This window comes from Carcharodon carcharias, chromosome 21 (assembly GCF_017639515.1).
Source record: "Carcharodon carcharias isolate sCarCar2 chromosome 21, sCarCar2.pri, whole genome shotgun sequence".
In the NCBI taxonomy this organism is placed as follows: Eukaryota; Metazoa; Chordata; class Chondrichthyes; order Lamniformes; family Lamnidae; genus Carcharodon; species Carcharodon carcharias.
In genome coordinates, this window is record NC_054487.1 from 73,092,714 (window position 1) to 73,236,892 (window position 144,179).

Here is a 144,179-nt window from a genome sequence, read left to right on the forward strand (position 1 = left end):
GTGAAGAGTTTTGAAGTATTACTGCTCACACAGGCAAGTTTCAGTAACTTTAACAATTAAATGTCTGACAAATAACACTCGCGACCTCACTCACCTCTCTTATTCCGCCCGTGGATGACATTTATAAAAATGTGGCCTACCCACCTGCCTGTTTCGCCTGTGCGCCGACCCAAAGATCGCACGGGCCCCGAAAAATCCACGTCAATTACTGGCTCAAGGGCCTTAAGTGGCCTGATAATTAATGGCGGGTGCGCATTGGAGATCATAGCGTGCCTGCCCACTGAAATATCGCGATGGCGCACGGTGATGTTGGGACACATGCCCGATGTCACCACGCGTCATTTTACGCGTCAGGATGCCGCTCCCGCCCGCTGATGTGAAAATTCAGACCTTGATTTTTTTTCCTATCTGTTTTTTTCAATTGCAAGATGTGGCTATCACAGGCAAGGTGGGCATTTACTGCCCATTCCTAATTGTCCTGCAGGCTGTGGTTGCAGTGATTTGATGCTACGTAGTGGCATCCTAGAGGACATATTAAGAGTCATAAGTCTCACTGGTGCAGGGTTAAAGTCATATCTCAGCAAGGCTATGTAAGGACAGCAAGTTTCCTCCCCTAGAGGATATTAATGAACCAGTTGGGTTTTCATGGCAACAGCTTCTTGGTCACTCTTACCGATATCAGCTTTTCATTTCCGGAGTTTTTTAAACTGAACTCAAATCCTTAAACTACAATGGGGGGGATTGGAACTCGTGTCCTGGATTATTAGCCCAGACCCCTGGATTGCTAGGCCACCTATATAATCAGTATGCTATACATTTGGCATTGTCATTATGGCTGTCAATTAATTCAGTTATATAACACTCACAGGTTTGATATATATGCAAATTAAGGCATAATCATATTTGTGTAATATCTTCATAAATTAAGTTCTATGATTAAGGAGAGATTTTTGCATCCATTTATCACCTTCAACAGTGTTGCTGGGACAGAAAACATTTTACTACCTGCCTCAAGCCAGTAGGAATTCCCTCTTCAATGTCAGAACACAAAAATCAGGAATACAAGTTTCGAATGTACTTTTTAGTAATATCCTTGTGTAATTACTTCCCATCCAACTTGATAAAGAAGCCATAGCGTTGCTTTTTTTCTGCAATTTCCCTCAGTTCAATGTTTAATGATACTCTGCACACAAGCAATAAAATGAAACAATATTTTATTTATTTAGCTTTCACTGCTGTCCGTATCGGAAAACATCACGCTGCCTTTCTCAGTTGGTTTGAAGGGCATGATATTTATTTTTCTTGCTGCACCAAAACATGATGTGTATTTTGCATACTAAAGAAGCAGGTTATCATGGCAAGGACAATTTGTGTTTGAAGCATGATTAGTATTGGGTCCATTAAGCCCATTTCTCTCATGGATTATATGTAAATTTCCCTTTCATGCATTCCATTAGTTAAAAAAAAAACTGCAGATAAAACAGTTAAAATACCAAGGATGCTGGAGATCTAAATAATACCAGAAAATGCTAAAAACTCTCAGCAGGCCAGAGAGAAATAGAGTTAACATCTCAGGTCAATGATATTAGTGATTAGCAATTTACAGGCAAGTACAGAGCCCAAAGGGATGATGAAAGATCAGTCACCTGAAACATTAAATGTTTTTCTCTCTCTGCATAGCTGTCTGACCGATTGAGTGTTTGTGTTACATATAAAACTTTGAAATTTCTTTCAGATTCCTAATGTAATCTGATGGAAGTCCAAGACACCTGTCAAATATTACAACCTGCACTATTCAATCTTTATCAGTTTTCTATCATGATATTTTCTTCATCCAAGACGGAAAGGCACTTTACAGTCCATATAACATCTGGATGCATTGATGAAAATTGGGGTAGATATATGACTGGTCAATGAATCAATACTACACAACTGGAGGATGTATAAATCCGAAGGGTTTTCACTATGCATTGAAAATTTATTTTTGCAACTAAACCTATCATGACAAGACTTCAGGGAAGTGCCAAGTGAGAACCGATCAAAGATTACTGCAAACATCAGCCAGCAAATCCAAACTGACCTCTTGCATGTGGATTGGGTTAAGAGTGGATGAAATGGAGAAGGGATGTTGCCCCTGTTCACCTGCCCCCATTTGTATGTGGTGAGGGAGCCCCAATACCAGCTGCCAATCTCACTGCTGGCCATTTTTTGGAGTGAGATTCTGGTTCTAAGCCACACTGCCCCAATTTAGCCCTCAAACCCAGCATAAAAGCAAACAACTTTTCACAGATAATTCCAGATTCTGACTGTATTATTAGGGTGTTCAGGACTGTAAGGGTTAATTTTGGGACTAGGGAAACAGTACCACCCACATTAAGATGTGGAGGGTCACATTGGAAAAGTAGGGTGTAGTAATGAGTTTGGTAGAAGTCAGCATGAAAATATTACCTAGTCAGGACTGTATCTTGTATATATGTATGTGGTTATGTGTTATTAACAAACAGTAATTGTTCAACCATACAAGCTTTTAGACCTATTCATGAAACAACATACAACCTTATAACAATGACTTCCATGAGCTGATGGGAAAACTCCATGCGGAGCCCTAGCAAAACTGAAGCCAATGGGAATCAGGGGGAAAAATTCTCCTCTGGTTAAGGTCATACATAGCACAAGGGAAGGGATTGTGCTTGTTGGAGGCCAATCATCTGAATCCCAAGACATTGCTGCAGGAGTTCCTCAGGGTAGTGTCCAGACCCAACCATCTTCAGCTGCCCCATCAAAGACCTTTCCTCCATCATAAGGTCAAAAGTGGGGATGTTCACTGGTTTTGTAGTGTTCAGTACCATCTACAACACCTCAGGTGCTGAAACAGGTTGTGCTAGCATATAGCAAGGCCTGGACAACATTCAGGCTTGGGCTGATAAGTGACAAGTAACATTTGTGCCACACAAGTGCCAGGCAGTGAACATCTCCAACAAGAGAGAATCTAACCATCTCCCCCTGATATTCAACAGCATTACCACTACACACCATCCTGACTTGTATCTCTATCATTATTCCTTCATTGCCGCTGTATCAAAATCCTGCAACTCCTTCCCTAGCAGCAATGCAAGTGTACCTGCACCAAATGGACTGCAGCAGCTGAAGAAGGAAGCTCACCTTAACTTCTCAAGGGCAGTTAGGGATGGGCAATAACAAACATAGGAACATAGGAGCAGGAGTAGGCCATTAGGCCCTTCGATCCTGCTCCACCATTCAATAAGGTCATGGCTGACCTGGTTCTGGTCTCAGTTCCACTTTCCTGTCTGCCCCCTATAATCCTTGGTTCCCTTGCCTAACAAAAATCTATCCAACTCAGTTTTGAATAAATTCAAAGATACAGCCTCCACAGCTTTCTGGGGGAGAGGATTCCACACACCAATGACCCTTTGGGAGATAGCTTTTCTCCTCCTTAAAAGGGAGGCCTCTAATTTTTAAACAATCTTCCCTAGTTCTAGTCTTCTCCACAAGAGGAAACATCCTCCCAGTATCTACCCTATCAATTCCACTCAAGATTTTATATGTTTCAATAAGATCACCTCTCATTCTTCTGAACGCCAATGGGTGTAGGCCCAGCCTGTTCAACATTGCTTCATAAGATAAGCTCCTCATCCCAGGGATGAGTCGAGTGAACCTTCTCTGAACTGTTTCACACAATCATATCTATTTTAAATAAGGAGGCCAAACCTGCACACAGTACTCCAAATGTGGCTTCACCAAGGTTCTATATAAGCTGAAACAAAAACAAAAATAGCTGGAAAACCTCATCAGGTCTGACAGCATCTGCGGAGAGGAACATAGTTAACGTTTCGAGTCCATATGACTCTTCATCAGAACTTTTTATTCTATATAAGCTGGCCTTACCAGTGATGCCAAGAACAAATAGAAAAAGACAGACATTGCAGTTCAGGCAAAACCATTAATTAGGTTTATTGAAAGGATTATACAGAAGTAAAAAAAAAATCGACAAATTAAATAACAATACATTACTGAACTTTAACAGGTGCAGCTTCCCGTACCCTGGGTCCAAAATAATAAAATCCATTTTGAAATTCTCAGTTTCCTTTTATCAGAGTTTTTAACTGAAATTGTGAGCCATGCGTGAGATCTAAGCACCGTGGAGTTACTACCCTCCACTGGCATGTGGAGCTAAAAATTAAATCACGTGAATTAAACAATTTCAGTGCTTGTCATATTTATTTGAAACCCAGGAAGCTTCTGGCTGCAGGATATCAATCTAATCCATAATAAAGCCAAGATGGTGGTAAATGATTGTATTTCATATTAAAATGTAGAAACATTCAAGCATGATTTCCAGCATCCGCAGTATTTTGCCTTCACCAAACATGTTGATTATTCATGATCACAAAAGCATGGCATAATGTGTATATGCCCAGTCATACAAACATGGGGCTGGTTGGAGAACCAATGGGAAGCCTGTGTCGCTTCAGTGGGGAGGCCCAATGAAGTAAATATGAACAAATGAATACAGGAATTAGGAGCAGGAGTAGGCCATTTGGCCCCTTGAGTCTGTTCCACCATTCAATAAGACCATGGCTGACCTGGTTGTGGCCTTAATGCCAATTTCCTGCCTACACCCAATATCCTCTAACCCCCTTGTTAGTCAAGAATTTATCTACCTCTGCCTTTAAAATATTCAATGACCCTGCTTCTATCACTCTCTGGGAAAGAGAGCTCCACAGACTCATGAGCCTCTGAGAAGAAAACATTCTTCTCATCTCTGCCTTAAATTAAGTGCCCTAACTGGCAGGCATTGCGCCTTCCCCATGATATGGGACACTTCTGCCCACTGAGTGTTGCTGGCTAATCAGAGGCCAGCTTTACTTGCCCAGCAGCCCAACCAGAAGCATAGGTTGCTGCCAGTAAGACAGTGAGGCCTATGCCAGAGATCATCTTGGGATACCTGGAGAGAGGTGAGTGGGGTGGGTGGGCATTGTGGGGAGGGGGGCCATCAACACGCGGGGAGATGAGTCAGTGCAAGGTCAGGGAGTGGATAGACTGGCACCCCCTTCCCGATGGCAGCCGATTGGGCATTACCAGACAGGGTTTGTTGGGCAGCTGTTAGGAGGCATGGGAGATCCGCATGAGTTTGGGAGAATCCCTGAGCCACCACTAAGTTTGGATGGGTTCAGGGATAATGACCGTCAAATGGCTCAATAATGAGCCTAACTGGTCAGTGGGCAGGTTCCCGACATCAGACCATTCCCCCTGTTGACGTAATGGGGGGGTCAGTTTTTTTTCCCGCTGGCAGGAATGGGATGCGCGGCTTCCCCTGCAACTATACGGATGCGCCTGCCAACTAGCCTGCTCTGGCAGGTTCCATTAAATCATGACCATGATTTCCCTTACATGATCAGCTACCAGATCAAACATCTGGCCTGCTTTCTCATAGATGTCACAGCTCCAACCTCATCTAGTAGTCTAAGGAGAAAACGGAAACCATAGAAGTCAACGTATAAGTCGACCTTTGAAACCTTCCAAAAACAAGGGTCAACTTATACGCCGAGTATAAAATGTGAACCGTGGGTGCAGGTGGTCACTGTTTTGAGATGTGTGGGCGTTTCTCATTCGGAGAACTGGTGCAAACATTTTGGGCCAAATGCTGTGCTTGCTGTGCTGTAACAATTCTGTGGTCTCTGTGGTACTGTGATTCTGTCTTAAACTCCTGCACACCATCTCGGCACTGTGTCCCATATTACTTGCTTGGTCCCAGGTGCCGGCTTATAAAGGTGAGTATAACCCCGCATTTCTGAGCTGAAAAATTGAGTCCAACTCCTCGTGTGAGTATAACCCTAAACATGTGCTTATTAACTGAAAAATCGTGGCTTGATTTCTATGCCGAATATCGGCCTAAACAATGAATTTTGCTGCTGGAAAAATGGGGTTGCCTTATACACTGGCTCAGCTGATATGCCATGAAATACAGTATTTAAAGCAACGAAAGCCATTGTCAATTTCTCTGCAGCTGGTGTTGTTGATCACAGCCACAAGAACCAAGGGCCCCAATATATAGTTACTTGGGGGAGCTCCTGCAAGTGTGTGTGTCCACTTGGACACGCCATTGGTGCACTTGACACATTGTTCCTGATTTGAAATTAAATCGCGTTCCAAGAAACAGGAGATGAGTCAATTCGCTTTTGTAGGAGCTTTGAGATGGCGATCCTGTGCTCGATGTGATTTATCCAAAGATAATAAGAAATAAATAATAGCAGGTGTTCCAAAAATATGGTATTAATATGCTGGATTAGGATGTGTTCATGAATTTGTTTGACAACTGTATTGAATCCATTTTCCACTTCCCAAATTAAAACATATTCCCATGCGAATAATTCTGTGCATGCACATTTAATGTAACTCTTCAAGCTGCATGTGTTTCGAAATGGAATTCATTTATTTTGGGTATATCGGTGCCACTGTGTTTTGCAGGGGTGTCTGCCCTGATTTGAATTACAAGTCTCTAGGGATATCTACATCCTCCTTTTATTCTTCCATTATCTATAGGGGCTAGAGGCTTTTATGAACAGCTAGTGTTGAAATACGATAAATCACAGGATATAAGTTGACCTGGCGTCTAAGGTGGCCCCATTTTTCCAGCCCCCCAAAATTATGTTTTTGCTTTTACTGCAACAAATCCCCCCCACAGACCCCCACCCATCACCCTAGCCATGACTTGCTATATTCACCTTCATAATCAGCCTCAATTTTCTACCCCACAAATGCATGTTTCACTTACTGGTACCTCATAGCTGGGCTTAAGACATCAAGCAGGCAATGTGGGCCATGTTGCGAAGGTGCATGAGAGTTTAAGACACCTCCACTTTTTGCGTCGGGTCTTGATGATATTTCAAAATGGCAACCACCCACACTCATGCCAACAGTTACTTTTATAATGGCACATAAGCCATCGCCTGTTTTTGGAGGGAATTTTCAAGGCTTCTCAGGTCAAGTTATGCTTCAACATCTATGGTGATTCCATTTGATCCATGCTATATCGATGACCTGACAGACATCGAAAAATGTAGCATTCACATGGAATCGCACACGCCAGCTACTCTTTTGCAGCTTCAATGAGTGTGCAACTGTTAACATCTGCTTCGCTTGGGTTCCTCCCAATCTGTCAGTAAATGACATCACAACCCAATATCAGAACACTGTCAAACTGTTGGGTATATTTGTCCAAGCAGATCTAAAATTGTATCCACGCGTCTGTTCGAATACTAAATAAGCTACCAGCCATCTGTACATGCTTCAGAAACTGAAGTACCATTCCCTCTCAAGCAATGATCTCGTAACCGTTTTCACATCTTGTCTTTGCTCTGTATTAGAATATGGGGTGCCTGTGCGTTGAGTGGAATCACAAAGCAGCAATGTAAAGCCATTGAAAGTGTTCAGAAAAAGGCTTGCAAAGTCATTTATGGCCCAAATTACCATAGTTACTCCGATGCCTTGCATGATTGCAGACTGGAGATACTCGAAGACAAACACAATCATCTCTGCCGTTCTCTTGTGAGATTGCTGTCCATCTCCAAACTTCACTCCTTGTTACCTGCATACAGATCTCACTATAACGCTGTGAGACCATGAGACATAGGATCAGAAGTAGGCCATTTGGTCTATCGAGTCTGCTGTGTCATTCAATGAGATCATGGCTGATCTGATAATCCTCAATCTTGCCTTTTCCTCATAACCCTTGATTCCATTTCTGATTAAAAATCTGTCCATCTCAGCCTTGAATATACTTAATGACCCAGCCACTACAGCCCTCTGCAGTAAAGAATTCCACAGATTCACTACCCTCAGAGAGAAGAAATTCCTCCTCATCTCTGTCTTAAATAGGCAACGCCTTACTCTGAGATTATGCCCTCTGATCCTAGACTCTCCCACAAGGGGAAACAACCTCTCAGCATTTGTCTTGTCAAGCCCCCGAAGAACCTTTTATCTTTCAATAAGGTTGCCTCTCATTCTCCTAGACTGCAATGAGTACAGGCCCAACTTACTCAACCGCTCTTCGTAAGAAAAATCCCTCTACATCCAGGATCAACCTAGTGAACCTTTTCTGGACTGCCTCCAATGTCAGTATATCTTTCCTTAGATAAGGGGGCCAAAACTGTTCACAGTATTCTATGTGTGGTCTAATTAATGTCTTGTACAGTTTTAGCAAGACTTCCCTATTTTTATACCCCATTCCCTTTGAAATAAAGGCCAACATACCATTTGCCTTCTCTATTACCTGCTGAACTTGTATGCTAGCTTTTTGTGATTCATGGACAACGACCCCCAAATCCCTCTTTGCTGCAGCTTTCTGCAGTCTTTTGCCATTTAAATAATATTCAGCTCCTCTATTCTTCCTGCCAAAGTGCATAACTTCACATTTTCCCACATTATATTCCATTGGCCAAGTTTTTGCCCACTCACTTAACCTGCCTGTATCCTTCTGTGGACTCTTTGTGTCACCCTCATCATTTGCCTTCCCACCTATTTTTGTGCCATCCACAAACTTGGTGACCATATATTCACTTCCCTCATCCAAGTCATTAATACATATTGTAAATAATTGTAGCCCCTAGCACTGATCCCTGTGGCACCCCACTAGTTACAGGTTGCAATCCTGAAAATGCCTCCCTTATCCCAACTCTCTGACTTCTTTTGGTTAGCCAATTCTCTATCCATGCTAATATACTACCCCTAACACTATGGGCTCTTATTTTATTAAGTAGCCTTAAGTGTGGTACCTTATCAAACGCTTACCAAATATATTACATCTACTGGTTCCTCCTTATCTATTCCGCTTGTTACCTCCTCAAAGAATTCTGATAAATTTGTTAGGCATGATTTCCTCTTCATGAAGCCATGCTGACTCTGCTTGATTAGATTATGTATTTCTAAATGCTCTGCTATTACATGCTATATAAATGTCTCTAACATTTTCCCAATGGCAGGTATTAAACTGACTAGCCTATAGTCACCTGCTTTTTGTCTGCCTCCCTTTTTGAATAAGGGTCTTACATTGGCAGTTTTCCAGTCCCCTGAGAATTTCCAGAATCCAAGGATTCTTGGAAGACTACTCCCAGTGCAACCATTATCTCTGTAGCTACTTCTTTTAATATCCTAGAGTGCAACCCATCAGGTTCAGGAGACTTATCGGCCTTTAGCCCCATTAGTTTCCCTAGTACTTTTCTCTAGTGATAGTTATTGTATTTATTTCCTCCCCTTCGCCTTTGGCCCTTAATTATTTAGTATTTTTGAGATGCTATTAGTGTCGTCTACTGTGAAAAACAGAAGGAGATTGAACAGGGTTTTTAAAAATTCCTGCACGTCCTGGGAAATGGTGGCCCAGACACTGGATTACCCAGCGGCAGTGTTATAATGTGGCAGATGATGTGTACAAGATGGATCAAATCCACGAGGGAAACTCGATCGCGCTATCACAATGGTTTTGCAATTTGTATTTATTTCGAGGCACGTGCCCTGAATTCAGAAGTAATAAGTCCACTGAGGCTTTAGAAATTTTTTAAAAAGTAAAATTAAAATATTTATTAACAAAGGATTTCAAGCACATACAAATTATTACTATAAGAACCCCTAAAATCCCTAATTTACCAGTTATACCCCCTTTAAGGCAATGGTCCAAAAATAGATTTTTAGATTTTAAACAGATCCAGCAAATTAACACAATACCCTGGATAATGGATTTCAAAATGGCTTTCTCCAGCTTCGGTTTCTGTAGACAGCAGGTTTATGCACAAATACTGGAGGCCTCTCACACTTCTGTTAGGTCTTACAATGTCTTTCCCTGACACATAACTTCATTTTCCTTTATACATGTTTCTCCCTTTTTAATATGCTTCCATGTGTCTTTGTAATATTACCCTTCTGGTAATATAAATATTTTCATGTTGCTACTATTCTCATTAACCTCATTGCAATGCAAATCCTCCTTCATCTAATTAAAAATGCAAATTCCCTTTACACCTTACATGATAAGATCCCAGCCATGTTCACTTACCAGCATATTAAAGACACTTGTACACTTAACTTCTTTTGATAACTTCAACTTGCAGTCTGCTTGGCTACAAAATGTAGTTAAATCACACACACAGACAGAAAAAACACAACTCCCATAAACCTACTTTACAATAAGCCAGGAAAATATAAAAATGATGATACTTTCATGACAGGCAGTTGTGCAGGCATAAAACAGCTACCTATGTTCCACTTGATGTGTGGCTGGCATGTGCTCAGTGCATTGCAGAAGTGTGCTGCCCACCATACCGGTAAAAAGCTTCTCTGTTGGTGTTGACGACGCACACACCTAAAGCAGACTCTCGAATCCTTGGATCTGCAAATTGGTGAAGGCGTCCTTTGCAAAATTCAATTTCAACTAACTGAAGCATGTGCCAAGCTAGCCATTCTTAAAATGACCACTGGACATTGCCCCCAACAAGATGATTTTATTCAACTTACTCTGGAGCTGAGAGGAGCAGGAATCATGCAAGCAACCTTATTTGAGCATCTTAGCTTTAGAAATATTAAATGCATGATAAATGCTTTATTAAATGAGATCCAACTTGGAAATAGGTTACTGAAGTGATATTCATGGGAAAAAGTAATTATATTTGTATCTTGAACCTTGGAACAGCTCATTAAATGGTCCAATGGAAATAATACAGTGATAAGCTCCTCTAAAACAAAGGAATTGTTGGTTTTTGTACCTGTTTATGCAGAAAAATGTGGCAGTGCCATTTATTTAATTGTTCAGCCTTTAAGCCTAAGCAGAAGCTAGTGAACTCATCCAATAATCAGTGTGCAATATCTCATGAGAGCGCAAGGATTATGATTTTTACCTCCTATTATACAGCGACAGGAAACAGATGCATGTTCGCAACTGCACTGCTACGGGTTCAAGACGAACATATCAACCAGCATTAGTCAGAGATCTAATTGACAGGCTTCACTTCCATTCAATATAAATTTGAATATTTAGCAATTCAAATTTCTCCCTTTGCAAACAGAACAGGCAGTTCAACATTCCTGTTGGAGGACGAGACTAACATGATTGGAGTTTTGCTCAAGTACCTGAGGATTGGGAAGAAAAGATCCCATGTTGTTGGGAGTTGTTTCTTGGGCCAGAATTTTCCAGCCCCTCATGCCCGTCGATGTGAACGGAGATTTCAATGGCTCACTGGCCCCACCACAGGGGGAACCTGCTGCAAGGGGGCTGGAATATTCCATTATTTCATTGTTGTTTGGGCTTTTAAAACTGTCCTTTTTAGATGATTGCACCAGCCTTGCCATGGGCCAATCCGGCTATGCCTTCCGACACAAAAATGTACGTCTTATAGCGTTTTCCCCAAATGTAAACTTAGCCACGTATTTGGCCGAGTGCTGGGCACTGCAATTTATATATCGCCTTCCTTATTTTTTTTCTTATTCCTGAAAAATGGAAATTATGGCCAACAAGGCCAGCATATCACAATCTAAAATAACGATTGAACTTTATTCATAATTAAGACATTTATGTAAATACAAATATTGGGTGGGGGAAGGTCTGATGTCTGATGCAGCATTGGTGGGACAGGGGTGAGCTGGTCCAACCCAGGACCCCAAGGGAGGGTGGGGGTTGGTGTACAATCCCTGACTCACTTTCCAAGGCTGTGCTTGCCTTGCCCAAGCTGTCAGTTTCCCCGGAAATCCCAATTAGCCACAGTTAAATCAGAAAAGCAAGCTAAAACCATGTTGTTCAGCATGTTTAGCATATTTTACATGTCAACCCACCTCCTGGGAATGGATTTGCTGCCTGACCCCAGTCCTCATTAAAAAGTTGGCAGATTGGAGTTTCCCAACATGCTTCCATATTTTGAGTATTTAAACTCTCCACCGACAACAAATCCCACCCACTTCCCCATTTTAATATTCCCCAATTTCTCTAAAGAGTCAAAACAGGAAGTGAAAGTTGGAATATTTAATTAACTGCCATATCCTGTACAGGAAGTGAGATAAAGAGAGGGAAAGGAAAATGGGAATAAGAGAGAGAGAGATAAAAGACAGAAGAAAACAACTATAAAGAAAATGCAAAAGTAATTAAAATTTGAAGGAATGAGAGTCCAGGCTTATAAATTTAACTTTCAGTGCCAGAGAGGTGGTTGGCAGTAAAAAAGACCCAACTCTGCACTAAAAATCACTTAGACTTAAATGGACAAGCCCTAACTTTTTCTATCTTGTCTATTGGGCATATCCATCATGTACCACAAATTAATGCCCTTTCATGTATTTGAGTTCCAAACCTCAAATCGATATATCCTTAGAACGAAGTTTCTGGAGTCACAACAAAACTCGGTCAGCAAGTTCCTGATTTCTGTGATTAATCATGCATGTGTGGACTCTGGAAGTGACTGCTTTATTCCTTAATAGCAGTGAGCCCTGATAACCTCAGTGCTATTTCTATTGCAAAACCAACACCGAGGTAATATAAACAATATGTCTATATATGCAGTAATATGTCCATCACAAAATAAGTTTGCTATGATCTTTTCCTTCTGGTAAACCGTGGAGTGGATTTCAACTCTATGTACCTAGTAGAAATTGAAGAGGTGGATGGTTTAAGTGCCTTGAGCGAGTTTGTCACGGACTTCCCACCAGCTTCTTGCCAATCCTGGTAGCAAAGGCAAAGCACTGTAGATGCTCCATCGTTGAATATATTCAAAGCTGAAGTAGATAGATTTCTGTTCTCTCTGGGAATCAAGGGATATGGGGAGTGGGCAGGAAAGTGGAATTGAAGCAGAAGATCAGCCACAATCATACTGAATGGCAGAGCAGGCTCCAAGGGCCATATTTTTTATGTTTTGGGCTACCTGCTGTGTCCCATGAATGTGAGCTGTGCCCTTGATATCTACACATTATTCGGTGCTTGAAACAACATATGCAGAGAGAGACTGATTTACTTAACAAACACTGGTGGTTTATTGGAATTACTAACAGAACACTAACACAGTATGTGCTTCTTCAATTACCTCCAGCTCTACACTTACAGTTACCAAAGTAGCCCACACTGTATAGCAATTGGTCGATACAGTCATGTGGTAGATTAACTACATTCTCTTAAAGGTACATAGCACTCCACCTTACCACAATATTCCTGCTCCGATTTCTTATGTTCTTATTTTAGCACTTGCTTGAAGCCAGTGTGGTCCATTTATCAATCTGCAGGTTGGGATCTGATGACATCACTGGCAAATGTCTTCTGTCATCCAACAAGCCAAAGAATTCAAAAAACTGTACAGCGCTTCCTTTGTGTTTTGTTGAGTCTCTCTAAGCCAGATTCGTTTTAATTACATAGCTTTTTATTTCTTAAATGTTCAAAGTGAGAAAGAATTTTTACAGATCTTTTGACATTATTTCAATTGGAAATTAAGGAGAAACGTCTTTACCCAAAGAGTAGCAAGATTATAGATTGCTACTACAAGGAGCAACTGAGGTGAATAGCATAGATTAAGAGCAAGCTACATAAGTATATAAGGAATAAAGGAATAAAAGGAATTCTGATAAGGCTGCAGGAGTGGGAGGAGGCTCGTGTGGAGCATAAATGCTGACAAAGACCAATTAAGCCAAATGGTTCATTTCTGTGTGGAACTTGATGTTACTGGATGTAACGATTTGGTTTTACCTTTCCCTTTAAAGGTAAAATTAAGATTGATCACATCAAACAATGTAACAATGATATTTTCTGTCTTGTTTGAAGGTAAATTCTCATATTCCCTGGCAATTACATGTGATATTGCAACGAATGCTTGCTTTATTATGTAGAAAAGCTGCTTTTAAAAATACGGTTTTCCATCTTATGATATTGCATTTAATGTGTTTTAATGAGATGCTTGAAATGTTTCATTTGCATTTTTAACACACTACCTGATCACCTGGATCAAAATACTTTCACCCTGATTAGTAAGGATTGTGGCTATTCTCACAGCTCAATGATCTCCAATCCTCCATTTTAAACCTAATCCACCTTACATCAGAGTTACTACATTTAAAAGCATGAATCAATGAAGATAAAGTTCTATTTTTGCCATCGTAATTTTTAGGAAATGGAGAGTTAGCCCATGAAAGTAATGGCCTGAACAACCTTAGCTCCCTATTTTATACTCTTAAGCCTTTCCTCACCACACATGAGAACATAAGAAATAGGAACAGGAGTAGACTATTCGGCCCCTCGAGCCTGCTCTGCCATTCAATAAGATTATGGCTGATCTTCCTGTGTTTCGATTTCCACGTTCCCATCTAACCCTAATAACCTTTGATTCCCTTGCCTAACAAGAATCTATCTACCTCTGCCTCAAAAATATTCAATGACCCCCACCTCCACCACCTTCTGAGGCAGACATGATTGATAGTCATTCTGCTCCAAGGCTGCTCAAAAGAGGTCTTCTTCTTGCTGAATACAGCAAGTCCCCACTTTAAGTTGCCATACTTTAAATTGTTTTGTTTTAAAGTTGCGCAGCTTTTAGGGCTGCAGTCCACGATTTATGTCTTCAGTTCCAACATTGTGCCTTTTTGCATCACTGTCGAGCATCATTGCTCTGCGTCGTTTTGCATCGTTTCTTTTTGGCGGAATCGTCAGCTCCTGTTGGCGGTTGGCGTCATGGTGGGAGTGAGCAGACAATATGGTGGGAAGGCCAAAAGTCAGTTTCACGCCGTCATGAAGAGCATGACCGGCTGCATTTCCTGCCGTCGGGAGCTTCATTGGAATACGCCTGCAAATCATTAAAAGCCCAGCTTGCCAGGATCATCCTCCCAAGCTGGATCATCCGAACATATTGACATATAATCATGCCAACATGTTTCACAACAGCGTATATAAGCTGTGCACCCGCCGAGCTGCGCTGAGAGGGAAACTCAGAAACGAGCACGCAATAATGTTGCGCAGCGCACACGAGGGTCGCCTGTTGGACCTCAAGGTTGAGGCGTTGTACATTCAAGCGAGGGCACAGGCAAGTCACTTTTTCCCAGCTGGCTGACAGTGTGGTGCCCAGGCAAGGGCTGCACTCCGATTGAGGTGAGTTTGGAGGGGGTGGGGTGAGCAGCACACAAGGGCTGCACACTGGTTGATGGTAACGCACAAGCACGTGCGGGTGGTGAGGAGGAAGTGGGCATGGATTAGGGAAACCTTGTATGAAGTGACCATTCCTCTGCAGCTGAGACAGTTCAGGCACTGCCACATTGATATGATTGGAGTCGGGCCGCTAGTTTATCTGCCCGCTCAAACAATGCAGAGGCCTGAAAGTGCCACCAAATGCTCCAGAGCTCTTCACCCATCGGGCACAGACTGCAACTAATTAGCATTTTAGTGGACTGCAGAACAATTGGACTCTGGGCAAGTTGTACAATCTCTTTGCTAAAGGTGGCCATGGAGCAGTCACGGCTGGAGACACTCACAGACCCTTGCAATGTCAGCATCCCGGTTTAGACCAGTTTTCCCCATGGTTCAAGCTAACAGTGCAGCCATGCAGCACGGGTTAGGAGAATGCCTGCGCCTGCGCCTGTCCATTATGCAAAGCTGCCGCCAATTGGTCAGGTGGAGTGGGGCAGATGTGGGTGGGGTCTCTGGCAGCAATGCAGCGCACTAAACTCTGGCCATTCAAGTGGTGGCCAGCACTCTCTGGGATGCATTAAGGGGCCTTCAGACTTAACCAAGAGAGGTTCTTAGAATACCCAAGCTAACCCACGCATCTGCCTCCTTCATCCTGCAGGAGGAGTACTCAGGAGCATGGAGCCTGGTGACTTAGCTGTATGCCTCATGACAGACAGAGTGTGGAGACGAAGGTGAAGAGAGCAACGGGGGCACCTGGCTGTGCAAAGGGAGGAGCAGCACCCTAGGAAGAAGAGGCAGCTGGGACTCCTGCATGCACAACTGGAGAGCCACAGCAAGTTGTATCTGGTCAGTGTCTAGCTGGACACAGGGTCTATAGATGCAGCCATTTGTTCTTGCAGATGACCGCGAACCAGTGTTGCCGAATACTGCGCATGTCCAGGGAACTGGTTGGTCACAACTGCCACCTGCTGCAGGATTTGGTTCCACGGGGGCATGGAGGGCATCCACTGCCGGTGGCTGTGAAAGTGACCGCGGTGCTCAATTTTTACACCAGTGGCTCCTTTCAGAGCTCCACAGGTGACCTCTGTGGGATATCGCAAGCCTCCACCTAAAAATACATCCACAAATGCCATCTTCGTGAAGGCACACAACTTTGTACATTTCACCTGGGATCAGGAAAGCCAGGATGCAAGTGACTGGATTTGCCCAGATCTCAGGTTCCCCACAGGTGCAGGGTGCGATCGAATGCACTGACATGGCGTTTAGATCTCCATGGCAACCAGCAGTCAACTATGTCAACCACAAGGGCTTCAGTTCGCTGAATGTTCAGCTACTGTGCGACCACCACAAACGCATCCTGCAGGTCTATGCTAGGTTTCCAGGGAGTGTCTATGACTCTGACATTCTCAGTAGCCCTCAGATCCCTGGCATCTCCCAGGGTCCACAGAAGCTGCAGGGTTGGCTCCTCAGGGACAAGGGTTACCCACAGAGGACGTGGCTGATGACACCTATGTAGCGGTCTCAAACTGCAGTAGAGTGAAGGTATAATGAGGCTCAAGCTGCAACTCTCACCTTGGTGGAGCAAACCATCAGGATGTTGAAAATGAGATCCCGGTGCCTGGACCGGTCTGGTGGAGCCCTGCAATATAGTCCACAGAGGATGTCATGCATCGTCGTCATCTGCTGCACCCTTTACAAACTGGCACTGCAACAGGGAGAGGAGCTGGCTGAGGAGGAGATGGAGGGGCTGCACATCTCCTCCGATGAGGAGGACGTCAATGAGGATGAGGGTGAGGAGGTCCTCGAAAGTGAAGATGATGGCAAAGAGGCCATCACACTGGCCAGACAAGGTAGGCGTGCTTGGGAGGTCCTCATAGCTGCTAGATTCATGGAGGATGATGACAACACAGTGAGGAGACACCATAGACACTCACCTTGCATCTGTGAACATTTGATTCCTGTCTGGCTGATGGCAACATGCATACCCTCTGTGGTAAGGCTCTTGTGATGGAGATGCAGTGGAGGCCCTAATAGTCACTAGGCTCCAGGAGGATGATGGCAACATGCAGTGAGGACACTCCATAGATCTTCAGAGAACTTCTGTGAATGTTTGATCCCTGTCTGGCCAAGGGCAGCTCACTTGCGCTCTGTGATCACAGTCATATCATGGAGACACAGCCATGAAACTTTAAATGCACCTGATCCTTTGTCTACCTTCAGCACCTGACACCTTTAGGAGCACAGCATCACTGGTCATAGATGCTGAAGAGATGGGGGCCAATCCCACCTTAAAGATGCTGAGAGCACACAGAGAGAATGACAGAACTCTGTGGTGACTGCCCACAACATTCTGGCATTAATGACAAGCACTGTCGAGGTGCAGGTATCAGTAATGTGTCCGGTGAATGTTCAACCATACAAACCTCCATGTCTCTCCGTGAGACACCAAACAACCCTTAGAATAGGGGTGCCCTTCAAGCATCACCGAGGAGATCAAATTTCTTCCCCGACTCATGGTGACCAAACAAAATGGAAGAAGGTTCATTCGAGAAGAACACGGAGAGATTTCATTGGGAATGCGGAGAGGTGAAGTAAAGGCGGCAGAAAGAGTGCAAAAATCTCCCAACAACTCATGCACCTGACCCTTCAAATAACACCTGGCCCACATATGGCAGAACCTGCAGATCGCACATTGGACTTCCCTGCTATCTCAGGATCCATCGAATGGGAGTGGAAGCAAGACTGTTGAGTGTTAGCTAATTTGAATTTATACGGTATTATATTTAATGATTTATTTTATTTTGCAAGCAATTTCAGCCAGGAATTCACAGTCGTATACATCCACCGTACTATATTTCAACTTGCGCATTTTTTTTTCCAGGTGAGGAATGTCCAATGGATTCTAACTCCAGTTTTAACATTGGTTCCAAAGGGAGCCTATAATTCACTTAAAGGTTTATGGGTCATCAGGGTGGGCAGGGTGGGCAGGCCCAAGAGGGGCTGGAAAATGGCCTGCTTCCCGCAATTGGTCTCTGGCCATGATTTCACTCTGGCTGGCCGATTAACAGCCGACCGGCATGAATGGCTCAGCGCTGCCCCAGGGAGCTGAAGATTTTAAAATCAAAAATAAGGATGTTGAAATTCTGAAAAAAAAGTCCCCACATTGGACTCGCTCACATGCACAAATTTGAAATAAAATTTCTGTCAAAACATTTTTTTTTAAATGAATGTCCTCAAAAATGCAAAGGCCCACCTGGCCAATTTGCCCACCCGCCAACGTTGGACGGGCAGCACAAAATGGCACTTAATTAATAAATTAATGGTTGTAATAGGCCTCTTAATTGTCGGTGGGCTGCTGACTCTAGCGCGTGCCCATCAACCAAAATATTGCGCGAGTGCGCAATGATGTCAGAACGCTCACCCGACGTCATCACGGACTATTTCACGCTCAACTTTGTCGGGCGTGTGCCTGCATGCCAAGCGGAAAATTCTGCCCAAAGTTATTTCAATAGAACACAGTAGAAACAACTTCTAGTCCTCTTCCTGTGCAACGGGTCAATCCATGCCCTTCAGTGAGTCAACGAAAATCTTCTTTCCAAGACTTAGCTTCTTCACATCTCTTTTAGGCCTAACTGCTATGACATCTTACCTTTAATGGCTAACTCTTCATCATCCTTCTTTTATTAGCATTCTTTCCTACTTTCACCTTTTATCTCTAATTGAATTCTCACATCCTTTCTATCACTAAAAGCCATTTCCAAGAACTTCAAGAACTTCGGTTTTTTCTTTTGTACCAACTATTATTTTTTTAACTCTCAATCACTTTCTATGAATCCAACATGGCTTTTGGATTTTCCATTATAACAGTCCTACCATGACCCTGACCCATTTTCTTGAGGTTATTAGTTAAGCAGGACAGCTCATGCGCACCACATAAAGGGGACCCACTACTGTTGCCCAGGGAGACATACCTGTGCTGTAGCTGGATTCCTTCTGCAACATTAGAAAGAAAGGAGCAAGCTTTAAAGACAGGGCCTAAAATTGGGAACAGAGAAAAAGGAATGGTACAACTGTTTAGTCCGCATCCTATGCAAGGGGCATTCTGTCACTACAGCCGTGCATTTCCTGACAGTCCCTGGGGGTTGGTGAGAATAGAGCCAAGAAACTCCACAGGGTTCCTCGGCACTGCTGTTTCACTGACATTTGACTGAAGCAGGACAGGTTTAACCTGCCTGCTGGGGTAGGAGATGCAAGATTCCTGGTGTGCTGGCAGGCGGGGATGTAGTGTTAGCTCTTCAACTCAGTTCCTTTCTCTTACCTCTGCCATGCTGTCCAGTATCAATATTTGCTTCATATCAGCATTATAGAAGTTAAAGCTCATCAACAGATGTTTAAACACTTTCTCACCTCTAGCCTTATATCTCTCCCACTCTCAAACACACGCACACACACACACACAAATGTATTGCGGTCCTCTCTACCACTGCCCTTGTGGAGGGTGATTCCTATTATAACGCTGCTCGGCCTCTGTTCTTGGGTGGCGGTAAGGCATCATAAGCCATCTTTTCAACGAGTAGCCCTTGTCACCTAGCAGCCATCCACCCATCGGGCTGGGGCACTGAAGAGCCTTGGCACCTGGGAGTGTCTCAGGATATAAGCGTCATGGGAGCTGCCAGGGTAGCATGCACAGAATTGCAGTATCTGCATCCTGTGGTCATACACTAGTTGGAAATTAATAGAATAGACTCCCTTCCTGTTGATGATGCCACCCAGCTGACCTGCTGTTACCTTGATGGCCACATGAGTGCAGTCGATTGCACCCTGGATGTGGGAGAAGCCAGCAATCGCTGCGAACTCTCCGGCTCACTCAGCCTGGCTGGCCTCACTCATGCAGAATTGAATAAATGTCATTACCCGCCTGAACAGGGCTTCCGTTACCAGCTTGACATAACTGTGGACAGCTGATTGGGATACCCCACAAATATCTCCCACTGACCCCTGGAAAGAGTCGGAGGCATAGAAGTTGAGAGCCTCTGTGACCTTCAGAGCCATTGGCAAGGGGTGCCCACCCTCACAGTCGGAGCTGATCTCAAGCCCAATCATCTGGCAAATGGGGGTCACGCTCTCCATTGAGAGGCGAAGCCTCCTTCAGCATTGCACCTCAGACATATTGAGGTAACCGCATTGCCCCCTGTAAACCCTGGCAGCAGGATAGTGACATCTTCTCTGGCCCCTTACACCTTGGACTACCGGCTGGCCCTGTGCCCCTTGTGCCTGCGCCTCTCCCCCCACAGGTCACTCCCCTGGAAGATGCATTGGGACACCTGGCCTCCTCTTCCTTCTGCTCCTCTTTTCTTCCTCAGAGGAGGTGCCTCCAGTGGAGACCACAATCCCCATTACCAGGGCAACGGAAGGCTGTCTGATACCTGGAAGGGTCCACATGGCCTGAATACTCTAGGTGCCCTGGAGACACCAATGAGTCCTGAAATGAAGCCTGGAAATGCTAAGAATGAAGCTCACAATGGAGCTGAAGCTGTCAAGTTCCAATAAGCAACCAACAGCAAACTATCTCCTAAAGTCTTCACTACTCACTCTGACGTGGTTTCTTAATTGTAGCAGCCAACATTGGTTACTTCATATATGTCCAACCATTTTTAACGGGCATTGACAATGAGCAGAAACATTGTTCCCAGGAAAGGTCCAACGTAGTCAATGTGTAATCGCACTCAGGGTCTACCTGGCCACTCCCATGGGTGTAACTGGAAACTTTTGCAGTTGCTGACACTGCACAGAGTGGTTCACTAAACTCTCTATTTTTCCGTTCATCCCAGGCCACCATAGATAGCTGTGTGCTATGGTCTTCATTCAGGAAATTCCTGGATGGCACTGTGTTTTTCAATTAAAAGTGGCTCCCTTCCCTTTGGAGGAACTATCACTCACGGTCCCCACAATAAGATACCATCCTGGCTGGTTATTTCATATCTTCCGTTGAAGTACAGTTTCATTTCATCAGATGCGGGCTCCTGTGACCAACCATGTAACATTTGTTCTCGTACCTGAGATAGGACTGGGTCCCGATTTGTCCAGTCTTGGATCTGTCGAGAACATACCAGCGAGGAATCCAAGAAAGTTAACAGTAAAACAAGTTCCTGTGGAACTGGGATGTGCTCATCATTTTCTTGTAAAGGTAAATAACTAAGGGCATTGACGTTTGCAATTTGATTGCCAGGCCTATGTACAAAAGTGTTTTTGTATGCTGCCAGAATTAAAGCCCATCGTTATATTCTTGCTGGGGCCATGGGTGATATAGCCTTGTCCTCACTAAACAATCCTAGCAATGGTTTGTGGTCTGAAACAATTGTGAAATGGCATCTGTGTATGTACTGGCGAAATTTCCTGACACCAAACACGATGGACAGGCCTTCTTTATCTATCTGCACTTATCCCTTTTCCACTGTGGTGAGCATTCTTGATATGTGCCCTATTGGCCGTTCTGTGCCGTTGTCCATCTGATGAGACAGCGCTGCTCCCACCCCATAAGGAGATGCATCACATGTCAGCACCAACTCTTTCGTCTGGTCATAATGGACTAATAGATTGGACAAGTGCAACAATTGTTTTGCCTTTATGAAAATTTCTTTCTGGGGTGCCACCAAGACCAAGGTTGGTTTTTTTTTGAGTAGAGAATGCAGGGGGACCAGCGCTGTGGACAACTTGGGTAAGAACCACTCATAATAGTTGATCATTCCTAGGAATGATTTGAGCTATGAGGCGTTCTTTGGTGCAGGTGCATCTCTTACAGCTCTCACTTTCTCCTCAACCGGGTGAAGGTCCTGTGAATTTACCTGGTGACCGAAATAGATTGCCTCCTTCACTTGGAATGTGCACTTTTCCTTTTTTTTTATAGCACAGACTTTAATCTTGGCCTTCTTTTTGACTTCACTATTAGCCAGACTTCTCTCAGATGCAAGATCAACATGTCAAAGTTCAGTGGCTGAGTCTCCCAAAATTTCATTATCTGTCTGCTTCTTGCAAAATTTTGCTTCCAAACCCTCTTTGGCTTCATTTAGCTGATTCTTCAGTTCTTCCGTCTCTTTTTTGTATTTGCTTGCTGCCTCCTGGAAAATTGAACATTGTTTTGTCTTCTCTGCCAACTGATTCTTCTGTTCGTTCAGAGAGGTGCTGAATTCTTTCTGTTTCTCTTCACACTTTTCCAGAGGTACAAACTTCGACCTGAGGGAATTCTGCAATGTGTGAAGGTCTTTCAACAGATTTTCTTTCTCCCTTCGAAGGTTGCTCACCTTGTTTTGAAGTCTGTCACCAAGCAGGGTCTCTTCGAGTTCCTTCTGCAGTTCTTCCAAGTTTTGGCTTAAAACAGCCTGCATTTCTTCAGACTGTTGAGTCCTTATGCACTCCTCTTTCAAAAAAGGAATGCTTCCAGCTTCCTTTTGGAATTCCAGTGGCCAATCAATGTTGACTTCCATTAGCCTATTTCACCCTAGAAACCTCACAATACTAAGACTGGTAGCTTTGCTGATTGGCTTCCATAATGGACAGTCACTCTGCTTATGCTTTTTAGTTGAATGTCTTCAACTATATATGTTTTTCGCTTGGCATCTGTTCATTCCAAACTTAATTGATCTTCACCATTATTCAAATATCTGAAGGCATTTTCCCCAATTACTGTAGTGGAAGCTCTCGTGTCCATTTCCATTCTAACAGGTTTGCTATTTACTTTCACTATGACAAATATTGATTCAGTCTTTCCAAATTTCAGATTAAACAAGTAAACGCCTGAATTTGTTGTTTCAGGCTCTTCTACATTATAGATTAATTGAGCTTCTTCTTTTGTTTACAAGCCTGCTTGAATCTTTCCTTGAATTGCCTCGTCATATGTCCATTTCAATGACAATGGTAGCATTCAATTGTTTTAAACTCCCAATCGCTATAAGACTGATTTTTTTCCACCTCCTAAAATTATCCTTTGATTTCACTGCTAAGTTATTTTTCTTCATTTCTCTGTTTCCCGCTTCTTGGCAGTCTCGCTTTTTCATGTCACTTGTGGTTGAGGTTTTCTGCCCAATGTGGGGGACGGCACCATTTTGCGCACCATGTATTGCTTTTGAATCTCTTACTGTGCTTTCCATGGCCAGCGCTATCTCTAGTGCCTTTTTGAAATCCAGATTCACTTCTGACAATAATCTTTTCTGAATAGAGTCCTCTTTCACACCATTCGCTAAATGATCTATGAGCATGTCGTTCAGAATTGTATTGAACTCACAATGTTCTGTTAACAGCTTCAAATTTGTCTCACCCGGGGCTCTATTTCACAAATTAAACCTAAACTCCTATGTCATGACTGAGGGCTTGGGTTGAAAATGACCCTTCGTGATGTCCACCAATTCATTAGAATTCTTCGATCCTGGGGCACTGGGTGCCATCAAACTTTGAATCAGACTATAGGTTTTTCTCCCGCAAGTACTCAAGAGGATCACTCACCTCTTCTCTTCCCTCATAATCTCCTACACTTGAACAAGGAACGTGAGGTGTTCTATGTATTGAGACCAATCACTTGTGGCTGGTTCAAAAGGATCAATTCTCACAAATTGTCGGCATTTTGAGAGTGGATAACTTCTTCAATTCTAACAGAGCTTGCTACTTATAATCACTGGGTGAGGTACAGTGCTGATTTCTTTCTAACTTGATCTCTTCTGTTCGATCCTGTTCTATGCTCATCGCCAGTTTGTTGTAGAGTGGCCAGGTTGCACTATTAATGATAAAGTTGATCTGTAGACACTTCTTGGGTGGAAACTTAAAGTTTATTTACGATATACTCAGCAGTAACTACACATGTGCTTTCAACTCCAACTCTATCTCTATACTGACTGCTGAGTTAGCCTGCACTACTCTCCTATTGGTTACTACAGATCATGTGATCTTGCCTGACAGGTATTATTTTTAAAAGTACATTACACACTAAATAAAACAATAATTACTGCATGTAGTTAAATGTTTTGGATAATATGTCCATTTTCAACATTAGTTACAGAATAAACAAAGTGTTATTTCAGTGCTAAGTATCCACGAGGAGATTATTGCTGATTCTGGGAAAGGAGCTCCAACTTGATCTTGAGACAGAAAAGTTTTTGATGACACAAATGCAAGCCCCCATTAACCATGTTAGTCCTTTAAAAGCTAGACAATCATGATTCCTGAAACTAAGTGGAGAGATGGTGCAGTTCATCAATTACAGTATACTGCTGTGTGTCTATTTATATATCTTAAGTCTTTGAGCATTTTGCACAACATTCATAATAGCTGCAACATTAAAGCAAACCTGCATCTTCACTGAGCACAAGAAATGTACCAAAAATAGCATTAAATGCATGAAGGGTTTTCAACTATGCTCCGGTTTTAAAGCCAGCTGACTCAGTCACAGATCCAGCTCATCAAATAATTTAGTCAGTGTGCACTAAACAGAACTGGATCAAACGGCCTTTTCTTGAAACGAAAAGCGCAGCTCATCGCTAATTAAATACAGACGAAGGCTGCAGATAACAGAAACCTGGAATGACTCCCAGGATAGCTCCAGATCAGATAACTAAATTATGAATCCATACCAAGTCACTGGGTCTTAATGCTAAAAATAGATCCTGTACATATATCACAGAAACGGAGGCTGTTACTGATGATTACTGATCTTCATACTTATGACAAAATATATAATTACATAAAGGGTCATGAAAATGAATACAGATCATGACAGCAGATTCCTTAATTTGCAAGAGGCCAGTTTGTTGTGGTTAATGGTAAATAGATTAATCTTTGGCTTGGAGTAGGTCAAAAAGCTCAAACACATTTGAACAGTTCAGAAAAATTGAAAAGAGCACAGCATGAATTTTAAGCACCGTCTGTAAATTGTATGAGCTCCATTTATTTTGAATGGGATGTAAATCGAGTCAAACAGCCTACAGTTAAAGCAGTGAGTATGTACAGTTCAGAGTTGCAACCCATAAAGTGTTTTCCTATCTGACCTCAAAAAAAGCTCCGTGGGCTGTTAGGTCTGATACAGAAGCTTTTAAACCAGAAGACTCTAGATTCAGTTCCTGGCCTAGGTGCTTTCAGCTTATCTCAGCCAGGGCAAGCAGTTAGGATGTCACTGTCGGCCTCAGCATTACCAAGACCAGAATTCAACCAGAATTTATATTTTGGACTGCTGCGCAATAACTCCAGTTGTAGACATACGTGCATCTCAAGGTTGGCACAGGATGGGGCTTGGTGGTGACCTCATCTGCCAAAATAGTCTGCCAACACCCACAGCCTAGGCTCACACCGGGCGATCAGCAATTCAGGTAAGATACCGGAGGGTTGCCAGCACCTGGGGAAGTGGACCTCAGTAAGGTCCAGAGGGGGAAAGAGAACAGAATTTTTAAAAATACTGTGGGTAATATTGGCCTTTGGTGATAGTCAATCAGCAGCCTGTCTTACATTGCTCTCCATCTTAGTTGCCATTGGCTGCAAGAAAGAGAAAAATAATTTGTCGCAGTTTATTGTGGTGCATCACTATAATTCACCTAGCACCTTCACCAGGGACCAAACCTCTATGCTACTGTGTGAAACTTTATGGCTTTTATCTATTTCTTTTTAATCTGTACAATCTTTCATTTTTGGAAAGCTTCCTTTAGCTAGCAATGTCCCTTTAACGCACAATGCAAATTTTCCTCACAGGTTTGTCCCAAAAAATGCATGTACAGGACTAAAATGTTACAATGTATAGAGCAAAGTACATTTTGAACTCCTATAACAGTGAAGTCAATTGTATTTATTTACTGTATTCAACTTGAATTCATCAATGCAGTAGTTGGCTGTTGATTAAACCCTCATTGAGTCAAGTTCAATAAATTATCCACGCCAACCAGTAAATGCAGACAGATGATAACAATGTCATACTCCCAATTAAGAACTGTCATCAAGATATACAAATAGCCGAGTCCCCTGGTAATTAATTTGCAGCCCTGTTATGAAAACTCAGACCAGAAGAGTACAAGATTGAAAATCTGCTTTGTTTCTCATAATAAACATACATAATAAACTTCTCTCCTCATAGGGCGGAATCATCCCAGATTTGCATGAAGTGTGGTAGTGAGAGGGTAAAACATCGTTTTACCTGTTGGCCGCGATGGTGGGGTTTTCACGCCGTATCGTCCCAATCCCGCCACATTCTTTATGCATTCCCGGGAAACATGCCGCTTCCATGGCGGGAGGACTGTCATTCACTTGCCACGCCATCACCTCGCCGCTTCATCATGCCAGGCACCATATTTAACATCCAGCCGCGCGTACACATCTCAGTGCTTCCAGCCAATGGCCGCTGTAGGGAAGATATCCACGAAAGGCAAAAAGACTGCAGCCCCCAGGTTTAGCAACACGTCACTGGAACGCCCTTTGGATGCCATGGAGAGACGCCGCAATGTCCTCTACCCCAGCTCTGGCCGCAGGATGGGCAGTGGCATTACCAACCAGGCTTGGGAGGCGGGGGCAGCAGTGGTCAGCACCAATGCCCTGCAAAAGAGGACAGCCATCCGATGCCAATACAGGATGAATGGTCTCATCCATTCTGCCAGGATAACTCATTCTTCTCATCACTCTTAACTCACACACTCACAACCGCATCACACATCCACAGGGATCTCACACCTCAAAGGGACAACATCACTAACTCTCACACACACCCTCACATCTCCATCAGGCTCATATCCTCTCAAGCTCACACCATCATTCCTGTCCATGGCTCCGCTCACCACACAAACAGCAGTGTCATGAGTCCTGCTCACACTCTCTCCATCTGTTTTCATACAGGAGCAGTCTGCTCACATCAACAGCCAGGGGTCCCAGACCTTGGGTGGAGTGGCCCACATTAGGCCCTTCACTCACTTTGAGGAGCGTGCCTTCATGCTGACTGGTGAGGATGTGGACCCTGCCTGCAATGACATTGAGGTAGGCAGCGAACACCCATCTGAGGATCCTGCACCACATCATCCCTTCCTCAACGCAACCATGAGTTCTCTCTTTCCTCCTTTTGACTCTGCTGCCCTGTACTACTCGTCTCTACTTTGGTTCACAGCGAGCTCTGCCAAGGACCCAATACTCTCAGCCAGCCAGTCCCTCAGCTCCATTCACATCCTCACCCGTACCCAAGAGGACTCCTCCTCCAGTGAAGAGGTGGAAATAAGCAGCCCGGAGGACCCGTCACCGCAGAGGGAGCAGCCGGCCCACAGGTGATTCTGGAGGGTAAAGTGTGCATGTGGCAGGGCCTTTCGGAGCCTTGTCCAAGCACTCTCGCACACACACGAATCCTTCACATCTCACACTCATCCCAATGTCCTGAGCAGTTTTAATGCTCCTGCTTCAGATTCGCTTTCAGTTGTCCATCTGAGCTGACCGGAATCTCTGCCCACCTACTGATCATACGCCTGTGATCTCGCCCACCACGACTCTTGTTTCACTTTCGATTTAGCAAGCATGGTCTGGTATCACTGCACTGTGCACTCCCCCCCGACTTTTACCCTTCCCCAGTCAACCACTTCCTCTCCCCCATCACAGTTGACCACCCCTGGCATCACCTTCTACCTCCCCTCCATGACCAACCAGCCACAACCTTTCTCCTTCGGGGATGCCCAGGTGAATGTGTGCATTCCCTTCCTTCCCGAAAATCCCACCCCATCCACATTCACCTTCCTGATCTCTTCCTTCCCACCCCCCAGGGTCCATATCTGCCTCCAGGTCCCTACCAACCACCTTCGCCATCCCTTCTACAGCTACCATTGAACCCTCACCCTCCCACCCTACCTCCTCACTCTCACCCTTCCTCCATACCATGCCCATGCTCAATTAGTTCCTCAGGAGGTGAACATGGACCCATCAGACCCCTCCTATGCACGTTCACCTACACAGCCCTCCTCTGCACCCCTTCATCCTGGAACCCAACCCCTCCCCTCCACCGGAACCCTTTCTGCAGCCCCCCAACCCAAGAGCCTTCCCACCCATCCCCCACCCCAGATCCTCCCCTGCTGACTCCCTCCCCCTTCCTGACTCCTTCCTCCACCCTTACTTCTTCCGCCACCCTCAGTCCCTGCCCCCCTCCCGACTCTTCTTCCAGTCTTACTCCGACCCCCTTCCTGACTCCTTCCTCCACTCTTACTTCATCCTCCACTTTTACTCCCTTCCCTTTTCACTCCCCTTTCTCCCCCTGGACACCCTCCCTCTCCAAACCCCTTCCTCCCCACAGACACCGGCCCTTCTCCACACTCCTTCCTTTGCACCTTCCTACCATCCCAGTTGCAGACTTCTCCTCCATTACCCCCTCCTCCCCCATTCTCCCTCCCCGACCTCCCAACCTCCCCGCTGACACCCTCATTTCCCCCTCCTAGCTTCACCCCACCCTAGCACTTTCATAGCACCGCCCCCCCCAACCTCACCCCAACCTGACACCTTCCTTTCCTCATCCCCAACCTTACCCACACCCCAAACCCCCCGGCACCTCTTCCTCTCCCTCTCCCAGCCAATCCTAGCCCATTCTCTCCCACCCTGTCAACCGTCACCCATTGTGAGCATCAATGGTGATTACCCAACTTCCATGAGCTGCTTCGCAGCAGAGCCATGTCCATGAGAATCCACCCAGCCTGCCATGGACGTTCCTCCAGCGTGCCGTTGCTGATGGGTTCCTGCACCTCCTGCTCCTCGGATGTCCGCAATGTGAGCAAAGCCCTGGCGGGTAAGTCCCGACTTCTGCATGTCACAGTTATCAAGACGTGTTCTACATTGCTGTCTTTCCCGCCAATGTGGGCAGACGATCCAGCAGGGGTATAATTCCAGCAGGCAGGCCTAATAACGATACACTGATGCATCACAACGAGTTTCCCAATGTCCGGTGGCAGAGAACGTGGTGGGCTGAGCGGACAATCGCGAACTGTTTGCATGCCATCTTGAAACTGAATGCACCATACTGTCCGCCCATGCCACCGAGCGTGCCTGACGCCAGCGGGCACGGGAAACCCTAGCCATATTCTTAGATCAAGTTGACTTTAAAAAGATTGAAAGAGAAAAGGAAGACTTTACATCGTCCCTTTCCAGACCTCAGGACGTCCCAAAACGCTTTACAGTCAGTGAAGTATTTTCGGAGTGCCGTCACTGTTGTATGTAGGAAACACAGTACAAATTAACGCAAAGTTCCCACATCAGCAATGTGATAATAACCAGATAATTGATTTTTGTGACGTTAATTAAGCGATAAATACTGACCAGGGCCAAGGAAAACTTCCCTGCTCTTCTTCGAGACGGTGCCATGGGATCGTTTAAATCCATCTTAGTGACTTAATGGGCCCTCTGTTTTAAATCTCATCCAAAAAACAGCATCTCTGACAGTGATACCATCTCTCAGTACTAGAGAATCACAGAATCACAGAATCACACAGTGCAGAAGAGGACCTTCGGCACATCGAGTCTGCACCGACACGTGGGAAACACCTAACCTACCTACCTAATCCCATTTACTGGCACTTGGCCCATAGCGCTGAATGTTATAACGTGCCAAGTGCTCATCCAGGTACTTTTTAAAGAATGTCAAGCAACCCGCCTCCAACACCCTCCCAGGCAGCGCATTCTAGACTGTCACCACCCTCTGGGTAAAAAGGTTTTTCCTCACATCCCCCCTAAACCTCCTGCCCCTCACCTTGAACTTATGCCCCCTTGTGATTGACCCTTCAACTAAGGGGAAAAGCTGCTCCCTATCCAACCTGTCCAGGCCTCTCATAATCTTGTACACCTCGATCAGGTCGCCCCTCAGTCTTCTCTGCTCCAACAAAAACAACCCAAGTCTATGCAACCTCTCTTCATAACTTAAATATTTCATCCCAGGCAACACCTTGGTGAATCTCCTCTGCACCCCATCCAGTGCAATCACATTCTTCCTATAATGTGGCGACCAGAACTGCACACAGTACTCCAGCTGTAGCCTCACCAAGGCTCTATACAACTCCAACATGACCTTCCTACTTTTGCAATCTATGCCTGAATTGATAAAGGCAAGTGTCCCATATGCCTTTCTCATCACCCCACTAACATGACCCTCCACCTTCAGAGATCTATGGACACACACGCCAAGATCCCTTTGTTCCTCAGAACTTGCTAGCGTCATGCCGTTCATTGAATACTTCCTTGTCAAATTACTCCTTCCAAAGTGTATCACCTCACACTTTTCAGGGTTAAATTCCATCTGCCACTTATCTGCCCATTTGACCATCCTATCTATATCTTCCTGTAGCCCAAGCCACTCAACCTCACTGTTAACCACCCGGCCAATCTTTGTGTCATCCGTAAACTTAGTAATCCTACACCCCACATAGTCATCTATGTTGTTTATATATATGACGAATAATAGGGGACACAGCACAGATCCCTGTGGTACGCCACTACACACTTGCATCCAGTCACTAAAGCATCCATCTGTCATCATCCTCTGCTCCTACAACTAAGCCAATTTTGAATCCACCTTAGCAATTTCCCCTGTATCCCATGTGCATTTGCCTTCTTTATAAGTCTCCTATGTGGGACCTTGTCAAAGGCTTTGCTGAAATCCATATAAACTACATCAACTACACTACCCTCATCTACACACCTAGTCACCTCCTCAAAAATTCAATCAAATTTGTTAGGCATGACCTCCCTCTGACAAAGCCATGCTGACTATCCCTGATCAAATCTTGCCTCTCCAAGTGGAGATAGATTCTCTCCTTCAGAATTTTGTCTAATACTTTCTCTACCACTGACGTGAGACTCATTGGCTTGTAGTTCCCTGGCTTAACTCTACAACCCTTCCTAAATGGTGGAACCACATTAGTTGTTCTCCAGTCCTCTGGCACCTCTCCTGTGGTCAGAGAGGAATTAAAAATTTGGGTCAGAGCCCCTGCAATCTCCTCCCTTGCCTCCCTCAGCAGCTTGGAACACAAATCATCTGGACCTGGAGATTTGTCCACTTTTAAGCCTGCCAACACTTCCAATACCTTGTCACTCCCTAGATCAATTTGCTCAAGAACCTCACAGTCTCTCTCCCCAAGTTCAATACCTTCATCCTCATTCTCTTGGGTGAAGATGGATGTGAAGTATTCGTTCAACACTCTACCGATGTCCTCTGGCTCCACCCATAGATTGCCCCCTTGGTCCCTACTCTTTCCCTGGTTATCCTCTTCCCATTGATATACTTATAGAATATCTTGGGATTTTCCCTACTTTTACAGCCAGAGCTTTCGCATATCCCCTCTTTGCCCTCCTAATTGCTTTCTTAAGCTCCACCCTGCACTTTCTGTACTCCATTAATGCCTCTGCTGATTTGCTTCCCTTGTACCTGCTAAAAGCCTCTCTTTTCCTTCTCATCGTATTCTGAATATCACTGGTCATCCATGGTTCTCTGGGTTTGTTGATCCTTCCTATCACCCTAGAGGGAACATGTTGAGCCTGTACCCTCCCCATTTCCTTTTTGAATGCCACCCCCCGCCCCCGCCCCCACCACCAACTACCCCCCCACCCACCCCCCCACCCCCACCATTGCTCCCCTGTAGATTTCCCCACAAGTAGCTGTTTCCAGTCTACCTTGGCCAGATCCTGCTTTATTTTACTAAAATCCGCTCTCCCTAGCCCAAAACATTTTTTTGCAACTTGTCTGTTTCTTTGTCCACAACAAATTTAAAACTGTACCATGTTGTGGTCGCTATCACTAAAATGCTCCCCCACCTGTCTGGCTTCATTCCCCAGAATTAGGTACAGCACTGCGCCGTCCTTTGTTGGACCCTCTACATATTGACCTAAAAAGTTCTCTTGTACACATTTCAAGAAATCCACCCCAGCCAAGCCCTTAATACTATGTCTATCCTAATTAATGTTGGGAAAGTTGAAATCACCTAATATAATTGTTTTTACACACCTCCGTAAATTGTGCACATATTTGCTCCTCAATTTCCTGTTGACTATCTGGGGGTCTATAATAAACACCTAACACTGTGGCTGCCCCTTTTTTATTCCTAAGTTCTACCCACAAAGCTTCAATTGATTCCCCCTCCAAGATATCATCTCTCCTTACTGCAGTAACTGACTCCTTAACTAATAATGCAATGCTTCCTCCTCTTTCACCCCCTCTCCTGTCTCGCCTGATGATTCTATATCCCGGAATATTGAGCTGCCAATCCTGCCCCTCCCTCAACCACATCTCAGTGATGGCTACTATATCACAATTCCATGTGTCAATCCTCACCCTTAACTCATCTGTTTTACCTGTTATACTCCTGGCATTAAAGTAGAGGCCATCCAGCCTTGCCTTACTCCCTTGAAACTTAATGCAGCTGTACTCCCTCTGACTTGATTGTTTTACCGTATTATAATGTGTCCCTATTCTGCTAGCATTCTGTGTCCCCTCCCCCTGCCGAATTAGTTTAAACTCCTCCCAACAACACTAGCAAACCCGCCCACAAGGATGTTAGTCTCGCTCTGGTTCAGATGTAGACCATCCCACTTGTACAGGTCCCACCTTCCCCAGAAGCGGTCTCAGTGATCCAGGAATCTAAAACCTTCCCTCCCCACCAACTCTTAAGCCACGTATTCATCTACGCTATTCTCCTATTTCTGAGCTCGCTAGCACACGGCACTGGGAGTAATCCAGAGATTACAACCCGAGAGGTCTTGCTTTTTAGTCTACTGCCTAAGTCCCTGAATTCTTGATGCAAGACCTCATCACTCTTTCTACCTATGTCATTGGTACCAACATGTACCATGACCCCTGCCTTATCACCCTCCCCCTTCAGGATGCCCTGCAGACATTCAGTGACATCCCGGACCCTGGCACCAGGGAGGCAACACACCATCCTGGAGTCACATTGACGGCCACAGTAGTGCCTATCTGTTCCCCTGACTATAGAATCTCCTAATACTATTGCTCTTCCTCTCTTTCTCCCCTCCTGTACAGACAGGCTGCTTGTGGTACCAGAAGCTTGGCTCTGTCTGCACTCCCTGGAGGAACTAGTGCCCTCATCAGCCTCCAAAATGGAATACCAATTTGCGAGCAGGACCCCAGGGGGACTCCTGAACTACCTGCCAGTCTCTCTTGGACTGCCTGGTGTCACCCATTCCCTTCCTTCCTCAAGTCCCTTCAGCTGCGGTGTGACCACCTTTCTAAACGTGCTATCTACGATGCTTTCAGACTCGCAGATGCTCCACAGTGTCCCCAGCCACCATTCCAGCTCTTAAACCCGATCTTCCAGGAGCTGCAGCTGGACGCACTTCCTGAACACATGCTGGTCCTGGGCACTGGAAATGTTCCCAGCTTCCCACATGGAGAACAATGAGTTCACCATGGCTTTGAGCTCTCCTGCCATGACTTATCCCTTTAAATTAAAGCTGTTAAATCAATTACTCTCAGGCCCTTCTTTCCTGATCCTCGTTACTACAGAATATACAAACTATAAACCACAAAAAGACCCTAAACTATAAGCGATAAAAGTAGTAAATACTTCCCTGACCCTACCAGTCATTCCTTTCCCTTGTAGCCTCTACTGCTGCATCAGGGCAAGACCACTCTCTGAAGATTTAAGAAGTTGGATAGCAAAGAGAAAATGCAAAGAGCACCTCTTCCCCTCTGCTCTGAATTCTCACTATGCACCAAATTGCCAATACGCACATTCACTCTGGCTGTGTCTCACTCACGATGAGGTCTCTCCCCAGTTCGTGTGCAAGCACACTGTAGTGTGCTTCTAAATAGTCCCTTTCTTAAATAGAGTTGAGGTGAGCTGAGATGACTCACACTAGTTAAGCTTCAAATAGTAATCAACACCTATTCAAGCCCTTATCAGACTTCAGGTGATTGACAGTTAACTATCACACAGTCAGCTGAGTCAGCTACCTTACCAACCTTTTAACTAGACTACTGAACTTACAAAAACTAAAGAAAAATTAAAGAGAAAGACTTACCAGTTCAATTCCCACTATGCACTAAATTGCCGATACCCACACTTACTGTGGCTGTGTCTCACTCAGGATGAGGTCTCTCCCCTGTTCATGTGCAAGCACACTACACCTGGATTGTCAGCCTAGATTTTTCTCCTCAAATCTCCAGAGTGGCACTTGATCCCCAGCCTCCCAGCTCAGGGACAAGAACGCTTCCAACTGATCCACGGCTGATTCAACAAGATGACCCTCTGTTACCGTCCACATATGTTGCCTTTTAATCATTATGGTCTTAATTGTTTTTTAATAGATCGAATAAATTAAAGCTACAAATTCTGCTTAATATGTTTTTGATGCTTATCTACGTATATGACTAAGTTTGCTTTCAATCAATGTATTAAACTGTATCATTTTGTGTTTGGTTGTTTTTCATTGACAGCCCAAGAGATTGGTAGTACTCTTGGGAGGTAAAGAAATAGGACAGAAACAATAAGCTTGCAATAAATTGTTTTGAGAAGAACCTTGTAGATATCATTCTATTTAGAACTGAATTGATCTCAAAGGACTGAATCAGGATTTATCCAAAAGTACTTAACACTCCTAATAGCTCCTAACATCAACTACCTCCTTCGCCTTAGCTGAATGGAAAAAAGTCACAAAATAGGCCCTCAGGGAGTTTGACTTTACATAGGCAGACACATCTATCCTTTTGAATTTTCATTTTGTTAAAATTACTTCATGTGGTATTTTCTCTTAAGAGATAGGTAGGCTGATTTTCATTAATGATGTAGACCATGCAGGCGATGGCCCCACCTGATTGATGCAGTCAGGGAGAAACCCAATAGGCTGTCAACAGTCAGACTTCACTTTCATGCGTGAAGTGAGTTGTCAGCAACAATCACGCTGCTTGTAGTGAGGTTAATGCTTGGGAGCAGTGGAAACACAATGGGCAGGCAATCATCATGAGCCTGAAGCAACTTAAGAGAACTGTAGGCTTGTGTATAACTTGAATATTGCTGAAAAGAGATTGACATGTTGCTGGAGCTTTTTGTCTTGCATGCCAATCAGCTCCTTTTCTCCTGTAATATAAATTGTTGTGACAGTTTGAAATTTGGCATTCTTGCATTTGTCCTGATGGGCACAAGAGAAAAAGCTTCAGCAACATACCTCGCTTTTCAACCTAACAGAAAGGGGTGGAAGTGCCTGGGGTGAGGTGGAGCAGCCATTTTGGGAGTGGGCAGTAGAGATATTGTTGGTGGGCTTACAGCTGAAAGGATACAGGATTACCTTCCTGACCTGTGCGGTCCAAGTTTTTTGTGGGAAGGTTGAGCTAATAATGCTGATAGAAACCAAAATGGGTTTTAACTGTGTCATTTGACTACTAGGGCTGCATATTACAGGGAAGCAGACAGCTCGCTCCTTCCCTCTGGACGCAAAAGCGGCAGGAAGCCGACACGCTGCACGCCAGCCCACCCCGCAGCCATAACACGCTGCAGATGTTTAAATTGCTTGGCAGTGGGACCTGCGCCCCTCACTGGGAAGGAAGTCCCACCCACAAGACCTGCCAGCCAATCTGATTGGCCTGCAGCACCAGCAGTCCCAGCAGCGCCAAGAGTGCATTGGTGGGCGCTGCCAGGACTGCAACCAGTCTCAAGAAGGCGGCACAATGGATCCTGGAGCCAGATATGTTGGGGCTGTTGGGCGCAGAGGATGTATCCAGTTTAGGGAGGGGTTCGGGGCTGTGGGGATGGTGGGTTTTAGCAGGCAGGTGAGTAAGAAGAAAGGGGGGGTACGGGGTACGATCTTAGGGATGTTTCCCCCTGATGCGCAAAGGGCACCCCCTGAAGATAGTACCCCCCTCCCTTCCCGCCCTTTTAAAAAGCATTTTATAAAAACAGCCTGCCCACTCCCAGCCGGCTGCCCGTGCCAACCATATTAAGGCATGGGCAGTGAATTATTGGGGTAAATTGACTTGTTAAGGAGTTCAATTGACCCTTGATTATTTGTTTAAATATGGCGGGCAGGCTGCCAATTTCAGCGCCCGCCCACCTGTCACGTTATGGGGGTAAGCTTGGGGGTGGGCAAGAAGGTGGCGCCTGCCCTATTTTACATGCTCCCCGGCGGGGGCACATAAAATCCAGGGTCTAGCTGCATAATTAATGACCTCCTTGCCCCATCACTGGAAGAGATGCTGGCTACCAAAACATGAGAAGCCCCAAAATATTTTGTGCCGTCGCTTGGCAAGCTATTCCCTCTGTGAAATCGTTCCAGAAAAATAAAACACAAGTGGAGGTGTTCCAAGCTCAGAGCTAAAAGTTGCAGGACTTCACTTTCTATTAATGAAAGCCACAAGATTCCTAAAAGAAAATGAAAGGAAAGTAAATAGTCTTACAGGCAGGAGGGGAATTAATTTAACCAGCTTATATTTCACTTCTTTTCTATTGTTACTTAGTTCTGTTGAAGAGTCATACGGACTCGAAACGTTAACTGTGTTCCTCTCTGCAGAAGCTGCCAGACCTGCTGAGTTTTTCCGGGTATTTTTATTTTTGTTTTGGATTTCCAGCATCCGCAGTTTTTTTGCTTATAATTTAAACAGGCCTGATTTCTCTACTCACTACCCGTCCGTAAACAGAAAGGTGCTTTTGGTTTCTGATTTCCCCCTTTATAAGGGGTCTTTTCCCCAACCCTTCAGTTTTGAAGTTATCCAATCCTCTATTAATAACCCCGAGGTATGGTAAAACAAGAGGGGAAGTTTATTTCTCACACATGTACAAAACGTGGGAAGGGGTTTCGCAATGCCCATCCCTTTTGCATTCATACAATAAAAGAGGGATAGGAGAAAGAGAGGGGTTAAGGGCAAAGAGTGTGATAAGAATAATAATTATGGATTTTACACCTCACGGATGGGCACATGCCCAGCCTGATCGGGCGGAAAATAGTGCGAGATGGCATCAGTTGAGTGTCCCGACATCATTCCACGCTCGCACAATATTTCAGTCGGCAGGCGCATGCAAAAGTCGGAAGGGTGCACCCGCCGACAATTAGGAGGGCAATTAAGCTCATTAATTAAGCACAATTGGCTCCGATTTTTTGTTGCCTGTCCAACCTTAAGGTTGGCGGAGGGGTGAAACAGCCTGGCGGCCTTTGCATCTTTCATCAAACCCCGTGCATGGGCGGGGTGAGGTTTCCGTGATTAAATAAAATATAAAACAATTTCTGCAGACAGCATTTTCATCAGCTAAATTTTCAGGTGATTGATTATGATGCGTGGACACTTTTTTTTCAGCTTTTGAAATCTGTATTTTGGCTTTTTCGTCATGGAGCTTTCTCTCAGTGCTCGCTCACGCCCACGTTGACAACATCACCCGCCCTCTTCCCATCCCCACCCCGGCAGGGCTGAGTTTCTCAGCACGCGTTTCACGCTGGCTGGCCGTTAACTGGCCAGCTAACGTGACACCGCGGTCAGGGGCCTATCGCGGCTGACGGTCTGCTTCCCAGCTGACCTCAGGGCCATCGATCATACCCGCCTGCTGAGCTGAAGCCATGGTTTCACGTGAGTCCAGAGCCCAGAATCAATGTCTAAGGAAGATGTCTTTTAGGTGTCTTTGTCTGGCAGAATTTCTGGCCTTGGTCTGAGGAACTCGATTGCAGGTTGAGTCCGTTGAAGACGCAGCAAAATATTCTTGTATCCTGGATACCAGTTCGCTCTCTAGGTGAAATACAGGATTCTTTCTGGAGATCAGACTCCGAGAGAGATGGAGGTCAGAGGCAGGCTGCTAGCCTGGAGTACGCTTTTCTCTTCTAAGATTAAACTGCAACTGAAGATAAGAAATCAAAAGCTGTATAATTAAAGGAATTCAAACAGCTCAAGCCTCGGTCATGTGACAGGGTGGTTTTGGGTCGAGCTATCCAGCTAACGAGAACCCTAATACAACCCATTGTGTTTGAGCAGATAACTGTAGGATCATTATCACAATGTGAGAGAAGAGGATCCCAATTACTCTACTTCTGTACAGCACTGGATGGTGCGGTAGCTCTTTGTGTTGGCTTGGCTGGAATATTTTTACAATGCAAGAAGTGTTACATTCCAGGAGTTTGATGAATTAGCCCTTGTCTATGTTTAAACTGCTCAGAAGTTTCCAGAACTACCGTCATGTGGTCAGTAGCAACCATTTTATCAGTCCAGCCATTTGTTCATTTTTAAAAAAGTAATACATTAATAAAAAAAGCCAGGATGATATAGGTACAGATTTTTTTCCTTCCTGCCTTCTGATCATGACAATAGGGTCACACAAGGAGATGTTCTATTTGCTGAAGAGGGGGGTTACACTAAAAAAATTCTTTCTACGGCACTCAATTCACTTTTGAGTTAACATGGTGTATGGTGTATGGTTAAATAAGCTCGTCGTCAGGTATGTTTTCCATATTCTTACTTCAAACATCAAATTAGGTTTCTCGCCTAGTCAAAAAATGTGTTATGTTGAGTGGAATACAGAAGATTTCATGCATTTCTCTTCATTGATAGTATCAAACAACCACAAGAGCAGCTGGCATGCGATAATTACACTTGGCACATTATCACCGGTTCATGAAAACATAACCTGCTGCGTCTCTATTTATCTTTCGCTATTTTGTTGCCATTTCGTCTGTAGCCTTTTGTTTACCTCCCTGGAAATTAGGAAGAGGCTTGTCATATTTATTCTGCAATTAAAAAGAACCTTTGTGAAAATAAATGATTTGTCCAATGCTTCTTGAAAGTTACAATACAACTTTAGTGCTTCATAGAATCAGAGAAATGTACAGCTTAGAAGGTGGCCATTCAGCCCATTATGCTTCTGCTGGCCCTATGAAAGAGAAGCTGTGCTTAGGCATGCATTTTCACTTCTTGTCTACAACCCTGTGTTGTAGGGTGGCCAAGTTGTACCAACACTTCTTGGGCAGAAACATTAAATTTATTTACAATATACTCAGCAGCAACTATACGTGTGCTTTCAACTCCAACTCTAACTCTACACTGACTGCTGAGATAGCCCGCACTACTCTCCTATTGGTTACTACAGATCATGTCATCTCTTCAAAGAAGTATTATTCTTAAAGGTACATTACACAATAAATAAAACCATAATGACTACATCCCTCTCCCTTTAACTCAGCTATACATATTATATTTAAAAGTACATATTTTCCAAGACAACATAATATTTACACTGGGTAAGGGATTTACACAGGGTAAGTTCAATCTCTCAGGTGGTTTCCTGGTACATGTGGAACGTTGCAGCTCCACAACTTCAGATTCTTTGTCAGGAACCTCCTTTTCCAGAGATGCCTGAACATCAGGTATTTCGGTGGGCATTTGCAGTTCTCTACCTTCAACTGTTACAGGAACATCAGACATGTCTGTCCTGGGTTGAGTATCCTCAATAGGAAACGCAGGCCCGGTCATGGTCACTGGTGGAACCAAATCTTGGTGATTTGTCTCTCTCTTCATTAAACGGTCCACATGTTTACAGGTGATCCATCCTTCCACCTCCATGGGATAAGATAGAGGTCCAGTCACCACACTTATTTCACCTGGTAACCACTTTGATCCTTCCCCGAAGCTTTTCATGCATACTGACTCTCCTGCGGTAAATTTACTCTCGTGACTATGCCAGTCGTGTCTAGTTTTATGGCTTCATTGAGTCCTTTCCAACTTCCCCTCTAAATTTAACATTATTAAGCTCAATCTCATCCTGAGACAGCGTTTCAACGATAACTCCACAGATGTGGCACGTGTTTTTGTGTGAGGGATAGTCCTGTAATGAATGATAAAGGAAGTGTGCTATCTTGGTTGTCAAGGAATCACCAGTTAGCTTTATCAAGCCTGCCTTGAACGTTTGAACCGCCCTTTCGGCCAGTCCATTGCAGGAAGGGTGGTACGGTGCAGGTTTCACATGAGTAATACTGTTGGTGCTGATAAACCATTGAAACTCAGCACTCATAAATGCCATGCCGTTATTGGAAATGGCTACTTCTGGTAGTCTGTGAATGGCAAAACTCTGACGTAGTTTCTCAATTGTAGCGCCCGAAGTTGGTGATTTCACCTCATGTACGTCCAACCATTTTGAATGGGCATCGACAACGAGCAGAAACGTTCCCAAGAAAGGTCCAGCACAGTCAGTGCAACCGCACCCAGGGTCTGCCTGGCCACTCCCATGGGTGTAATGGAGCTGTCACTGGCAACTTTTGCAGTTGCTGACATTGCACACAGTGCTTTACTAAACTTTCTATTTCACCATCCATCCTAGGCCACCATAGATGGCTGGTCTGCATTCGGGAAATTCCTGGATGGGCACTGTGTAGTTCAATTAAAAGTGGCTCCCTTCCCTTTGAAGGAGCTATCACTTGTGATCCCCACAATAAGATGCCATCCTGGCTGTTTATTTCATTTCTTTTGTTGAAATATGGTTTCATTTCATCAGATACGGTCTCCTGTGACCAACCATATAGCACTTGTTCTCGTACCTGAGATACCTGGGCCCTGACTTGTCCAGTCTCTGACCTGTTGAGCGCAAACAGATGAGGAATTTTTTTTTAATGCATTCAGGGCATGTGGGCTTCGCTGGCCGGGCCAGCATTTATTGCCCATCCCTAGTTGCCCTTGAGAAGGTGGTGGTGAACTGCCTTCTTGAAACGTTGTAGTCCATATGGTGTAGATACGCCCACAGTGCTGTTAGGAAGGGAGTTCCAGGATTTTGACCCAGTGACAGTGAAGGAATGGTGATTTATTTGCAGGTCAAGATGGTGAGTGATTTGGAGGGGAACATCCAGGTGGTGGTGTTCTCATGTGTCTGTGGCCCTTGTCCTTCTAGATCGTAGTGGTCCTGGATTTGGAAGGTGCTGTCTAAGGAGCCTTGGTGAATTCCTGCAGTAAAACAAGGGTTCCTGTGGAACTGGGATGTACTCATCATTTTCTTGTAAAGGGAAATGACTAAGGGCATTGGCATTTGTGATTTGAATGCCGGGCCTAAATACGAAAGTGTATTTGTATGCTGCCAGAATTAAGGCTCAATCGTTGTATTCTTGCTGAGGCAATGGGTGGTATAGCCTTGTCCTCACTGAATAACCCTAGCAATGGTTTGTGGACTGAAGCGATTGTAAAATGGTGGCTGTGTATGTACTGGTGAAATGTCTTGACACCAAAGGTGAAAGACAGGCCGCCCTTTTTTTATCTGCGAGTATCCATTTTCCGCTGTGGTGAGCAGTCTTGATATGTAATTTGTTGGCCATTCTGTGCCGTCATCCATCCAATGAGAGCGCACTGCTCCCACTCTGTAGGGAGATGCATCACCTGTCAGCACCAATTGTTTTGTCTGGTCATAATGCACCAATAGATTGGACAAGTGCAACAATTGTTTCACCTTTATGAAAGCTTCTTTCTGGGGCACTTCCCAAGACAAACGCTGGTTCTTTTTGAGTCGAGAATGCAGGGGCCAGCACTGTAGACAAATTGGGTACTAGCTGCCCATAATAGCTGATCATTTCTAGGAATGATTTGAGCTCTGAGGTGTTCTTTGGTGCAGGGTCTTCTCTTATGGCTCTTACTTTCTCCTCAGCCGGGTGGAGGTCCTGTGAATCTACCCGGTGGCCCAAATAGATTACCTCCCTCGCTTGGAACATGCACTTTTCTTTTTTTAGACGTACTCCAGCTTGCCAGAAACATCTTAAGACTTCTTCTAAGTTTGCTCTTTTTCAGTGAATCCTGTCACCAATACATTGTCTAAATAGACTACAACCTGGGGCAGTCCCTGCAGTAAGCTTTCCATTGTTCTCTGAAAGATGGCACATGCGGAGGAGACACCAAAAGGCAATCGTGTATATTGGTACAACCCCCTGTGGGTATTAATTGTGACAAGTTCCTGGGAGACATTATCCAATTCTAGTTGTTGATAAACATGACTCATGTGAAGCTTTGTGTACATTGTCTCTCCTGCCAGCTTGGCATTCAGGTCTTCGATATTTGGAATGGGCTGCCTGTCTAGCTTAGCTACTTTATTAACTGTCAGTTTGTAGTCTCCACAAAATAAGATGCTTTGTTTGGGTTTAAGAATAGGGACTATGGGCGCTGCACATTCTGAGAACTGAACAGATTATATAATGCCTATTTCCTCTAGTCTGTTCAGTTCAATGTTGACTGTTTCTCATAGGGCACATGTTACCGGTCTCGCCTTCATGAAGTGAGGGGTTGCTTCCAGATCCACATGACTCTTGGCCTGCAGGCCCTGGATTTTCCCCAATCCATCCTTGAAGATGGTGGTGTTCTTCCTAAGTAGCTCTGGTAACCCACTTGCTCTCAACTGGAAAATTTCAGCCCATTCTAACTTAATCTCCTTTAACCAATTTCACCCCAGGAGTCTTGGCCCTTCACCTGCTATCACCATCAAGGGTAGCTTTGCCGATTGGCCACCATGATGGACAGTTACTCTGTTTATGCCTTTTACTTGAATGTCTCCACCCGTATATGCTTTTAGCTTGGCGATTGTTTCTTCTAAACTTAATTGGTGTTCACCACTATTCAAATATCTGAAGGTATGTTCCCCAGTTACTGTAATGGAAGCTCCCGTGTCCACTTCCATCCTAACAGGTTTGCCATTTACTTTCACTGTGATAAATATTGGTTCTGTCTTTCCAACTTTCAGATTAAACAATGGGTAAAAGTCTGAATTTGTTGTTTCAGGTTCTTCTACATTGTAGATTTCATTAGGCCTCTTCTTTTGTTTACAAGCCTGCTTGAATCTTTCCTTGCACTGCCTCATCATATGTTCATTTCTCTGACAAGAGTGGCATTCGATTTTTTTAAACTGCTAATCGCTAAAAGACGGCTTGGCTCTACCTCTATTAAAATTATTCTTTGATTTTGCTGCTAAGTTATTTTTCTTTATCCTTCGGCTAACGGGGGCTGTTTCTTGCTTCTCGGCAGAGTCTCGCTTTATCATGCCACTTTCTACAGAAGGTTCCCATCTGAAGTGAAGGACGGAGCCATTTTGCGCACCATGTATTGCTTGTGAATCTCCTACTGCACTTTCCATGACCAGTGCTATCTCTAGCACCTTCTTGAAACCCAGATTCACTTCAGACAATAACCTTCACTGAATAGAGTCCTCTTTCACACCACTCGCTAAGCGATCCCTGAGCATGTTGTTCAGAGTCATACCGAACTGTTCCATTAACTGCTTCAAATTTGCCACTTAGCATGCAATTGTCTCACTGAGGCTCTATTTCGCGAATTAAACCTGAGCCTCTGCAGCGTGACTGAGGGCTTGGGTTAAAAGTGACCCACCAATTCATCAAAATTTTTCGAATCTGGGGCACTGGGTGCTGTCAAACTTCAAATCAAGTTTTGTTCCCACAAACTAGTCTCTTCTCTTCCCCTGCAAACTTGTTCGCTTGAAAAAAGAACGTGAGGCATTCTACGTATTGAGACCAATCATCGATGGCTGGTTCAAAAGGATCAATTCTCACAAGTTGTGGCATTTTGCGAGAGGATAACTTCTTCGATTCTAATGGAGCTTGCTACTTACAATCACTGGGCAGGCATGGTACAGTGGGCGTGGTACAGTGCCAATGTCTTTTTAACTTGATTTCTTCTGTTCAATCCTACCCCATCCTCAGTTTTTTTTTATTCATTGGATGTGGGTGTTGCTGGCCAGGCCAACATTTATTACCCATCCCTAGTTGCCCTAGTTCAGAGGGCATTTCAGAGTCAATCATATTATTGTGGGTCTGAAGTCCCATGTAGGCCAGGCCAGGTAAGGGTGGCAGATTTCCTTCTCTAAAGGACATTAGTGAGCCAGGTGGGTTTTTACAACAATCGACCATGGTTTCGTGGTCATTATTCAAACTCCACCATCTGCCATGGCAAGATTCAAACCCGGGTCCCCAGAGCATTACACTGGGTCTCTGGATTACTAATCTACCACAGAGCCACTACGCTATTGCTGGCAGGGTGGCTGAGTTGCACTGTTAATGATAGGGTTGAAATGCAGACACCTTTTGGGTTGAAACGTTGGGCTGACTTTTCCCCCCGTCTGGGGGGATTGTGCTGGCAGGGGCGGGGGCTGGCGTGAACCCAATCAGCGCCACCAATCGGGGAGGCGCTGCCATTTTACGTGGGTGGGCCAATTAAGACCCGTCCAGCGTGGCACTCGCCCGGAAGTGCTGAGCGTTCCCTGTGGAGGAGGGGAGGGATTCCCTGAGCCTTAGAGAGATCGGTTTGACATGTGTAAATTTAAATAAAGGGGAATAAATACTTTTAAAACATGTCCCCTCATGTGTCACTGTCACATGAGCTGGGACATGTGAAAAAATTATTTTTTAAATTTTTATTGACTTTTAAAACACTTCATGAAGCCTCATCCCGCCCATGGATGAGGTTTCTCAAAAAATGCAAAGGCCGCCTGGGTTCTTCGCCTGACCACCAACCTTAAGGTTGGACGGGCATCTCAGACAATTGAATTAATTACTTCTTAAATGGTCTTAATAGGCCTTTGACAGTTCAGCGAATGTGCAGCCGACTCAGCTGCGTACCCGCCGAACTGAAAATCTAAGTGATGCGCGGTGACTTCGGGACACCTGCCCAACATCACCATGCGTCATTTTATGCGTCGGCGAGCAGGCCCCACTCTCGCTCACCGACCAGAGAATTCTGCCCATGAAGTTTATTTACCACATACTCAACAGCAACTACACGTGTGCTTTCAACTCCAACTCTAACTCTACACTGACTGCTGAGGTCCCCGTGCTACTCTCCAATTGGCTACGCCAGATCATGTGATCTTACCTAACAAGTATTATTCTTCAAGATACATTACACACTAAATAAAACCATAATTACTACACCCTGTTACTTCTTTATCTTCAAGTTATCTGCTGAACCTTTTAAAACAGTTCATGGAACTAGATTCCGCTGCTGTTCCAAGTAGAGCATTCCAGAGCCCAAGAACCCTCTCGAGTGATAACATTTCTCCTCATCTCAACCTCAGGGCCTGAATTTCACGTTTGGCATACGCGCCCAGTGGGCAGGCCCGGAAGCAGACATATAATCTGCTCCAGGGAGAGATAACGTTTCCAACGCGATTTCACACTGGGTGTCCAATTAAGGGCTCAATGTTCGGAAGGGCTGGTGGGGGGGGGGTGGGGGGATCCTGTCGGTCACCGGGTCCAATGACAAGCCGGCGGGGGACTTGAAAGCAGCAGAGGCAGCTCCCTGAAGGCTGCCAGGGGACACTTTGTAGTTGTTTGACGAGACATTCTTTTTGAACTGCAAAGGCATTTGCAACTGCCGGCACCCCAGGCTGGAGGGCATTCGGCACCCCCCCCCGCCCCAGTTCTCGGAAGATCCCCTGGAAATCCTCATGGAGGAGGTCAGTGTCAGGCTGGACATCCTCATGCAAGGGATGCCAAGAGGAGGCCACTGTACCTAACCAAGAAAACACTGGGAGAAGTGGCAGTCCAGGTCAGCGGCCATGATGTTGTGCAGCACACATGGGTGCAGTGCTGCAAAAGGTTCAGTGACCTGCTGCACTCGGAAAGGGTGTTTATCGAGTTGGCATGGATCTGTGGTGGGGAAGTGTTAATGGCTGGCTGTCACCACTGTGGTGCTCAGGGGTGTAAGAGTCCGAGTGCCAACTACCACTGACATCGGTGCCAGCCAAGTCGGTGAGCTCTGGTTGCTTGGCCTGATTGCTTTGTGGGTTGAGGCCCACGACTCGGATGTGCGCTGTGAGGTGTTCCTCAGCTGGGGTTGGCCAGGCTGCAATGCAGGTAGAGAGTGGACTAATCAATGCTCCTCTGTCCTTTCAGGAGAAGAGAAGCCACAACAACATCAAGAGGTAAAGGACAGGCAGTGGCTCCCCAAACCTGCTCATAAAGATGAAGTGCGAGATGGAGTGTCAGCGCCCAGCTCGGTCCACCAGACATGGAGAGGCGGGGTCTCTGACGAAGTTAAGAATGCAGTGCACAGACGTGGGATTGTCGGAATGTGTAAACATTGTTGTGTTGTGTCATCTGTAATGGAAACCTCAAACCTGGAGTCCCCATTGTTCATTGAGAAACGATGGCACCATGATGCAGATCTTCATTATCTCAGGAGCCCGCCTGGCAGGTACAGTGACAGTGTGCTGACTAATACTAATGACATCGCTTTTCTCCTCTAGAATCACCATCCAGGCAGTGAGTGCAGGACACCGATGAACTGCCCTGAGAGGACCAGTGGCCACCAGATGCACCTGCATCGCACCCTCATTCTGCACCAGGCACCAGGGCAGATACCAGCACCTCGGTGGGCATTAGATTATTGGCTACAATGTTAGAGCACAGCAGTGGGGGCATGGTGCACTCGCATGAGGAGCAGGCAGAGGCAGAGAGTGCCCCGGTTGCCAGAAGTCAGAGGATTGCTGGAGACCAGGACCATGCTGAGTGCGAGGCAGATGACGAACATCTTGAGTTGTCTACTAGGCAGCAGATGTTGGATGTCCAGTGGGATGCGCGGCAAGATCTGGCAGAGATGCATGAGAGTCTATATCATGGAGGAGTCCATGTGGAGAATGAACACTGTGTTGACCCTCATTGCTGAATGCACATTGCCTTCTCCATTGAGAGGGTTGTGGTTCTCATGGAGGGGCAGCTTCAGGAACAGAATAAGGGGGTCCTGGGGTTATGCTCGAACCTCCAAGCCATCACACAGGCAATGACCTCAGAAGGTCTCTGCCAGTGTGAGAGATGCATGAGGCACCTAGTATCTTTGCTGATGCCCGTCCATCAATAGCAAGCAGGGAGGTCCAGACCAACCTCACATTGGTGCATGAGCTGCTTGTCATCCCTGGGGGCATCTCTAACAATGTGTTGGATGACGGCAGCAGCTCTCCTGCCCCTGCCAGTGACTGTGGCATCTGATGAGGCTGCAATGACTGAGGAGTGCCCAGTTATGGCACTGGACTCTCTCGCCCCCAAGGCGTGGCCAGCACAGACTCCACTGCCCAGAGGACGATCACCAAGGTCATCAAGGCCAACAAGACAGCAAAGTCAGCAGGCTGTCTCTCCAATGCCGCTGCCAGCGAGCCAGGGAATGGGGGGTGGGGGGGGGTGGGGTGATGGTGTGGGGGCAACCAAGATGCAGCACTGGCAAATGTAAGTTTAAGGCACCATGAGCACAAGAAGGACTGGTCACGGGTGATCTTCTGTTCTGCCATGTTTTGTTAATTTGTTTGCTGCTGTGACCATTAACATCTTATATTGTTATGTTCATTTTCTGTGAGTGCCAACATGATATAAATTTTGCTTTTGTGTTAATGGTCTGAGTATGCTTCGCTTGTTTAGTAGGTGCAGGTCATGCGGGTATGTCATGCTGGACCTGACTGGCTCTAAGCTTTATTGCTCAGGCACTAAGTGGATTTTGGGTTCAATGGAAAGGGTCATTTCGAACATACGACAAGGAGGCAGCATCCCTGGCTTGAGGTTAAAGCAATGCCTTGGCAGCCAAGCTGAAGGAGTGTTGAGTTAAGGCCTCCCTGGTGTCCCTGCCTCCCTGAAGGGTCCAGAGGTCTGCCTCCACATCTTCACCATGTTCTTCCCTGGATCCACCACTGGAGTCATCATATTTGGCCTGTGGAGCTGCCTCAAGATACTTTTCCTCCAGTAGGTTTCCACTTGCCAGAGCCAGATAGAGCAGCATGAAACCACAACACACGCTCTGGAGGGTATTGAATTGCTTCCCTGAATGGTCCAGGCACCTGAATCACATCTTCAGCAGATCGATTGTCCTCTCTATCACTGCCCTTGTGGAGGCATCCTTCCTTTTATAACGCTGCTCTGGTTCTGTTCTCAGGTGCCGGAGAGGCTTCATAAGCCATCTTTTAATTGGATAGCCCTTGTCACCCAGCAACCATCCATCCAGTCGAGCTGGAGCCATGACACCTGTGAGTGTCTGAGGATGTAAGCATCATGGGAGCTGCCTGGGTACCTTGTACAGACTTGCAGAATCTGCATCATGTGCTCACAAACTATCTGGGTATTCAAGGAGTGGAAGCCCTTTCTGTTGACGAAGGCACCCGGTTCACCTGCTGGCGCTTTGATGGCCGCATGAACGCAATCGATGGCACCCTGGATGTGAGGGAACCCAGCAATCGCAGTGAAGCCTCTGGCTCACTCAGCCTGGCTGGCCGTATCCATATGGAAATGAATAAATGTCATTACCCACCTGAACAGAGCATCAGCCACCAGCTTGATGCAACTGTGGACAACTGATTGGGACCATCCACACAGATTTCCCACTGACCCCTAGAAAGAGCTGGAGGCATAGAAGTTGATGGCCTCTGTGACCTTCAGAGCCACTGGCATAGGGTGGGCACCCACATAGTTGGATGTGATCTCCAGCCCAATCACCTGACAAATGGAGATCAGTCTCCCCGGAGAGGAGGATCCTCCTTCGGCACTGCACCTCTGACATGTTTAGGTAGCTGTATCACTGCCTGTACAGTCTGAGAGCAGGATAGTGACGTCTTCTGCAGCCCCTTCTGCCTTGGACTCCAAGCTGGCCCTTCGCCCCCTGTGCCTGCAGCTCTCCTCCCTTGGGTGCTCCATTGGGATACCTGGCCTCCTCTCCGTCGTGCCCCTCTCTTCCTCCTCAGAGGAGGGGCCTCCAGTGGAGACCACAATCCCCATTACCAGAGAACCAGAAGGCTGTCTGATCACTGGAAGGGTCCAAGTGGTATAAATCATCCAGGGGCCTTTGAGACACCAACGAGTCTTGAAATGAAGGCTAGCAATGCAAAAACTGAAGCTCAGAACAAACATGAAGCTGTCAACCAGCAGCAAACTATCTCCTAAAAGCTTCATTACTCACACTGGCAATGCTCCAGACCCTTTTTATCCTGCCCTTGGAGGACAAATCATTAAAAAAGGGCTCCCTGCCTGCCCATTTTGCTGTGTGTCGAGTGTGAAATCACACAGGCTACATAAACTCGAGGACAATTTGCTTTTTAATGACCTTAATTGGCCCCTTAACTGTCGCCGGGCGCAGCTCCGACCTCAATGTTGCTCACGTGAACAACGATGTGGGACGCATGGCTGACGTCATCTTGTGTAATTTTATGTGCATTTGGGTTAGACATACACCTAACCTCGGAACTTAAAATTCAGGCCCAGGTCTTTTGCCAATAATCTTCAATCTATTACCTCTGAATGTTGGCCTACATGGCAGCGGTAATAATTTTCCTCCACCTACTCTATCAAAATACCTCAGCATCTTGAAAATCTCTATTCGGTTACCTCTTCACCTTCTCTGTTCCATTGGGAACAGCCTTAACTTTTCCAAACTCTCCTCATAACTGAAGTCCATCAACCCTGGTAAACATCCTCTGTACCCTTTCTAAGGTGTTTTTCTGAAGTGGTAGTGCCCAGAATTGTCCACAATCCTCCAGTTAAAGCCTAATGCATAATTTACAAACTTCTTGCTCTATCTCTTTACCCACAGTGCTGCAATCTCCACCATGGGTAGTGCAAGGAGGCAGGTCCTGAATCCACCCCGCCCAGAAAGGCGAATCATACCCCATGCTGCTGGTACCAATCTGATCCACGCCAGCTGTCCAGCCAACTAAACCAACCAACCCCCCCATGGAGGCTGAGTTCCGATGGCAACATACACTTTTAAATGCATTTTGTATCCTGGAGCTATGGATAGCAATGGTAGAGGTTCTAATTTCTTTCCATCACATGGCTGACCAGGAATCTCTTCCGCTCTTTCCACCTGCCATTGATGTACATTGGAGGGGTTTACAAGTTAATACTCAAACTGTTTGGTCACATTATGAATATACCTTCCTTGGCCATCAAATTCTGAAATGGGATTTTAACCCAGAGCTTCTGACTCAGAAGCAGGGACATTACCCACTGTACCACAAGGCCGCCTACACAGCCATTTATAAGCCAAAGTAATTCATTTGCATTTTTGTTAACCTTAGAGGAACAGATAGACAGTTTGCAGCCACAGATACCAATCCAAAATGGCATGTTGCCCCTCCAGTATTAGGGTCAGGGGTGTGACTGTGGCTGCAGAGCACACTGAGGAGGGGGGTGGGTAAGGTTAAACACCATTTTAACACTCCACCCTGCTGTCTTGCCGACATGTCTGTCCTTGGCTTGCTGCATTGTTCCAGTGAAGCCCAACGCAAACTGGAGGAACAACACCTCATCTTCCGACTAGGCACTTTACAGCCTTCCGGACTGAATATTGAATTCAACAACTTTAGGTCTTGAGCTCTCTCCCCCATCCCCACCACCGTTCTGTTTCCCCCTTCCTTTTTTTTTCCAATAAATTATATAGATTTTTCTTTTCCCACCTATTTCCATTATTTTTAAATATATTAAAATATTTTATGCTCTCCCCACCCCCACTAGAGCTATACCTTGAGTGCCCTACCATCCATTCTTAATTAGCACATTCGTTTAGATAATATCACCAACTTTAACACCTATGTTTTCTTTTGTTCTATTGTTGTTGACATCTTTTGATGATCTGCTTCTATCACTGCTTGTTTGTCCCTACAACCACACCCCCCCCTACTACTCTCTCTCTCTCTCTCCGCCCCCCTCCCCCCCACACACCTTAAACCAGCTTATATTTCAACTCTTTCTTGGACTTGAACTCAAGTTCTGTCGAAGGGTCATGAGGACTCGAAACGTCAACTCTTTTCTTCTACGCCGATGCTGCCAGACCTGCTGAGTTTTTCCAGGTAATTCTGTTTTTGTTTTGGATTTCCAGCATCCGCAATTTTTTTGTTTTTATCTCTGTGTTTAATTGACTGCCACTGCTCTTCAAGAAATGCCTACCTCCTTGAAGAAGTTCTGTTCTTTTCTGCGACAAGATTTCCGTTCCTCTCTTTTGCCTTGCTCACCTTCATTGCTTTCCATTTCCCTCCTGGTTTTTGACAAGGTGTTTACTAAAACCCACTTTCACAGCCATATCTCCTTTCTCAGTGACTGTCTCCGTCTCCGACTTACCCCACGTGGATTTCAACTGAAATTCCACCCCTCATGTTTCAAACCCACCCAGGATTACAGGTATCTCCGGGACATAAAACGTTTCTCGGACTGCTGTTCCCATCACATTCTGAAATCCACACTCAGGGCCATGCCCCGCCATATGAACACACTTGACCTCTCCCTCCAGCAGCACCGCCGTACCCTTTTTCAAAGCTGCGCGTGCCCCCAGTTTCATTTTATTCTTCGGCTCATCCGACGCCTCAACAAGAAACGTTTTCTCTTTCTCTCAAGTGCTAAGGAACGCAAGCTACAACAACTCATTGACACCAACACCCATCTAGGACCCTCCACCCCGGCCTGTCCCTCCGTCCCCACCCCATCTTCCAATCCCAACCCCAGCCGTGTATTCACTATACCCCCTGACCTTCCCCTCTCCGATGCTGAACGTTCAGTGCTCAGCAAAGGACTTAGTTTCATACCCTTACGCCCTCCCCTCAATGAATTTCGGGCTCGGCATGATGCTGAACTCTTCTTCCGCCGTCTTCGTCTCCGGTCTCACTTCTTTGGGCAGCAGTCCTCACCCAGTTCAACGGATCCTTTTACCCATCTCCAATATTCTCCCTCCACCTGGACCCCTCCCTCTGGATTCTTACCTTCTCTTGATCTTTTCATTGATATCTGTCAGCGCGACATTAGTCGTCTCAATTTCTCTGCTCCTCTCACCCATTCTAACCTGTCTCTCTCTGAACTTACTGCACTCCATTCTCTCAGGTCCAACCCTGACATTGTCATCAAACCCGCTGACAAGGGTGGTGCTGTTGTGATCTGGCGCACTGACCTCTACCTCGCGGAGGCTGAGCGTCAACTCGCAGACACTTCCTCCTACCTCTCCCTGGGCCATGACCCCACCACTGAACATCAAGCCATTGTTTCCAGGACTGTCACTGACCTCATCTCCTCTGGGGATCTTCCTCCCACAGCTTCCAACCTGATAGTCGCCCAACCTCGGACGGCCCGCTTCTATCTCCTACCCAAAATTCACAAACAGAACTGCCCCAGTAGACCGATCGTCTCAGCTTGCTCCTGCCCCACAGAACTCATTTCTCGTTATCTTGACTCCCTTCTCTCTCCCCTTGTCCAGTCCCTTCCCACCTACATCCGTGATTCCTCTGACACCTTACGTCACATCAACAATTTCCAGTTCCCTGGCCTCAACCGCTTCCTCTTCACCATGGACGTCCAATCCCTCTACACCTCCATCCCCCACCAGGATGGTCTGAGGGCCCTTAGCTTCTTCCTCGAACAGAGGCCCGAACAATCCCCATCCACCACTACTCTCCTCCGTCTGGCTGAACTTGTTCTCACACTGAACAATTTCTCCTTCAACTCCTCTCACTTCCTCCAAATAAAAGGTGTGGCTATGGGTACCCGCATGGGCCCCAGCTATGCCTGTCTCTTTATGGGGTATGTGGAACATTCCTTGTTGCAGTCCTACTCCGGCCCCCTTCCACAACTCTTTCTCCGGTACATCGATGATTACTTCGGTGCCGCTTCATGCTCTCGTCGGGACTTGGAAAAATTTATTAATTTTGCTTCCAATCTCCACCCCTCCATCATTTTCACGTGGTCCATCTCTGACACTTCCCTTCCCTTCCTTGACCTCTCTGTCTCAATCTCTGGTGATAGACTGTCCACCAATATCCATTACAAACCCACCGACTCCCACAGCTACCTCGACTACAGCTCCTCACACCCCGCTTCCTGTAAGGACTCCATCCCATTCTCTCAGTTCCTTCGCCTCCGTCGCATCTGTTCCAATGATGCTACCTTCAAAAACAGTTCCCCTGACATGTCCTCCTTCTTCCTTAACCGAGGTTTTCCACCCATGGTCGTTGACAGGGCCCTCAACCGTGTCCAGCCCATCTCCCGCGCATCCGCCCTCACGCCTTCTCCTCCCTCCCAGAAACATGATAGGGTCCCCCTTGTCCTCACTTATCACCCCACCAGCCTCCGCATTCAAAGGATCATCCTCCGCCATTTCCGCCAACTCCAGCATGATGCCACCACCAAACACATCTTCCCTTTACCCCCCCCTATTGGCATTCCGTAAGGATCGCTCCCTCCGGGACACCCTGGTCCACTCCTCCATCACCCCCTACTCCTCAACCCCCTCCTATGGCACCACCCCATGCCCACGCAAAAGATGCAACACCTGCCTCTTTACTTCCTCTCTCCTCACCGTCCAAGGACCCAAACACTCCTTTCAAGTGAAGCAGCATTTCACTTGCATTTCCCCCAACTTAGTTTACTGTATTCGTTGCTCCCAATGTGGTCTCTTCTACATTGGAGAGACCAAACGTAAACTGGGCGACCGCTTTGCAGAACATCTGCGATCTGTCCGCAAGAATGACCCAAACCTCCCTGTCGCTTGCCATTTTAACACTCCACCCTGCTCTCTTGCCCACATGTCTGTCCTTGGCTTGCTGCATTGTTCCAGTGAAGCCCAACGCAAACTGGAGGAACAACACCTCATCTTCCGACTAGGCACTTTACAGCCTTCCGGACTGAATATTGAATTCAACAACTTTAGGTCGTGAGCTCCCTCCCCCATCCCCACCCCCTTTCTGTTTCCCCCTTCCTTTTTTTTCCCTATAAATTATATAGATCTTTCTTTTCCCACCTATTTCCATTATTTTTAAATATCTTAAAATCTTTTATGCTCTCCCCACCCCCACTAGAGCTATACCTTGAGTGCCCTACCATCCATTCTTAATTAGCACATTCGTTTAGATAATATCACCAACTTTAACACCTATGTTTTCTTTTGTTCTATTGTTGTTGACATCTTTTGATGATCTGCTTCTATCACTGCTTGTTTGTCCCTACAACCACACCCCCCCTCCACTTCTCTCTCTCTCTCTCCACCCACCCCCCCACACACCTTAAACCAGCTTATATTTCAACTCTTTCTTGGACTCGAACTCAAGTTCTGTCGAAGGGTCATGAGGACTCGAAACGTCAACTCTTTTCTTCTCCGCCAACGCTGCCAGACCTGCTGAGTTTTTCCAGGTAATTCTGTTTTCGTTTTGGATTTCCAGCATCCGCAGTTTTTTTGTTTTTATCTAAGTTTAAACACCCACTGGTCGTGGTCCATATTGATACCAACATTATAGGCAGAAAGAGGGATGAAGTCTTGCCACTAGATTTTAGGGATATAGGAAGAAGTAAGCCGGATATTATGGCAGCAATCTCTGGATTATTCCCGCTGTCTTGTGCAAGTGAGTATAGAAATAGGAGGATTGAACAGACAAATTTATGGCAGAGAGATAGTGCAGGAAGGAGGGCTTTAGGTTTCTGAGACATTGGCATTAGTTCTGGGGAAGATAAGACGTATTCAGGCTGGGCAGGTAGCACCTGAACAGAGACCGGGCCAATGTCCTTGCGGGACGATTTGCTAGTGCATTTGGAAAAGGTTTAAACTAACTTGGAAGAGGGATGGGAACCAGGAGGAAACTTTATAGAGAGGAAAATACAACATACACAAAGAATTGGGAGACACAGAGAGCAGTAGAGTAAGAACTGCTAAGGCATTAAGTGGGGGCAGACTAAGAGGAAATGTAATATAGTCTAACTTAGGTTTACAGCATGAATGTGAATGCCTGTAGTGTGGTACATAAGGTTGGTAAGCTGCAGGTACAGATAGAAAAGTGGGAATATGATGTGGTTACAATAACAGTGACCTGGCAGATAAAAAGCGAGCAGGGCTGAGTTTTAAATATTTCTGGATACGAGATGTTCAGGAAAAATAGGAAAGGAAAGGAAGAGGATGCAATATTGATTTATAAGGATATAATGGTGCTGGAGAGAACGGGTATCCTGGAGGGGTCAAGGGCAGAATCTATTTGGTTAGCACTAAGAAGCAATAGAGGTACCATTGCACTCCTGGGTGTATTTTCAGGACCACTAGCTAGTGGGAAAGATATAGAGGAACAAATTTGCAAGAAAATTACAGAGAGGTGCAAAGACTATGAGTAGTTATGATGGGGGTGTTAGGGGGAATATGGTAAGAATCTATTAAAGGGAATTACTTAGAATCCTCCAGGCAGCCAGTGCCAACAAGTACATTAAAAGTTAAAAGATTACCAGATGAACCTTATACACCCTCAAGGCCTGCAATCGCCAGCAAGGTCCTGGGAGCCAGACTGGACATAAAGGAATGAAAATAAGATAGATTAGGTGTCCTGTGAGTCAGAATGGAGGCTTAGGTTGGAAAACAAATAAGATTGAGCATGCTTTTCAATAGATAAGGAAAGCACAGCTGGTCCCAGATTAGGTGGGAGGGAAGGTGTCTGCCTGGGAGAAAAGAGGTGTGTACGACGTATATACCTGATACCAGGGATATCTGTTTAATGTAAACCTATATGCTGACAGGATTGGAATTTGAACAATGTCCTCGTACATGACCAGTAATGTATAAATATGCTGGACACTTGTAATTTAGCAGAGTTCTGCCTCAGCTGCTTTGAGGTTGCTCTCTCCTTGCACTTACTTGAATAAATGATCATAACCTGTACCTGAGACTCCCGTGGTCTGTTTGTCGAAGTTATCACAACAGTTTGGCATAGTCGGCAGGATACTCGGATCGGATCCTCGAGACGGCTCTGCAAAGTGGGTGAGTATACTTTATTTACCACCCATAGTTAGTGCAGTAAGCCTACCCGAGAACGATCCGGTCGAGAATCAAAAGAATCGGGAGGAGGACTCAGGACAGGAGGCACTGGGGTAGGAGGCGGAGCCGTGCTGGTGGGCTAGCGGTGCCAAAGCCACGAAGGGAGGCCAGACCACTACCGAAACAGGAGGCGGAGACGTGCTGGCGGGCTACGGTTTAAAATAAAACCATAACCGAAGACGCACAGGGAGGCTAGGCCCTTGGGGAAAAAGGTAGACCGCAAGTATCGCAAGTAAGTAAGTTGTCAGAGTCGTGTGAGCTAACTGCGCAGAGATAAGTGGAATAGAAGAATAGAATACCATCAGGAAAATAGGAAAGTGCTATGGAGCTCGACTGGGGAGCAGCAGTCTCCATCACGAGGTTCAAGCAGAACAACAGTCAAAACTAATCATGAAAATGTAGAAGGGTGGGTGGGATCCACAGGGAACCCCCGAGGAGCAAAAGTAATGGTGGGTAGAGCAGAAGAAGGATAAGGAAAAGGAGGCGATGATGGTTATTGTTACCTTGTGTTTACAACTGTGTAGATGGGTTAATACTAAGGTCCAGGAGATTAGAGAAGTAAAGACAGATGTAGGAAAAACCAGATCAGTGGGGGCAGTTTGTACTGACACTGACCAGGAGTGGTGGGAAGCTCAGACAAGTGATAAAATCAGCAAAGCTGCAGTATTTACTTGAATCTGTATCTGCAACAAACTAAACTAATACAGAAATATCTCGGTCGAGCTGCAGCGACAGATCGATTTCTCCCAGGGCAGAATGGGAATATGTGGAAAGGTGACTGGATCCAAAGGATTCCCTACTGAATTTTTGTAACTTAAAAAAATGAATTGATTTACATTACAAGAGCTGATTGTGCTGGAGAGATAGAGAGAGAGAGAGAGGGAGGGGGTACCCCTAGGGGAGTTAATGAGCAGTGACAGGCAGGGGCAGAGGAAATTTGAGCGCCAGTCAGCTTGATTGTCCCTGTAGGTGGAGCCTTCAAAATCCCTTTCTTCCCCCCACTGCTACTTGAAGTTTTGTTTAGAGTAAGAGAGTTTTAAGTCGTTAAGTTATAGGAATATAAATGAATACCTTTATATCTGTGTTAGTTTGTGTGCAAAGAAGCATTTGTATGTGAGCTTTAATGTGTTTTCTTCCCTCAGTTGTCATTTGGGGAGGTCATGCCTGACAAATCTGTTAGAATTCTTTGAGGAGGTAACGAGTAGGTTAGACAAAGGAGAGCCAATGGATGTTATCTACTTGGACTTCCAGAAGGCCTTTGACAAGGTGCCGCACAGGAGGCTGCTCAGTAAGATAAGAGCCCATGGTGTTAGAGGCAAGGTACTAGCATGGATAGAAGATTGGCTGTCTGGCAGGAGGCAGAGAGTGGGGATAAGGGGGTCCTTCTCAGGATGGCGGCTGGTGACTAGTGGAGTTCCGCAGGGGTCAGTGTTGGGACCACAACTTTTCACTTTATACATTAATGATTTAGATGAAGGAACTGAGGGCATCCTGGCTAAGTTTGCAGATGATACAAAGATAGGTGGAGGGACAGCTAGTATTGAGGAGGCAGGGAGGCCGCAGAAGGATTTGGACAGGTTAGGAGAATAGGCAAAGAAGTGGCAGATGGAATACAACGTGGGGAAGTGTGAGGTCATGCACTTTGGTAGGAAGAATAGAGACATAGACTATTTTCTAAATGGGGAGAGAATTCAGAAATCTGGAGTGCAAAGGGATTTGGGAGTCCTAGTCCAGGATTCTCTTAAGGTTAACTTACAGGTTGAGTCGGTAGTTAGGAAGGCAAATGCAATGTTGGCATTTATTTCAGGAGGACTAGAATATAAAAGCAGGGATGTGCTGCTGAGGCTTTATAAGGCTCTGGTCAGACCACATTTAGAATATTGTGAGCAATTTTGGTCCCTGTATCTCAGGAAGGATGTGCTGGCCTGGAGAAGGTCCAGAGGAGGTTCACGAGAATGATCCCAGGAATGAAAGGCTTAACATATGAGGAACGTTTGAGGACTCTGGGTCTATACTCGATGGAGTTTAGAAGGATGAGGGGGTATCTGATTGAAACTTACAGAATACTGAAAGGCCTGGATAGAGTGAACATGGGGAAGATGTTTCCATTAGTAGGAGAGACTAGGACCCAAGGGCACAGCCTCAGAGTAAAGGGAAGACCTTTTATAACAGGGATGAGGGGAAACTTCTTTAGCCAGAGAGTGGTGAATCTATGGAATTCATTGCCACAGAAGGACGTGGAGGCCAGGTCATTGAGTGTATTTAAGACCGAGATAGATAGTTTCTTGATTGGTAAGGGAATCAAAGGTTATGAGGAGGAGGCGGGAGAATGGAGTTGAAAAACTTATCAGCCATGATTGAATGGCGGAGCAGACTCGATGGGCCAATTGGCCTAATTTCTGCTCCTATGTCTTATGGTCTTATGGTCTTGTGTGTGGAGTTCAGTACTTTAGAGTCAAAAGCCCCATAATAGGTTAAAGGAAAAGTATACTCAAACATTCCAAAGTTTTGAGTATAAGATTCAAGTTGAGATTTCTGGCAAAAATTGCAATTTGAAGGTATTGTAAAGCTAAAACAGGGTTTGTCTTTGTCTGAGATGAACCAACCTTTGTACCACCCCCTTGCAGTCTAGTAGGGAATAACCCTTATCACTAGCTTCCAAGCCGATTGGGATTGATACAAGCAAGTTACGTTAGCTCATACGAGTTGGTATTCTAAAATTCTGAGTGAAAAAATTACCTGAAGTTCAAGGGATTCTAGGAAAGCCAAGGGGCATAAGCAAACGGTATCGGTGGTTCCAATGGATAAAATAAGGTTTCTTTTGAATAGATTAATTAAGTAGGAAATGAAATTTGTATCCCAACAGCCCTGTTATTTGAATTTGGGACAATCTTGAGATGCAAAAAGTGCAGTGTAATTTAACAGATTACTTCTGAATAATTAGGATGCTATCTAAGATAAAGGATATGTAGATAAACATATGGGACTTTTAATTTGGATACAAATTAATACACATGAGAAAGAGGTAGTTTTAATTTTGATAGTGTAAATTACAATTCTTGCAAAGTTTTTTTTAAAAAATTGCGGTTTGGTTCCTGATAAATTTCGCAAAAGGGAATTTTATTTTAAAAGGTTTGACAACAATTGGCACTAATTCAAATGCTGCAAGCTTTTGTATTTGTAAATCTGTTCCCAAAATATGAAGCTAAGCTCAAGACCTTGACAAAGTTTGGCAGAAATCCAATTTTTGGCCGAGTTAATGAATCTGGGATAATTCTATAAGAAAAGGGTCAGACACAATTTAGTGGTTTCTTTTTGAGACAATAAAAAGTTGTTTGAGAAGAAGATAAGGAAGCAAGACATGTCAATGCCTGATTTCTGTTTTAAAACTTTTATGAGAATACTTTATTGGACTGTAAAATCTCTCCAGACAAGCTGAACAAGATATGATGGTAGCTATTGCATGTGTAAAATGGTATGGGGAAAGGATTACGGGTAGTAGAAAGAGTTAGGGAAAGAGGACACAATATACAAACTGTTTCAAAAAAAGTGAATTTGATAATCTGGCCATTAACTGAGACATTGGAGCTACACTGGGGGAGATAAGCAAAGATCTAGAGACAGAGATCCTCATTGACGTGGAATAGTTCATTTGGCCTTAAGAGTAAGGAAGCATTTTAAACGATCAAGACAATAGAGAAACTGACCTCAAGAGAATCTTAGGATGATCGTGGACAGGGAAAAAAATCCTTAGACGTAAAACTATGTGGAATTTGTAGTTGAGGCAATTGAAAAGTAAGGAGAAATAATACTGAACAACAATTTACCAAAAGATGGATACAGGTAAGGGAAAGCTGAAAAAAGGCTAATTAGATGTATTACTGACTATATTAATGTGCCTGTGAGCTACAAAAAGTAAGACCACAGGATTAACACCCTGATGATAGACAGAGTTAAGCAGCTCCCAGAGAGAACCTTCACTCTAAGTGAAGATACTGAGCCATTGAAAGATAGGATAAGAAGGTGTATTGTGGAGTTGTGTAGACAGCTTAAGGAATTGAGCTCCAACACAGGACAGCAGCAGGAGATAGCGGACTGGAAGAAGTGGACGGGGTGCCTACCCAGATGGATTCAGATCAGGGAACTCATTTCACAGGACGAGTCATTAAAGAAATGTGTAAACTTATGGGGATTAATAAGGAACTCCACATTCCCTACCACCCACAAAGCTCAGGGATGGTGGAAAGGATGAACCAAACTTTAAAACATCAACAGCAAAAGCAATTCAAGAGACAGGGAACAGCTGCGCAACAGTGTTGCCCAATATCCTGATGCGTCTTAGGACAACCCCAAGCAGGACCACCAGGTTCATCCCATTTGAACTAATGACAAGGAGAGCAATGTAGTTACCCAAGGGAATCATAGCAGGAGGGGGAAACGTAGGACTACTAAAAGGAAAGGTGCGAGACAATGCGATGGAAATGAGTAAGTAATTGCATGAGTTAAGGAAGGAAGTCAGAGGACCAACAGATGATTAAAGATATGGAAACGGGCAAATCCAAAGAGCAACAACGGACACCCCCCCAAGTGGGGAATAAGGTAATGGTCAAGGTGAGCCCTGAGCGAACAGGGTTTGCCCCCAGGTGGCATGGACCATGCGAGGTAATTATAACAGGTGATACGTGCGCACCTTGTAGATACGAAAATGGGAAGTAAATGGAGGCGTTACACACGGTTAAAGATACATGACAAATCACCAAGCAGTAACCCGGACAACAGGAGCCAATGTTAATGTCTCCACAGGTCTACAATCCTGGTTGTGGGCATGGCAGTACTGGCAACAAGGCTGGGGATCATCACTGCTCATCCCGCAACACTGGAGAGACTTTGGTACAGCATGGACAGTGCCAAATGCGATACACCATAGGGAATGATAAATGTAACAGTAGGAGGACAAGTAATTTTGAATTGTAGCAAGGGTTTGCTTCAGATTGGGTGTGGAAGCGTCAGGGATATGACACGCATGAGAGGTTGGTGAGGGCTGTTCGGGAAAACTGGCTCTTATGTTAAGTTTCCAAATCTAACTACTGTGTGTTTTAAACACAAGGAGTGGGCAGGGAAGTTCGATTTTGTTTGTGAAACAGTCACGTTTATATAGCATGCTTGACAATGTATGCATTGATGGTTGTTCATTCCCAGCCTAAGAATTCCAAATGGAACATTTGTGACTCGAATGATAACAATGTACCAACTTGGGAAAATACCAATGATAGATGGACATGAGAGATACACCCTAGAGGGAAGGTTAGTACCACTACCCAGCCACTCCCATGACTGTATCCACAATCCGAGCAAAAGCAATTGAAGCCTCTCAAACCCACACCAACTGACCCACCTTGTCCGGCTATGAATCCAGGGCCGACAAATGGTCTTGTATTGGTTAATCAGGATAAAGTTTTGTACGATAACGTACATCATGAGCTGGTACCCGTAGTCTTGAACATATCCAGGATGGCCTGCCCCAGTGGTGCTCCATCCATAGTCAGGCACTTTATACAGCTCTGATGGGCCAGTTAACGACTGAAGCGGGGCAGTTTAATGACGGGATGCGATCAATAGTTATACTTCCAGGCTTAGGAGGGATCCGAGCAGCTTGATAAATGATGCTGCTACAATATTCAATACCGGGACTCAATGGTTAACTCTATTGAACTGGCAACTGTTGACCAGAAGATCCAGACCTTGAACTCTAAACTTAAGGAAATTTTAGAATGGGGGCAGGGAATTCATAACACCCAATTAAATATAGGCTGGGACATGACACAGTTAATTCAAAGCCTTGCTACCGTGCTCGAAGGTCATGCGGGGACTATTAATAAACTGATTGGGATAGGGAAAAATATTTCAGACAAAGCAAGCAGAAATGATGTTTGCAGCACCTATGGATCCTGGAACAAGCCCAACAGAATTTAAGACAGATTAATGAAGGGGTAGTTCCTTTATGGGTAACTAATGAACATTTATTTAATCTTTCACGACATAAGGATCATAACTTGACTGGTTGCCAGCTCAGAGGTTTAACACGTGTATATAGAATGAATGTATAATGAATAACAATATGCTAACAGGCATTGTCTTAGTAATACCTGTTATACCTTTGTCAACACCCAGCAGAACATTATATAGAGTAGAAAATATTGGGGTGATACAGGGGGATTATTATATTAGATACCTTGACATTCTGCCATATACAGTAGACGTAGAAGGGATGTATGATGTATGTACCTGATACCAGGGATATCTGTTTAATGTAAACCTACATGCTGACAGGATTGGAATTTGAACAATGTCCTTGTATGTATAAATATGCTGAACACTTGTAATTTAGCAGGGTTCTACCTTAAGCTGCTTTGAGGCAGCTCTCTCCTTGCAATTGCTCGAATAAATGATTGTAACCTGTACCTGAGCCTCCTGTGGTCGAAGTTACCACAAAAGGGGACAATGATTATCCTAGTATAGATTTGGATTTTAATAGTGCAAAAGGGAGAGTGGAGGAAGAATTTCTGTGTTCAGGAGAATTTTCTAGATCAGTGTGTTTCCTGTTCAACGGGGAAGGAGACATTGCTAAAGCTACTTTGTGGAAATAAGGTGGGTCAAATAGATCAAGAGTCAGTGGGGCAACATTTAGGTGACAGTGATCATAGTATCATAAGTTTTAGGTTAGCTATGGAAAAGGACAAGGAAAAATCCAGAGTAAAAGAAATTAATTGGAAGAGGGCCAATTTCAGAGGGTGAGGGTGGATCTGATCCAGGTAAACTGGAATCAAAGATTGGTTGGCAAAACTGTATCATAACAGTGGGCATCCCTTAAAGAGTAGATGGTTTGTGTACAGTCATAGTACATTCCCACGAGGGGGAAAGGCAGGACAAACAAAGCCAGAGCTCCCTGGATGATGAAAGAAATAGAGAGTAAGATGAAGCAGAGAAAGTATGAGAGGTGTCATGTTGATAATACAGTGAGAACAAGGCTGAATATAGAAAGTTCAGAAGGAAAATAGAAAAAAATAAAATAAGAGAATCAAAGACAGAATAAGAGAACTGACTGGTAGCTAGCGTAAAAAGGAATCCAAAAGTCTTCTATCAGCATGTAAATAACAAAAGTGTGGTAGGAGGAGGAGTAGTGCTGACTAAATGCTAAAAAGGGGATTTATGCATGGTGGCAGAGGACATGACTAAAATACTAAATGAATACTTTGTATCTGCCTTTACCAAAGAAGAAGACTCTGCCAAAGTCATGGTGAAAGAGGAGGGAGTTGAGACACCGAATGGGCTAAAAATTGATAAAGAAGAGGTATTAGAAAGGCTGGCTGTACTTAAAGTTGATAAGTCAACAAGACCAGCTCAGATGCACCTGAGGATACCGAGGGAAGGAAGGGTGGAAATTGCGATGGCACAGTACATAATCTTCCAATCTTCCTTAGATACAGGAATGGTAGCAGAAGACTGAAGAAGTACAAATGTTACACCCTTGGTCAAGAAAGTGTGTAAGGTTAAGTTAGGCAGTTATAGGCCAGTCAATTTAACTTCAGTGGTGGGAAGCTCTTAGAATCAAAAATATAGAAAACAAAATTAACAGTCACGGATAAATTTGGATTAATTAAGGAAAGCAAGCACAATTTTTTAAGGGGTTAACTAACTTGATTGCATTTTTGATGAGGTAACAGAAAGGGTTGATTAGGGTAACATGGTTGATATGGCATACATGCACTAACAAAAGGCATTTGATAAAGTGCCACATAACAGGCTTATCAGCAGAATTAAAGTCTATGGAAATACTGGGGCATTGGCAGCATGGAGATGAAGTTGGTGGAGTGACAGGAAACTGAAAATGGTGGTGAACAGTTGAACAGACTGGTGAAGGTTTATAGTTAGGTTTCCCCAGGGATTAGTATTAGGGCCACTGCTTTTCTTGATGTACAATAATGACTTAGACTTGGGTGTGCAGGGTACAATGTCAAAATTTGTGAATGACATAAAACTTGGAAGTATTGCAAACTCTGAAGAGGATAGAGATAGATTTCAGGAGGACATAGGCAGAAGCTGCTGGGCTGAGCAGACATGTGGCAGGTGAAACTTATTGCAGAGAAGTGTGAAGTTTTACAACTTGGGAAGATGAACAAAGAGATGCATTATAAAAGAAAGGATACAATTCTAAAAGGGGGTGCAGGAACTAAGGGACCTGAGGCAGTATGTGCACAAATCAGTGATGGCTGTAGGGCCCTTTGAGAAAGTGGTTTATAAAGTATACAGGATCCTGCACATTGTAAATAGAGGCATTGAATACAAAAACAAGGAAGGTATGGTGAACATTTATATAACACTGGCTCGACTGCAACTGTGTCCAGTTAAGGGCACCACTTAGGAAGGATATAAGGGCATTAGAAGAAGAAAAAAATCACAAGAATGGTTCCAGAATTGAGGGACTTCAACTATGAGGGTGGATTGGAGAAGTTGGGGGCTGCTCTCCTTGGAGAAGAGAAGGTAGTGAGGAGATTTGATAGAAGTGTTCAGGTGTGCAGGACAGAGTGGAGAGGGAGGAACTGTTGCTGTTGGATGAAGGGTCAAGAAACAGAAGACACCAATTTAAGGTGAATGGTAAAAGAAGCAAAGGCGACGTGAGGAAAAATTTTTTTTATGCAGTGAGTGCTTAGGATCTGGAATGCGCTGCCTGAGGATGTGTTGCAAGTAGATTCAATCAGGGCTTTCAAAGGGGAATTGGATAATAAGCTGAAGAAAAAAAGATTTGCAGTCCTTCAGGGAAAAGGCAGGGATGTGGGACTAGCTAAGTTGCTCTTGCATGGAGCTGGCATGGACACAGTGGGCCTAATGGCCTCATTCTGTGCTGTAGCCACTCCATGGTTCTATGACTCTATTAACTTGTTCTGCCTCCTTGAAGGATTTGTGCATTTGGATACAAAGTTTCCTCTGCTCATCCATACATTTCAAATTCAAGCCATTTCTGGTATAGTGTCTTTCCATAATAGTCCTTCCAAAATGCATCGCTGCACGCTTCTTCATATTGAAATCACCTGCCATGCTTCTAGCCAGAGCAGTATAGCAGTAATATACCCATGAAATAATGCTGGCCAAAATATTTGAAGTGAAACACCTTTATGTATCAGAGCCTTTCACTTGCTCTGCTGTTGCCCATCACATTCATTAAATATACAAGATCTGGTTAACTTCCTCTTGCGAATTAGTATATGAAAAGGAAGCATTGGGATTTAGCTGAGTTTTACCTCATTAAATTGCAACCTATTTAATTACAATCATGCCTTATTTCCAGACCAAGAATGTAAACAAATTTAAATACTTCTGCCACTGGAAATTAATGGAACTGTAGATAAGGCCCTGAAGGATAAGAGATGCAATTCACTATTCACAAAGCCATAAATATTTGAGAGTAATCGTCTGCAACACCAGTGTTAAAATGGATGTCAGTACTGGGGATTAACCCTCTCAGAGCCAAAGCCTTATTGCTGCACCATTATTTCACCAAAATAAAATGGGAGGCAGGCAATGTTTACATAGTTAGGAAGTATGTAATCAATGTTCTAGCTGTTTTACAAACTGGAGAATAATGTAGGTGCTGCCATAAACTTTAACCAGCTTCAATTAAAGTTTCTTAGCAGCAAAGATCTACTCGTGAGCAGAACATATGAATATAGGGAGGTGAATTACTATTTTTAATAGAAACAGGAGAATGATAATTCTCTGTAACTAATGGCCTGTAGAATGATGGAACGGCATCCTTGTCCTTCCTGCCTGATGTTTGTTTAAAAATGACAGGGCAGCCAGAGCAAAACAATGCTCTTGCAATGGAAGCATTAGTAGTTCAAGTGATCCTCAGGTGTATAGCCATGGATTGCTGGATTCATTCCCAATGCTGTTATCCCTGCTTCTGCTGAAATCTTGAAACTATATATTAATATTTTATTTAGAAAGCTACTGTGATTGTCAAGAGCCTTATGGGGCAGGCAAAGCATTGTTGAAACAAGCTGAATTGGAGGGACTACAGCTGTAAAATGGAGTGATCTCAAAAAGGCAATGGGTGGGATAAAACTAACGCCATCTTGTGTTGCAATAGAACTCGTGATTAGCAAAATTTTGAATGGTAGAAACAGAATTTGAAGCATATACCCCAAACAAAATTAGTTGGGAATTTGTTGCTTGCGTTCTAATCCATAGTTTTCCACTCCAATGGAGTCACTTACATCAGAAGAGTGCAGATACACCGTCCATAACTTTCTGGTGGTTAAAACTAATGAACAGAAAATCCCAGACAGGATGCCTGTGAACTCCTGATGCTGGTGACCAGTGGGTGAGGATCCCCATGGGTTACACAAGCCCACAAAATCAACCCTATTGTGTTGGTATCTGGTATATTTCAACGCCACTGAATCACATTTTACTACACCGGCTCTTATCAACAATATGGTTCAAAGCAATCAGGTCAATTAAATTTTAACCGAGATGAGATTAGCAATGCTCATCCCATTAGGTGTAATCTAAATCCAAATTAAATGTAGATTCGTGTTAATCATTGTCTTAATATACAATTTAGCATCATGGTTTCATAGCACATTTGTTTCTTTAGAAAATGTCTCGATAAGTTCAAAGAAAGCCTAATTAAAATGTTAAATGCATTTTAACCTTGAGGACATAAAATAACTCGAAACATGTCAGTATTTTCTTTAAAGCTCATGCAGCCTGCGCCTCTGGTCAATCGATAATAGATCGCAGGGATACATGTGCATCAGCAATGATGGTTGCTTTTTGCCAAACTGAAGGAAAGCACAATCTTCAAAATGAGCCATGGAGACATAACTGTCAGTCACTTTTCAGTTCTAGGTCAATCCATTTACTAAGATCCAATTTCAACTTTTACAATAAGATTGTTTGACTTCAAAGTGTGCAAGAGGCTCTATCATGCCCCTGATTAAGCTGGTACACTTCCGATCTTCACTAACCTAAAGTTCAGAGACCCAAATGTTTCCTGTTTTATTCAATTACTCAAATACTTGGAGCTTAATTCAGCATTTTTCACTGAGTTATAATTTTATTTTCCACAGGTACCTGTGCCCCAAAGGCAGCTTGCTTTCACGATGTGGTTCGCCAATCTGATGGGGATCCTGCCAGATCAGGGCATTAACATGTGCCTGCCTGTCTAAGTGGGCACGCACTTCAGCACATCTTCAGTCCCCAAGGTACCAGTATAAATACCAGACAGACTTTTAAGTAAAATGAAGTTTGATTTATTCAGTCACTTTAAATCAGTGCATTGATGATTACAGGATCCCCAAGCAGATTTTCTGTAGGGAGCTGTCTTAGAGCCAATGACATCAAGCTGATCAGTACAAACACTACAAGGACATCCTTATAAAAAAGAATCTTACAAACTTCAGCATTGCAGACCACCTTTCTTGGGTAAATAATGCAGCTAACCAGCCTGTGTGGAGATGACACTGAAACTTGTTTCAGCATGTTTTGAGGACCATCTACATCAAACTCATCATGTCCAACATGCCCAGAGGAAGGCCAGAGGAGCTGCAGCTGCAGAAGTTCCTCCAAGTACCTACGTGTGCCACAGGAATCAGTGCTGGGGCCCCAACATTTTTCAAATTCATATAAATGACTTGGATGAAGGGACTGAAGATGTGGTTGCTAAATTTGCTAATGTCAGAAACATAGGTAGGATAGTAAGATATAGAGAGCATACAAGGACAATTCTAAGGGATAGAGATAGGTTAAGTGAATGGATCAGGACCTGACAAATGGCCTGGGGATAAGGTCGCACATCAGGGGCTTGTAAGCTGGCGGATATGGCCGCATGTCAGGGACACATAGCCCAGGGGATTTGGCCGCATGTCAGGGACACATAACCCGGGGGATATGGCTGCACATCAGGGACATGTAACCCGGGGGATATGGCTGCATGTCAGGGACATGTAACCCGGGGGATATGGCTGCATGTCAGGGACATGTAACCCGGGGGATATGGTTGCATGTCAGGGATACATAACCCGGGGGATTTGGCCGCATGTCAGGGATAAATAACCCAGGGGATATGGCTGCACAACAGGGACATGTAACCCAGGGGATATGGTTGCATGTCAGGGATACATAACCCAGGGGATATGGTTGCTTGTCAGGGATACATAACCCAGGGGATATGGCTGCTCGACAGGGACATGTAACCCAGAAGTGGTGGGGGGGACGGTACAGTAATTCTCCCCACACACCACTCGTTACATCTTGCCAACAAGAAAAATACCCATTTATACTTACTCTCTGTTTCCTGTTAGCTAGCCAATCTTCTATCCATGCCAATATGTTCTAAAAGCTCAACACCATGAGCTTTTATTTTTAGCAATAACCTTTAATGTGGCACCTTATCAAATGCCTTCTGAAAATCTAAGTAAAGTACATCCATTGGTTCCCCTTTATCCATAGCATAAGTTACCCCTTCAAAGAGCTCTAATAAATTGGTTAAACATGATTTCCCCTTCACAAAACCATGTTGACTCTGCCTGATCACCCTGAATTTTTGCAAATGCCTTGCTATAACATTTTTAATAATAGCTTCTAACATTTTCCCTATGACAGGTGGTAAGCTAACTGGCCTGTAGATTCTTGCTTTCTGTCTCCCTCCCCTTTTGAATAAATTAGTTACATTTGCTATATTCCAATCTGATGGAACCTTCCTTGAACTTAGGGATTTTTGGAAAATTAAAACCAATGCATCAACTGCCTCATTAGCCACTTCTTTTAAGACCCTAATTTGAAGTCTATCAGGATCGGGGGACTTGTCAACCTGCAGCTACAACAATTCTCTTAGTACCACTTTGCTGGTGATTGTAATTTTCTTGAGTTCTTCCCTCCCTTCCATTTCCTGATGTACACCTATTTTTGGGACATTACTTGTATCTTCTATAGTGAAGATCAATTCAAAATACCTGCCATCTCCTTGTTTTCCATTATTAATTCCCCAGGCTCACTTTCTATAGGACCATCACTCGCTTTGTTAACTCTTTACTTTGTAAAATAACCATAGAGGTGAGAATTTTCCATGCCTGCCAGCGTCGGGCTTGATCGATGGCGAGAGTGGACAATATGGATGTGGGCCAATAAATGGGATTAGGTAGGTAGGTCAGGTGTTTCTCACGTGTCAGTGCAGATTCGATGGGCCAAAGGGCCTCTTCTGCACTGTGTGATTCTGTGAATGTGGTGTGATCGGTTTTATGACGGCAGGAAGCTAGTTTGTGACCGTCTGTTCAGCCCGCCAACGGCATGATGTATTTTCTGCCATCGAGCTTCTGGAACCTCATTGTAATACATCAGCATATCACTATCAGGCCAGCCCGCCAGAATCTTCCCCCCACCGTCCGTCCGTCCACGTCGGCAGGAAAGCACGCCGACGTGTCTCATAACAGCACATAATAAGCGTGCACTTGGCGGCCTGCACTTTGAGGGGAACTCGGAGGTGAATGCACAGTAACAATGTGCAGCGCTTGCCAGGGTCACCTGTCAGACTTCAAGCTTCAGGGCCGTCGGGGGGGTCGGGGTTAAGGGCAGCCCTGCCATTGAGATGACTGGTGGCGGGGGTGGGGGTCAAGGGCAGCCCTGCCGTTAAGGTGACTGGTGGTGGGGGTCGGGGTTAAGGGCAGCCCTGCCACTGAGGTGACTGGTGGTGGGGGTGGAGGTTAAGGGCAGCCCTGCCGTTGAATACAGTGCACAAGCATTCGGGGTGATGGGTAGGGTGGGTGAGGAAAGCGGCCACATATTCGGGAAACCTTTATAAAGTGACCATTCCTCTGCTACTGAGGCAGTTCAGGCCCAGCCACATTGATTTGATTGGGGTTGGGCTCCTAGCTTATCTGCCCACCCAAGCAACGCAGAGGCATCAAAGTGCCACCAAGTTCTCCAGAGCTCTCTGCACCCCCCTCCACCAAACACACCTCCCCTCCACAGTCCCCTCCATCACCCCCACCCCTGTACCCCCACCCCCCACCCCCACCCCTGTACCCACCACCCGCCCCCCCCCACACCCCCCCACCCGACACAGACTGAAAATTCATGAGCACTTTAGTGGACCGCAGAGCAGTTGGACAGTGCACATTGTACAATCTCCTCGCTAAGGCTGGCCATGTAGCAGTCACTGCTGGAGGCACTCACAGCCCCTTGCAATGTCAGCATCCCGGTCTGGACCTGTCTCCCCCATGGTTCAAGCTAACAGGGCAGCCTTGCAGCGCACTGATCTCTGGCCATCCTCGTGGTAGCTAGCACTTTCCAGGAAGTGTTAAAGGGCCGTTACACTTAACCAGGACAGGTTCTTAGTACATCCATGCTAAGCACATGTCTCTCTCTTTCATGCTGCAGGAGGAGTACGTTAGGACCATGGAGCCTGGTGAACTAGCTTTACACCTGATGGCCTGCAGAGCGCCAAGACAACGAAGGAAAGAGTGACTGAGGCTCTTGGCTGTACACAGGCAGGAGCAGCAACCTCAGGAAGAAGGGGCAGCTGGGACTCCCACACACATCGCCCAAGAGCCACAATGAGCCATCGCAGGCTGGTGCCTAACGGCACCCAAGGTTTATAGACACCCCCTTTCATTCCCGCAGATGACTGAGAACCAGTGTCACCAAAGATTTCGCATGTCCAGGGAATTGATCGGTCACATCTGCCAGCTGCTGCAGGATTTGGTGACATGGGGACAAGGCTAGCATCCACTGCCAGTGGCTGTGAAAGTGACTGCTGCACTCAATTTCTATGCCAGTGGCTCCTTTCAGGGCTCCACAGGTGACCTCTGTGGGATCTCTCAAGCCTCCAACCACAAGTGCACCCATGAGGTCTCAGATGCCATCTTCACGAGGGCATACAACATTATGTATTTTTCCAGGGACCAGGACAGTCAGGATGCAAGGGCGATTGGATTTTCCCAGATCTCGGGTTTCCCACAGCTGCAGGGTGCAATCGACTACAGTCAGGTGGCGTTCAGATCTCCATCGCAACACACGGTGGACTACATCAACCGCAAGGGCTTCCATTCGCTGAATGTGCAGCTGGTGTGCGACTGCCACAAACCCAACTGCAGGTGTATACTCGGTTTCCAGGGAGTGTGCATGATGCCTACATCGTAAATCAGTCACAGGCCCCTGGGCTAGAATTTTTACCTTGTCAGGCAGGTGCCAATAAAGTTATAATTGTAGTGAATTTTTCGCTGCCCGCCCAACCTTATGGTTGGCAGGGCAGATGAAAAGGCCAAGCGGCCTTTGCACATTTTAGGAAACCTCATCCACAGGAGGGACGAGGTTTCCAACAGCAAATAAAAATTTTGAAAAACATTTCACATTTCATTTATAGTGTGTCCTTTGCTCATGTGACAGAGTCACCTGAGGGGACATGTTTATTACAATTTAAAAGTCTTTCTTTTTACTTTTCAAAAACTCTTCATTTCCCTGAGGCAGCTCTGTAGCCTCAGGGAGCTTTTTCTGTGCCCACCCCTGCGCATGCGTGAAGTTCCCTGCTCACCCTGCACACCCCCCTGAACCCAGGCAGCGCTGAGCGCTGCAGCGCGGTGTTTCACGCTGGGAAGGCCTCAATGGGCCCGCCAGCGTGAAACTGCAGTTGCGACCTGACCGCGAGCGGTGGTCAGCTTCCCGGCCGCTCCTGCTCGCCCCTGCCGAGCCCACCCGACATGGGCAAAATCCCGTCCCTGGGGTCTTCCAGGGTCCACAGAAGCTGCAGTGATGGCTGCTTGGGGACAAGGGCTACCCACAGAGAGCGTGGCTGATGACACCCATGCAGCGACCTCAGGTTGCAGCAGAGCGAAGGTAACATGAGGATCATGCTGCAACTTGGAGAAAACCATCGGGATGCTGAAAATGAGGTTCCGGTGCCTGGACCGGTCTGGTGGAGCCCTGCAATATAGTCCACAGAGGGTGTCACACAGCGTCGTCGTCTGCTACACCCTTTACAACCTGGCGCTCTGACATGTTGGCTGCTAAAGTTGGACGGGCAGCAAAAACTTTAATTCAATTATGACTTTATCAGTGCCCGCCTGGCGAGGTAAAAATTCTAGCCCAAGGGCCTGTGACCGACTAAGGATGTAGGCATCATGCACGCTCCCTGGAAACCATGCACACACCTACAAGATGCATTTCTGGTGGCCGCACACCAGCTTCACATTCAGCGAATGGAAGCCCTTGTAGTTGATGTAGTCCACCGTGTGTTGCGATGGAGATCTGAGCGCCACCTGACTGTAGTCGATCGCACCCTGCAGCTGTGGGAAACCCAAGATCTGGGAAAATCCAATCGGTGGTCACAGATGCTGAAGAGATGGGGCCAACCCCTCCTTAAAAGTGCTGAGAGCACATTTAGTGTATGAGAGAACTCAGTGGCGCCTGCCCACTACACTCTGGCAGCAAGAGAAGCACAGCCGAGGTGCTGGCATCAGGGAGTGTGAGGCTCGATGATCATTGTGGTCTGCAGGCTGCACAGAGAACAGGGAAGAGGCCCTGGACTGAGACACCTGCCTTTATCTTGTGCAGAAAGGTTTCACTTCTGAGTGACACAAACACTGCTCATCAGAACAAGGAGCCATAGGCAGGGGGATATTCTTGGGAGTTTATTGACAATAGTGAACAGTATGTACAAATGATTAACACCCATGCTCGGGCTGTGCAACTAATTCTCTTCAGCTGCCCTAATCCTGCCGCTATGTGTTTGTGCTCCCTGGACATCCACAGCGGAGGTGGAGTCAGCCTGCTGACTGCGATGCCCTGTCTGTGATAACTTTGGCAGGTGTCCTCAGGAGTGCCGAGACTTAGAGGGCCCTGGCCTGCTTTCAGGCCCTGCTGTGTGCTAGGGGCTGTAGAGCTGAAGCTGCTAAGGGCACAGGAAGAGGTGAGTCGGATGGACTGGACGCCCTGAGAATCATCTGGATGGATGGGCCCGGACTGTGTACCTGCAGATCCTCCTCCCTATGGATGCCTGGGGACCCCAGGCTGGCTCCTTGAGGAGCAGGGGTAGCTGGAGTGAGATCGAGCTGCCCGGCACCCATCTAAAGTACATACTGCTGGAGGCCAACTACGACATCAGCGATGGAGTTGAGCTCGTGCAGCAGTACAGGAGTGACATCATGGATCAAGGTCTCCATGTCAGCCGCCATCCTACCAGTGTTGACCTAGGTGCATTGGCATGCCGGCGCTATCACCTCAGACTGAAGGAGGAAGGACTCCTCCATCGTGCCTTGAAATCTGATGAGTGCAGTGGACATCCCTTCTTGATGTTCCCTGGCTTGCCTTTGCAGCTCCAGCAACTGTGACATGACCGAGTCCAGAGGATCGTCATCTGACTCGGACTCAGCAAAGTTCTGGCCTCCAGCCATCCTCTGAGTGCCTGAAACCCGGGAAGTCCCTGTTATGGATCAGATGGTTCTCTCCAGATTGCGATCCTGAGGCTACTCTAAAGCTAGGCCCCGCCGAGGTGTGTGTCTCTGCGCTTGTGGAGGGTGTGGGTCAGCGCTGTGATGGAACTGCAGGGAGGGTGCCTTCAGATTCTTCTTCAGAGGTTTCTTCGAGGCTTGTTTGGAGGCTCTGGGTCATGGACTTTGTCGGCTGTTTGGTAGATGTGCCTGAGAAAGCAAGGGGAGATAGTTAGTCCATGGCAGTGGCCTGTGAAAGAGGACACATCACACACAGTGTGGTTGTCTGATGGATGTTGCACTGCTAGACCCTCACTTGGTAGACCACTGTCAGCACAGGACCGGTTCAGATTCTCACCGGCCAGCTGGATGGCTCTGTTTTCAAAATCCGTGAGTACCTTGATTTTGTGCATTCTGTCACCGGTCTGCAATCTCTTCCTCTTATTGTGTGCCAGCTTGGCCTGCATGGATAGAGATGGAGACAGCGTAAGCAGGATGCATGCCAGGCCAGATAATAAGTATGCCTGGCCTGTGTGGGTGGTGAGTGGTCCCATGGATGGGATGAGGACAATGACCATGAGTGTGATAGAGAGAGAATGATGATATCCCTTGAACCGGCAGTGAGTGATGGCCCTGTGGATTTGTGATGAGTTTATATGTGAGTTGAGGGTGATGAGAAGAGAGCTTACCCTGGTGGAACAGAGAAGATCATTCATCGTCCTAGCGCACAGGGTGGCTGTCCTCTTTTGAAGGGCATTGGCGCTGACCACCAAGCTGGGTTAGTGCTGTTGCTGCCCACCCTGCGGCCAGGGTGGATGTAGAGGACAGCCCAGCAGCCTCCACAAGGAGCTGAAGGGACGTGTCACTGAACCTGGGGGCTGCAGTCTTCTTCAGTTTCAGGGCCATGCCTTCCATGCACCAGCGGTGGTCTGGAAGCATTGAGATGTGTGCCTGCAGCTGGACTTTAAATATGGCACCTGGCATGATGCAGCAGTGGAGTGATTGCAGGGAGGCGAATGAGAGCCCACCCGCTATAGAAACAGTGTGTTTCCTGGGAATGCATGAATAATATGGCGGGTTTGGGACTGTACAGCATGAAAACCCACCATCATGGCCGTCCAGTAAAACATCATTTTACCCGCCTGCTACCGCACTTAGTTTAAATCTGGAATATTCTTTCCAATCTTCTGACCTGTGCAATTATATGCTTTTTCTTTAAGTTGATACTATCTTTAACTATTTTATTTAAACACGGATTGTGAGTCCTCCCCTTGGAATTTTTCTTTCTTGTTGGAATGTATCTATTTTGTGCTTTCTAAACTATCCCCTTAAATGTCCTCCACACCATGTCTATTGGCTTATCTCTTAACCTAAATTGCCAGTTCACTTTAGCTAGCTCTGTTTTCATGTCCTCCTAATTACTCTTACTTACATTTCAAATAATGGTCTTAGACCCACTCTTCTCACCCTCAAATTGAATATAAAATGTAATCATATTATGATCGCTGCTACTTTGGGGTGGCTTCACTATGAGGTCATTAATTAATCCCTTCCCATTGTACAATACCAAGTCTAGTATAGCCCACTCTCAGGTTGGTGCCAGAATGTGTTGTTCTAAGAAACTATCCAGAAATCACCCTGTGAATTTCTCATCTAGGCTACCTTTGCCCATCCGATTTTTCCATCTATATGTAGATTAAAATCCACCATGATTATCGCTGTACTCTTCTGACAATCTCCCATTATTTCTTCCTTTATACCCCGTCCTACCATATGGTATTCTCTCCAATTTAAGTTATATGCGTTCAATTTAAGTTATATTAAGTTCAATTTCCTTGGGAGTTCAAATATAATGGAGGATGCCCGTAACATTGTAAACTGCAACTAATCTATTGGAAGAAGCAAGCTTGATGAGCCACGAGTGCTTCACTCATACCATATGTTTATCACCAGCAGCCAATTTTTCCCTGGGGAACGTTGACATAAGTGGCCACAGTTCCAATATGAGGCAGCAAAGAAGTTGCCAGGTTTCCATGTTTGCCTGCGCTCTGCCTCATCGGAAATGAAACAACATCCCAAAAGATGTTTTGTTTGCACTAGGTACTCTGAGAACAGATCTAACCAACAAAATGTATCTGCCATTCTGCCTGTCAGTACAATGGGATAAATTCTTTTGAGAGTCCACACCAGCAGTAAGATACTTCATGGGGAATTGTGGTCAAGCTGCCTGTAACCTTCCAATAAAGGCTGGGAATGGACGAGGTACGGCAACTCCAGGTCAGACCTCAACATTTAAACATGCTTCTTGGATGCCTGTAACCTACACTCCTGTTTGCCTCTGTATCCCTAAATTTTAGAGCAAATAGCAGTTCATATGTGTCTGACATTTTGCGAATGAAATGCCCAAAGTAAAATGAGATAAAGCATTTTTTAAATCACTGGGACGAACAATGTGAGGTGCAAAGCAAACAAGAATCAAAACCTAAAGCCTTATTGAAGTTCACAACTGCATGAATGCCAGCTGCCTGCATTTCCTCTAGAAGTGAGCAGTCCTTGTGTTTTAAGTTTGCTGGCAAAAATGATCAGAATTAAACCTGCCCAAAGTCACTCCAAATTGCCACTAGGGAAACTTTTACAGATTTGCGCAAATCTTGGGCACATGTGCAGCCACGTGATCAGGTAACTTCTGCATCAAACAGTAACCAGCAGCATGCAGGTCCTTGAAAACCTGTGATTAACAAAAAGGAGAAGAGGACATAACTACAATCATTTAATAATTTCAAGGCAAAGCGAGAATAATATTCCCAACAAGGAAGTATGAAGGATGTGAACATTTAAATCTAAGTAGCTTGTTTCAGATTATTTTTGATCAAGACCATGCTTTTTTCTCAATCATTCCTATTTGTGTAAGTCTATTCGATGGAGGTTTCTGGACAAGCAATATATGAGCCAATGGTGTTTATGAACAAGTTTATGTCAAACCTGTTCATTCAATGCTATTTCATTATTTTTTGAAATTAACTTTATTTCTCCCCTCCTTCCCACCATCTGTAGTTTCCTGGTGGTGAAAGCTAATGGGCGCAACTTGAAGAGAACGAATGGAAAAAGCAAGCAGGACTAAATTGAATTGTCTTTTTCAAAGAGCCAGCACTGGTGCGACAGGCCAAATACCCTCCTTCTGTGCTCCAAGATTCCATGATTCCGTGAATTGATCCACAATTAGCCTCTCTAAGTAGTTCTTCAAGAGTGGACCAGTGCTGTTAACTAATATGATGAATCTTGCCTCCCAAATGAGACGGCCTTCATATTTTCTCATAGTGCTTTTCTCAATGACACAGACAAGATTGAGAATCATGCAAGGGATTAAGACTATAATGCCATTTCCTACCAATCTTGATGTGGCACAAAGAGATAGGCATTTAGAACCTAAAAGGAGCCCATTCAGTCCATTACTTCTGTGCCTACACTTTGCTGGAACAATATGAAAGTAATCACACTGTCTTGTTGCGGCATCCAATCACGTTGCTAAAATCAGGTGAGGAGGGGTCCAATGGCTCCCCTTTTATCACAATCCTCACTTGACCACAACAGGGTTCTTTTTTAAAAAGGCTGCATGCCAATTTAGCAAGTGTTTAACTGTTTGTTTGCTGTGACTGTAAAAAACAACATAGCCAGGTTTCCTTGTAAGCTTTTAAAAGAAGGGAATAGTATTTCTTATACTTAACATCCAACCTAAATAAAAATAATAAAAATGCCCCAACAACACACATGCATTCAAGAGTTTACAGACACCACACACACACATATATAATTAAGTTAGAAAGTGGGAGGATACATTAAGTAGTTTTTAAAAGTCTAATAAAAGTCAATGGCATATGGATCTTGTAGATTGATGACTTGGATGGTTTCAGGCTGGGCTCAACAGTCCCTCTGAATTCTGCATTGGGACAATATAAAGATGGTGAAGGATGATTTATGTCTTTTCTTATAGAGCCAGCAGCTGCTAGGTTGATTCTTAAAACACAGCCTGTACCTTGTGAATGCGCAAACAACAGGCAGAGCTTGTACTTGCAGGCTGGATGGAGAGAGAGAGAGAGAGACAAAGAGAGAGGGATGGTACCCACTCATGGTCCTGCTTCTTTTATGTCTCTTCTATTCTGTTCACTAGTCTGGAGAGAAACAGTGTCATAAACAGAATGAGGGTTAGTTGATAATTGCATGTTTCCTTCTCACTAACTGACCAGTTACCCAAACATGATCATAGCAAGTTGATTCCAGATCCATGATTTAGACATGATTAGGTTATGGCTGGATGAGTTCTTTTTCTCAGCCAGGCTCCATTGTCTCTAGTGATTTTTGTCTAATGACTTGTTCCCCACCCAGTTGAATACACAGGTGAATGCATTGATGTTTTTTGAATGGATCCGGAGATGTGGCCATTCATATTCCTAAAAGGTGATTATATCCAATGGGTTCTTTCCTAGACAGCCTGACTCTGTTTTCAATGGCTTTGGAATTTGTAAGGTACAGTTATGCAAATGTTCAGCCATCTTAGAAGCTGCTGTTTTAAGTCACTGAAATGCTGTTGTTCAGTTTTTTAAAACTCAACTAGTGGTTTCTGCCCAATAAATAAATGAAGTAATTTTAATATAGATCATGGCTTTATAACAACATTCATGTTAAATACTGACAGTTAGAAATTCTATGAAATCAAACTGTAATACGAAATATCTGAAACTGCATAATTACCCACATTAGGGTTACAGTTGGACCCCCAAAATTTTTATTCTGCAAAACAGTGAAACCCAGTGTATAAACTTTTCAAAAGCTGAATGTTGTTACTGTCTAAGCATGATCAGTTTCAAATCTTTTCTCATTTTATTTATTCTATGCCATCAGAGTAACTTCACAGAGACTTAGGTTTTATCCCAAGTAAGTGCTCCAGCACCAAAATTTGTGGTAAGCAACATTCACACCAGAAAAGAACCAGGCAATGACCACATCCAACAAGGGAGAATCTAGGCATCTTTCCTTGACACACAACTGCATTACCATCACTGAATACCCGACTTTCAACATCCTGCGGGTCACCATTGCTCAGAAGCTTAACTGGAGCAGCCATATAAATAGTGTGATCCTGAGGCTACTCTAAACCTAGGCCCCAACAAGGTGTATGTCTGCACTGGTGGAGGGTGTGGGTGAGCACTGTGAAGGGACTTCAGGGAGGGTGCCTCCGGATTCCTCTTCGGAAGTTCCTTCAGGGCTTTATTGGAGCCCTGGGTCATGGGCTCCGTCAGCTGTTTGGCAGATGTGCCTGCAGAAGCAAGGAGAGATCATTAGTGCATGGCAGTGGCCTGTGAAAGTGGAAACATCACTCACGGCATGGCTATGCGATGGATGTTGCACTGCTGGACCCTCACTTGGTAGAGCAGCGCTGACCTCATCATCAGAACAGGACCGGTCCCGGTCATCGTCAGCCCGCTGCATGGCCCTGGTTTCGAATTCTGTCAGAACTGTGATCTCTGGCACAGCTCCACCTGTCTGAGACACTTCCTTCCTGTTGTGAGCCAGTTTGTCCTGCATGGATAGAGATGGGAAGAGTGTGTCAGGATGCCCGCTGGGCCAAATATTAAGTGTGCTTGGCCTGTGTGGGTGGTGAGTGGTCCCACGGACGGGGTGAAGACAATGAAGGGGTGTGTGAAAGTGTGAATGGTGATGTCCCTTGCAGTGGCAGTGAGTGAGGGGCCTGTAGATTTGTGATGGGTTTGAGAGGGTGTGAGTTGGGAGTGATTAAAAGAGTGACTTACCCTGGTGGAATGCAGGAGGTCATTCATCCTTTTGCGGCACTGGGTGGCTGTCCTCCTCTTCTACAATCTTTTATCCTTTGCTGGCCATGTCTCCCGGGCAGTGGTGGTGAGCTGGTGGCGATGAGCGCGTTGCTGGCGGCTGCCTTTTAAAGCTGGCAGCCAGCGTGATGCAACAGTCGGGTGATGGCGAGCGGGCGAATGAGAGCCCACCCGCCATGGAAACGGCATGTTTCCTGGGAATAAGAAAATAATGAGGCGGGCTCGGGACAATATGGCGTGAAAGCCCACCGTTTGAATCAGCGGGCAGGACTCCATTTTACGCTTGGTGCAATTCTGGGAAGTCCCGTCCAATGTGTGAGATTCAACATCAAACGGTACCATAGTTTTGAACAAATAGAATACATAGAGGGAGGACACCAGTTTATCCGGGTATCTGGGAGGGGGTGTCAGCCTTAATTGTGTGGGCATAAAAGCAGAAAGTGCTGGGAATACTCAGCAAGTTAGAAACAGAGTCAACTTTCTGAGTCGAATGTAACTTCTTGAATACATTGTAGAGGAATCTAGAACTAGGGGGCACAGTTTCAAAATAGTGGTCTCCCATTTAAGACGGAGATGAGGAGGAATCTCTTCTCTCAGGGGGTCGTTAATTTTTGGGATTCTCTACTCCGAGAGCAGTGGTGGCAGGGTCATTGAATATATTTAAAGCTGAGTTCGACACTTTTGATCTACAAGGGAGTCATGGGTTATGAGGGGGCGGGCAGGCAAATGGAGTTAAGGTCACCATAAGATCACCCATGATCTTAATGAACGATAGAACAGGCTCAAAGGGCTAAATGGCCTACTCCTGCTCCTACTTCTTATGTTCTTATGGTGCAATTGTCCTAGAATTACAAAGTAGCGTATTTGTTCCCTTACTGTGAGCATCACTGTAAGATACCAATTTTTTAAAAAATAACCTGCAGGTCAGAATGTATGAACAAGAAGTGTGTTTTCACTACCACACGATGGGCTACATGTATATGTATTTTCAGCTGGTTTGCACTTATCTTAAAATGCTATTTCTTCACTTTCACACATCAACAACTATAAAATTCGCTCTGTGAAATTTTTGTCTCTCTGATGGACATTAAACACCGTCTACAGCTATGTATCTATGCAGTGGTTAGCAACCAACAGATTTTACTGTTTTTGAGGGGGAGGGTGTTGGCGATTCTGAAATACTCAACCGCACTATCTGGTCACAATGCTGATTGTGGAAACCTCTTGTGTGCAAATTGCTTGCACATTTCCTACAGTATAACAACGTAAAAAAGGAATTGTATCATAGTTTGAGTTGCAATTTATTATTTTCCACAATGCAAGGAGGTAGTAAAATTTAAAATCACTGCATGATTTTGGTTCCATTCACTTACTTAGTTATTGCTTAATGAACTGTTTAGCATTTAAAGCTGAAAATTAAGCTCCCTTTATCATCACATAACAAAGGATGGTACCAGTAGCTGATTCATTTCGTTATCCTGGGTAAAATATGATATTTTGCCAATACATCAGGCCATGTAGAAACACTCTTGAGGACATGGGGCACGAGGATTTACCAAGAAGATCATCTGAAACACGGGCAAGAATATTCCAAGTGAAAAAGGTCAATTAATTCTAAAAATAGCCTCCACGCACCAGATTATCACACCAGCCATACAACTTTTCAAAAGAAAACTGAAAATACTGGAATTGCGCAGCAGGTCAAGCAGTATCTTTGGAAAGCATAACAGGGTTAATGCTGCAAGTTGATGACCAATCATCAAAACCCCTGAACAGCTGGGGTGATTTTAACCTAAAAAAAAATGGGCGCGCTTGGGTCAGCTAGGTTGTCAAAATGTTAAACAGTCTGAATCCTGACTCCAAGCTGCCTCCAACCCATCCACTTCTGGTTTTAACTGAGGTGGGACAGAGACTGGGAAACAATCCACACTCAAGAGACAGGTTAGCAATTTAAATATTACAGTGAAGTCAGCAGCCTTATTTAATACACAATTTCAAATTAAACTCTGGCCAGCAAGGCTTTCTAGGCCTCAGGAGACTTGGCAGCTAAAGAAAAACTAGAGCTGCTAGATTTAGGAGTTCAGCGTCTTTCCACTTACCAGCTAGATTCAGCACACTTGTCTTGCCAGCCCCTCACAACCAGATACCGACCTGCCCAACCCTTCCAATCTCCCTCTTTGACATCCCCAATGAGGTTTCCAATCTTATAGCTAAGGCCTCAATCTCCAAAGCCTGTCCACCATCTACAAGACACAAGTCATGACTGTGATGGAATACTCTCTACTTGCCAACAATATTCAAGAAGCTCGACACCATCCAGAACAAAGCAGCCCACTTGATGGGCACCCCATCCACAAACATACTCTACTGCCATTACCGATGCACAGTGGCAGCAGTGTGTACCATCTACAAGATGTTCCGTAGGAACTCACCAAGGCTCCTTCGACAGCACCTAGAAGGACAAGGGCAGCAGGTACACCAAATGCAAGTTTATCTCAAAGTCACATACCATCCTAAATTGGAACTATATCACTATTCTTTCACTGTCGTGTGTCAAAATCCCAGAACTCCCTTCCTTACACCACATGGATTGTAATGTTCACCATCACCTTCTCAAAGAGAAATAGAGATGAACAAAAAGTGCTGGCCAAGCCAGCCATTCCCACATCCTGTGACTTTAAAAAAATCCCCACAATTGTACTCAAACATTCTGAACCCCCCACTAAACACCGACAATGACCTCCCACCCCCACCCCCGACCTCAGATCTTCCATGACCAACCCCCATCCTGGGTTTCAATCCCACAGGCCTCCAATCTCCCATCCACTTATTTCCATTTGTAAGTTTGAAATGAAAGATCTTTGATTCAAATGCTTGCAGCCCACAAAATGTTACTTTTCATAAGATTTTTAACTTTTGGGACATAGAATAAATTGATTATAAAATAGGCTGGCAGTAGGTGGTCGATCTTTTGAATTTGGCATTCAAAAAAACATTCAGATGTTTTGAAGGTTTAAAATCTTGTTGTCTTAATATAAGGGAGATTCATCCCCATTTCAAAGGATTGCTTTTATCTTTTCCTCTCCATATTCCTTTACAGAAATTTAATGCTCAGGCTCTTGCCCTTTTTTACTAATTCCAATCTGACTTTCCAAAGAGATCTGCACATTAATTTTGACTATGAACGCACGTGCTGCCTTTTAATCTAAAAAAATTGTCTTGTCGATTTTTAAAGAATGAAATAATTTCAAACATCAGGATCCATTTTCACGTGACCAATCCTGAGCATCTGTATTAGGCAGGAAGGGCTCACAGGGTTTCCAGCCAAGCAACGATCAGCCGTGTGAGAGAGGATCTTTCCGCTTCTTAGATGGACAATTTTTAGCAGGGTTGCCAACTGTGGAGGTTTCATCACATGACTTTCCCCCACGCTCCAGCCATTAGTTGACCAACACATCCATCCTTGTGATGTACTATCTTCCTACGCCAATTGGAAAGCAAAAAGAATCATTATGCAATTAGGCCTGTCAGCCAAACTGCCTTTTTATCCGCATTTTCAATATTTCTATATTTTGTAAAGAGAAAAGTTCAAAGAAAATTATCATCTTTTTTAATGTCCCTTTGATTTTTCTTCAGGATTGCACACAGCAGTGTCCTGTCTTCAGCTCCTGAAGACTCCCTACAAGCCAATCCTGAAGGGTACGCACCCCTAGTTTTCAGCTGGCAGTTAGGGCGAAACCTTTTTCGGGTTAAAAACATTATGCCAATGTAAACTGTTGCTGTAGCTGAAACAATAATTTACTTACAAAGAAAAAAAAAACTTCCCTTTGAGTATAAAGTTCCTTTGTGGGGAGAGTCCATCTATCGACCTTAACACAAAAGGTAACACAATTCACACATGCATAATATTTCTGTGCAAAATAGAGAAATGTTCTGAAGGTTCTCCCCCTCAAATATGGACTTCAAATCCTTTGAAATAGCTAGGCTGTACTCCAGTGGAAACAAAGGAAAGGCAATAAACTCTGTGATCTGTTACGTAGTGATCAAACCAACGGAACAAGAAATGCTTCAAAATGGTCACAAGTGCTCCTTGTACTTGCTGCTCCAACACAGTGGTGGACAGGTTTTTAGTTTAACTAGGAAGAACAAAGATCAACTTCAGGGCAAAACTGCAATTGGATGAAACTCTACCTTTATTGATTGCACACAAGGTTAACAATTCCAGTGAGGTGAAATGCTTTCACGGTCACACCAAGTAGAGGAGAGGAAGGATGGGTAACAAAGCACTAGCACACAGCACATTAAAAAGAAAAGCCAGTTCTAGAAATAAAACCTTGACATTTGATCTAGGTTCTTTTTTTCAGCTATTCATCTGATTATGTTAGAATCATTGTAGAATTAGGCTGGAATTTTCCAGCCCCTCCCCTGCCACAGCGGGTTCCCATGCAGTGGGGTCAGTGAGCCATTGAAATCTCCGTTCATATCGGCAGGACTGTAAGATCCTGTCAGCGTGACGGGGCTGGAAAATTCCAGCATTAGTTTATGAAGTCTCAGGTTTGGTTCAGTGGCAGCACTCTTGGTTCTAAATCGAAGGACCGTGAATTCGAAAGCACTCCAAGAGATTTGAGCACATAATCTAAGCTGGCTATCCAGAGGTGTACTGAGGGAATGCTACCTTGTTGGCCTAGGAAACAGGGACACGGTGTAAGCTTCCAACTTTCCAAGTGGGTTCTCTGTGATTTAAAGATTATTCTCCAGGGTGCTGCTACGAGGAATGCAGGAGAAAGATCATATGGGGCAGAATATTGCCTTCAGCTCACAGGAGCAGGCCCGACACGCAGACACTTAAAATGACGCGCGTTGACATCGGGCGTGCATCCCGACGTCGTCACGCGTCGTTTCGATATTTCGTTCGGTGGGCACGCGCCGGAGTTGGCTGTGCACCCACCGAACTGTCAACGGCCTGTTATGGCCATTAAAAAAGCAATTAAAGTTGTTAACAATGTTGCCTGTCCAACCTTAAGGTTGGCGGGCAGGCGAAGAGCCCAAGCGGCCTTTGCGTTTTTCAGGAGACCTTCATCCACGGGCGGGATGAGGTTTCCTGAAGCTTGAGTAAAATAAATAAATAAATTTTCTTGACTTCACAAACATGTCCCAGCTCATGTGACACTGTCGCATGAGGGGACATGTTTAAATAACTTTTCACTTAATTATTTAACAACTTTTATTTTCCAATTAATCTTCCTGAGGCAGCTCCGTGCCTCAGGGAGTTTTTTGAGCTCTTTCGTGTGCATGCGCGAAGGAGCACAGGCCCCGACTCTCCCTCCTACCACCGCCCGCACAGGTAGTGCTGAGCGCTAACGGCCGCGTGTTAAGCTGGGCAGGCCTTAACTGGCCCGCCCGCGTAAAATGGCAGCGCACAGCCGATCGCGGGCGGCGATCGGCTCCGCTTCCGCACCCGCCATAGGGAAGATTCTACCCATGGACATTGAACAAAATTGTATTTTTTTGTCAGTTATAAAAAAAATTGTACGTGGGATAAAAGGAGGCTGTTTAGTCTGTTTAGTCTGTTTTTTTTAAAAAATAAGAACCACAAGAAAAAGGTGTATTGCCAGACAACTGGCAAAAGGCTAATATTATACCTAATATAAAAACAGAAATGCTGGAAAACCTCATCAGACCTGGCAGCATCTGCGGAGAGAGAAATTCCAAAGAGGAGTCATACTGGACTCGAAACGTTAATTGCCTTTCTCTCTCCACAATAGCTGCCAGACCTGCAGCACTTTCTGTTTTTATTTTGGATCTCCAGCATCTGCAGGGTCTTGCTTTTATTTTAATGTTACACCTATATTAAAGAAGGAAGTTAGGAAATGTCCAGGGAGCTATAGGCTAGTCGGCTTAACAATGGTCGTAGGAAAGATAATGGAATTCCTAAGGAAGGAAGAAAAACAGGGGAAAAAAATCTAAAATCCAAAAATATAAGAATGAATAGTCAGCATGGATTTCAAAAGAGAAAGGCCTGCTTGGCCAACTTCAATAAATTCTTTGAAGAGGTAAAAGAGAGGGTAGACGAGGGTAATTCAGGGGCAGAATTCTCCCTTTGGCGAGTGGAATCGGCTGTGCGCCCACCGGACTGTCAATGGCCTATTACGACCAGTTAACGAGCAATCAAAACAACCAACTGAGCTGCCCGTCCAACCTCAAGGTTGGCAGGCAGGCGAAGAGCTCAGGCAGCCTTCAAAAAACCATGAAAATCATCCACAGGCGGGGTGAGGTTTCATGAGGGTTTTAAAATTCGTATAAAACATTTAAATAAAAGAAATTGACATGTCCCAGCTCATGTGTCACATGAGGCGGCATATCAGGAATATTTTTTTCTGCCTTTGATGAACATTTGAATCTTGACCCAATCTCCATGAGGCAGCACTTTGCCTTGGGGAGATCAGTGCACTCTTTCGTGCGCTTACATGCACTCCCGGCTCAGGGAATCCCCACCCCGCTCGCACAGGGAGCACTCAGCGCTTCTGGGAGGACGTCACACTGGGCGGGCTTTAATTGGCCCGCTTGTGTAAAATGTTGGCTCGTCCTCGACCTGGGCCGCCCAATCGGGAACCTGCCCGCTCGCGCCCGCTCCCACACAACCCCTCCAACAGGGGGAAAATCCTGCCTCAGGTGTCCAACAGGCCTTTGGTAAGGTGTCATGTATCAGACTAATGAATAAAGTCAGGACCTGTGGATTCAGGAGCCAAGTGGCAGGATGGATAGTTAGCTGGCTGCAAAACAGGAAACAGAGAATAGGGGTAAAGGGTAGTTAGTCAGGGTGGCAGAAGTTGGGAAGTGGAGTCCCACTATTGTTCACAATTTATATTAATGATTTAGATTTTGAAGTCAAAAACACAATTTCTAAATTTGCAGATGGCACCAAATAGATGATGGTAGTTAATACTGGGGACAATTACAAAAATATATTAATAAACTGGAAGAATATGTATATAATTGGTAAATAAATTACATCAAAGCTAAGCATAGGTAAAAAAAATTAAGGAGGTCACGTGTTACTTAGAAAATAAAGGTGTAATGGGGTCGCAGAGAATCAGAGTACAAATCCACAAATTACTGAAAGTAGTGATACAGGTTAATAAGGCCAAAGTAAAGCAAATCAAGAACTAAGGTTTGATTCTAGAGGAATAGAATTGAAAAGTTGAGAAGTCATGCTAAGCTTGTATCAAACCATGATCAGACCGCTAAGATAAAAGCAAAATACTGCGGATGCTGGAAATCTGAAACAAAAACAAAAATAGCTAGAAAAACTCAGCAGGTCTGACAGCATCTGCGGAGAGGAACACAGTATGACTCTTCATCAGGACTAAGGAAATAGAGAAATGAGGTGAAATATCAGCTGGTAGAGGGGGGTGGGACAGGTAGAGCTGGATAGAGGGCCAGTGATAGGTGGAGGCAAAGAAGAGATTGCCAAAGATGTCATCGACAAAAGGACAAAGGGGTGTTGACGGTGGTGATATTATCTGAGGAATGTGCTAATGCTGGCATTAAGGGTAGCAAGCAGGACAAGCAAGTGGCAGATGGTCCTAGTGGGGGTGGGGTGTGGAGAAGGGAGCAAAATGGGCTAAAAGGTGGAGATAAAACAATAGATCAAAATAAATTTAAACATGGGTGGGAAAAGAAAAATATATTTTTAAAACTATAAATTATTGCAAGAAGCGGGGTCAGAAAGGGGGTGGGGATGAAGGAGAGAGTTCATGATCTGAAGTTGTTGAACTCAATGTTAAGTCCGGAAGGCTGTAAAGTGCCTAATCGGAAGATGAGGTGCTGTTCCTCCAGTTTGCGTTGAGCTTTATTGGAACATTGCAGCAGGCCAAGGACAGACATGTGGGCATGAGAGCAGGGTGGTGTGTTGAAATGGCAAGTGACAGGGAGTTCTGGGTCATGCTTGCGGACAGACCAAAAGTGTTCCACAAAGTGGTCACCCAGTCTGTATTTGGTCCCTCCAATATAGAGGAGACCGTATTAGGAGCAGCAAATGCAGTTAACTAAATTGATGGAAGTGCAAGTGAAATGCTGCTTCATGGTCATGATCAGACCACACCTGGTACATTGTGTACAGTTCCTTTTTTATATTCGTTCATGGGATATGGGCATCACCACTAGACCAACATTTACTGCCCATTCCTAATTGCCCTTGAGAAGGTGGTGGTGAGCCCCCTTCTTGAATCACTGCAGTCCACATGTTGCAGGAACATTCACAGTACTCTTAGGAAGGCAGTTCCAGGATTTTGACCCAGGGACAGTGAACAAATGGTGATATTGGGCAGCATTTCCCCCCCGTTGTGGGGGGGGAGGGGGGGCGGGTGCAGGAGCACCCCCAGTCAGGGGCACACTGTCATTTTACTTGGGCGGGCCAATTAAGGCCTGCCCAGTGTGACGTCCAATCAGAAGCGCTGAGCATTCCCTGTGCAGGCGGGGAGGTGGGGGGTGGGGGGGGTGCTGGAAGGTGGATTCCCTCAGACAGGAGTGTGCTCTTTTGCGCATGCGCACAGAAAAGCACACAGAACTCCCTGAAGCAAAGTGCTGCCTGAGGGAAATCGGCTCAAGTGTGAAAACGTTATCAAAGGCAGGAAAAGAAACATTCCTGACAATTCCCCTCATGTGACACTGTCACATGAGCAGGGACATGTCAATTAATTTTATTGAAAATATTTACAAGCTTTTTAAATCCCTCATGAAACCTCATCCCGCCCGTGGATGTGGTTTCAGATTTTTTCTGAAGGCCGCCTGGGCTCTTTGTCTGCCCGCCAGCCTTAAGGTTGGATGGGCAGGTCCATTAATTAGGTTAATTACTTTTTTAAATGCCTTAAGTGGCTGCCCACACAGGGTGACATCATTTTTACACATCAGTGAGCGGGCCCTGCCCCCGCTCGCCGACCGGAAAAAGCTGCCTATAGTTTCAAGTCAGGTTGGTGTGTGACATGGAGGGAAATTCGCAGGTGGTGGTGTTCCAGTGCGCCTGATCGCTGCATTATAAAGAGGGTATAGAAGTACTAGAGAGAATGCAAGGATTTACAAGGATGATATCAGGATTGCGGAGTTCTACTTATTCATAGGATATTCAAGCGGTGTCACTCCTCTCTTGTAAAGAGAAGACTGAGTGGTGACCTAATGGAGGTCTTTAAAATTATGAAAGGTTTTGACAGAATAGACGGAATAAGAGCGTTTACACTTGTGGGGAAGAGATAAAGTAGAGGCCCAGTCCAAAAGACCGGAAGGAAAATATATATCTACATTAACCTAGTTGCTTTACAAAATTATTATTTTATTTTAAAAATGCACAAAGGCTTTACCCTGACATGCCAGACTCACATCAGAGGAATTTCTAACCTTCTGAAACCAACAGGAACCTTGTTACCTTTAAAGAGGTACTAACACCCCCTGTGACTGTAGAAAATTAAATTCCAAAGAAAGGCACCAACACCCTTTACATTTCTAAGGTAGAGCTGTGGCTAATGGAGATGATATATCTGGAAGGACAAAAGCGACCCTGACTCCTCTACTAAACCTCTCAAGATTCAAGACCTGGATGAATACATTCTTTGTCCAAAACCCAGGAAAAGAAGTGGGAGGTATGTCACATGACCTACCCGAAGCTGCTAGAACCTGTAATATTGCTGTGTGGAACTGAACCCAGGCAGTCTACCATTTTATCATCTAACAGGTAGCAGCAGAAAGAGCTCTGTCCAGGTATATTGCCTGGCCCTTATCCATTGAAACATCAGAACTCCTGTATCTGGGCCTATAAAACTAATTCATCACTACGTGCCCTCTTCCATTGGGGATAGTCCGCATTTCTGGAAAGATGGACCACCCTGAAACAGTTTTAACCTGCTGACCTCTGAAGGAATACACCATTAGACTTTTGATTCTGGACCCTGGACTCATGTGAAACCATAACTCTTATTTTTATCATGATCTTGCCCTGTACCCCTTTCTTTCCCTTAACCCTCTTATTGTATAAGTGCAAAGGCAGACATTGTAAAATACCTTCCCGTGTTTTGTGTGTGTGTAAAATAAATCAACCTTACTTAACCTTATTTTGAGTTTGTTGTGGGGTTATTAATAGAGGATTGGATCAAAGGGGAAACTACGCCACCACATATAAAGGGGGAAATCAGAAATCATAAAACACCTTTCTGTTCATGGATGGGTAGCGAGGAGAGAAATCAGAGCTGTTTAAATTAATTCCCCTCCTGTTCATAACAATAAGATAGTCACCAAGAAATCAAATAGGGAATTCAGAAGGAACTTCTATGCCCAGAGAGTGGCGAGAATGTGGAACTTGCTACCAGTGGGAGTAGTTGAAGTGAATATTGTGAATGTGTTTAAAGGGAAGAACATACATAAACATAAATAAACACATGAGGAAGGATGGAATAAAGGGTTATGCTGATAGAGTTGGATAAGGAAAGATGGGAGGAGGCTTGAATGGGACATAAGGACTGAATGACTGTTTCAGTGCAATCCTCTGTAATTTTTAAAAGTGAAGGTCCTATTTGGCCCCTACTCTCCATATCAAATCCAATTTAGCTGCACCTGCCATAGATAATTTACACCTTGTCTCAGTGGGAATCATGTTGCAGAGTTGACCATTGTATAAAGGCAGGTTACTATCAAGGTCGGGCAGCAGATGCATTTTCTATTAAATGCCTTTCCAATTAGAAATCTTCAAAAGGTTTGTCAAGATCCAAGTGTTGACAACCGAATAAATCAAACTGATGGATTACTTGTGTAAAAGTCAGGTGTAAAGGTCTGGAAGTGTAAACAGATTTATTTATTAGCCGAGGTTTTGTTTTTGCTCATTTGCCAAGCATAAAAAAAAAATCACAGGATATTTTCACCCATTCATATAATTGTTTTACTTTGTCTACATGTGATTATTTATGCATTGAAATCTTATGCATATGCAAAGAAGGAATTAAGCAGGGTAGGATGAGGCATTGGCCAAAGAAAGTGGGGAGATAAACAGGAGAAGGCCATTCAGCCCCTTGATCTTGTTCTCCCATTCAGTGAGATCATAGCTCATCTGTATTTACTCTAGTACTAATCTATGTATTAACTCTACTTACATCCCCCCGCCTCCCACCAATGATACCTGACTGCTACATTTTGATGATCTGTGTGAATAGACCCCGAAATCTCTTTGGACTTAGGCTGTTCCTAGCTTTTCAATATCTAAAAAGAATGGATGTATCCTTGTTTTTGTTCAGAAATGGATGACCTCACATTTGGCTAGGTTGAAATCCATCTGCCACAGTTTTGTCCATTCAGTTAATCCAGCAATCTATCTGTCATTACTATACCACCAATCTTTGTGTCATTAGCAAACTTGGATCTATGACTCCCTGCTTTTATCTAAGTCATTAAGAAATATTGTAAATAAAGCTGAGGCCCCTGCGCCAATCCTGGTGCAACACCACTAGTCACTTCCTTGCAATTTGAGTACATAGCCATTATCCTTACTCCCTGCCTTTTACAGCCTAACCAATCTTGTAACCAGGTCAATAATGTGTCTTCAATTGCACAAGCTTTAATTTTAGCTAACAGTCCCATGTGTGGTGCGCTCAATTAAATTTGTTAGACATGACCTACCCTTTACAAATCCATGTTGATTTTCGCTAATCAGTTCAAATTTCTCTAAGTGCCCTTAATTATACATTGCAATAGTTTCCACACAACTAACAAGTCTGTAATTTCCTGGTTTCTCCCCACACCACCACCCCCCCCCCATCTTCCTTCAATGATGGAATTATGTTTGCAAATTTCTAATCTAAAGGGACAATCTATTTGGAAGATAATGGCTATAGGACCTTTTTTTTTTTCATTTTCATGGGATGTGGCTGTTGCTGGATATACCAGCATTTGTTATCCATCCCTCATTGCCCAGGAGAAGGTGGTGGGTGAGCTGCCTTCTTGAACTGTTGCAGTCCATGTGGTGTATACACCCACAGGGCCGTTAGGGAAGGAGTTCTAGGATTTTGACCCAGCAACAGTGAAGGAACAGCGGTATGTTTCCAAGTCGGGATGGTGAATGGTTTGGAGGGGAACTTGCAGGTAGTGGCGCTCTCACACATCTGGAGACCTTGTCCTTCTATGTGGCAGAGCTGTGGGTTCAACTGTCATAGGAGGTTTGGCGAGTTGCTGCATTGCATTTTGTAGATTGTACACAATGCTGTCTCTATGCGCCGGTGGTGGAGGGAGTTAACGTTTAATGTGGTGAAAGGAGTGCTGATCAAGTGGGATGCTTTGTCTTCGATGCTGTCGAACTTCCTGTTGGAGCTTCACCCATCCAGGCAAATGGATGGTATTCCATTACACAACTGACTCGTGCCTTGTAGATGATGGACAGGCTTTGGGGAGTCTACAATTTCCTCACCTACTTCCATTAAAAGGTGGAAACCATCATGTTCTGGTGATTTGTCAATCTCCCATGACGTTATTAGGTTGGGGCAAATTGCTGGTCATGTCTGGCTGTCTGTAAGTGGTGCAGGCTGATATATATCTTGAAATAAATCTCCCCACATTCCTAGGTTTTGGAGTGGGGCTTTGCTTAGCTTTTGTTGTTCTTGTCAGTCCTTAAGGCAGAAAATGCCACTTATAAACAAATTATCATGTACAAAGCCCTAACTAGTTCCCTTTCCGAACACAATATTTGAGGAGTTTTATTTTAGTAGGAGAGCATTTCCTGGTTCACAGTTTTATAAATTCACATTCACAAGATTTCAATGTTTTGTAATTAAGGCACTACACAGCCTTTGAGACTTAAGCACATTTTGTATCAAAATGGCAGACATAAAAGATATGTAATACAAGCTAAAGAATTGTTTTAGTGGCATTTTATAGCATTCGCAATTTAGCTTATTTAATCCCTACCAATATTTTAACATTATTTAACGTTATTTTGAACATTACTTATTCACTACTAATCCCTGAATCTAGCAGCAGACTGTTAAACGCACATACGAACACACAAGTTAGGAGCAGGAGAAGGCCACTCGGCCCTTCGAGCTTGTTCTGTCATTCAATAAGATCATGGCTGATCTGACAGCAACCTCCCACCTACCTCAGTTATCATTTCACCCTCTTATTTATCAAGAATCTATCTATCTCTGCCTTGAAAACATTCAAAGATTCTTCTTCCACTGCCTTTTGAGGAAGGGAGTTCCAAAGACTCTGAGAGAAAACATTTCTTCCCATCTCTGTCTAAAATGGGCAACCCCCTATTTTTAAACAGTGACCCCTAGTTCTATATTCTACCAGAAGAGAAAACATCCTCTCAGAGGATGAGATTAAAGTATACCCTACAATTACTGGTCCAAGGTAGGTAAGGGTCATCTAAAGTTAAAAAGGAAATCTTAATTCACTGAATTTAGTCTTTTACATATATGTATGTAGGATTTAGTTGATAATTTATATTCAACATGCCCATTCCATAGTTGAATTGATGCTTGGATCATTTATGAAAAAAATCCACGTACGTGTTCAAATCTGATAAAGATACATCAGTGTAAGTTAAGTAGGCAATTCTACTGCTTTTAAAGCAGAGTAATTGTGGTATTTAAGTTCAGACTAAACCAAAATTTTCAATTAAAGGTTCTAATAAAAGGTCATTGGCCTGAAAATGTAGGCCATTTGGAAAGCTGGAGTGAGCCCTGCATCACCTACTTTTGGAAAAATCCACCACATTAAGTGCTAATCAGGTACTTCACTGGGCAGGCCAGGCCTTCCCTGGTTCAAGGACCCCAGGGGCAGAAATTCCACCCCCTGACAGCAACCAACCAGAGGCTGGCTGCTCTTTATTGCTTGGCAGCGCCACAGGTGAGGCAGTGGCTGCTGCTGGTAATGCACCCACCCAAGGCCCAGTGTAGTCGATGGACCCATGCCACAGGACAGTGAGGGAGGGAGGGAGCTCAAGGGGTGCAGGCCATAGGGGAGGAGAGAACAGGGGGAATGGCAGCAAAGGCAGTTATTGGCTCTCAGTGAGACCTCCCCTTCCTGATGCCAAGTCCATTTGAATGAGGGTCCCTTCCCCCCACCTCCCCCCCACCCCCACCTCTCCCTACTTAGCCCAGGGAGTCCACAAGCAACCCTAAACGGGTTTGCTTTTGAGCTGCCGGCATGGTGAGTCTCCTGCTGCTCCTGGGTGAATACCAGTAGTGGAGGGATGAGACCCTTACGTGGGCATTATTTGCCCACTTCAGAGCCTTCACTGACAGCAGACAGGAAGGCCATCCATAAGCCTTCCCTTTCCGGACTTAATCAGGGCAGAGGCGGAAATTGGCGAGGGCCCCACCGACCACCCTCCCGCCTGATTAAATGCCACCAAACTCGCCACAGGAAGCGCATTAAATTCCACTCTCTGTTTCCCTTGCCTAACCTTCAGAGTGTTTCCAGCATTTTCTGTTTTTGTTTCCGAATTGCAGCATCTGTAGTTTTTCCCTTTTTCCAATTAAAGCACACCATTTGAATTGAGTGCATCTTTATTTAACTCTGATCTGACTTTTATATTAAAAAACTAAAAGATTTTGCTCCAGAGAGCAAATGAGGAAATGGGATTTTCTTACTCTGTCTCTGCATTGTTGATACCGATCAAAAATCTGTTGGTAACAGTTGACAAGCCAGCAAGAAAGTTTGGGTAGAAACTAGAGAGAGGCTGCACATATGCAAGGCCATAGTTAGGCCACAGTTAGAGTACTATGCACGGTTTTTGCACCCCTTAATCCAAGATAGGGACATTCTACAGATTGGACAATTGGACAATGTAGATCCAATTTAGGAGGATGCCAAGGATAGAGTTTTGGCTCTACTGAGCTGAAGGCACAGGTGTCAATAGTGGGGGATGCACAAGACATCAGAGTTGGAAACCTTTCAGGGCTGGAACTGATTAGAAATTGGAAAGGGTGACATCATAGAGATATTAAATCCCACAAAAATGACTCCTAATTATAACCTTGGGTCATTATAGACTAGCGTCTTTATAAAGTCCCAAAATGGTTTACCTAGATTTCAGGTTATTGAGCAGAATGGAGGAGCTTGCAAAAGTTTTTCACCTGAGTGATATATTATGTTCCAGTGCCCGCCTGCAGTCATGCAGGGAGCCTTTTTTATTTTTCATTAAACATCTACAGCATACTCAGTAAAATGAAACCGTGTGAATTAATTTGGTTCCTGGAATTAATTCAAGAGTCTCAATTATACCTAAATATAGCTTTTTTAAAGCACATTTATCAAGATGAAGGAATTCAGTATAAGGAAATAGAATATTTCTTTGCTGTCTTCACCAATTCTAACATCAATGACATCTGGAATAAACAGTTATATACAAGTTATGTAACAAATACAAATTATATTATATATAATATTTATATCCAAGTTAACTCTCCCCCTGCTGACTACTCCCTTACAATTCTTCGGCTCTCTCCAACCTAGGAATGAGAAGGTATATAATTTAGGAGAGACCTAATATACTAGTAGCAACAGAAACTCTGGACAAAACGGCCTCCTTCTTCACTATAAACTCTATGAAGGCCTTACTACTCAAATATTGGCCAATCTTAGGGAGTAATATTGCTCAATAGGTAGCAAATTGTGAGAAATTAAGGGCACTGTTTGTACTTGTTTTTTGGTTGTATAAAGAGAAGGTACAAAGTCAACTGTAATGATGACAAGAGTCTCAGAAATGTAATCCTCCATGTCCCGAAAGGAGAAAGATTTGGAGAAATTAATGCACACTGACAAAAGCCTCATGCCTGTTACAGTAAATGATATTGAAAATGAACCTTAAATATGTATTTCAAATCATTTGGAATTTTCAGAACAAAACAACCCTATTCCACATAATAACTCAATGCCCTGTCCCCTTCATATCTATCAATTCATCCTCTCTCCAGATTGCATCCAATTGCCTCAAATAGATTTGAATTATCTGCTTCAATAGCTTTCACTGGACACTTATCATACTAATATCCTTTGGTGAAAAGTCCCATATAACTTCCTATAAGGGTGCAGAATGGGCAGAATCATTTGCTAGAGAACTTTCTTGGAGGAGTGATACTTGAGCATTCTTGCAAAAGAGTTCAAAAGCTTTGAGTGGAGAGGCCTTAAGGCCAGCTGTCTTTCATGCTGTGGAAGGTAGACTCGTTCCACTTTAGAAATGCATTCAAACAGATTCTGTATTTAACAAGCAACTCATGATCAGCTCTTTAGGCACCAATAATCCTTCAATATCACACAAAGCGGTTTTGCCCAGAAAACAAAAATGCCCAAACAGTGAGTGATAGTTTGCCATACAATCAAAAAGGACCTCACAGCTGGACCAATCCTGATGATACCTCATGTACATACACAATTTCCAGTAGGGCTCATTATAGCAATCTTGAATGCTACTTGATTTTCTTCCTTTTACTTCAATAACACAGGAGAAAGACACTGAGGTTGATTGTAGCACCACAATACAGCTAAGACAATGAGGGGCCAAACCTGGAAGCAGCACAACACCATGCAGTACAATTACCAATTGAACCACTGGGAGAGTTATACTCGATGGTTCCCATGTTGACCCTTTCTTGCTCACACTATAAGGCTAGCAGTTATGTTGAATGTATGAAACATTATATTCAAAAGAAAGCAAGAACATCCTAACCAACATACAAAATGTTTCATAAGCTTGAATCATTACTCTATCGTTCTACGGCCATTACCATTTTTCATTCTCCCATCACACTCAGGCCGGAATTTTATGGCCCCTTTGTGGCGGGGCCAGGACCACAAAATGCAGCGAGCCATCCTAGATTCCATTCACTTCAGCCGGACCGTAAAGTCCCGCTGGCGTAAAATTCTGCCCTCAGTCTTTTGCACATGTGCCAAATTTCACTATGGTTGTCATGGTGACAGAGACACAAGCAACCAAAGCCATTTTTTCTTGCCTTTTAAGTACAGTTGTTCTTTCAGACAGTTCAATCGGGACATTCTGTTATATGGATGACATTTAAGGTATAGCAGGGAGACTCAATTTGTGTCTTTAACCACAGCACTCCAATGTGCAAAAAATTATGAATTTCTAAAACATTTATATTTCTCCAATTTTATTTCAGCTCAACGTTCCAAAACAATAATTCATCGAAGCATCCAATTTAGGGCTTATGACCTGTATTCAAAATTACTTTTATTTGAAGCTTTTCTATCATACCACAAACTCTTCAAAAATCCTTACAAATGAAGAAGAGTTTTGAAAGGCCATGCTCACCAATAACTTTATTGAAGGGTGGGGGAGCACATTTGTTCACATTTTTCTCAAGCCACAGTCTTATTCAAAGGAGCTAAAATAACTCCTGCAGAAATTTCTTCAGTTCAAGGATATAGCTCCATCTTGGAGCAATATCAGATGCTGTGTAGTGCTTAACATTCTTCTCCTTATAAAACAGCATCTTCTGGATTATAGTTAGCAACACTATAGGTGATGGATAGACATAGGAAGAGATACAGTATATACTGTCTAGGTAGATAGCAATATTATAGAATATATAACATGTATATAGGTATATACGTATATAGAGACCCATATCGCTGGTATACTTATTTGATTTTAAAGTTGTATTATCCTGAACAAGGAGTCTGAACACGTCCTTTCACACAGAGGACCCTGATAATTGGCTCCAACACCCAGCAGCTAACCTTTTTCCACTTGATGTCATCCAAAACTCTGCTGCCCGTGTCTTAACTCATACCAAGTCCTCCTCCCCTATCATCTCTGTGCTCGCTGACCTATATAAGCAAGATCTTGATCTTAAAATTCTCATCCTTGTTTTCAAATCCATCTATGGCCTTACATCTCTCTATCTCTGTAATTTCTTCCAGCCCCACAACCTCCCAAGTCATCCGTGCTCCTCTAATTTTGGCCTGATTTTAATCGCACCACCATTGGTGGCTGTGCCTTCAGTCGTCTAGGCCCTAAGCTCTGGCATATCCTCCACACTCTTCTCTGCCTTTCCTTTAAGACACTCCCTAAAACCTATCTCTTTTGTTCATCTGACCTAATACCCTCTTCTGCGGCTCATATTTTGTTTGATAACACTCCTGAGAAGTGCCGTGGGGCATTTTTATTATGTTAAATGTGCTATATAAATTTAAGTTGTTGTTGTTAGGTATTAGGGCATGTCTGTATAGGGAGAGAGCGTGAATCCATTTCAGGTAAACAAAAGCTCTGCAGGCTGGTGTAGAATTCTCAGCAGCTTGAGTTGGAGGTTTTTAAGCATGGTGAAAATGTTTCAGGGCTCCACACATGCATGCATGAATTCACTGCCCCAAGTCATATAACTAAGACAGTTGAGAGGGCTTTAAAATATCAGGGGATGAGGGATCATGTGAGAAGGGATGTGATAAATTAAAGAGAGAGGACAGGGCAATAGAATAGGGTAGTGATATGGGTAATGATAACCAGAATGGGGCAGAAAGTGACAGAACACACAAACACACAAAAGTGATAAGACAGAATTACTGTGTCTGAATGGATGTAGCATTCTACACAGAATGGATGAATTGATAGCACAATCAGAATAAATATGCATGGCCTGATAGTCATTTCAGAGACATGGTTGCAATCTGACCAAGGCTAGGAGCTAAATATTCAAAAGTATTTGATATTTCAGAAGGATATGAAGCTAGGAAAAGGTGGTGGGGCAGTTCTGTTAATTAAGAATTACATTAGAATTGTAGTGAGAGATGACCTTCATTCATAAGATCAAAATTTAGAATCAGATTCGGAAGAGATAAAGAAAAGCAAAGGTAATAGCAAGAAGTCACACGTGGGAGTAATTTGTAGGACTCCTAACAGTAGCCATACTGTAATACAGAGTATACTGGAAGAAATAATGGGGACTTGTAAGAAAGGCACTACAACTATCATGGGCGATTTTAATCTTCATATAGAGTGGATGACTCAGATTAGCAAAGGTAGTTTGGAAGATGAGTTCATAGAGTGTATTTGGGACAATTTCTTAGTGCAACCACAGAGCAGGCTATTTTAGACCTAGTAAAATGCAATGAAACAGAATTAATTAATGACCGCATTGTAAAGGAGCCTCTAGGCAACAGTGATCATAGAATGACAGAGTTTCATATTAAATTTGAGAGTGAGCAATGCCAAGACACATCTTTAGCTTAAATAAAGTCAAATACAAGGGTATGAAGATTGAGTTGGCTAAAGTAAACCAGGAAAATGGGTTACAGGTAGGACAATAGAGGAGCAATGGCAGACATTTAAGGGGTATTTCATAACTCTCAGCAAAAGTATATTCCATTAAGAAATAAAGACTTATAACAAGGATCTACCATCCATGGCTAACTAAGGATGTTAAGGATAGGATCAAATTGAAAGAAAAAAAAGCATGCAATATTGCAGATTAGGGGTAAATCAGAAGATTAGATAGATTTTAGAAACCAGCAAAAAAATGACAACAAAAAGAGAGTGAGAAATTAAAGCAGGAGAGAAAGCTACCTATAAATATTAGAAAAAAGATAGTATGAGTTGCTACAAGGATTTAAAAAAGGAAAAGAGCAGCTAAAGTCTGATAGAGGGTGAGGCTGGTGAATTAATAATGGAAAACAAGGAAATGTGGAAGCATTAAGGAAGTATTTTGTGTCTGTTCACTGCAGAAGACACAAAAAACATGTCACGAATCCTTGAAAAGGGAGGAAGGAACTTAAAACAATCATAATCACTAGGGAAAAGGTACTGGGAAAACTATTAGAACTAAAGGCTGACAAGTTCCCTGTACCTGGTGGCATTTAGCCTAGGGTGTTAAAAGAAGTGGCTGCAGCAATAGTAGATGTTTTGGTTGTGATCTTCCAAAATTCCCTAGATTCTGAAAAGGTCCCAGTGAATTGGAGAATCACAAATGTGACACTTCTATTCAAAAAAGGAGGGAGACAGAAAGCACGATACTATAGGCCAGTTAGCCTAACATCTGTTATAGGTAAAATGCTAGCATTCATTATTAAGGAGGTAATAGCAGGACATTGAGAAAATCATTATATAATCAGGTAGAGTCAACATGGTTTTGTGAAAGGCAAATCGTGTTCGACTTTGTGGAAGTAACAAGCAAGGTGGATAAAGGGAAACCTGTAGATGTGATGTACTTGGATTTACAAAAGGCCTTCATTAAGGTGCCACATCCAAGGTTACTACACAAAATAAGAGCTCATGGTATAGACTATAACATATTAGCATGGATAGAGGATCGGTTAGCTAACAGGAAGCAGAGAGTAGCGATAAATGGGTTATTTTTGGTTTGGTAAGATGAAACAAGTGGAATGCCACAGGGAACAGTGCAGGGGCCTCAATGATTTACAATCCATATTAATGAGGTGGATGAAGGGGCTGAATGTAAGGTAGCTAAATTTGCCAATGGCACCAAGATAGCTAGCAAAGTAAGTAGTCAGGAGGACCTAAAGAGTCTACAAAGGGATTTAGATAGGTTAAATGAGTTGGCAAAAATTTGACACAAAGATAGGTAGGAAAGTATGTTGTGAAGAGGACATGAGGAGGTTGCAGATGGATATAGATAGGTTGAGTGAGTAGCCAAAGATCTGGAAAATGGAGTTTAATGTGGGAAAATGTAAAGTTGTTCACTTTGGCAGAAAGGACAAAAAAGCAGAGTATTTCTTAAATGGAGGATAGCTGCATAATTCTGAGGCACAAAGGGATCTAGGTGTTCTAGAACATGAGTCACAAAAAGTTAGTATGCAGGTACAGCAAGCAATTAAGAACGCTAATGGAATGCTATCCTTTATTACAAGAGGGATTGAATGTAAAAGTAAGGATGTTATGCTTCAGTTATACAGGGCATTGGTGAGACCGCACCTCGAATACTGTGTGCAGTTTTGGTCTCCTTATTTAAGGAAGGATGTAAATACATTGGAGGCGGTTCAAAGGAGGTTTACTAGGTTGATACCTGGAATGAATGGGTTGTCTTATGAGGAAAGGTTGGTTAGACTGGGCTTGTTTCCACTGGAGTTTAGAAGAGTGAGGAGTGATTTGATTGAAGTATACAAGATCCTGAACGGCCTTGACAAGGTGGATGTTAAAAGGATGTTTCCTCTTGTGGTTGAGTCCAGAACTAGGGGGCACAGTTTTAAAACTAAGGTCACCCTTTTAGGACAGAGATGAGGAGAATTTTTTCTCTCAGAAGGTTGTGTGACTTTGGAACTCTCTGCCTCAGAAGGTGGTGGAGGTAGGGTTATTGAATATCTTTAAGGCAGAGGCAGATAGATTCTTGTTAGGCAAGGGAATCAAAGATTATCGGGGTTAGATGGGAATGTGGAAATCGAAACACAAGAAGATCAGCCATGATCTTATTGAATGGCGGAGCAGGCTTGAAGAGTCGAATGATCTACCCTCATTCCTATTTCTTATGTTCTTATGTTCTTATGTTCTTAGAACTCTATGGTACAGAAGGATCTGGGCATCCTGGTATATGAATCATGATAGGTTAGTATCCAGGTATAACCAGTGATCAAGAAAGCAAATGGGGTGTTATTGTTTATTGCAAGGGGAATGGAATATATAAGTAGGGAAGTGTTGCTGCAGCTGTACAGGGCCTTGGTGAGACCACACCTGGAGTATTGTGTACTGTTTTAGTCTCCTTATTAAAGAAAGGATATAATTACATTAGAAACTATTCAGAGAAGGTTCCCTGGGATGAAAGGGTTATCTTATGAGGAAATGTTGAGCAGATTGTGCCTATACCCATTAGAGTTTAGAAGAATGATAGGGGCTCTTATTGAAACTATCTAGACCAAGATTATAAGATCCTGAGGGGACTTGATAGGGCGGATACTGAGAGGATGTTTCCCCTTATGGGAGAGTCTGGAACTAGGGAACACAGTTTAAACATTAAGATCTCCCATTTAACATTCAGATGAGGAGAATTTTTTTCTCTCAGAGGGTTGTTAGTTTGTGGAATTCTCTTCTCCACAGAGCAGTGGAGGCTGGGTCATTGAATATACTCAAGGCTGAGTTAGGCAGATTTTTAATCAACAAGGGAATTTAGGGTTATGGGGGGAAAGACAGGAAAGTAGAGTTGAGGCCATAATCACATCATTCCTGATCTTATTGAGTGGTAGAGCAGGCTTGAGAGGCTGAATGGCCTACTTCTGTACATAATTTTATGTTGACACTGACTGGATAAATAAGAGCTCACCCCTGTATCCCTTTATCACTGCAGTCCTGAGGGCGTATGTTGCAACGATAAACAAAATAGAAAAGATATTTGTCTGTGAGCAATTGGAGGCCAACTTTATCATGCTGGTTTATCAAGCGAGCTACAATATGAGATTCCCTGAACTGTCACATCAAAACCTAGAAAGGATACCACAAGGCAAAATGTAGTGGTCAATTTTAAAATGGTGGGAAATACCCACTTACATTTTTGATTTGCACTGCTGTCAGATTTGGCAGTGTGAAGTTGCTAAATGATGCTCTCAAAAATGCTCTGCAGTCTTTAAATTATGGGAGAAAACTCCAGAAATGAATGTTCACTAGACAACAACAAAAAGGAAATGAATCAAGTCACTGTAGTATGAATTAGAATAATTACAGCAAACAGGGTGCATATAAAGACTGAAGCACCAAGTGTTTTCCTTTTGAAATTATTTCACATTTTCCTCTCTTCAGTTCTATCTAGGCATGAAATTTCCCTGTCAACTTTTTCTCCAATATTACCAAATTGCCAATGAAATTGCAAAAGCACAAGGCTTTCAAACTAATGACTCCTTTGATTTTCTCAGCAGCAATCAGATATCAGCAGCTAGTCCACAATGTCTCTGCAATAATGATCCTTTCACAGCTGTCTAGCGGTTAAATAAACCACTTAACCTCTAAGGATATCAAAAAAAATTGCATGTCTGTCAGTAAAGGAAGAACCACTTAGCAAAGAGGCTCTTTAAATGGTCAGTAACGGAACAATGTAATGATGGGGAAGGACTACTTCCTATAGCAAGTGAGATGTTAACATGTTGTGCCACCAAACTAGTAGATGAGGAAGATGGGTTTAAAACCTCAGTGTCTCCTCAATGCAATTCACTTATAATATAGTGAGTTCATGCAAATGTTTTCCTCGCATTTCACAGTGCTCTGTACTCTCAGTTCACAGATCCCTCCTTCTCAGAGTTGTGCAATCACTATTTTTGAACTGCAAGACATTCCTTACACCATTCCCTCGTCTCCCCTTCCAAGCCACATGAATCAAAGTTTAATTATCTGCTGTATAGATGGGAAAAGCCTACAGCTAGTCAACCAGCCAGCTTAATTGCCCTGGGGCTGAATCAGTGCCAGATGCAAACACCTGCCACTTCAGTAAAAAAAATGATGTTTCTTCTGTCAAACCTAGCCTGGTTTAAAATCGCTTCACAGCTTTTGCTGGCCTTGGGAAATTAGCTGACCAAGGCCTCAAACACCTTTTAAGAATTGTTAAATCTCTCACACAGCACTTTTTCTGTGTTTTCAGATAAGGCCTGTTACTGCTTTTCAAAGCAATTGGCACCTGAAGATTCCTCAAATAAAATCGGCAGAGGGAATTAGGTTCTCTATTTGCAGGAAAATATAAAACTCCAAGAAGCATCTTTGAGCAATGTAAGTGCAGTCATTTATATGAAGAAAGTCACTCCTGGCTATGCTCATTGTTCATTTTCCCAAATGCTTTATCATTCCCTTGTCATATGTTATTGCCACAGCGGGTGCCAGGAAATCATTTTAATAATTGTTCCAGTACCCAAGGAAACATCACATTAAATACTGATGATGTCAGATAAACAGCTTGATAACATAGTTCGGATTCAAATGGAGAATGCTTGTCTAGATTACTTCCACTTTACTCCCTTTCCTTTTAATCATTCATGGAATGTGGACATCGCTGGCAAAGTTAACACTTATTGCCCATCCCTAATTGCCCTTGAAAAGGTAGTGGTGAGCCACCTTCTTGAACTGGTGCAGGTCAAATGGTGTTGGTACTCTGACAGTGCTGTTAAGGAGGAATTTTAAGGTGGTGGATGAGTGCAGCTCCAACAACACTCAAGAAGGTCGACACCACCCAGTACAAAGTAGATTGTTAAGCAATCTACTTTGTCCTGGGTGGTGTCAACCTTCTTGTGTGTTGTTGGAGCTGCACTCATTCATGCAACTCTTGATTTGTGCTTTGTAGATGGCGGAAAGGCTTTGGGGAGTTAGGAGGTGAGTCACTTTCTTCAGAATTCCTAGCCTCTAGTCTGCTTGTCGTGAAGAGATATTAATGTCTATAATGTTATTGGAAATTATTTTTAAATTGGAGTTGTAGTGGAGTCTGTGTCTATGGGTTTGACTGTGTGTGTCTTACTTGGAATAAAGTCAGCTATTTTGGATGCTTTGATGTATGGTAGTTTGAGATGTTAATTGGGTGAACAGTAAGGGAGTTAAAAGGTAAAGTGTACATTTGCATTTGTTGAATAAAGCATTCAAGAGTAAAATCTTGCACCTAGCTGGGAGATGCAAAACAATATGTTTATATTACTAATAAAATTAGTGAGATGAAAATGTTATTGTTAGAAGATGTGAAGTTAAAAGCCTAGTGATACCATGGAAAATTTACATTCAAAGGTGAAGCTAGATATAAAGAGAGAAAGGAGATTGTGTGTAAGGTGAGGCATTTAAGATCTAACCAACCTGTAAGACTCGAACTGTGTCTGCAAAGGAACCGAATTGCAAGGAACCCCATTTTGAATTTGTAAAGTCAAATGTCTGTTTAAAATCTATGGGTTACATTTACTTTGGCGAAGATTTCCTGGGAGTGATTAATTTAGGGGTTTGTTTAAAAGTTATTATGGTAGTAATTTGTAGACATGTGTATGTGTTTAATTTGTTGTAACTTAATAAATGTTTAACTTATTTTTATATGGAAAACCTTTTGAGGCTTGGTGGTCTTATTCCTGAATTCAGGGCTGCATCTCAAACATACCAATTGAAAATGTAGGTTATGACAGTTGGTTCAAGTTTCCCTCTGGGATTTAAACAATTCAGCTTTTGCCAACTGCTGTGTCATTACACTGCTCTTGTAGCCACAATATTTATCTCACTAATCCAGTTACGTTTCTGATCAATGGTAACTCTCAGAATGTTGATGGTGGTGGCTTCAGCAATGGCAATGACATTGAATATCAAGGGGAGATGATTAGAGAGTCAAATTTGATGGAGATGGCCATTACCTGCCACTTGTGTGGCGTGACTGTTACTTGCTACTTATCAGCCCAAACCTGCATGTTGTCCAGGTTCTTGCTGCATGCATGTATGAGATGCAGAGGAGTATCTGACGAGTTACAAATGGAACTGAACATTATATTTCTAATTTGATCATAACATTTAAATACCAAAAAAAACTATGCTAAAATTGTATGTTTTTTAAAAACATTCAATGCACAAGTACCTGTTTCAGGGTCAAGTTTCACCGAGACAGCAGCACATTCAAAGGAGGGGGCAGGAATTTTCCAGCCCTGTTGGCTTCAGGCATCATGGCGGGTGGGGGAGTGGGGGGAGGGGACAAAAGGGCAAGAAAGCCAAAAATCGGTTTTATGTCGTCATGAAACCAGTTTGTGATCGTCCGCTCTACCCACCAGTGGCAGGCCACATTTCCCACCGCCACACGTCGGAAAGTCATTTTAATGTATTTGCAACTAATCATGAGCCCTGTTTGGCTCCCACGTTAAATTTACCGCCCATGTCGGTGTGGCTTCAGAATGGTGTGCTTCATGACTGCCTTTAAAGGGCATGCACCTGGCGACCTGAATTTCGAGGAGAACTTGGAGGTGAGTGCGCACAACCTTGCGCAGTGCTCATGAGCATCGCCTGTGGGACATCAGGGAAGAGGCGCTATGCATTCACGGGGGGCCACAGGCAAGTTGCTTTTCCCCGTCTGGATTTCAGCGCGGTCCCGGGGCAAGGGTTCCAGTGCGGGTCAGGCCAGTTGGGATGGGGGTGGCAAGGCAGCACAGGTTGACTGAAGGAAATAATTCAGCCAGGGTGGGGGGGTGGGGTGGGGATGGAGGTGGGTGGGTGGGGGGGGGAGGGGTGGGTGGTGGGGCGGGGTTAGTGGTGGTGGTTTGGGTGAGGGGGCAGAGTGAGGGGAATGGCCATGCACTGGAAAAGCTTGTCAAAAGCGAACGTTCCTCTACAGCTGAGGCTGTTCAGCAGCAGCTCCATTGACATGCTTGGAGCTGGGCCCCTGAAGCTTTTCTGCACACTCAAGCATTGCAAAATCATGAAAGTGTCACCAAATGCTTCAGGACCTTTTACTCCTTAAGTGCACAATACAAATTAATGTGCATTTTCGGGGACAGCAGAATAATTGGCTACCTAAGCAAGTTGTAGAATCCTCTTGCGAAAGGTGGCCATGCGCAGTCACTGGTGGAGACCCTCACAGCCCCTTGCAATGTCTTTATTAAGTGTGGACCCAGTATGCATCATAGTTCAAGCTAACAGTGCAGCCTTGCAGTGCAGGTTAGGAGAATGCCTGTGCCTAAGCTGAGAGCACAGCATGCAGTCCAGTGCCTGCAACAGCCGTAAATCGGTCAAGTGGAGTGGGGCAGAGGTTGATGGGGTTTTGGACAGCCAATGAGGGCACTACATACTGGCCATCAAAGTGGTGGTCAGCACTCTCCTGCACGTGTGAAGGGGCCTTCAGACTTAACCTAGAGAGGTCCTTAGTAGACCCACACGCGCCTCTCTCTTTGATCCTGCAGGAGGAGAACATCAGGATCATGGATAAAAACAAAAAACTGCAGATGCTGGAAATCTAAAACAAAAACAGAATTACCTGGAAAAACTCAGCAGGTCTGGCAGCATCGGGGGAGAAGAAAAGAGTTGACGTTTTGAGTCCTCATGACCCTTCAACAGAACTGAGTGAATTTTAGGAAAGGGGTGAATATAAGCTGGTTTAAGTTGGGGGGGGTGGGGTCAGAGAAGTGTGGGATGGCGGGGTGGGGGAGTGTGGTGTGATTGTAGGAACAAGCAAGCAGTGATAGGAGCAGATAATTAGAAGATGTCACAGACAAAAGAACAAAAGAACACAGAGGTGTTGAAGGTGGTGATATTATCTAAACGAATATGCTAATTAAGAATGGATGGTAGGGCACTCAAGGTACAGCTCTAGTGGGGGTGGGGTTTAAAGGCTAGCAGGGCATAAAAGATTTAAAAATATGGAAATAGGTGGGAAAAAAAATCTATATAAATTATTGGAAAAAAACAAAAGGAAGGGGGAAGAAACAGAAAGTGGGTGGGGATGGAGGAGGGAGTTCAAGATCTAAAGTTGTTGAATTCAGTATTCAGTCTGGAAGGCTGTAAAGTGACTAGTCGGAAGATGAGGTGCTGTTCCTCCAGTTTGCGTTGGGCTTCACTGGAACAATGCAACAAGCCAAGGGCAGACATGTGGGCAAGAGAGCAGGGTGGAGTGTTAAAATGGCAAGCGACAGGGAGGTCTGCGTCATTCTTGCGGACAGACCGCAGGTGTTCTGCAAAGCGGTTGCCCAGTTTACTTTTGGTCTCTCCAATGTAGAGGAGACCGCATTGGGAGCAACGCATGCAGGAGACGAAGTTGGGGGAAATGCAAGTGAAATGCTGCTTCACTTGAAGGGAGTGTTTGGGCCCTTGGACGGTGAGGAGAGAGGAAGTGAAGGGGCAGGTGTTGCATCTTTTGCGTGTTGGCATGGGGAGATGCCATAGGTGGGGGTTGAGGAGTAGGGGGTGATGGAGGAGCGGACCAGGGTGTCCTGGAGGGAATGATCCCTACGGAATGCCACCAAGGGGGGTGAAGAGAAGATGTGTTTGGTGGTGGCATCATGCTGGAGTTGGCAGAAATGGCAGAGGATGACCTTTTGAATGTAGAGGCTGGTGGGGTGATAAGTGAGGACAAGGGGGACCCTATCATGTTTCTGGGAGGTAGGAGAAGGCGTGATACGCGGGAGATGGTCCGGACACGGTTGAGGGCCCTGTCAACGACTGTGGGTGGAAAACCTCAGTTAAGGAAGAAGGAGGACATGTCAGAGGAACTGTTTTTGAAGGTAGCATCATCAGAACAGATGCGACGGAGGCGAAGGAACTGAGAGAATGGAATGGAGTCCTTACAGGACACCACCACCACCCCCCCCCCCCCCACCTTAAACCAGCTTATATTTCACCCCTTTCCTAAGATTCAATCAGTTCTGTTGAAGGGTCATGAGGATTCGAAACGTCAACTCTTTTCTTCTCCACTGATGCTGCCAGACCCGCTGAGTTTTTCCAGGTAATTCTGTTTTTGATCAGGATCATGGAGCCTGGTGATTTAGCGGTCTGCCTCATGGCTTACAGGGAGCAGAGAAGAAGAGGAAGAGAATGGTGGAGGAGCTTGGCAAAGAGAGGAGCACCTCCCTCAAGACGAAGGTACAACAGGGCCTCCTGCGCATGCAGCTGAAGATCCAAAGAGAGCCGCCATTTGTAGGTGTCTCACTAGACCCAGGATCTATAGACAGCATCTGTCATTCCTGCAGATGACTGAGAACCAGCGTCGCTTAAGTCTGAGCATGTCTAGGGAACTAGGGAACATATGCCACCTGCTGCAAGATTTGGTACCACAGGGACATAGAGGGCTGCCTGTGGCCATGAAAGTGATCATGGCGCGCAATTTTAATGCCAGTGGCTCCTTCTAAGGCTCCAGAGGTGACCTGTGTAGGATCTCACAAGCCTCTATCAACAAGTGTATCCAGAACATCATGAGCACCATTTTGGCATAGGCACAGAATTTGTGCATTTCGCCTGGGATCAGGAAAGCCACAAAGCAAGAGCACTGGGATTTGTGCCGATCTCTGGTTTTCCACAGGTGCAGGGTTCCATCAACTGCACTCATGTGGCGCTTAGATCTCTGTGGCAATAAGCAGTTAACTACGCCAACTGCAAGGGCTTCCACTGGTTGAATGTTCAGCTGGTATGTGACCACCGCAAACGTATCCCTTAGGTCTGCTCATGATTCCCAGGGAGCATCCATGATTCCTACATCCTTAGCAGGTCTCAGATCCCTGAGATCTTGGGTCCACAGAGCCAGCAAGGTTGGCTCCTTGGGGACAAGGGCTACACACAGAGGACATGGCTGATGACGCCCATGAGGTGGCCTCAGACTGCAGGAGGCTGACAGTACAAAGAGGCTCATGCCATGACCTGAGCTTTGGAGGAGCAAAGAGTAGGCATGTTGAAAAAGAGGTTCTGGTGCCTCAATAGGTCTGGTATAGCAACGCAATACAGTCCCCAGAAGGTGTCTTGCATCATCGTCACTTGCTGCACACTCCAAGGCCTGATGCTGCAAAGGGGGGAGGACCTGGCTGAGAAGGAGATGGAAGAGCTGCACGTATCCTCCGATGAGGAGGATGTCGAAGGAGATGCTGGTCATAAGGTCCTCGAAGGTGAGGATGCCGGCAATGAGGCCATCACACTGGCCAAACGAGGCAGGTGTGCTTGGTAGGCCCTCACAGCTCCAAGATTTGCGGAAGATGATGACGAGATGCAGTGACGACAGTCCTGACATCCTCACCTTGCATCTGTGAATATCTGACTCCTGTCTGGCTGATGGCAGTGCGCTCGCGCTCTGTGATCAGGGTCATATCATGGAAACGCAACCTTTAAATGCACCTGATCCTTTGTCAGCCTTCAGCATCTGGCCCGTTCAGGAGCACAGCATCGATGGTCACAGATGCTGAAGAGATGGTGGGCCAGCCCCATCACAAAGTTGCTGAGAGCACACAGAGAGAATGAGGGAACTCTGTGACGCTTGCCCACGACATTCGGGCAGCAATAACAAGCACCACTGAGATGCAGGCATCACTGATGTGTTCAGTGAGTGTGAAGATGGACCATCACTTTGGTCTGAAGGTTACACACTGCACAGGGAAGAGGCCCTGGAATGAGACCTGTGCCTTTATTTTGTGCAGGAACCAAGGTTTCACATCTGAGTGATATGAACACTACTCATCATAGCAAGGAGCCATAGGCAGGGAGACATTCTTGGGAGTTTATTTACAATAGTGAACATCATGTACAAGTGATTAACACCCATGTCCAGGCTGTGCAACTACATCTTCTTAATCTTCCTAACCCTGCCACTACATCCTGGTGCTCCCCCAATATCCACAGCAGAGGCGAAAGCCTGCTGACTGCACTACCCTGTCTATGTTGACCTTGGCAGGTGTCCTCCAGAGGGCCAAGACCTGGAGGACCCAGGCCTGCTTTGGGGATTCTGCTGTGTGGCAGTGGCACCCTCCTCGGCCTGTGGTGGAGCTGCTGGGGCCATAGGAAGAGGGAATCCTGATGTAGCTATAGAGTTGATCTTCAAACAACTTGTCTTAGTGGAAATATTTAACTTTATTTACAAGACAACAGCAGCAACTACACGTGTGCATCAAATTCCATAACTAAAGAATTCCCTCCAGTCGAGGTTCCCCATGCTGTTAACTCATTAGTTTACAGAGATCACGTGAGCTTACAACATGGGACTATTCTTAAAGCTGCAGTCCTATGTTTATCCAAACTATAATTACTACATTCCTCCCCCTTTGACTTTTCTGTACATTTTGTATTCACAAGGATATCCATCTCATGACATTACAATATTTACACAGGTCATGAAATTTCCACTAAAATAAAGGCAAAATGCTGCGGATGCTGGAAATCTGAAACAAAAACAAAAAATGCTGGAAAAACTCAGCAGGTCTGACAGCATCTGTGGAGAGAAGGACACGGTTAATGTATTGAGTCTGTGTGAGGACTCGAAACATTAACTCTGTCTTTCTCTCCACAGGCGCTGTCAGACCTGCTGAGTTTTTCCAGCATTTTTTGTTTCCGTTTCTTGAAATTACACGTTCAGTCTTTCAGGTGGTTTCCTGATCCGCGTGGAATGCTGTAGCTCCATGACTTAAAATTCTTTTGTAGGAAACACATTCTCTGGTACCTCATTAGCACTTGCAGTTCAGTGTCTTCCATTCTGATAGAGACATCGGGCATGTCTGTCCTTGGTTGAGCAACTTCAACAGGAACCACAGGTTCAGCAATGTTTATGGGTGGAACATCATTTAGTTTGGATATCTCTCTTTTTCTTAAATGATCCACATGCTTCCAAGTGATCCGTCCCTCCACTTCCACATCGTATGGCAATAGTCTGGTCACTTTACCAGGTAACCACTTAGGTCCTCCACTGAAATTCTTTACATATACTGCTTCTCCAACAGTAAAGTGTCATTCATGACTATTCAAAGCATGAGTCATTTTTCTCCACCTTCCCCTCCAAAGTGGGAAGTGTTAGGCTTGGTCTTTGTACAAAGATGGTGCCTCGTCAGTAATTCTTCCTACATGTCCTGTTCTTTTTACCACAGGGTTTAGTCTCGGCCTTCTTTTTGACTTCACTGTCGGCCAGACTTCTCTCAGGTGAAATCTCAACTTGTCTTAGTTCAGTAGTTGAGCTACCCATGGCTTCATTATCTACTCGCATCTTGGAAATTTCTTTGGCTTTTGCTTTCAAAGCCTCTTTAATTTCATTCAGCTGGTTCTTCAGCTCTTCGGTCTCTTTCTTGTGTCCTTTGGCTTCCTCCTGGAAACTTGAACATTGCTGTGTCTTCTCAGCCAACTGGTTTTTCAGTTTATTCAGAGTGACATTAAATTCTTCCTGTTTCTCTTCGCACTTTTCCAGAGGTACAAACTTTGACCTAAGGGATTCTTGTAGTGGGTGAAGGTCTTTCAAAAGGTTTTCCTTTTCTTTACGAAGCTCACTCACTTTATCTGGAATTCTGTCATTCAGCACAGTCTCCTTGAGTTTCTTCTGTTGTTCTTCCATGTCGTTGTTTAAGACAGTCTTCATTTATTTAGGTTGCTGAATGTTTATACATTCTACTTTCAACCAATTGCAGTCCTTGGACTCTCCAGGCTCTTTCTGAAGTACCTTGCCTTGTTCATTTTTCAACTCAGGAACTCTTCCAGCTTCCTTTTGAAACCTCACTGGCCAATCAAGGTTAATTTTCCTCAACCAATTTTGACCTAGGAGGCTTGGTCCTCTACCTTCTAACACCATCACTGGTAGCTGTGCACATTGATGTCTATAATGAACAGTTGCTCTGGTCCTTTTTCTTGGATTTCTTCGCCTGTGTTTGTTTTCAACTTGGCAGATGTTTGTTCCAAATTTAATTGTTGATCACCTTTATTTAAATATTTGAAAGTGTGTTCTCCTATTACATGGTAGAAGCACCCATGTCTACTTCCATTTTTAATGCTTTACCATTCACTTGCACTGTGACAATAATTGGCTCTGTCTTCCCAACCTTGATGGTGAATAATGAATAAATGTCAGAATTGATTGTTTGTGGCTCTTCTACACTATAGACGTCATTTGACTTTGTTTGTTGTTTGGAGGCCTGTTTAAATTTCGCTTTGCACTGTCTCATTATGTGTCCATTTCTGGGACAAAAATAACATTCTACTTTTTAAAATTTCCAATTGCTAGAAGACTGATTGTTTCCACGTCAATGAAAGTTATTTTCCTATTTAGTTGCCATGTTGTTTCCTCTCATTTTTTGGTTGGTGAGGGCTGTTTCCCGCTTCCTGGCAGAGTCCCAGGTCTTCGTGCCACTTTCGGCTGACTGTTCCCACCCAGCTAGGAGAATGGTGCCATTTTGCTCCCCTTGAATTGCTTGTGCATCCCTTACAGTGCTTTCCATCATCAGCACTATTTCTAACTCCTTCTTAAAATCAAGATTCAATTTAGCCAGTAATCTTCGCTGAATAGTATCTTCCTGCATGCCACATACTAAACAATCTCTGAGCATGTCATTCAGTGTTTCACTAAAATCACAATATTTCATTAGTTGTTTTAATTTCACCACATAGGTAGCAATATACTCCCCCGTGGCTCTATTCCCTGAATTGAACCCGAACCTCTGCATTGTGACTGAGGGCTTAGGTTGAAAATGTCCCTTAACAATGTCTACTAATTCACTGAAAGTCTTCAAATCTGGGGCACTAGGGGCTGTCAAGCTTTGAATTAAACTGTAGGTCTTGCTCCCACAAATATTCAGGAGAATTGCTCTCCTCTTTTCCTCCCCTATGATTTTGTTTGCTTGAAAGGAGAACACAAGATGTTTTATATATATCTCTGTGGCTGGCTCAAAGGGATCTATTCTGCCAAACTGTGCCATTTCGTATGAGTATATCTTCTTTTACTTTTAACGAATATTCACAATCACTGGGCAAGGTACAGCACAAAATCTGATTTATCCTCATTGCCAGTTTGTTATAGAGTTGATTACAGACAACTTTTCTTCGTGAAAACATTTAATCCTATTTACAAGACAGCAGTAACAACTACATGTGTGCATCAAACTCCATAGCTAAAGAAGAACTCCCTCCTGTAGAGAGTCCCTGTGCTGTTAACCCATTGGTTTACACAGATCATGCGATTTTACAACACAGGACTATTCTTAAAGCTACAAGTCATACATTTATCCAAATTATAATTGCTACAGATGTGACTGGATGAGTGGTCCCAGGATGTGCATCTGCTGATACTCCAACCTATGGGTGCCCAAGGACACCTGGCTGAATCCTGGAGAAGAAGGGGAATGAGGAGTGAGATACAGCTGCCCCTACCCCTGTCCTGTTGACACTGTTGGAGGCCAATTATGGAGTCTGCAATGGAGTTCAGCCCAAGCAGCAGTGCAAGACTGATGTCCTGAACCAGGGTCTCCATGACGGCTGCCATCCAATACGATGGCATGCTGGCATGACCACCTCAGACTGAAGGTGGACAGACTTCTCCATCATGCCCTGCCATCTGAGGAGTGCAGCAGATATCCCTTCCTGACGTTCACACGCTTGCCTTTCCAGCTCCAACAGCTAAGGCATGACCGAGTCCAGACGCCCCTCACCTGACTTAGACTCAGCAAATTTCTGGTCTTCAGCTGTCCTCTGAGTGCAGGAATCTTGGGAAGTCCCTGCCGCTGCCTGCTGTAGATCCGACAGTGTGATGTGCTCACCAGGGTTGTGGCCTCGAGGCTACTCTTGAACTAGGTCTCACTGAGGTGTGTGTCTCTGCACTGGTGGAAGGTGTGGGTGAGAGCTGTGACGTGTCTTCAATTAGGGTGTCATCAGATTCTTCTTCGAGGTGTCTTTAGGACTTGGGTCGAGGACCTGACTCGTGGACCCTATTGGCTGATTCCTGATGTGAAAGCAAGGTGAGATCATTAGAGCATGGCATGGTTTTTGAAAGAGGACACATCACTCACAGCATCGTTGTCTAATGGATGTTGCACTGCTGGATCCTCACTTGGTTGAGCACTTCTGGCCTCACCGTCAGCACAGATTCATCCAGAGCATCGCCAGTCAGCTGGATGGCTCTATTTTCAAAGTCTGTATGGACCTTGATATCAGGCATTCCTTCACCAGTCTGTAATCTCTCCATTTTTGTTGTGTGCCAGCTTGTCCTGCATGAATACAGATGGAGGAAGTGTAAGCAGGATGCCAAGCCAGATGAGAAGGATGCCTGGCATGTGTGGGTGGTGAGTGGTGCCATGGACGGGATGAGGGTACAATCCACAGGACAGATGAAGGTGTGTGTGAGAGAGTGACAGGTGGTTAGTTTATGAGCAGAGAGTGAAGAGGAGGGTGACTTACCCTGGTGGAACGGAAGAGGTCAATCATCATCTTTTGGCATTGGGTCACTGTCTGTCCTCTTTTGCAGGATGTTGGCACTGACCTCTGCCTCCCATGCTGGATTGGTGACCTTGCTTGCTGATATTTGCCCAGAGTGGGGGTAGAGGACTTCACAGCGGGCCTCCACTGCATCCAGTAGGCACCTGAAGGGAGGCATCGCTAAATTTGGGGACAGTATGTTTCCTCCCTTGGGCAGCCATGACTTTGCAGCAGCTTCCAATCCTTTAGACAGAGCTAAGTCTGTACAGCGGCAGCCTTTAAATCTGCTGCCTGGATTATTGAAGGTCTGAAGTGACAGCAGTGTGGGTAAATCACAGGCCGCCCTGCCAGCGATCCAGCGTGTTTCCCATAAATGCATCATTCATGAGGCGGGACATGCCAGGAATAGGTCAGTTTGGCACAAAAACTGGCCACCACAGCCAACGGGTAAAATGTCCCTTTTCCAGTCCGCTACCACACTTTGTGCAAATCTGGAATGATTCTGCCCTCGTGCACATCACTGGCAAGCCCATCCCTAACTATCCTTGAGAAGGGTAATTAGGTGCTTTTTTAAAATTCATTCATGGGATGTGGGCTGCACTGGCTAGACCAGCATTTATTGCCCATCCCTAATTGCCCTTGAGGTGGTGGTGAGCTGCCTTCTTGAACCACTGCAGTCCATGTGGTGTAATTACATCCACAGTGCTGTTAGGAAGGGAGTTCCAGGATTTTGACCCAGCAACAGCGTAGGAACAGCGATATATTTCCAAATCAAGATGGTGAGTGGCTAGGCGGGGAACTTCCAGGTTGTGGTGTTCCCATCTATCTGCTGCCCTTGTCCATCTAGATGGTAGAAGCCATGGGTTTGGAAGGTGTTGCCGAAGGAGCCTTGGTGAATTCCTGCAGTGCATCTTGTAAATGGTACACACTGCTGCCACTGTGCGTCGGTGGTGTAGGGAGTGACAGTTTGTGGATGTGGTGCCAATCAGGCAGGCTGCTTTGTTCTGTATGGTGTCAAGCTTCTTGAGTGTCTTGGGAGCTGCACTCATCCAGGTAAGTGGGGAGTGTTTCATCACACTGCTGACTTGTGCCTTGTAGATGGTGGACAGATTTTGGGGAATCAGGAGGTAAGTTACTCGTCGTATGATTCCTAGCCTCTCACCTGCTCTTGTAGCCACAGTATTTATATGGCTAGTCTAGTTCAGTTTTTGGTCAATGGTAACCCCGCCAGGATGTTGATAGTGGGGAATTCAGTGACAGTAATGTCATTGAACATCAAGGGGTGATGGTTGGATTCTCTCTTGTTGGAGATGGTCATTGCCTGACACTTGTGTGGCATGAATGTTACTTGCCACTTGTCAGCCAAGCCTGGATATTATCCAGGTCTTGCTGCATTTGGACATGGACTGCTTCAGTATCTGAGGAGCCGCGAATGGTGCTGCACATTGTGCAATCATCAACCAACATCCCCACTTCTAACCTTATGATGGAAGGAAGCTCATTGATGAAGCAGCTGAAGATGTTTGGGCCGAGGACACTACCCCGAGGAACTCCTGCAGTGATGTCCTGCAGCTGAGATGATTGACCTCTAACAACCACAACCATCTTCATTGGTGCTCGGTATGACTCCAACCAGCAGGGAGTTTTCCCCCTGATTCCCATTGACTCCAGTTTTGCTTGGGCTCCTTGATGCCACACTCGGTTAAATGTGGCCTTGATATCAAGGGCAGTCACTCTCACCTCACTTCTAACATCTCCACGACCTGCGAAAGACTTGGAGGCCACATACAGGATTTTCAATTCAAATCACAGACGTCCTAAAGCCTACAGGTTCTTATGGGTTGGTATGATTACTGAGTCACAGCCAAGTAACAGGAGCTGATATGCAATGGGGTTAGAACATGGTTGCTACCTCTCAAGGTACAGCAAGCTTGACTGGTGTGAAACAAAAACAAAAACAGAATTACCTGGAAAAGCTCAGCAGGTCTGGCAGCATTGGCGGTGTTTCCGCCGATGCTGCCAGACCTGCTGAGTTTTTCCAGGTAATTCTGTTTTTGTTTTTGTTTTGGATTTCCAGCATCCACAGTTTTTTTTGTTTTTATTTTTGACTGGTGTGAACCCATCCCTCAACCTCATACCACACAGGTGCCAGAAAGCCAACAGGACCTGATCCATAAAACCATAGAACACTACAGCACAGAAAACTGGTGTTTGGTCAGCTGCTAAGTTGTTGCCGTCTGCAGCCAGGCTCTCGAGCCCAAGATGATAAGACCCCTGAAAACAAGCATCTCATCAGCCCTTGACTAGGCCAAGGCAGGGCTCCATATCCCATGCTGCAGCATCTCATAGAGGCACCAGAGAAAACACATTGGACAGGTTCTACAAACTCACAACAGGGTGACAATTGGTGTGTTGGTGTTGTGTAAAGCCAGTAAAATGGTAACCCATTTTGAAATCTTTTTCACAGAGTGTGCTCTTGGAACACTTGGTGACTGACCACCTTCATTGACAGGAATGTCCATGGTAGACTTTGGTGGAAATGATTCATTTGCTAATGGAAGGAATTGAAGAGATGTTAGGTGTGAATGTTAAAGCAGGGGGAGCAGAGATATTAGCCAATTTTAGCTCCATTTTCCACTTTGCACAGCATACAACAACTTACTATCATGTGGGACACTCTTTGTTGGTTGTATTACGGGATAACACCAGACCTTTTCAAGCACTTGAATCATTGGGTAGACCATCTCGCAGGCTTTGGGAACCCCCAACATTGGGACCAAATGGGGGTCCTGGGTATGCACTTGCTGGCAGTGAGACCGGTGTAACAATCTTCTAAATGGTCATCTCTGCATTTGCTGACCTATCATGGACAGTCGTGGAGGGGTGAGGGGGTGGGTGGGTGTAGGAGGGGAGGGGGGAGAGGGGAGGTTCACAATGTGGCTGGTCCAGTCAGAAGACTGGCAGCTCTGGAGCCTCAGCAGCCTCCCCTGGAGAGGTTAGCACTTCTGATCTTGTAGTGGACGACAAGGTGGCCTCAAAATTTAGGCACCCTCTCTGGTCAACACAGAAGGGCTGCACTGAAGATATCCGAAGCAGGTAAGGACATCAGAGGGGAAAACTGTCTGCAGGACAATTCAGTGATAGGGCTGCGGCCTTTCATCCCTGTGACCTCATCACTGGGGCATGGAGCCTCCGGCTCTGATGTCCAATGGCTTGTCTCTGCGTGCCTGCCTTGATAGAGCCAGCATGTGGCAGGGGACCACTCTGATGTTGGTAAGATATGGCACAAGCTCAAAATAGCCCATAAATAGGGTCTTAATTGGACTAATTGCCCACTTCTGTGAAACAGAGAAGCCGATCCAGTTCTCTATCTGCTCCTGGGAAAGTCCTCCGGGGCCAGGATAGTATCCCGACTTGGCTTCCCTTTTTTTCCGGCACCCCTGCTTCCAATCTCATCTCCATGGGGCTGGGAAAATCCAGACCGTTACTTCAGGACTATGAACGGTCTGGTTGATGAGGGCCTTAGTTAGTCCAAAGATCTTATGAAAGCACAATGCAGACATTGAAGATAAGTTTCTGACGGTCAAAGGGTGGGGATGGGCAGTGTTCGACGATCATGGCAGTTTGAGAAATTGAATTCAGTTTAAAATATCTGGACTGGTGTCAGCAACCATGAATTTGTCAAGACTATCACAAAGTATATATGGCCCAGTTGTTTGACTAAAACCTTCAGAGAAGAAAACCTATCAGCTTTGCCTGCTCTGGCCTATGTGTGACTCCAATCCCACAACAACCTGGTCCTAATGCAAAAAATTGTTACATTTTAATGTGTTGTTTTTGTTATGCGTAACTGACACAATGGCATGTTTCAATGCAATTCTGTTGTGTTGCACAACTAGAAGAGAACAAAGAAATAGTTTGTACTATTGCCTGCACGTTCAGTAAACTATTGATCCAGTCCCATTAAAATGCCCCTCTCATTTTCTGAAGTGTGGCTGTCCTGGTGGAGAACTGATGAATGATGTGTGCATCACTATTAAAGTGATAGAGTAAGTCTTAATGGTGCACATCCAATGTAATAGGTTTTCAGAGCCTCAAGGTTTCGTTAAACAGGATATTTTCCCAAAGTTGGTTTAGGATCTTTTTTATTTAAAAAATAGGATTGCAACATTAGTGCAACAACTCAAAAAATAAATATCCTAGACGATAAAGAAATTACTGACATAATAACATTTTCATTTTAGAGTACTAGCTACTATTAGTTCAAAAGCATTTTTACTCAGAAACATTTTGAATTATGCAGTAGTTTCAATGAAGGAATGGGCAGGATGAGGTTTCCAACATTAACTAAAAAGAAAATAAAAATGTTTTGACAAGTTTTTTTTATGCTTCTGCTCATGTGAGTAAGTCCTGTGTGGGGACATTTTTTCCGATTTTCAAAATCTTAATTTTTGATTTTAAAATTCTTCAGCCCCCTGAGGCAGTTCCATGCCTTTAGGCAGCTTTCAGTGTGCGCTCCCCCACGCTTGCGTAGACTTTTGCGCTCACCCTCCTCCCGCCCCCACCCCGGCAGTGCTGATCTTCCCAGCCTGCCTTTCATGCTGGCTTGCCACTAATTAGCCAGCAAGCTTGAAATTGCAATGCGTCCATTTCCTGGCTGGTCCAGGGCCTGCCTGCCAACCCCACCCAACAACCCAAAGATCCTGCCCATGATTACAGATACCTCCATGATATCCAGCATTGCTGGAACCATTGCTCTGGCTATATCTTGACACCCATGTTTAACACCATTGAGCTCTGTCATTAGCAGCACTGACTTGCTCTGCATCTACCTGGTTTGCGGGTCCGTTTCACCTTTTGCTTCATCCGGCGTTTTAACATAAACCTACCTTTTTCATTTCAGGATTGCAAGCTTCATAAACTCTTTGATATCAATACTCCTCTGAATCTTTCTTCCCGTTCACTTGCTCTCCAAACCCATTCCTTCTTCCAGTCTCACCCCTTGACATGCTTTCACTATCTCCTCTGATAATCCCCTCACTGATGCTGCGCTGTAAGTCCTCAGCAAAGTCTTCGGCTTCATCTCCTCAATGAATTTCAAGCTCTACATGACACTAAGCTCTTCTTCTGTCACTGTCACTTTCACCTCTCCGACCACTTCTTTCACGAAGAGTCTTCATCTCGCATGGTGGACCTTTCCTCCCATCTTCAGAACTCTCGTTCCACGTGAGTCCCCCTCTGTCATCCTCTCTAGATCTTTTCATCGAGAATTGCTAGCATGAAACCAGTTGCTTCAGTTTTTCAGTTCCCCTCACTCACTCTAATCTCCCTCCTTCTGAACTTGATTACTCTGTTTATTCAGTTCCAAATCTGACATTGTTCTTTGACAAACCAACCTCTACCTGGACCATGGCCTCATTGTTTCCACCTGCTGTTACTGATCTCATCTTCTCTGAAAATCTTGCCTCCACCACCTGTAAACTCACAGTCCCCAAACAGCCTGCTTCTAGCTCCTTCCCAAGAATCACAAACTACAAAAGCAAAAGACTGTGAATGCTGGAAATCTGAAATAAGAACGAAAAAAGCTGGAAAACTCAGCAATTCAGGCAGCATCTGTGAAGAGAAACAGAGTTAACATTTCAGGCCCATGGCCTTCCATCTAATGAAGGACAATCGACCTGAAATGTTAACTTTGCCTCCCCTGCTGAGTTTTTCCAGTATTTTATGTTGTTATTTCTGCCCTGGTCACAGACTGGTCTTGCTCCACAGAACTGATGCTTTCATATCTTAACTCATTTCTTTTTTTTCTCGTTTTTTTTCTCCTTTTGTTCAGTCTCTTCTTGAATCCTCCACCACTTTAACCGTTTCAAGTATCCTGGCCGTAAGCATCCTCTTGCTACCATGTAAGTCCTACTCTTTATACCTCCATGACCCACCAGGATGGCCTGAGGCCTCTCCACTTCTTCCTTGAAAAGAGACCCAAGCTGCACATCCATCAACATCCTCCTCCCCGGGGCTAAACTTGTTTTCACATTGAACAGCTTCTCCTTTTGCTCCACTCACTTCTTCCAAATAAAAGACATTGCAATAGGAACCCATCTGAATCACAGCCACACCTGCATATTCTGCATATTCATGGAATATATGGAACATTCTTTGCTCTAGTCTTACACAGGTCCCCTCTCTCACTTCTTTTGCCAATACGTTGGTAACTGCATCAAAAACATCTCCTGCTTTCTCCTCAACCTGCAAAATTTCATCAATTATGCTTTCAAATTCCACCCTGCCTTCATTGTCACATGGTTTGTCGCTAACTCTTCCCTTCCTTCTATCTCCATTTCCGTGAATAGGCTATTGAACAATATCCAATATAAGCTCAAATGAAAACAGAAATTGCTGGAAAACAGAGTTAACCTTTCGAGTCCAATATGACTCTTCTTTGGAACAGTCCAAAGTGTTGGACTCAAAACATTAACTCTGTTTCTCTCTCCATGGATGCTGTCAGACAGGCTGAGTTTTTCCAGCACTTCTTGTTTTCACTTCAGATCTCCAGCATCTGCAGTATTTTGCTTTTATTCCAGTATAAGCTCACTGACTCTGACAGCTACCTTCAAAGAAGAATAGTTAACCTTGATGCCCTGGCCATTATTATATCTCAATTAAAATCACCAAAGCAGATCATCTTATGTTAAGACATGGCAGATAATGTGCGCCAGGTGGGTCAAGTCCACGAGGGAAACTCAATCCCACTATCACAACATTTTTGCCATTTCTATTTATTTTGAGATGCATGTCCTGAACACAGTAGTAATAAGTCCACCCAGGCTTCAGAGATTTTGTTAGAAAACTAAATTAAATATTTATTAACAAAAGAAAAAAATTCAAGAACATACATAGGTCTACAAATTACTACTGTAATAACTCCTAAAACCTCTAATTAATCTGGCTTCCAGTTATACCCTGTTAAGGCAACAGTAAAAAACAAATAGATTTTAAACATATCCAGCAAGTCACCACAATACCCTGGACAGTAGAATTCAAAGTGGCTTTTCCCAGCTTCAATTTTTGTAGACAGCGACTTAATGCACAAATATCAGAGGCTTTTCACACTTCTGGTCGATCTCGTAATGCCTTCCCTGACACATAGCCTCATTCTGCTTCATACATGTTATTCCCTTTTTAATGTAAATTCCATTGTTCCATATGTCTTTGGAACTTTAGTTTTCTCATAATATAATATTATCAGTAACCTTTGGGAAAAATAAACACACCGCTTGGCCTAGCTCCTCTGGTTAGGTGTAACATCCTACCATCTCTTTGAAATTCAAACTACCCAGATTTATCTAAAAATGCAAATTCTCCTCACCTCACATTCTAAAACTGCAGCCATGTTTATGTGTTTAGCATTTCAAACCTAGCTTCTTTTGATGAGTCATTGCCACCAGACCAGCTGTCTCAAATTCAATTAAACCCCAAACACAGAAACTATCCAAACCCCACTATTAACCTACTTTTCCAATAAATCACAATAATATTATGAGGATTATTATACTTTCATGACACTAGTTATTGGCCCATTGCTGTTTATAGGAGCTTGCTATGTACAAATTAGTTGCTACACTTCATACGGGACTACAGTGACTACAGGCCAGATTTCTTCTTTGACTTGGGAATCAGGAATCAGGATTCCTAACATCAAAATCCTACCTCCCCCCTTGACAATGTCTATTGGTGCTTGTTTGAAAATTCACTAAAAATAAATATTACGCTCGTAAAAGCTCATAAATCTGTCAAAAAATTAACAAGCTCATATTCCTCTTGATTGCTGTGTCAACAACCTCTGCTGAGCAGAATCCATTAGTAGGTTGGAAGTCAGCAAAGCATTCATAATGAAGTTCCACTGCAGAACTGTATAAATAGTTCCTACTGAGCAGAAATCATGAAAGCCTTTGAATACAGCCAGAAGCTCAGCCATCTTCCAAAGCTTTGAAACAGTCAAAAAGGTAGCTGAGCTGAACTTCAAGGATAAAATCAAAGCAGTGGGAACATTTCACATCATCGGATCTGAATTTCAAAATTGTACAATGCAGAATAACACTTAATCCATGGATAATGTACTCAAATGCATCTGAAGACTTTTTCACTTTCACATTGTTGTCAGAAGTAACAATCTGGCAGCCAAATTATTAAATGGTCACTTACCTTTTCAAAGCCCTGTTTTCAACTCACTGTATTAAAAACATAGATAGTTTAGGCTATAGCATTTCATTATGACATATGAAGTAGGCAACACCTTTTTTACTGACCTTTAATACAGTTCCCATATCTAAATCATGGTTCATCCATTGTTTATGAAACATCGGTGCTGGTGTGATTAACATTGCGTATCAAAACCAGCTTGACTCCATCAAAATTGCAGAAGGTCTAAGCACTCACTTCTGCAATATGATGCTGGCAATATTGGGAAATCAACATGTGAACTCCTGACCCACCCCCTTAGTCCATGCCAATGAAAATTGCCGGCACCAGGAATGGATTCAGGAATCCAGGATTGGGTCCCACTCGCCATTTTCAAAGCTAGATGCACTTGGACCTTGTGTTTGAACAGAAAAATCCAATCATATCTTATAAAAAGCACCTCATTGCCTGTAAAGTGCTTTGGGATATCCAGTGGTTGTAAAAGGTGCTATATAAATGCAAGTCATTATTTTCTTTTCAATAGGGCAGCATATAAAGAATAAGAGGGATAATCATTTTCAGAGATGAAATGATCCAATTTCCAAGCAAAAAGGAAGGTGAATTGGGAGTGAGAGTTATTAAAGAGACAAAATTGGAAAGTTTAGTGGAACACATCTCGAGGACAATACAAGGGCTACAATCAGGACCAGAGGTGTTTCTGGAAACCAGAAAGTGGAGACATAGAAGAGATCATATTTGATGTCAGTTACGATGATTGAATAGAAAGAATAGCAAAAAGAGGTACTTTAGCAAGGTCAGGTTTGTCATGGAAGAGACAAAACAAAGAATTTCTCTTTAGACAAGTTGGGAAAAAGAGGAAAAGAGAATTCACAGAAGTCACAATAAATGGTTTTGGCAAAGGACCAGAAGAACCAGATGTTGGAGCAAAGGAAAGACAACAGCTGATGTTTCTTTTCAGTAAAATTGTGGTTAGCTGAATGGGTGCTGTAAACAGCCCTCTTCAGTACCCAACACGAATGAGATGGTAAATCTGATGTGACATTTTCAATAGTAATCTTTTTGAATAGTTATCTTCACAATCAACCTCTTCAAATATGGGACTTTCAGAAAGATCACAGTGGGCTCTCAGTATTGAGACATGTTGGGATTTGATTACAATATAGTAACAGCTATTGTGAATCATTTTATTACATTCACATTTAGAATTTTCTACTGAAACAAGAAAGCTTTAACATAATAAAACGAAAGGGTGAACTAATCTGTGGTGGTCCTGTGAAGTGGGCAATAATGAATCAGCAGCCTGTCATACACTCCACCCGATGTCCAGAAATTTTGGACAGAGTGAAAAACAAGCTACTGATTCCCTGTCACCTGTTTTGTGCTACCACTGAAGAGCCAATTTCATCCTTGACGTGCTTCAGCAGAGTGTAAATGGCCACTAAGCTTCAGGAGGATAGAGCTAAGGAAATTCAAAGAATAGGGTCTAAGACGGTTGTGGAGTTGAAGAAGGAGGTAGCCAAGAGGGAGTGATCAGGCACACATGTAGAGCAAAAGCAGTCGAGTGGTAGTAGTGATATCAAAGGAGGCTGAATGATTGAGTCTCTGGAAGGATGTATAAATAAGGACGAAGATTTTCCATTCAATATGTGGCAGACTGGAGCTTAATAAGAAGGAGAAAGAAACCCTCGATATAAAGTCACCACCAATATTCATGTCATGTTTTTATAATTATATAAAAAGCACCAATCACTGATAAAGGATTGGGTAAACATTTGTGGGTTCATTTATTGAGACTAGGCACATGCGAAAATTTATACATGGTGTTGAGGAGGAGTGGACTGGCTCCCGTTTAGTCAGTCCCCTCAGTTGGTCACAACAAGGGTTTTTTTTAAATTTCTTTCTCCCATAAATGCCATTTCCAATCCGAATATATTTACTTTCTAATAAGGAGTCTAAAACCAGGCTTACGTGATTCAAAGAAAGAGTAAGTTTATTAGTTACTAAACCCAAAAAAGTAATAAAAGATGTGGCAAGATACAGATCTCAGAAGTAGAAAAAGTTAGAATGAAAATAAAGGTTAAAATAATTTACAACTAAGCCCTTTGTCCTTGAGGCATAGATTGCTGAACATTTTGGGCAGTTGACAACAAAGACATGACCACTTGCTTAACCACCTACTGGTGTCAATTTTAGCTTCAAAGAGAGAGAAAGAGAGAGAGAGAGAGTCCTTACTGCTCCCTTCAGCAGTGTTTCTAGATGAATTTGATTTTTGTCTCTATTTGTAGCTTGGCAAAACCAATTCTTAAATCTCCTGTCTATATATTCCAAGAAGAAATTTGATTAACATGCTTTCTAGTCATTGTTGAAGAACAAGTAATCTCATTTTTGATCTTTCATCTCAGAAACTTGTGACACATTTCAAGTTAGTAGAAATCAACAGGAGATGGGGTTTTAAATGTCTGTTGGGTATCTGGCTGGTTAACAGTTCCCATTGTCTTGGCAAAATTCCAGTCGATTTAATCCAGCACTTTGGTGTTTAATACCTTCTTTTCAAGAGTCCCTTTGAAGTGGACTTTGACATCCTCTGGTGTAGAATTCTATGAGCAACATGTCAGCAGATCTGCAGTGCAATCCATATTATAACTTTCCAGAAAAGGTCAATTTAAAATCCCAGGCATCATTGACTCATGGCAGCCATTTTTAGTCAGTGTCCTGTCTTTTTTTTTAAACTGGTCCTCTTTAAACAGTTCAATGTTTTTTGGTTAGCTGATGAAGTTATAGGTAGATCTTACTCAGTCATAATTTCCCATCAGTATGTCAATGGATATTAAACTTAAAGATACTAGCAGCAGAGCTGTTTGCCTGTGCTCTGCTTAAAAGCAAAAGTGAAACTAAAACTGGATCGCATGACACATTTCCTTTCTAGTGATGTCATGCTTCTATCCCTTAAAGACATGTTACAACAATTGTCAGCCGCCCCCTTGTCCCTCCCATCTCATGTGGCCCTGCTACTCCAGTCATATTAATCATAATAAGACCATCTCTGATCACCTCCTTTAATACTCTCCACCCACAGCTCCCTTTCCACTCTCAGCCCTAATTCCTTCTGTATCAGTCCTGGAAAAAACTATCCCCCAATTCATTTATAACCGCACTTTCAAAATCCCAACTATCTAGCCTTTCAGCATCCATTTATCACAGCATTTATGCAGCTACCAATCTGCTCAACCACATCCTCACTCCTTTTATGTCCTAATCCCCATTAAAACTATCACTCTTTCTCGCCTTGTAGCTTAAGCGACGCAAACTTGAATGGATATGACAACTGGCTTAACCACGCACTGTCATAACTTCCTGGAGAACATAAATAACTACTGAGTCCTACACACATCTGGCAAAATTGTTCACTATTCCAGGACCATCGTGAAATGCAAAAATAACCTGTGTCTTTTTCCTCTACAGCAACCCATCTTCTTAAACCCCTCCCTGCCACCCTCACTGCCCTCAGTTTAGCTGAGCATTACTTTATTAAAGTTGACCCTTCCTAGCATACCACATGGCAAACCTAATTTCTATTAAGCCATACAGGTGCTAGCTGGCACCAGGAGTTCAAAGAGGTTTATTTGATGCACAACATAAAGAAAAAAATGAACATGATTTGTGATTTTTCTAAATATGCGAAGAATTGAGTCCTATTCTAATCTCATTACATGGGCATTCCTCCACTATTTGTGGCTGTGCCTTAAGCTGCCTTCACCCTAACATCTGGAATGCCCTTCCTTAAAGCTCACCGCCTCTCTAGCTCTCTTCCTCTGGTGTTTTCACAGCACATGCTGTATTTAAAGAAAGTAGAAGATATGGTTTGAATTGGTAAATTGGTAAAATGATTCACATGCATCCGTAAATTATCAGTACTATCCACATACTGGCTTTCCAATAAGGATAAAATTGGTCTTCGAGGATAGTGTAAAATAAGCAATAACAAACTGGGAGCTTGATTTAAACCCCACTTGATTTTCTTGTCCAGCGAAGTTAATAGAAAAGAATTGAGTTGTCGAATCACTATTGCCCTCTTTGCCTTGCTAACTCAGCACAATTTCACCCCCAGTATTCTTGTAACTTGTTTGAGTCTGTCAGAATGTGATAAGCAAGAGTTTGCAAGCATCAGTGGCAGCAAATTGTGCCCTCCAAGACATAAAATGAATACTAAACCGGCGTGGGAGCTGAACCCCAGGCTATTTGGATTCCGAGCTACATGTGTGCAGATTGCACGTCACAGCTGCCTTTTTCAAAGCTTTATGCAGACTGTGCCAAGCTGCTGTTAACACTCCAATCTCAATTTTTGCGTCACGTCTTCGCTCTTCCCCATTATTGGAGGACTCTTCAGATTCCTCGCATGCTCCTGAAAATCCAAAGCAACACTCAAACTGTATTAGTTTTAAATCTATGGCAATGGAAATTAAAAGTCTTGCCTATATATTTGCAGATGGGCCTGAAATCACATAAAAGAACCCTTGAATTTATAGGACAAGGGATGTTGTGGAATTTTCATGAAATAATTAACAGCTGCCAAAAATGAAACTCCATATTTCTGTACTGACTCTTTCCTAGTTGATGAATTATGAATTTTGTGCTTTATCAAGGTGGTCCCAGGAAATGGAATATCTTCCAAATCAAGTACAGTCCCTTGATGCTGGGAATTCTTCTGACGGCAGCTTCAAGGTCAGGTGTAGCACCTTTAGCCACAGGTTATTGCAACCTTTACATTCCCCAACAATATGATTCAGTCCCAGCATCCTGCACTGCATTACTCTTCCATTTCTCACACTAGCCATGAGCTCTCAAAACTTATAGGAACCTTATAGCCTAACAGACCAAGGCATGCATCTCATCAGGGGAGCACAGGTGCTCATCCCAGCGATCCCGAAGGTCATTGCCAGCCCTGCAGAGCGCTCCGCTCCCAATCACGTCCCAATCCTCCCCTACCCCGGACTCTCCTGATCTGCACCTCACTCTGTCTCCTCCCTAAATTAAATTCAAACTTTCTAATGGCAACCTTTAGCAAGCCCCTTGGGGGTTGCTTGTATCACTGTCAAGCGCCTGAGGGTGTTATAATGTAGCATGCAAAACACATGTTGTGGTCATGTGTGATCCTAATGCTGCAAATGTGGGAGGGGAAACGATGTACAACTTCCGGCTTTGGAGCAGTGCAGGATACTGGGACTTGCCCACTGCAGGGCATTCCCTGCGGGGTACTGGAACCCCATCAGCAGAGGTCTTCAGCCTGGGAGGACGCTGGGCAGAGAGCTCGGTTGACCCTGTGGGACTCCCATCCAACTTCTCTCGGGATAAGGAAAGATGCCCTTGGCAGGTTGGGGGCAGAGACTGAAGCCTGAAGCATTGGCTGAAGCAGAGGGGGTGGAGTCTGGAGCCCAGAGCACGGGCTGGAGAAGCTGGGCAGGCCGGAAGCCTGGGAGAGAGAGAGAGAGGAGAACAGGGCAGCTGCAAGGAGCAGGAGCAGAAGTCTGACACTGATGAGTCACTTCATTGAGGAGCCCCAGCCACGAATATGGCAGACCAAAGCTTCTGTCAGTGGCTGGAGAGCTGGGAAGTGGCAGCAGCGGGAGCAAACAGCTGTGGAGGAACTGGTCAGGGTGCCTGGACAGCACTCGTGAGTCCTAGAGGCCACAAGGGGAGGGGAGAACCTCTTGGTGTCCGGGAGACAAGGTAATCTGGGTCATGTGGTCATGGGATGTTATGAGTTGGAGCTTCGCTAACTGACCTCTGCAGGAGTTAAACTCTCGGTGGTCTCCTGGTGGATCTGGAGAATTGGCTGTAAATGTCTATTGTAAGTTGCTCATTCATCTAAGTTAAGCTTTTTCATTAATGCTTATAAAGACTTGATGCTAGTGGAATAAAGGATCCCTGCTTTATAACCTGCATGCAGTCTGTGTTCTTGAAATTAACGTCACATGTAGGACCTTGGAAGCTATAAGTCCCTCTGTTTCCAAATGCGAAAGGTTCCAGGGCCTGTTTCAGGCACCTCCATGAACACCTATAAAGGAACCTTTACCAACATGGTGCAACTTTTGACGCACATAATGAGCATTTGTATGCCACCCATCACATTGGACCCTTAGGGTAAGGTGTGATCCGATTCTAAGCTATGTTGATCTCAGGAAATTTCAGTCAATATCTACTTCCTAAATGTAGATTGATGTTGTAATCTTTAAGCACTAATGACAAATATAAAAGAGTTTAATGAGTACCAAAGGTAATTTTAATGTTGCAATCCAATTTGAGGCATTTAGATTATGATTATAAACTAGTGAAACTAGCAGTTTATGAACTTTGAAATTGGGTTAATGTTTCATAGTTAGAGTCAGCTATCTGCATTCACTTAAATAATCACATGTCCAATGTTTTTCATAGACACAGCCAATTAAAACAACTTTAAAAACTCAGTGGCATATTTCAAAACTTTGGCAGGGGATCACTGTGGGACCTAGTTCTATTGCACTGTCAGACAAATTCAGAGTGTATCATGTTGTACTAATTATGTGTGTGTGTGTGTGGATAATGCCCATTACACTTCCAAAGGTGATGCCAAGAGCCACAATCAAAATAATTCACAGAGGAGACATGGAGATATTCTTGCATTATCTGGCGTGATTGTTTTAAATGGAATTCAAATAAAATAAAACCTGTTATCATTTTCTTCCTTTTCTACTTATTTAACTAAAGTACAAATCATATTTTATTCAACATTGCCTGGACTCCTCAGATGCTTTATAACATGGAAGAGAGAAAAACACCAATACACAATATCTTTGAAATATTAGGTTGGTGTTCAAGATGTGCAATCAGTGACTCATTGTAATAAATGCATGCCCCTTTAGATCTGCCTTCGTCCTGTGACATTTGACACCAGCAAGGATGCCATCAACACAAAACTTGCCACATTTCAGAGAGTGCAATGGAGTTATGCTTAGCATTTCAATAAAATACTGTGGATGCTGGAAACCTGAAATAAAAACAGAAAATGCTGGAACAAGAAAAAGTAAAAACTGGGAAATAAGAGTACTGGTGGAAACTGTTTTCTTCATTCTTTAGCAGGTCTGGCAACAGATTTGGAGAGGGATACAGAGTTAACGTTTTGTGTACGTATGACTCTTCTTCGGAATTCCAGTTAGCAGGTTAATATTTCCCCATTTTAACGTGTTGCAATTGCATATTCACAAATTTCATTTCTCCTGAAGAAGATTTCTAGGAATCCCTTTCCAGGCCTTGCTTCCACCTTTAGCTTTTCCCACGTTACGCAGGGTCACCACAATGCTGGATGCACACCTTGGCATCGCCCATCATTTTTCGCTTTGGATTTGGTGGGTGGTTTTACAGCCAGATGCCCTTCCTGCTGCTAACCCTCCGCCTTTGTCCACGCTGGGGACCAGCAATGATAAACCCTGGTTTGCCTTCTCTGGTTATCAGGTTCCCCTCATAAGCGTCAGGTCCTGAAGTGGGATTTAAGTGAATGCAGAGGTTAAGAACATGATACAAAAACAAAAATAGCCAGAAAAACTCAACAGGTCTGACAGCATCTGTGGAGAGGAAGACAGAGTTAACGTTTCGAGTCCGTGCGACTCTTCATCAGAACTAAAGAAAAATAGAAATGAGGTGAAATATAAGCTGTTAGAGGGGGGTGGGGCAGGTGGAGCTGGATAGAGGGCCAGTGATAGGCGGAGGCAAAGAAGAGATTGCCAAAGCTGTCATAAACAAAAAGACAAAGGGGTGTTGACGGTGGTGATATTAGCTAAAGGAGGTGCTAATGCTGACATTAAGGGTGGAAAGCAGGACAAGCACGTGACAGATGGCCCTAGTAGGAGTGGGATAGGGGGAAAGGGATTGAAAAAGGCTAAAATGTGGAGATAAAACAATGGATGGAAATAAATTTTAAAATAATAATAGAAAATAAGTGGGAAAAGAAAAATATATTTAAAAAATATATAAATTTTTAGATAAAAAGGAGGATCGAAAAGGGGGTGGGGATGGAGGAGAGAGTTCATGATCTGGAGTTGTTGAACTCAATGTTAAGACCTGAAGGCTGTAAAGTGCCTAATCGGAAGATGAGGTGTTGTTCCTCCAGTTTGCTTTGAGCTTCACTGGAACATTGCAGCAGGCCAAGGACGGACATGTGGGCATGAGAGCAGCATAGTGCGTTGACATGGCAAGCAACAGGGAGATCTGGGTCATGCTTGTGGACAGACCGAAGGTGTTCAGCAAAGCGGTCTCCCAGTCTGCATTTGGACTCTCCATTGTAGAGGAGACCACATTGGAAGCAGCGAATGCAGTAGACTAATTTGAGGGAAGTGCAAGTGAAGTGCTGCTTCACTTGAAAGGAGTGTTTGGGCCCTTGGACGGTGAGGAGGGGGGAAGTAAAGGGGCAGGTGTTGCACCTTCTGCGGTTGCATAGGAAGGTGCCGTGGGAGGGGGTTGAGGTGTAGGGGGTGATGAAGGAGTGGACCAGGGTGTCCCAGAGGAAACGATCCCTATGGAATGCCGACAGGGGGGGTGAAGGGAAGATGTGTTTGGTGGTGGCATCAAGCTGGAGTTGGCGGAAATGGCGGAGGATGATCCTTTGAATGCGGAGGTTGGTGGGATGATAAGTGAGGACCTGTCCCACCCCCCTCTAACAGTTTATATCTCACCTCATTTCTATTTTTCTTTTAGTTTTGATGAAGAGTCATATGGACTCAAAACATTAAATCTTCTTCTCTGCAGATGCTGTCAGACCTCCAGAGTTTTTCTAGCTATTTTTGTTTTAATTTCAGGTTACCAGTATCCGCAGTATTTTGCTTTTATATTAAGAACATGGTAGTTTTTATTGATATTCATCTATTTTGGGAGATGATAGACTGCGCCCAGGGTGTATGTCACTTCTGTATTGAACATTGTCTGTTGTGGCTGTAGAGGCTGATTCATGAGTGGCAGTCCCTTCTGGCACAGGTGAGTAGCGTTGACACCAGGTTAGTTGATGTTTTTTCCCCCTGGTGGGCTCTTTATCTGCCATCTGGTCACTTCTTTTGTCCTCTGCTTTTTCCACACCTTTCCTGACTGCTTGTCTCAGGGGACTCTTGTCAGCAGCAAGGACTACCCATGCATCAATTCCGATCCCGGTCAACTTGAAGTCTCGCTTGCAGACACCCTGGTATCCCAAATGTGGGTGGCCTGGTGGTCTTGTGCTGACAGCAAGCTCACCTTAGAGCATGTGTTTGGGAATGCAATGGTCATCTCAGCTCACATGACCCAGTCAACAGAGTTGCCACTGACTCAAGAGGGCAAACATGCTGGGAATCCCTGCATGCTGGCGTACTTCCATATTCAACATTCAGCCTTTCCAGGGAATGCCCAATATTCACCTGAGGCAGAAAAGGTGGAATTTGTTCAGCTGTTTTTTCTGGCTTGCATAAGTTGTCCTTGCCTCACTATTATAAAGGAGGGCACTGAGAACACAAGCGTGGTACACACGGAGCTTTGTGTTTTCGGTTAGCTTGCTGTTGGTCCACACTTGACTTTTCAACCTTGATATGACAGCTGCAGCCTTGGTAATCTTGGTGCTGATTTCGGCATCAAGGGACAGGTTGCTGGTGATTGCTGATCCAAGCTGGGTGAAGTTGGCATCATTTCAGTCCAATAAGCCTCAAACTAGTCAGCATTCCTCAGATCTCTCTTTCCATAGGCAGTGAATGTAGAGTTATAAAGGGTGTTGCCCAGATGATCCCACTTTGGCCCGACATTCTGGCCTTGAGCATTCTTGACCAAAAGAGTCTGATTGAGGATGTTGAGGAACTTCTGGGTCCTTTCTGGCAAGTGTTGATCCGAGGATGACCTTTCGTCTTGGAGTGGTGAGGTAACCCTGGCTGAAGCCAGGGAGTGGTCAGTGTCACAGTCAGTGCTGTGATAGTTATGAGTGATGAGGACACTGTTGATGGTGGTCCGTCTGGTAATGACGAAATCTAGTTGGGGCCAGTGGCATGATCATAGATGTCTCCAGGACTCCTTAGGCACAGCTTAGTTTGGAAGTAGCTGTTCGTCACAGAGAGTCCATGGTAACAGCATACATCCAGCAACCTCTGTACATTTTGGTTCACCTTGCCAATTTCCTGGTGCCCTATGCATGTCAGCCAAGCTGTGTAGTCAGTACCCACCCTTTTGTTGAAGTTCCCTGGAAGGTACAGTCCCTTGATGCTGGGAATTCTTCTGACGGTAGCATCAAGTCCCTCATGGAATTGATACTTGACATCTGGTTTCAAGATGAATGTCAAGGCGTAGAAGCACATGAAGTTAACTGGGCTCGCACTTGTTGACAAATGAAGAGTAAGAACTCTCTCTGAGTTTCCTGTGGGGGGGGGTGGATTCAATCATTGCGAGTAGAGTTTTACTGTGAAACCCACTCCATGCTCATGCGTTGCCTCTTGAGTTTTCCCCTGCCAGAGGGACATGTCATGTTTCTCTTTAAGGGATCCATTTTGAGCAAGCCTAGTTTCTTGCAGGGCTGCAATGTCCACATTGAGCCTTGTAAATTCTTTGTCAATCACAGCTATCTTGCGTGCATCATCAACCTGCAGAAAGCCGTCAGTAAGGCCAGGACATATGGTCGTAACATTCCAGCTTGCGATGTGAAAGGCTGGTGTCTTCTTTATTGAGTTTGTCTTGCTTGGTGCATAGGTAACCGATCTATCAAGAAGATGACTCTCTAAATTCCAAGCATCCATTGAAGCAAGCAGGCCATGACACCCAGCACCTGATTGTGAGCTGCCCAGCTTAAGGCGGGCAGTAGCTATCCAAAGAGGTGCAATGATCTCTCTTACCATTGGAAGTAACTCGTGGCACTCAGGATCCATGCCAATCGAGTGAGAGCTTATAACCAGTGACTGCTTCTTCCTATGTTGTGCCAACATAAATCATGAACCTGGAGTGTCCCCTCCAAGGCACAGGCCTGGGCAAATAGTATAGAGGCCCAGAGTTGCTCAAACATCAAGATCCCCCTCTCGGCGTTGCTGGTATTGTCCAAAGGAAAGGATAAAACCAGTACTGTTTGGGACCAGTTCTGCTGTAGGAGTTGCTGGAAAGCTGTCTGATAAATAAAAAACTACCACCTACAGGGCTCCACTCCAGATTTTCTGTTGAGGTTTACTCCTTTAGCCTTATTTTCTCCTAAGGCACCCACCAGGCAATGGTATTTACCCATTGCTGGGGATCTGGTTCACAGGCACCAGGGTGTAACCACACACCAGTCGGCCTGTATGCCACATGTCTGTAGCCAAGCCTCCCCAGAGTTCCCTGTAGTTTAACCTGGGCCCATGAGGTATCCATTTACATATCTCACCACAGGGAGGCACTATACAGGGCTTGCTGATGAAGAGGCTATATGAAGAGGCAGAAGAGGCTTACACACTGGGCTCTCTTTGCCCAATAGTTATACTGTTAGCCAGGGGAAAAAGCTGAAAGCAAAAGATGACAAGCAGACTGAGAACTGCATATCACCCATTACTCTGACACACTTGATGGATCGCATCAACCAGCCACACATTGGACTACTAGCCTGCCAATGATGAGTTCAATTCCACCATAGCAAATTGTGAAACTGAACAACTGTGAATTTATGGACCAGCAACTTCAAAAGCTGCTGAAGTATCATGAACACTTAACTGACTCTCTAAATGTCCCCTGCTGGTCTGCTCAGTGATTCCAGTCTCACAGTATACCATTGATTCTGAGGTTCCATCTCAGTTTCAGGGCATGTTCCTCGTGTCAATCCTCACCCTTAACTCATCCATTTTACCTTTAAAACTCCTGGCATTAAAGTAGAGGCCATCCAGCCTTGCCTTACTCCCTTAAAACTTAATGCAGCTGTATTCCCTCTGACTTGATTATTTTACTGTATGTGTCCCTATTCTGCTAACATTCTGTGTCCCCTCCCCCTGCTGAATTAGTTTAAACTCCTCCCAACAGCTCTCGCAAATCTGCCCTCAAGGATGTTCATCCCACTCTGGTTCAGATGTAGACCGTCTCACTTGTACAGGTTCCACCTTCCCCAGAAATGGTCCCAGTGATCCAGGAATCTAAAACCCTCCCTTCTGCACCAACTCTTAAGTCACGTATTCATCTGTGCTATTCTTCTATTTCTGAGCTTGCTAGCACGTAACACTAGGAGTAATCCAGAGATTGCAACCCGAGAGGTCTTGCTTTTTAGTCTACTGCCTAACTCACTGAATTCTTGTTGCAAACCTCATCCCTCTTTCCACCTATGTCATTGATACCAATCATTAATATAAATTGTGAATAACAGAGGTCCTTGTGGAGTTCCACTTTCCACCTTTGCCTTTGTGAATTACCCTTACTTTACCCCTACTTTCTGTCTACAAAGCCAGCTACTTATCCATTCTGCTGCTTGTACCCTGACTCCCCATGTTTTGACCTTATTAATTAGTCTTTTACATAGTACCTTATCGAAGGCCTTTTGAAAATCTAGATAAATTACATCTACTGCATCATCCTTATCTATTACAGCTTTATTTGAAATATTGCAGAAGCATATTGACAATGACTCAGGCATTGGCTTTTCCTATTAATAACAACCTTCTGTCTACAAAAACGCATCTAATTTCTTATCAAACCCAAAGTCTGCCTGTGATACAACAGGAGTCTATATATTAAGTAACACAGTCTCAAAAGTTTTTTGAAAATCAAGGTGTACAAAATCAATCAATCTACCTACACCCACCAACAAAGTAACTTGCTCAAAAAAATGCAGCCACGTTGACTTTTTAATGTAGCCACATTGAGTGGGCAGAATTTAATACACTCCTCCATTGGCGATCTTGGTGGCGGGAGGGGAGTTTAATTGGGTGGAAAGATGGCAGATGAGATCACTTTCCTGCCCCCGACTCAATTAAGCCCACTGTGTGAAGGCCCATGGATGGCCTACAAGCCCCACCATTAATTGAGGCCCCTAAGTGGCCAAGTAATGCCCACTTAAGGGCCTCTTTTCATTGCCGCTGGTATTAATCCAGCGGAGGATGGGGGCCCGCCATGCAAGAAGCTTAACAAGCCAACCAGTGTGAGGTTCTTGCGGGCTTCCGACGGGGCTGGCTTTTCATTCAAAGGGACTCAGTGCCTGATTGAGGGACCCAGCATTGGAAACATGGAACACGCCTGTTTTGCTGGCAAAATCCTTTCCGTTCCACTCCACCACCCCATAAACCCTACGACTGCCCTCCCGCCATCAGTCACCTCTGGTCTGGGATGCAGTCTCGGACTTGTGAGGGTGTTGTACCAGCAGCCGCCACCACTACCTTAGTGGCACTGTTGATCAATAAAGCCACTGGCTTCTTATTGTCGCTATGCTGGTGGTGGAGAAAATAGATATTTAAGGGGGTGGATGGGTTGTCAATTAAAGGGGCTCCTTTGTCCTGGATGATGCTGAGCTTCCTGAGTGTTGTTGGAGATGCACTCATCCAGCAAGTGCAGAGTATTCCATCACACTCTTGACTTGTGTCTTATAGATGGTGGACAGGCTTTGGGGAGTCGGGAGCTGAGTTACTCGCTAGAGAATTCTCAACCTCTGAGCTGCTCTTGTAGCCTCAGTACTTATATGGCTCAGTTAAACTTCTAGTCAATAATAACTACCAGTATGTTGATACTGAATTGTTTCCTGGCCTAATATGGTTACCTTCAATCTATCATTGTTATTTTCTTAAAGTTTAAATTGTCATTAAATTCCAGAAATGTGAATAAAACACAGCAGAAGCAAACATCAGTCATGGTAGCTTTCATGTTACTAACTATATAATTATAAACTCTCAGGAACTACTAAGTCACTGAAAGTGACCCCCATTATTGATGGGGGTGTCTAAGATTAAGCATAGCCATTTAACATCCAGCCTCTCCCAATGACATTCCTCACCACTGCTTCTTTCCTACTTGAACTACTCATGCCCAATATTTAAATAGTGCTCAAAATGTGCTTTAATAATATTGTGTAAAAAGCTATGATTCACTACAGACAAACACAGGCACAAACCTCGCAAAACCTTACTGGATTCAAAGAGAAAATATTGGATTGGCCAAGCTTGGAGTTACATAAAAGGCATAAAGACTATAGAAGACATTCACCAGGGATGAGAAAGTAGTAATGAATGGAGACTTGAAATTGTGGGACTACATTCAGTGACACAGAGACGGACATGACGATTGAAAAACCTTTAAAATTATAAAGAGATTTGAGAGGATAAATTGGAAAAGGCTATTTCCTTTGGTTGAGGTGTTGGTGATAAAGAACAATCTCAAATTGTCACCAAGAAAGATTAGCAGAAATAGGTCTTTTCTCTGACTTTAAGAACCAGAGGTTTTACAACAATTTTGATCATTTAAAACAATTAACTCTTTTCCAATTGGTTCTAGATGGATATTTAAATGATATCTAAACAATTATTTAAAAGGTTCACACATTTCATCTTTTCCCAGGACGGGTTTTTTTCTTTACGTTATAGGATTCTACAGCTGCAATAACAAACTAAACTAATGCACTAAAAGCTCCAATTACCCTGCAAATTGTAACCAGCATCAACAATATATGTTGCAGCAATATACTAAAGCCTGCAGGGAGCCTGTTGAATAATTCAAGGAAGGATAAAAACAACAGACCACATATAGCCATGTAAAAGCACTTCTAGGCACATTGCATCAAATCCACTGAGCAAATCATTTCAAGTCAAAATACTTCAACTACATTTCATGCAAATACAGGAATCAAACCCAGATTAATTGGTGTGAGAGGTGGGAAAATGTAGTCAGAATATAAGAAATAGTAGCAGAAAAACAGCCCTTCAAGCTTTCATCACCATTCAATAAGATCATAGCTAATCTTTGACCTCAACTCCACTTTCTCTGTCCTATCCACATATCCTGTGGATTCCCTTATAGTGTAAACTTCTATAGATCTGAGCCTTAAATATACACAATAATTGAGCATCCACAGACGTCTAGGCTAGAGAATTCTAAGGGTCCTCAAGCTTCTGAATGAAGAAATTTCTCCTCACCCCTGTCCTAAACGGCTACGCATTCAACTCTCTGAATTGTTTGACTCTATACCAATTTGCATGTGGCTCAGATTGTAAACCTAAGACTATTAACTTTTGAGACTTTGTTTATTAATTTGGACCCTCGTGTTATGAAGCTCATAGAGACCGATAAATTTTAAAAAGAGATATGAATTTCCCAGGGCCAACTTAAAGGTCACAGAAGATTTCATGTTTTACTACTTTTACTGTAACAAACACAATAAAATCAACACGACTAAACATTACTTAGTAGACAATTAATACACCAAACCACAGAAAAGTATTCTTTATGAGTTTCTTAACACGACTGATAACCCCACACCACATTTACTCATTATGCTGCACTCTCAAATATTTTGTTTCTGTCTTCACAGTACAAGACACATATCCCAAACCAGAAACAGACAATAACATAGGGGCTAATAAGAGTGAGGAAATTAGGGAAATTTATATCAGCAGAGATAAAGCATCGGAGAAACTTGAGGGATAAAAATCCTACAAATCCCCTGGACCTGATGGCTTACACCCTAGGATTCTAAAAGAGATAGCTGCAGAAATAGTGGATGTATTAGCTATGATTTTCCAAATTTCCTTAGATTTAGGAATAGTTCCACTGAAGCTGGCAAATGTTACACTACTTTTCAAGAAAGGAGTGAGAGGGAAAGCAGTGAATTACAGTTGTTGGGAAAACGCTGGAATCTATCATTAAGGAAGTCTTGACAATGCACCTAGAAAAGAATTATATGATCAGAACAAGTCAACCTGGTTTTACGAAAGGGAAATCCTGTTTGACAAATTTATTAGAGTTTTTTGAGGAAGTAACTAATAGGAGAACCAATAGATGTAGTACACCTGGAATTTCAAAAGGAATTCGATAAGGTGCCCCACAAAAGGTTGATAGGCAAAATAAGAGCTGGTGGAGTTGGGAGTAGCATAGTAGCATGAATAGAGATATAGAGTAGCACATTAGCATGGTTAATTGATAGAAAACAGAGAATGGTCTACTTCTGCTCCTAGTTCTTACCTTCCTAACCCTGTGGAATGGAAGTCCCACTCTGCATTAATTAAGGCTTCCCCCAGTGTATTATCACTGTAGGGCAGCAAGATTTCACATTGGTGAGCTCCTGGCTGACTTTTATGTCAAGGAGGGGTGAATATTCTGTCCCCCTGTAAAGTCCACCTCATTATCTTTAATTAATTAAGAAAATAAAGAAAATAAAGCAAGCATATATAGGAATGACAGTGGAGGTGATGAGATTTAGTTGCAGCATGTGGGAGTTTGTGGAGAAGACTGTAATAATGGAAAATCACACTGGCATTGAATGTCTACATTAAGGGAACTTTAGTGCAAAGTTGTTGAGCTAGAGTCTGAGGTGCAGACATTGTAGGACATCAGGGAGAGGAAGTGTTACCTGGACACTTTAATTCAGGAGGCTGCCACACCCCTTAGAAAGTGGTACCAGGCTGATTAATGGTCTTGGACAGAGGTTGTGACTTTGAGTCAGGCTAATAAAGAAACCCAGAGGTTGTGCTGGAGAAACTCAGCTTATGCCGTTATCCGACATGTATGAGGCTCCTGCTGCCTATGTGGATGAGGGCAAAGTCTGTGGGGTGAATGAACAAACCGAGCATGGCACCATGATACAGGACGCCATTCAGGTGGGAGCAGTGAAAAGAAATGTAGAAGTGATAAGACCCTGTTGTAGCCAGGAGGATAGATACTGCTCTGCAGCTGTGACCAAAATTATGATGCCTTCCCAGTGCCAGGATTAAGAATGTCTCCCAGTGCCAGGATTAAGAATGTTTCCCAGTGCCAGGATTAAGAATGTCTCCCAGTGCCAGGATTAAGAATGTTTCCCAGTGCCAGGATTAAGAATGTCTCCCAGTGCCAGGATTAAGAACGTCTCCCAGTGCCAGGATTAAGAATGTTTCCCAGTGCCAGGATTAAGAATGTCTCCCAGTGCCAGGATTAAGAACGTTTCCCAGTGCCAGGATTAAGAATGTCTCCCAGTGCCAGGATTAAGAATGCAGCAGGGGAATTGTTCCAGATTTTGCTGATGGAGATTGTGGAGGTAATGTTATGAGTATGAGGTTTTATAAGATGGTTATGTTTTAAACTGTCTCTTTTAGTTCAAAGTAAAGTGGAATAATGCAGAAAGACATCGGGCCTTCTGGTGAGCGGACCCCGCCCCCTGCTTGCCGACTTCAATATCCTGCCCAATGTATGCCCAAATAGATGGTTTTGCCATGGAATCTCCTCTAAGCCCAGTTCTTGCAAATGTCTTTGTTCCATGAGGCACATATCTTTAGCGGAATGACACCTAACCTCCTACTCCTTGCATATTTCCAATACATGGATGATACGTTTGCTGTATTCAAATCCTCAGCAGCATGTACTAATTTCCTTGTATATCTCAATAGGCTACATCCTGCACTCAAATTCAGCTTTGAAATGGAGCAGTCAAATGAACTCCCTTTTCTTGACATACTGGTTGACAAATCTGCCAGGGGGTTCTCCACCACAGTCTACCACAAGCCTACCTTCACAGGTCAATACACACATTGGGATTCCTCCAGTTCCACATGCTATAAGATTGGACTTATTCACAACCTTATAAATAGGGCCTGAGCCTTTTGCTCACCATGCAAGCTTGATGCTGAAAAATGGTGCATCAAAGCCATCCCACAGGATAATGGCTATCCTGACCCTTTCACTGTTCACAACAGGCAAGGCATAGTCTAGCCCATTATTGCAAAACTCAAAGTACAGTGTCCAACATTACATGTGATTCCGCGTTAGGACAACATTTGCTAAATAAACCTCAGAGTGCTAAGAATTACACTGACAACCAATTTAAGATTGTCATTTGAGCTCACAGTGTGGCACATTTGTGTGTACTAGAAGCTACATATATTAATACACAGGCCTTGTTCTTTGTAGACAGAAAGAACATGTATACACATTGTGCCTGCTTCAACTAAACAAAATAAGTGACAGCCATTCAGTGGTTCATTCCTCAGGGCAATGTCTTGACTAATCAGAATCAAGCTTCCGGGTTTAAATTTCAAACAATACTTGGCAGTTAATTGTCAATCACCATCAACTGATGCATTCTCCATGGCAATGCCTCTACCAATCAGAGTCCACTTGCCAACCAATCAGCATTCACTTCTCATACAGTATAAATTTGTTGTTTCCCCTGACATTGGCATTTTCTTGCTAATTGTCCTGATGAGTGCAAGATGAAAAGCTTCAACAAAACATGTCTCTTATTTTCAAATGACCCTTACAGGATCCTGGAGAATTCCAAACAAAGCCTAATTACTAATCCTCTGGCATACACCAAACAAAGCATAGTGTTAGATCTTTTCATATTATATATCAGCTTCAAGCTTACAGAGATTACAAGGTACCTGAAATTCATGTGTATAATAAGATGTCCTTTACCCATAACAAGCTGGTTTTGTTTGGGTTGGGGGAACACTGTATTGTCATAAGACCAGATGAAAACTCTGGGCCAAGGCCTGGACACTGGGTCAGCCTAAGCTGAGGTCCATTCACTATCCTCTGGTAAAGTTATAATGGGAATTTTCTGTAAGCGGATTGTTTCTAACTACCGGTAACCTGTCTGAAAACTGACATAAAACGAAGGCTCAGTTTTCTCATGTAAGTACAGAGCCATGGATTTTCAGTCAGCTAAATTGAACCAGCCTCCAGAACCCAAACTTTAATAATTAATCTATTTAACAATTGTCTGTGTCTGAAGGCTGTTTTAAGCAATGTTTCAGATTCTATCTTCGTTGTTGCAGTTCTAAGCAGTAAAGTACAGTTAATCCATTTCACATCCCTTTAGGGCTTTGCTCAACCTGTTTCCATGCTAGACAAGATACTAGAAGAAAAATATTTGGTCTATTAGCCTGTTTCTCTTTTTCAAAAAAGAAACACTACATGTGTCACAACTTAATAATGACAATGCTTCTAATCTTAAGGGATACAGAACTGAAAGCTGACTAGTCAGCCAGTAAATGTGTCGTAAACTATAAAGGGAAAGGATCATTTCTAATTATTAACCATTTCTGGGATAACCATAGCCATAGCAGGTGGCTTATTTTATACAAATATTTATTTTATTATCCAGCTGTGCAAGGGATTATAAACTTTCTCAGGTCACGATAGAATACTTGCTGCCTTTTAGGTTGCACACTACTTGCAGGTTCTGCACAGTTCAGGCACCTGGAGAAACTCTCGATGCAGCAAGGTTACTATGGAAGCCATAATTCCCAGAGAGGGGATCTTATCAAGAACTTATAAGCCATCAAAGCTTGGGATGTTTTGCAAATGACCAATCCATTTAATTATCATAAAGGGCTAGGTTTTGATTAAAAAAAAACACAATGGAGTCTGAATTATATACACTGTTAATAACTCGCAAAGTTATCCAATAAAGCCTGTCAAAAGAGAGGTACCCCGTGAATTGCAAATCACAACTTCATGGAAATCGTGGAGCAGGTAAACACAAGATGCCATTTTCATGAAGCTAACAGAGCGGCTGTAAGTGGCTAGTAAAGTCATCCACTAACTTGTGGCGAGGGAGGGATGCCCCATGAATTGCAAATCACCACAAGACTGCAAAAAACACAGGTATCTTGGGAGTCTGTGAACTAACGCAAGCTATGGTTGTACGGAAGCAGCAGTCCCATACAACCTTAGGTTGCATTGGTTCACGGACTCCCAAAATACCTGCATTTTTTGCAGCATTGTGAAGCCTGCGGACTCTACCTATATGGGTTGTTGGTGTCTGCACTCCCTTTTTATTTATCTCAAAAATTTGTTTCTTAATTTTTGGTTGCACTTCAGTCCAACACTCCCAATCTTTGGGAACCCAATGTGGAGAGGAGTGGGGAAGGGAGGAGGACCTCCTCGTGAACCTGTTCCTGGGCCTGGCCAAGTTGGGCGTCAACAGATCCAGGCAACAGGCGAATGAGGGGGTCATCCAGCCCAACTGTTTGCCCCTCTTCCACGGCTACATTCCCGGCTAGGTGTCCATGGAGAGGGAGCACACTGTGTCGGCCAGTACATTAGAGGCCTTTCACGACCAGTGGGCATCACAGGGACTGAGGTGCGTCACTGAACCCCACAATCACATTTTGGTTTAACCTTTGTAAGTTTCCTTTGTAGTTTTGTCTTTTGTTGCAGTTCCCCTTTAAGGGGCTGCCCCTTTAATTTGTTCATTTGATCTTAATTAATTTGTTAATATGCCCCTTTTTCCCCTGGATAATCAGAAGAATATAAGTGTGGCATTTCATTCTTTCAAGCTATGAATTGTTTTAGGAGATATTAAGAATGTCAATTTTTTAAAGAAAATTCTGAAACTTTTCCTTGTCCCATTATTTTCTCTTATTCAAACATTTCTTCCCGTCTCTTTATTTCTCTTTCTGCACCTGTTTTAACACTGAATTCGCTCACCATAATTCACTGTCCTTCCCATTCCTTCCGCTATTTATTTCATAACCCTTAAAGCTCAATGGTTAAGGAGGTACCTTGTGAGTCACACCATTCACTAAGGCCCCAGATACCATGTTGCCCTCTCTGCACTGGTATCAGCTCACCTTTCTAGCAGTATTGTGAACAAAACATGTTATAACTAATGGGGCACACACAAGGTGCCTCATTCCAGGAAACTTCCTGAGTCACCCTCTTATTACCAGTAATGAGTCTGGAAACCTGCACAAAGCTAAGGCTCAGGATTCTTATGTAAGTATAGGGCTGTTACATGGAGCATTGTTAGAAGAATTTCACACACAAAGCATTAGATTATATAGGTATGTTTAATCATTTTATTGAAAAGTACAGCCTGTTACGATCGGGTTAGGGAGCAGTAACTTTTTATTTAAAGCAGACAAAGTTTGAAACTCCAAATACCCACTAGAAGAATAAATCCACAAGATTCCAAAGTTTCAAACAAACAAAATAAACCTTACTATGCAAAGTCAGAAAAGTAAAACAATTTACAATATCTAACTTGCACTCCAATATTCAGAATTAACATGAGGTAAATATGAATTTACAGGCAAACTATGGACAAACACACCATACTGTATATTAAATGGCAGTTACAGCCAAGACACATCCCATGGGTTTCTTAGCAATGCATCCATACATCAATGACCATTGCAAGTCACAATGTCTCGTTAAAATTCTGTCTCTCACCTCTTCACTTTCAAAGATCTAGCCTCTAAATTCCCTCAAAAGCCACTCCGACTTGGACTGACTGAATGACTGTTCACCTCCAGATGGTTCAATCTCTTCTCTCAAGACTGTATTCCACAGGATTCACAAAACTGCGCTCCTGTCTCTAATTACTCTCACAATTCCAGCTCTTTTGCAGACAACTAGCTTCACTAACCTGACACTGCCCTGGGTTTCTCCAAACTCCAGTCTCCTGGCTGCACCAAGCTATAAGTGGCTCCTATTCTTCCCTGACCCCTAATTTCCTGGAGCCTGTTAACAATTCCCAGGACTTGTCTGTGAGCTGCAAACTACATGAGGTCCAAACTGCAATCAACTCCCCTCTCCCAGAAAAAACACAGATAAATTGAAACCAGAGAACCTTCTTAAGCTCCACACACTCCATGCTGAAATAGCCTTTCAGACTTCACTGAATGCTTTTAAACTAATTTAGCTCCAACTCCCAAAACAAAACATCCCTCTGGTCTGCACTTCTTTACAACCAGTGCAGAAATCATGTCCCCAGTTCGCCAGCTAAGTAAGCCCACCTGTTTTTTTGTGGCTGTATCTCTTCTATTCTGACTCTATTAAAAAAACATGGACAACCTTTTGAACTATCCTTTTC